This window comes from Electrona antarctica (genome assembly GCF_951216825.1).
Source record: "Electrona antarctica genome assembly, chromosome: 15".
Classification (NCBI taxonomy): domain Eukaryota; kingdom Metazoa; phylum Chordata; class Actinopteri; order Myctophiformes; family Myctophidae; genus Electrona; species Electrona antarctica.
The window spans coordinates 29226736-29370914 of record NC_136796.1 but is presented as its reverse complement, the minus strand read 5'-3'; the positions used below and the strand labels follow the sequence as shown (position 1 = coordinate 29370914).

Here is a 144179-nt window from a genome sequence, read left to right as displayed (position 1 = left end):
GACTAGGACGTTGGGCTATATGATATATGACATGTTTAGTATGACAATCCCTATATTTGGGCCCAAGCCGACCTAGTGCTGATATCGATAGATATGGTAGAACCATATATGGATAGATCAAACTGGCTTAGTCATCGTGACAAGCCTAGTCGGAGAATATATAGAGGGTCGGCTTCAGGGAGAAGGCAGAAGTCAAAGCATCCTGGTTTAAGTTCTAACCGGACACCACTGCGGGGGTCCTAAGCTAAGTAATCAGCAATACAGCCTTGAGCTATTTTATAAGCCATTTCCTGTGATCTGCAGCCATTCATTTATGAATTTATTGTGCACTGTAACTCGGCGTCAATTGATCATTTTAAGTGCCATTCTGCAATCTGCTGAACATATATATTTTTTAAGGGACTTCCATTAATTGTCAAAGTATAATGGCCTTTTGGGGAGTTTGATTCATAACTTTCAAAAGGCCTACAGAAGCCGCATATTCTTTCTTTTTCCAACAACCAACTTCAAAGCCATGATGTGGATTAATCTATTACAAACGAGGGAAGTGTGGAATATGGTTGATTGTCTGTTTTAAGTCACCTTCAAAAAGTGTCATGAAAGTGTAATGGTAACAGATTCCACATTATGTGTATAACTGGTAGTACTATACGCACAAGATGATAAATGTGATGATTAGTGTAAAGGTCCATGTATACTGTTTAAACGCGAAAATAAATTCCTGAGTCAAGCGATGTGACCGTCACTGCTCAGAAATGTCTATCCGTCATGTCCAACTAGAGGACAGTTCAGAATGATAAACATTTTCTCACAACAAACATGGCTACGGTTGAGGTCATAATAAAGTAGCTGTAATAACCGTTATGTACAAGCAAAATTACATTATATTTTGAATGTGTCACTTCTGAAACGGTGCTCCATTTCAACCACACTTTCCTGTTTGTACAGCCTGAGGCTGACGAATTTGTATCTCCTGGATCGCTAGTATGTCGCAGAGACTTACCCCTAACCCTAAAGGTATAGGCAGGGACGTTCACACGTCACATAGACGCCAAAGGGGGCTTGAGCCCCTGCCCTTTTACCTGTCTGTAAAACAACTGCCCTCTCCAGACCACGAATGCAGCATTTACTATGGTGAAAGAAATGCAAATGCCTTCCTCCCCTTTCCATGCCATGCCGGAAGGCAGCATTCAGGAGAATTGCTTTTTTTTCTCCTGAACTTGAGCGCATTTTGCGTTGAACTAATTTGTTTCCATGTCGTACACTGCATCTCCAGTAGCTAAAGAGTGCAGGGTTGAGCCTCAGAAATAGCGCTGCGACGTGTTGAGAGCTTGTAGATCTGTTATTTTTGCCTGGGTATAGGCTGTAAAAGTACAATATTTGCCTCCGAGATGTAGTGGAGTAGAAGTAAAAGTATTGGAAATTGGAAATACTCACGTAAAGCACAAATACCTCAAAATTGTACTTAGATTCAGTGCCACCTGGTGAACACCAGTTTTGGCCCTCGTTGCCACCGAATCCCATTATAAATAAAAGAAAGAAAATGAAATTATATTGTGCATGTAATGTGCAAAAAAAGAAAAAAGGCGTCCAAAGGCGCCAATGGCACTCGCGGCCACCAGGGGCAGGCGTCCAAAGGCGTCCTGTGGCACTGAGACACTAAGCACTAAATGTATTTAACTAATAGTTACTTTCCACCACTGGTAACAGGCTCAAGTGATGTAGAGTGAGCAGCGGAAACAAAGCACAATAGGCTATATTGTGGAGTCTAAACGAAAGTGGTTTACTTTGATGGAAAACTAAAAAGCAAACGTAGTCGCATTATCCATGAGAGTGTATTGCCCGCAACCACATAGCAGTGTATGAAGGCCACTGGTTCTCAAAGTGGGGTCTGGGGACACCCAGGGGTCCTTATGGGGGGTTAAAAAAGTACAGGATTTAATGTGGGGGTCCTTGACATGTAAATGTTTGAGAACCACTGCTGTAGTGTACAGGCTACTTTAGTTGAGTTACTAGAAGCTATTGACAAGCAGCAGTGCACTGTCTACACCAGTGGTTCCCAAACGTTTTCATATCAAGGACCCCCAAAATGACACCAATTAGCCCACGGACCCATTTGAAAATATATGCCAAGGACCCCCAGGAGATCTTTTACAGCTCTAGCGGTGATTTTCAACCATTTTCATGTCAAGGATCCCCAGTTTGATATGCAAAAGGGTACGGACGCCTCCATGTAATGGCATTTCTATCTCTGAGACCCCAATTCATATTGTAAAATCAATGTTAATGTAACTCTGAGTGTACAAATGGACCCGTTAACGGGTCCATTTGGTTCCATTTGTACACTTTCAGAGTTACAGACCCATAAGGGTCCATTTGGTTCCAAACTATCATTTAGCTGGGGACCCCCTGGAACTCCCTCAAGGACCCCTGGGGGTCACCGGACCCCACTTTGGGAACCACTGGTCTACACTACAGGTTTGTGAGGACAGGACAACCCAGGTACAATTGCATGGCAAAGAAGCCTGCAGCACACATTATTGTAAACATGTGTGCTTAGTGCTTACATGATACAAAGGTAAACTGTAAATGAGAGTGAAATTGGAACATTTCTCAACAGAAAAATGGCAGACATTATGACAAAGCATGTAACAAAGATCACGTTGATTATGTTGGCATATAGATGGCATTTTTTAATGCCATTTGTGACTGTTTGTTATGACTAATCCCTTTGCTCCATTTTGTGAAAACAAACACAAACAGAACAAATGGCTTGGAACAGAAAATTATTTAACACACGGTATACCTTATTACTAGTAATTTAATGTAATTAGTCATACTAGACTGGTGCCCAGTTTGGACACTAGGCCTACTCCAGGACCACGCAAGTCGGGAACGATGCAAGTTGGGAATGCATGCCCCTCCACCTGTTTATGCGATACCAGTTCTCAGTTTGCCCGCTTTATCCATTGTTAAGACTATATACTCAGGCCTACAGAGTACCCTCTACCCACGGGCACAGCACAGGCCTACTCGGAATGATGAATGTATGCCCCACCTGTGCAATACAGGTTGTATCCGTTGTACCCATACTCGCAGCACGGTAACGACCAATAACATACAACCAATCAACTAAATATGGAGATTGAAGATACAGTGATCGGATACCTGATGCAGTGAGAAACGGACTGTAGCCCGGCAAACGAGTTATTCCGGACACACGCGCACTGCACTAGGGGCGATTGTGGCTCAAGAGGTAGAGCAGGTCGTCCAATGATCCATGGGTCGGCGGTTCGAATCCCGGCTCCTCCTGTCTACATGTTGAAGTGTCCTTGGGCAAGACACTGAACCCCAAATTGCTCCCGATGTGCTGGTTGGTACCTTGCATGGCTTCCGCTGCAATCGGTGTATGAATGTGTGTGTGAATGGGTGAATGTAATGCACAATCTATGTAAAGCGCCTATATAAATGCACCATTTACCACACACACGTGTTTTGTGAATGTATAGATCTAGAGTAGACGTTACATTTTAGAAGCAAGTTCCCCAGCAATGGTGTCTTATATGTCCTAATTCGTGCCACGCGACATTGATAAGTGCAGTCCCACTATGTTTTAATACTGAATGGAAATTCTTGTTTGAATCTTACATTTTGACAGCTGGATATTCCAGAATGGATGAACACAGCTCCGTGAGATGATCCATGTAGTAACAGCACTGCAAACAGCCAGAGGACATTCATTATTCAAAGCAGGCTATGCAGCACAGAACTATTACCACTCCTTCCATTTGTTTGCACTTTTGCTGCCTGAATGTGGGCTTATTACCATAAATTCATGACTCATACTGATTGATTACAAACAGTGACAAGTACTTTCATAGTTGTTTATTAAGACATAAAAATTAGCCACCATTTCATTCATTCACAGAACTTTGCACATTGTAAGACTTGGGACACAGGATGTGTATGTGTGGGCCTAAAGATGTGAAACCTAGGTGGTTACGATAAAAATGACAAAATAAGCCTCTTTCATATGACGTTCTGAGATGTCTCACTTTGCCTCGTCCCGACAGTGGTGATTACATGGACGAGACAGCAGGGGGTGCATTTGAACCGGTTTGACTATTGTGGAGTCGTGAATGACTCACCCTCATCTGTCCTGCCATCCACGTGGTGCTGAGTCACTAGTCTATTGGGAAAAGGGTCATGATGCAGACTATTGACTAGTACAGTGTGAGCACATGACAGTCTGCCAATCATTTAACGTCCATTTCCAAGAAATGGAAATGACACATCTCCATCTGTGTGTAATGCACACATATGCATATACACACATACACACACATGCTGTATATACATACACTGCACTAGAAGGCGATATTAAATTAAAGCTAATGCTATAGCTTCCTTTTTGCCGTGTACACAGACAGTGCCGTTGTCAAATGTTCCTATGCAAGATGTAAACTTGAATACTTGTTCCACTATAACCTACAGAACCACACAGTCCACAAAACGATGGCTAACAATCACAGTGGTGTGCAGGTGATAAAGAGAGCAAGAAAAATAAGACAGATGTGCTTTTTATTTCAATTTATTTGTCTTTTAAGAACCAATACGAATTGGGGATGTCTTCAAAATGAGTACAATAATAAAAAAACTGACCATTTGCCTTTCTTTCCACCCATTTTCCTTCAGAGTGAGAGTAAGGTTTTAACAGTTGGATCTTAGGCTGCGTGTCTGTGTTTTTTAATAATGTCATGTTCCGGGAAGTCCTATTATAAAACCCAGTCAAAAGGAGTGAGCAGCCATTGGTGAATGGACTAAAGTACCTGTCAAAACAATTGCCAAGTGTCTTCACATGTTCAACTGCCTGTGTGAGTGGATAGACAGTGTGTGCGTGTGTTGTCAGTGTGTTTGTGTGCACACAAAGGACGGTCAACAGTGTTTCGTGGACTTTTCCAAGGTGGATTGATTATTGCACTCCCGTGAGATTTAAAGAAAAAACACAAAGTGGAAAAACAACATGGCTCTAAAATAATAATAAAAAATAAAATAAAACAAATTGGATGACTAAGAGTCCTTACCCCTGCCAAACTCTAGACTGCCACACTAATCATAGCAAGTGAATAAATATAGCCGACATATTTAAAACTAAGGAAAACCCCCTAAACTGAAAGTGACTTGAAGAAAGTAAAGGAGGGAGAGACATTACTGCATTTTCAGTGGAACCTTTTCAAGATAGTTTTGTGTGCAAAAAAATAATAAACACACCAATACCAAAATGGACTGTTGTAGTAATATTATAATCATGTGCTGAAGGGTTTAAAAGTAGTTTTAAAAAGGTACATGTCCCCTGGGCAATATTAAATGAAATAAAATTCATAACATTTTTCATCATTGTACAACTTACATACGTGTGTGTCTGTGTATGTGTGTTTTTGTGTAAAATAGAAATACACAAATGAAAAAAACAAAATGAAAAAACAAAAACAAAAAAAACAATTCATGCCATGATTAAATCTGATAAAAAGAAAAAAAGAAACAGGATGGACTTCAGTTTGAAAAATCTGGCCCGTGGTTGAACACTAGTAACCGGGAGGCGGGCCTATCTGTGTGCTTTGACCTTCTCATTCATTGGTTCGGCTGGTGAATCCCTAGATCTGGACTCATTCATTCGATCACCCGTTCGCTCATGTGATCAATTTTATCATGATTCCATGTTAACAAATCATCACAATAATTACTTGATAGCTTTCTGTTCATTTGCGTCTCCCCTTTGTTGGAATAGTTTCCCCCACTAGTTGCACATTAAGAAGTGTTGCGCTGATGACTGATACGTATAGCCTACTGCATGCAGCAGTTGTGGCCGTTGTTATCCTTGAACCGCAGGCGCATTTTGGGTCTGTATTTCTCGAGGTAAAGAAGCTGTTTTGAGTTGAAGGCTCCACGTCTCTTCCTGTGAAGGAAGGACAAATGGGAGAAAGTAAATTAAAATGATTGATGGGACTCATAAATCCATGACAGGGCCAGTAAAATAGCAGCGTCATCATCCTTGGCTAACTGTCACCAAACTCAAAAAGCTCAATCGCACTTAAATCAGACACTTGTTTTTACGAACAAAACGTTGATTTTACCCAATCTGTGTGACAAACTACAATACAACTGATACATCTGCAGTAGTTGGAGGTGGATTCCCTACTCTTCCATCGTTTAATTTAAAAACTGGTGTTTTGTAGGTCACCTAATGGTCGACAAGTGCCTTAAACTGAAAAGGTGCAATTATTCCTTGGACAGGCCGTTAGAGGGTGCAGACAGCTGGCTCCATAGCAATGTAATCGGTGCGTTTTTGTCTATTTAAATGAAAAAAAATCACACCCGTCTGAAGTGAGTGGTGCTGTACTGTACTGTACTGGCCCTCCTCCCTGGCCTGTGTGTGTCTATGTAACAGTAACACTTGGTGGTGAACAAACGCTATAATGCTATTTTCATGCTCGGACACAGCCAGACAGCCAGGGACAGACCCAGGGACACAGCCACACACATAGCCGTCTATATACCGATTCAGAAACAGGTCTCATGGTCGCAGGCAACGTATTTCCTGTAGGCGGAGACAACATATCTGCGGTTTCCCCGCACCTCTTTCTACTACAGTGAATGGAAAAGAGACTGATGTTAGTCTGCCTCAAACGTTACTCTTTTACCTGCTTTTTACTAACACTAACATTACAAAGATGCCCAGAACATCGGGATGAACCTGTGTAGTTTATGGCTGCTCCAACAGTAGTGGCAACATAAAAAAAAAAAACGGAATGTCAAAAGATCTAACGCGGTGGCTGAGACCAGAGCCATAGAGTAATGGTTGAGACAAAGCAGTGAAAGGTCCTGAAAGATACATAACGTCAGTCTTACCCAATCTTTCTGTTTTAGGAACACAAGGCTGCTGTACTTTTAGTATGAGGTATAAAGTACAGCAGTATTGCGTTCCTAAAACATAGGGATTGGGCTCTGGTCTCAGCCACTGCGGTAGATATTTTGACATTCCGTTTTTTTTGGGAATGTTGCCACTACTGTTGGAGCAGCCATAAAATACACAGGTTCATCCCAATGTTCTGGGCATCTTTGTAATGTTAGTGTTAGTAAAAAGCAGGTAAAAGACTAACGTTTGAGGCAGACTAACATCAGTCACTTTTCCATTCACTGTAGTAGAAAGAGGTGCGGGGAAACCGCAGATATGTCGTCTCCGCCTACAGGAAATAAGTTGCCTGCGACCATGAGACCCGTTTCTGAATCGGTCTATAGGAGTGGTTGCGCCACTCAAAAATATGCATTGCTACAATTTTACAGTCGGATGTCAGAATGTGTACAAATAGTTATGACATCATATGAATATTTTCACAATATACATATACAGACACAATATAGTGGTTTAAATTTGGCCGATCAACCGCAATTTTAACCACAAGTTGTATGGTCAAGGAGAATGCTGTAACGCAGGGGTTCCCGCACGGTGGGTCGGGACTAATTTGTGGGTCATGGACACATTTTTATGGGTCCCTTTATTTTTGGTTTACTACATTTGGTTTTTAATTATAGTTTCAAAACCTTTATTTTTTAAATCCCAAAAAAGCAACATTTTTCACGGATTAAAAACAAATTCAATGATTTTTTCCCCCTGTAATTTCATGAAGAAATCCAAGAAACATCTAAGAAATTACATTAATTAGTTAGAATTATATTCAAATTAGAAAACGAATATTTAAGTGAAGTAGTGAAAATAGCCGATCTACAAGCTCACAACAGATCTGCTATTGTCATTCTTTTGGGTCCCGGGAAAACATCTCTCTTTTGGGTCACGGGCTAAAAAGTTGGGGAACCACTGGTGTAGCGCATGGGGGGGGGGGGGGGGGGGTACTTACTGCCTTATGAACTGCACCGCATCCTCGTACTTCATCCCACATTCAATGAGGGCTAAGGCTACCAAGACCGGAGCTCTGATAGAGGGAAGGGGAGGGAGGGGGAAATAAAGCATGGAGGAGGAGGAGACAGAGGAAAGGGAGAGAAGAAAACAGTTAAATGCCAAGGTTCACATGGTTTCATAGTTATAAAAGGTGGGGAGGGGGGGGGACCTGGGAAATGGGCCTGGGAAATCAACATGGGGTCCACGGGTTCACTGCTGCTGCTGCCCTGCTGCTGTGCCACACTCACACCCAGGGCCCCATACGCACACACACACACACACACACACACACACACACACACACCGCGATAAGTTACAGTAAGACAACTTTCTCTGGTTGTAAGACAACTTTCTCACCAGAGATATACTGGGGGGGGTGAAGCGAACCTCCTTTTTTTTTCGTCGTGTCACATATCCATGCTGACAGAGCATTTGCTTTGCTCAAGTGGGTTTCCTCTCCCCCCCACACACATAAAAGTGTTGAGGGGAGGGATTGAGGCAAATGAGAATAAAATGGATAAGAATGAGAAAGTTGTGACAGGCAGGGGGGGTAAGACGAGTGCACGGGAACAGACAAACAACAAACTTCCAAATAGTAGCCTCCTCCCACGCCGGGGGACTTAAGAGAATGTTGGCTGGTGTAAAGCAGACGGGAGCGTGGTGGCGAACTTGACAGAATGTTGGCTGGTGTAAACAGTGGTGGAAAGTAACTAAGTACATTTACTTAAGGAATCTACTTACTTTGAGTATTTCCGACCAATTTCCAATACTTTTACTTCTACTCCACATCTCGGATCCAAATGCTTTTGAAAACTTTAGTTACTAGTTACTTTGTAGATTTAAATTATTATTACAAAACATGCGTTAACCACTTCAGACCTAGATAGATTTTGGCCATTTGAAAACCTGAAATGGAACATTCTGCATAGTGAGTACTTCCTACTTTTGGTACTTTAAGTACATTTTGATGCCAATGCTTTTGTACTTTTGAATTCCAGGCTTGCTTGTAATGGAGTACTTCTACATTGCAGTATTGATACTTTTACTTCAGTAAAACAATTGAGTACTTTTTCCACCACTGGGTGTAAACAAACGGCAGTGTGGTGCCGCTGCAGGCCCAAATGACTGCGGTAAACAAAGGGGAGATGAACACAATCCCCAGCCTGCCCAATACTGGGAGTTATACAGTATCTGGAATTCCACTCAAAGCAAAAAATAAAAATAAATCACACCCGTGTGAAATAAGTGGTGCAACTCCGTGTGGGCGGTCCAGGCACCTTGGCCGGTAGTCCAAGTCTGGCAGTGTGCCGCGGGTTCGACTCCCAATCCCGACGGCCTTTATTGCATGTCACCCCCCCCCCCCCCATCTCTCTCCCCATTTCCTGTCAGCCTACTGTCTGTCCCTTTAAAATAAAGGCGAAAGCCAAGATTCATTGATTGGCTCATTGAGCAGCTACAGTATTGTTGGAAGATGTTTTCACGCTAGCAGAGGAGTAGACTAGTGCGTCATGTGGCCTGTGTCAGTTTCTGCACATGCGTTATGTTATGCCTGACTTATACTTGCCGAAAACAGCAGATCAAAACAAGCTCATGTGTCACGCTGCAAAGGGAGCTTGTATATCTGCTTTATTCGGTTCTTGACACAAAGTTTGAATCGGGCCTTACTCGTCAACGTGATTACCTTGTAATTCTCAGTCACATGGGCCACTTTTCCGTGTGTGTGTGCGCGTGCAAATCACTGCCTCTACCTCATGACCAAAAGGCACAGGCTATAATTGTGCCTCTTCGCTTCCCTAGACCCACAGTCACTTACTGGCTCTTGTGTCACTCTTGATAGATGACCCAACCAGCTGATTGTCTATTTACAGATGCCCCACACAGTGGCAGAGACGGGGGAGGAGGCCAACCACTTGAGACCCGGAATGAATCACCGGCCTGTGATAAAGACGACACCCCGAGCAGCAACGGGGACAGGCTACAAAGAGTGTGGGCCGTCTGGCTCACGTTCAGCCACGATGGTGCGAGCTGGACGATCGATAGCAAAGGAGCCGAGAATGGAGACGGGTGGGAGGGGAGCTGGGGGTGAAGGTTGACCTGAGTTTATAAGTAGAGATTTTTGGAGCCAAAACAATTTGTGATTACCATTTCCTCATGATTTTTAAAGGATGGAAATTAATGGACCAAATGTCCCTATGCAGATTGTGCCCAGTACATCTGCCATTTAATTATCACAACAGAACCAGAAGTGATATTTTCATGTGTGCCTAAAATAAATTTGAGAAGAACTCAAAAACACCTAGTGTGTGTTGTGGACCTAATGGGAAAGGGCTGAGGAGTCTATGAGGAGTTGCTGGTCTCTCTGAGGCCAAGGGAAATTAAATAGGCCCTGGTCCAGAGCACTCTCCTGGAGCCGGTGAAACAGCAGCACTACACTGACTGACTAATACTTACAAAAAGGCGGAGAGACAGAGGATGAGAGTTGACATTAAAGGCACTCGAGTCCAGTAGGAAACAGCCAGGATCATCAAGTGTAATGGCCTAGTGAGATAATGCAAGCTTAGTATCAGGTACCAAATCTTCAGAGGCTAACATCTTAAGAGTATAGGAGCCAAAGTGATTATACACAGAGAAGCTTAAAGGTAATAGTCTCATTGGCTTCAACTCCATCCAGCTTCTCAACAGGTGGCCCGACAACAATATTCAGCCACAACATGACCTGGACATCAAATCATAATCATCAGTTAGCCGAATTCTTACACTACACCTTTAGTTTGTGCCACATCTTAATAGCATAGTGACTGACAATAGATTAATAGTCCGTCATCGGTATCACATGCTTATTTGACAATAAGCCTCCACCAAAGTTCCAAAGCTTTTTTCCCCCCCGAGCTGAAAACAAAAGGCTAAAACAGACAGTGATGAGCACAGCATAAACCATTGCTGTCAAAGTGAGCAAATCTGCAAGGCCACCGTGAACAGCTTCATGCAGTTTTCAGAGACTCTCTAATAAGCAGTGAACATGAATAGAAACAAAATACAAACCCGAATTATTAGATTTTTTATGTGAACCCATGTGAAGTCTAACTCATGTTGATTAGGTGATGTAATGATGTAAAACAAACAGTGACAAAACATTAAATTCTCTTATGGAGTTTGAAGTTACAATGTGGTTGTATAGGAAGGGGGCGGGGCAGCTAAAATGAATATCAAATATGATATTTGATATTAATTTTAGCTGCCTTCAGTATTTAGATACCGTAAATCCTTTTAGAAACCCGGGCTTTTATTTGTCTCAAACGATTCCGATACCAGGCTTTTATTGGAAGGAGGCTACTTTTCAAACCGATCATAATTAATAACTCACATTTTGGGTCAGTTAGAACACAGTATGTGCTGGGCTCATGTATTGAAACCAAGTCCTCATGGAATATTAAACAGTGCAGTTGCAAGTGATCACTGGTCATTTTAACATAATTACATTATGTTATTGGCATATTGCCTATGGTAAATACCATAATAACATCAACACATCAATTTAACTTGAACAACCAATGTTAATTTGAAGCTATGATTCCCTGCTTTCATTTGACATGAAAAAAAAAAATACAATGGCAGTCCCTCAGTCAAATCTGGTCACAAATATACCGGTATATAACTTCAACTGAGATGGTCTAAACTATTTATTGCACATTCAAATATATGTAAAGGCCTACAGTTAGGCTACTGACAAGCATAACATTTATGATAGGCTATTTCATATAATATCAAATCAGCTTGAACAGTGCAACACTGACTAAATAGACTAAACATCCAAGGCTTCAACGGGGGGGGGGGAGAGCGAGAGAGTCGCGTTACTCTCTAACGAGCGTTAGAGAGAGAGAGAGTGAGGGGGGGGGGGGGGGGGGGGGGGGGTTGCGTTAGCAACAAGCTAACAGCATACCGGTACGTTCGTTCCATGATCCATAAACGACAGATCCACATCGCGCAGGCAGCCCCATGCGCGATGTGCATCTGTCGTATTCCAGAACGTTCGTTGCATGAAGGGAATGCAGATCTGCGGGCGCGCAGCACATGGTGTCACAAACTCATTACTCACTCATTGTAGTAGCCTAGTAGGCTGTGGGATAGATTTCACTTGCTTGGATTTGTGTAATTTTCCTCCCTCCTCTGCAGTTAGACTACCGGTAGTTTTATTGTCCGTGGCCATGAACAGTGCTTATTGGCGTTCTCTCCCGAAGTTCACAAAAGCCTGAGTAGAGCAGTAGACGATAAAATGACCAAAACAGCAAGTAATAACTATGGTGAATATATCAGTACGAGCCCTTTGCATCTGTGTGGCCTCTGAAGTCAAGCGTCTTACCGCTGAACTGACCTATAGGACCAATTTACAATAACTTTCTTTCTTCTTCCTTATTTTGTTTGGTTTATTAGTTTTTTTTTTATCACTGTATGTTTTTTATATTAACCCATTGATGCCTGGTGCAACCTATATGTTGTTCTACCCTTGATGCCGGCGCTCTCTCTGTGTCAGCTATTGTTATAATTTAGCTATTGAAAAATAGCAGATCTACAAGCTCATAGCGCGCCACCGAGTGGCGCGCTATGAACTTGTAGGTCTGCTATTTTTGAAAAAACATAACTATTTAAAAAAATAATGAATCAAAATTTGAAGGTTTTCAGAAACCTTAGGTCAGGCCCTAGAAGGCGTTCCCAGATTCAGCCTCAGGTATCAATGGGTTAATTGTCCTATTGTTGCTGTAGGGCTTTAGGGTACTCACCGGCCCAGGCCCGCCACACAATGCACAGCAATGCAGCAGCCAGGTTCCTCGCGGAACTTTGTCTTCAGCAGGTTGAGCCAGTCGTCCACGATCTGTGTGGGAGGAGGGGCGCCATCATCGAAGGGCCAGTCCTGTGGTGACGGGAGCAAAAGGAAGAGGAGGGGAAAAAAGCATTGTATGCATTATTTCAGATGTAGACGTGAATAGAGACGGGAGACAGGGGTTCCCGCATTTTTACTTTTAATCTTGTGAAATAAAACCTGTTCCTACTTCCTAGAGGTCTTCTTTGGGGTATTCCTTGTCGTGGGACAATTTTATCAGTTTTATTATTGTTTCCCCAATTGTTTTTTTTTTTTTTTTTTGGCCAATGTTTGACCAGTTTTTATAAGAAAGAGGCAAACAGTTTGATCTGCAAGCTCAGTTGTGAGCTTGCCATTTTCACAATATTTAACGGAGTCAAACAAAATGTAATGCTTCAACTCCTACAATTCAATTCCCAGTGCTAGTCCGGGTTCGGGTCCCCAGTTCAAATATGATTATTTTGGGGGATCACAGCCTTAAAAGGTTGAGAACAGAGCAGTGGGCTCTATACCATAAGCGCATGTTTACTGACGTGTGCATGCTGATAAGCTCCACTTACACATATGCCGAGGAAGGCACAGAAAAGAGACAGGATGACCTTTTGCTTCTGCTTTATAAGTATCAGGTTGGTTTTATCCACAAGCTGTGGTTGCCAAAGCAAAGAATAGAAGGTTGATATGATCCCAACTACAATCCTAACTACACTATACAGGTATCCAAATGTACAGAGCTGGTTAGACTTAAGTGACATACATAGTCTTACATAAGATCTGTGGGGCGAAATTAGGAGTGAAGGGGAGAAAGATTTCAAATCTTCTGTTGGATTGCAGACTGATACCAACCTGAAATACAGTACGGTCAACTCGCAAAAAGTACCTGTGGCGACCTTTGGGCAGTAGAAAGCAAGAAAAGTTTTCCTCTGGTCCTGGACTCCCTCTTTCTCCAAAACAGAGAAGAAACGTACACAGAACCAACATAGGAAGCTCTTTGGTATGGTGTTAAAATATCGGTGTCCAGAGTAATATAGTAACAGAGTGGCAACATTAGCGTTGACTCCCATTGTAACAATGGAATGCGGAAGTGCTCATTCCATCTCAATGGGATAGTTCCAGCCATAGGAGCAATGTTTGGAACTGTAGCCCATAGGCACCCGCTTTGTGACGAGATCAAAGCATGTCGCTACTCTCCTACTCTACACCATACTAATCCAAATCTAAAGTGATTGTTATAATTCAAAAGGTCTCCATTATCTGTAAAGAGTCTATTTTAACATGGCGTACCACTCAGATTTGTATTACCTCTCTATGATATGATGTGGAAAATGGATTTGTCAGTCAGGCCTGCTCCATTGGAGTGATGGTCACACTGATCATTGATTTGACCTACCTTTGCACACTGAGGTATGATATAATAAATGATTTGTACCACCGGTGTAGATTCCACAAGTGCTTGAACTATGCATGGAGGCATAAAAACAAAAACGTAAGAGCGCCTCTCACCCCCACTGTACGTGAAAACCTGTCTGCGTACACCATGTTGCAGCCTTTAGAGAGAGTTATAAAGTCAGATAGAGAGAAGGGTCAGGGTGGAGCCCCACCAGGGTTTATTTATGTGGGCCAGGAAAGCCTTCAACACAGCAGGACACAGACACTTGAGGACAGAGCAAAGCCACATGTAGTGTTGATTTTGACAGCACATTTTTATTTTAGTCATAGTCTTTTAAATAAAACCTAACTGAGTTTTAGTTATATTTCAGTCATTTGAAATGTTTTAGTGTTAAGTCTAGTTTTAGGCTGATTTTACATGCTGAAAATAGCAGATTGGATATTTTCAGCATGCAAACAAACATAAAATGAGTCTTAGTCATCATAGCTTAGTTTTTATTCAGATTTCGTCAGTGGTCGACGAAAAATGTTCGTCATAATTTTAGTCGACGAAATCAAAACTGCCAACATGAAAGCATGCATGCAGATCCACGCTTAACACTTAGACCGCTATCATTTATTGAAAAATTAGGATCTAATTCACGCCAGCATTTTTTTAATTTGAGCTCTTATTTTGAAAAGCCGTTATTTCCGGTCCATGAGCAGTAGGCATAAACTAGGAAACAACACGGAGCGGACAGGCCTTGTTTACCATCTGAAGCCAGACCGGAGCTCTGCAGAGCTCCAGATCGTCATATCTGTGCCGTCAAAGAAACGCTGTTTTGACCAAAATGCCATCTGGGACAAGGAATAGGAGAGACAGGCGATTGAAAGAAATGGATAGAATGGATTATTATGGCGACGACGATCTAAGATGGGCGATCCAGTGCTGTGCTAACAACACAGCTAGCTAACCGGCTAACGTGAGTAGCATTATGGCTCGAGCAATCGAACGCGCCATAAAAGCGCAATTGCCGAAGGCCGTCGGCAATGGTGTTAAGCGGCAGTATCAAAATTAGGCTTCAATTGACTTTAATTGTCGGCAATGGCGCTGAAAGTATTAAGAACCAACACACTGCCTTAGAATTGTTTTAACTGACTGCAATTAATTTACTGTTAGGGATGTATTTTACTTTTTTTTAAAAATCACAGCATTTCTTCTCTCTTCAGCCCAAGTGGGAAATTGGCATCAGGCATCAGCAAGCTTGTTTGTTTGTTGACTCTACTAGCCAGTAGCCACTTTGATGGGTAATTAGCAAATCATTGGTAGGATTTGTGAAAATCCATGTGGTGGTTAGAGTTTTAGAACCCACCAGCTACACTAGTAGATGGATAATGTCTTGTGTGCCTTTTTCAAACCTAGTAAGTCAAATCAACCTTTCTTTGAACTTTGAGACAGTGACACATGCAGGCACATTTAAAAAAAAAAAAAAAAAAAAAGGAAAAAAAGTTCCCTTTCCTCTTGAGAATTAACTGGAAAGAACAAGCACATGCAACATGAAACCACCAAACTGTCGTACGTGTGTGTACACATGACACGCGAGACTGAGCTGTTTGGGGTGTGTGTGTGTGTGTATACAGTATGGTACGAACTGGTATGTGTACATTCTTACCATGACTTGGATCCCCTCCTTCTCGATTGGAGCCTTGTCATAGGTGGCGTCACAAACTCTCACTAGTGTGTTCACCTCACACTTTTTCAGCTCCTGACAGACATAAGAGAGGATGTATTTATTACACATGCAGAAGCATTTGCACGTACATGTAGTTTTGTTTACCCTTGAACTGTTACGTTCCCCTTTTTGCAAAATAATATATGTTAATGACGTTTAGAAGATTTAGAACACTTTCCTGTGGGTCTGTAATATGTGGTTTTAGATATTTTAGATTTTAGCAGTGAGCCCAGTGTCTCTGATGTCATGGACACTTCAACACTTACTTCCTGGACTACATCAAGGACTATCTAAAGAGGACGAGAAGAGTTGAGACCCGGAAGTTGTACATGTACAACTTCGTGGTCTCAACTGCGCATGTTTCTGTCCTTCCAGGGAGCAACATGGCGTCCACCGTACGGTCTTCGCTTCTCGTCCTCTTTAGATAGTCCTTGGACTACATGTTGACTCAGTAAGACAGCCCTCCCCCTATTCAGTATTTTAGCCGTGACGTGAGCGCCCCCTCCAGAGTTACTTCCGGGTCCTACTTTTGTGTCGCTTTTGTCCCCATAGAGCTATACTGTGACGCTCCGTCGGACTAAATCTGAGACGAAAACAACCACGAAAGTCTCATTTTACCGCTTTCCTCGCAATAACAAAGCTGCTGCTCTCCCAAATCTGGCTGTGACAGGCCGTCTGCCCCACACGGAATACTATCGCCATTTTATTTCATTGTGTCAACTAAATCCTCGTTAATTGCAAACTAGATTCAACATACTCAACCCTGCACACATTCTAAATATGCACCCGAAATATTGTACTGAGCAAATGGACTCTTACCACCTTCAATAATAATGATAATAGTCTTTATTGTCTCCACATCATATATTTTCTTTGTCATGGACACTTGTACAAAACATTAATAATTCTACTCAAGTTGGAAGCATTAAGACCCATTTTAACCCTCAATGGCTTCCTTTCTGAAAAATAACGTCATTGTAAAAAGATTCACGCGTTTAGATATTCCATTTACAATGAGTTGCGGACGGGAGCTGGTGCCACTTGGACCCGGACGTAACGTAGCACTATAAAATGACGTCGGACTTAAATACTGAATACACAAGGAGCAGTGCACCAAAGCATTATGGGAATTGTAGTCCTGGAAGGAAGTGTGCCCAGTGTCCATGACATCAGAGACACTGGGCTCACTGCTAAAATCTAAAACCATTTTTTTTGTTTGTGTCCCTTTAAGCCATACCCTATTATTAGCCCAACCTATTGCAAAGTAACGATAAAAAAATTGTACGCCATCTTTATTTATGTATTATTGTGAGGACATATGGGGCCTCACAAAGACAACATGACAAGACCATTTATTTAAACAAAAAAGGGTCGTACCTCAGTGAACTTGTTGAGCGTGGCATTGGTGGGATTGTGGGTGATGAGGAACCTCATGCACTCGTAGGTGATCTCGACTGCGGCGGGGCGGTTCATGTTCATGTTGGCAAGACGGCTTAAAAAACAATTACAATACAATACTCTTACAAAATGAAGGTGACTTTTGGCTCAGATGACAGCAAGGACTTCTAGTAGGTTTATGTTTTTGTTTTGTTTTTGTTTTTAAAAAGGTAAAATAAATTAAAAAGAAAAAGACGGGTGCAAAGGGATGGTCAGGAAGATATAACAACAAGTGCACAACTATGGGATGATGTATAAAGAGGGGGTAAAAATATATTATGAACTAGTCCTCCAGGGTGTAAAAAATAAAATTATACAATAAAAAAATATATATATTTATTTATTAAAAAAAAAAAAAAAAAGGAGACTATCCAGGAGTTATCCAATCGTTTACCCCATTCAGGAGAGCTGTTTGTGATTGGCTTGATTCAAGAAGAAAGCGGAAACGATAGATGTCTCTTATCGGCTGGGACAGAGCAGAGCAGTCTGGCCAAGGACTACGCAATTTCCCAGGGGATTTTGGAAGAGGCAGAGGTTCCCAGTGTGCTGGCAGTCAGGGGGGTTTCTGGGTAGCGTAGTCCCGCGGGGGGCGGCCGATTCACTTCTCCACGAAGGCGAGGTGCTGGGCCTGGCAGAAGTCTCCGCTGACACTCACATTCGCCATATATGTACGGCCCAAATCAACACAGAAACACTGTGGACACAAGAAAAAGAGAAGTTAGTTTAACCATCTGAAAAGAGGTCAGTTTAATCAGTTGATAAACACATCTACCTTAACTGTTCACCCATCTGATTTGTAGCTATATGTGAACCAGTGGTACTGTGGATTCATCATCTTACGTTTTGCAATAATTAAAGTAAAGTTCGCTGAGGAGAGCCATTGGCGCCACCAGTTTTCACCTTACTTACTCAACACTGTGTGTCCACCCCACAATTACCACAATTCTAGGTTACATCATCCACTCAATGCGCCCGGAAGAAAAGTGAGCGACAACATGGGTGTGCACACATGCTTTTCAAGAACGGTGCCTCACAGAGCCTGTAATGTCTGGTCTTTAACCAAATAGAGTGGACTCAGTCATCCTGTGCCAAGACCTCAGCAATCTAACACCGGCCGCCGCAAACTGGCTGGAACTGTCTCAAAGCAACACAGGAGGGAGAGAGTGAGCGGTAGGGAGGGAGTGAGGCAGGGAGGGAGATAGGGAGATGAGGACAAGTCGACACACAGAGGAGGCTATCACTCGGCTGGCGCACACAAGGTAGGAGGAGGGAGGGAGGGTGGGAGAAAGGTCTGGACTTTAGCACCATGTCACAGCCCATAGTCACAAGGTGAGGATTACAGGGTGGGCAAGGCTTCAAACGGCCTGGCATTTTTAACATCCCACGCTCCCCTCCTCATTCACCTCCTCAAGACCCTGACATTTGACTCTCTCAAGGTACCTTCTCTCACTTTGCTATGGCAAACTATCACGTGTGGGGGTTCTGTTAGGTAGAGATCCGAGTATGTGAGCAATATCCATATACTGTATTGTTGGTTCAATCTTCAGCCTCTTCTTCCTGGCTCTATGGTTTCTATTGGCAAAACCAATGTATTTAACTCCCTGACAATGTCCCACTCTCACTTATTCTCCAAGCAATTGCCAACCACAGAGCCTGTGTCAAGTGTGTCATCAAAGGGGAGTGCCGTAAAACAACTCTTCCCTCATGGTTTCTCCTCTTAGAGTGCCTTCTGCACGTCTTTTTTTTTCATATTTGGCATCTGCTACAAGGCCACGCAACAAAATGGCCTCTGCTCCGACATTCTCTCTGATGCCTTCAATTATGCTTCTGAAATGTACAGAACACAATGTGGCAATGAATGTGACCACGCAGACAGGCCGAGTTTGGAGTGGAAAGATGAGTGCGTAGGGAAGGGGTGGGGGAGGTTGGGCACAAAGGAAACCTCTTCAGCGGTTTGTTTTCATCAGCCTATAATCCTTCAGCAAGACAGCGGGTAGGGACAGGAGCAGGAGAGATGGGTAGACTATAGGGGCTGTTAACCAGACAGCGGGTAGGGACAGGAACAGGGGAGCTGGGGAGAGTATAGAGCGTCGCAGTCCCGCCCCCTACCATGGACCAGGCAATTATTCTCTGTTCATTTTCCTCATAGACATTTCAGAAAGTATTTATTTAAAGACGTTTACGCCGCGGACAAAGCCAACTCGAGTCGTGACAAATCATGACAACAAACCGAACAAATAATTAGAAAGAAGAAAAAAACGGAAGGTTACAACACTTTTTATTTGTTTGGTCCAAAATATTGTTTGTGTTGTCATGAGTTGTCACGACTCGAGTTGGCTTTGTCCGCGGCGTAACCGTCTTTAAATAAATACTTTCTGAAATGTCTATGGGAAAAATGCATTGGGATTCTTTTCCGGATCCATGGTAGGGGGCGGGACTGCGACGCTCTATAGGGGCTGTTAACAAGCCAGGGTAGGGACAGGAGCAGGGGAGATGGGTAGTAAAGTTCTCAAACTCTGCCCGAACCCGACCAGGCCCGACCAGGCCCGGCCCGACGTTTTCGGGCCGGGCCGGGCCCAAACAATTATGCTAATTAGTCGGGCCGGGCCGAGCCTCGGGCTCGGTGATTTTCCGCGATTGTTATTTTTTCTTTCTTTTTTTAAAAGAGTGTTATTATAATAAAAATAGCAATTCTGTTATTTGTGTAATCTGATTGTGTATACATGTACTTTATGTATTTATTATGAAGAGGGCTGCGCTAGGCGATTCACTTGCGACAGGAGGAGGACTGGAGACGGGGGTCGCATCGCACTGGCATTTCAGACTCGGAGGCCTCTTACACACAATCACACACGTCAAACCACGTGACTTCCATTGGAAAAGCATTGAGCCTGAGGCGGCCATGAAACACAGACAGAACAGATCATGTCCGTCCGGCATGTGTGTACGAGGCCAGAGCAACATGCAGCCTGCCCCGCAGTCCTGCACTGCGCGCAGGCAGTACAGTAGAGAGAACAGTGAACGGTGTGAGACTTGCTTGCTTGCCTTGCTACCGCTGGTTTCCCTCTGGTTTGCTACTAACCACCAGTTACTTGCCAAGTTGCCATATGCTTAAATATTTTATAAAATCAATCGGATTATCACAGCTGAAGAAGCGTCAGGTTTTCGTCATGTTGCACTGAGTCTCGTTAACCCAGCTGGCTGCGATGAATAAAACCTAATTATTAATCAACCTCACCAAACGATCCATGGTGATATATAACTACACGCTACACGTAAAGCAACTTAACTTCAGAGGAAATTTAAGGGAGGGAGCTGCAGCTGCTATTCGTGTTTACTCACCAGTCAGTCACCACCACCACTGTATGGAATCCATTAGAATGATTGGAAATGGAAGTTATGGAACATTAATAGCCTATTCTAACGTGAGTTACATACATCCTTTAATCGATAAATCCGTTGATCTCCGTTCTCACTTTCACACTGAAACACGGCGCTGCTGCGCCGCAACGCTGATCTACAAGCTCACAACGCGTCGCGCTGCTTTTTTTTCCTCTTTTTTTTTCTGTCGGGCTTTTTTCGGGCTTCGGGCTTAACATTACGGTAATTTATAGGGTCGGGCCGAGCCTCGGGTCGACCCAGTTGGGGTAGGGTCGGGCCGGGCCATAATTTTTGGGCCCGTTGAGAACTTTAATGGGTAGAGTATAAGGGCTGTTAACAAGCCAGGGTAGGGACAGGAGCAGGGGAGATGGGTAGAGTATAGGGGCTGTTAACCAGACAGCGGGTAGGGACAGGAGCAGGGGAGATGGGTAGAGTATAGGGGCTGTTAACAAGACAGCGGGTAGGGACAGGAGCAGGGGAGATGGGTAGAGTATAGGGGCTGTTAACAAGACAGCGGGTAGGGACAGGAGCAGGGGAGCTGGGGAGAGTATAGGGGCTGTTAACCAGACAGCGGGTAGGGACAGGAGCAGGGGAGCTGGGGAGAGTATAGGGGCTGTTAACCAGACAGCGGGTAGGGACAGGAGCAGGGGAGATGGGTAGAGTATAGGGGCTGTTAACCAGACAAAATATTGTTTGTGTTGTCATGAGTTGTCACGACTCGAGTTGGCTTTGTCCGCGGCGTAACCGTCTTTAAATAAATACTTTCTGAAATGTCTATGGGAAAAATGCATTGGGATTCATTTCCTGGTCCATGGTAGGGGGCGGGACTGCGACGCTCTATAGGGGCTGTTAACAAGCCAGGGTAGGGACAGGAGCAGGGGAGATGGGTAGAGTATAGGGGCTGTTAACAAGACAGCGGGTAGGGACAGGAGCAGGGGAGATGGGTAGAGTATAGGGGCTGTTAACAAGACAGCGGGTAGGGACAGGAGCAGGGGAGATGGGTAGAGTATAGGGGCTGTTAACCAGACAGCGGGTAGGGACAGGAGCAGGGGAGATGGGTAGAGTATAGGGGCTGTTAACCAGACAGCGGGTAGGGACAGGAGCAGGGGAGATGGGTAGAGTATAGGGGCTGTTAACCAGACAGCGGGTAGGGACAGGAGCAGGGGAGATGGGTAGAGTATAGGGGCTGTTAACAAGACAGCGGGTAGGGACAGGAGCAGGGGAGATGGGTAGAGTATAGGGGCTGTTAACCAGACAGTGGGTAGGGACAGGAGTAGGGTTGGGATTCGGAACCGGGTCCATTTCAGACCCGGTTCCGACATTGCGGATCCGGAGCCGGTTCCATCGTATTTTTATTAACGGTTCCCCAAACGGTTCTCATCAGTCGTCATTTAGCTCCGCTGTGTCTGTGCATGCATGCAAGCAGAGCCTGGGGTGACGTCACCCCACCTAGTGCATGAGTGAGTGGGGTCGGGGAGGATACGCCCACTGTTCTGTGCATTCAGCGACCGCCGCGGAGCGAGTGGGACTGGGACAGTATGTCGAAGAGATCTCCAAAGTGTGGTTAACAGAGAGGGAAATGACTCTGAGGCTGAGCACGCAAGTGCAATAAATGTGATGCTATAGTTCCCTGGCTGCAAAGGTTGTTGCAACTTGTACCAGTTGCAGTTTTGCACCACGTCCACATTGAGGAAACAATTCACGAGAATAATATAGGCACATCGCGTTTGTGAGCCATGCGGAAAGCCGTGCCTGCACTCCCCGCAGCTCCACCACAGCCGGCGGGGGATGATGATGATGCAAGGCTCGTTCACTTTCCCCAGGCTAGTAACGTAATAGAAAATAAAAACTACTAACGTCTACAGAGCTTTTCATTAGGCGTATTGTACAACTGTTGTTATTGGTGTTAATTTAGAACGCCAATGACTCGACGTCTTTCTGTCTGATATTTTATGAATCACGTTAACTATAGAGCCAAATCAATGCACTTATTTTTACAACTTATAAGCAACTCAACTGCTTTTGATTTGGCTCTAAATTAATCGCGTGGCTGTTGAGAGCCCAGCGTTTAGGTGCATATACCTCCATAGATTGATTAATTTATAAACAGTTTGCAGAAAAAAGCGCAGGAACGTAGCCTACAGTTCAATACTTAAAGAGGATTTTATAATCCAAGAAAGCACTATGGCTTGTTTCCATTAGGGTAAGGGGTCCTTCATATTAAATTAATCTGAACATTAAAGACAACATTTGTCACCACAACAATATCATTATTGCAATGTGTACTGTAGGCTATATTTAATATATAGTACAAATTGCAATTTACAGTACAAATTGCAAGTTTAAATAATAGTGCCACCTCATAATTGTAAAGTGCATTATCAATAATTGAATTAATGAATTTGTGTTTATTATGTACTTGGTTAGGTTAGTTATAATATAAGCATAATATATGTCAGGAAAAAAAAGGGGAAAAAAATAATATTAGGATCCGTTAAGGGAACCGTTAGGAACCGGAACCGTTAAGAGGCATCCGGGAAGGATCCGGAACCGTTAAAATCCTAACGAATCCCAACCCTAGACAGGAGCAGGGGAGCTGGGGAGAGTATAGGGGCTGTTAACCAGATAGCGGGTAGGGACAGGAGCAGGGGAGATGGGTAGAGTATAGGGGCTGTTAACCAGACAGCAGGTAGGGACAGGAGCAGGGGAGATGGGTAGAGTATAGGGGCTGTTAACCAGACAGCAGGTAGGGACAGGAGCTGGGGAGAGTATAGGGGCTGTTAACCAGACAGCGGGTAGGGACAGGAGCAGGGGAGATGGGTAGAGTATAGGGGCTGTTAACCAGACAGCGGGTAGGGACAGGAGCAGGGGAGATGGGGAGAGTATAGGGGCTGTTAACCAGACAGCGGGTAGGGACAGGAGCAGGGGAGATGGGTAGAGTATAGGGGCTGTTAACCAGACAGCGGGTAGGGACAGGAGCAGGGGAGCTGGGGAGAGTATAGGGGCTGTTAACCAGACAGCGGGTAGGGACAGGAGCAGGGGAGATGGGTAGAGTATAGGGGCTGTTAACAAGCCATTCACCTGTGGAATATTACTGTGCCCATGAAAGGGGGCAGACCCAAGCAGCAGACAGAGGGACAGACAGACAGATAAACAGAGAGGGACACTGGGACAGACGGACAGATAAACAGAAAGGGACACTGGGACAGACGGACAGATATGGTCAACGGGTGCAGGATCCAAAAGATAAGAAAGGAAAGAGGAGATCCACACACCGTTTTAAAATACAACACAACTTTTCGGCCTCAGGGGCCTTCGTCAGGTATCATACCTGACGTCAGGTATCATACCTGACGAAGGCCCCCCGAGGCCGAAACGTTGTTTTCCGCTCTGTTGTCAATAAATTGTTTTGGGAGCTTTTTAAAACGGTGTGTGGATCTCCTCTTTCCTTTCACAGACGGACAGATAAACAGAGAGAAACTGAATAGATGCAGAGAGACCTGACTTTTTTACTGGTAATTTAGTATACAAATAAGATTAAGTTAATCTAGGGACAGCAGAGAAGATCCGTGACTGTTGACCAAGTAGCCGTAGCATAATTCCCCAAGCAGTCAGTCTGAGTCTACATGCATGGGCGTAAGCGCTATTCAGCTATCTGTACAAGTGGGGTTAATTTGAGGAAGCTACTGTTGCAGACTGGCTCAGGCCACAGAGCTCGTCATCACAGCTGCCTGCCTTCCCCGTCAGGGTTGGAACTCATGCAAATCACTCTCAACTGTGCAGACTGGTTCTGCTGTTATACATCAGAGCACCAACAGAGCAAGGACAAAGAAAACCTGGGTTGACACTTGACAGTCTGTTTGCAACAAAGTACACAGGTCTAAACACCACACAGGAAAGACAACAAGTAGTATACAGAGGGGTTAAACATTGTCAACAGGCTGTGAGCCCAATAGACAGTTTCACTGCAGTCGAGTCAACACAAATGTACTACCGGTATACATGTTTGAGGTTGACCAATAAGCAAATAGTTTTCCTGTGTTCACTTGTCTTAGTGTTGGTAAACAGGCGCCGACAATGATAACACAACAACATACCACAGACTCAGAGTCACATGACACAAATTGCCTGATTATAAGATGCATGCCTTCCAGCTACTTCCTCAATGGGTATAGAAATGATCCAATAGTCAACAAAACAAACAAGACAAAACAAACTAGTAATATAGCATTATCTTAACACTAAGAACCCTAAAAGCACATGCCTGTTAATTAAGAATAATACGTTAGAGCTGAACGATAGACAGAATTTCGATGACTATGTGTTCACAATTTTGATTTGTAGATTGTAGAAACAGTGGAAACTAAGTATTCTTAAAAATTAACCAGCCTCTTTAAGGGAGAGGTCAGCCGTTCATCAGAGAAAACAACTCATTCTGGCCGCTTGTATCCGCAATCTAATTCTTACCCACACGTCATGACCTTAGGTGAGAGTAGGAACAAAGATTTCACGGTATATCCAGAGCTCTGCCTTTGGGCTCAGCTCTTTTTTCATCACATCGGTGCTGTAAGCGACTGCAATAGCGCACCTGCTGCTCCAATGCTCTGGCTGATCTCCTGGTCCGTCCTCCCCTCACTAATGAACTAGACCCAGAGATACTTAAACTCCTTCACCTGGGGCAACGTCTCATTCTTGCAGTAATAAAACATTTACAAAAAAAGTTTGGAATCTATCTTGAAATTACTAAACCTGGCTACTGTACTGATGTGAAGTGCTCCTTTTATTTAAAAAGGAGAATTCCGGATTAACAATTTTGCAACCCCGTGTCAATTTTCTAATGTAATCCTGGGCGCTACACTTCCTCTGCCAACCTGGGGGGAGCAACGGACTGAACTCATCACCTTCTATGCATGAGGAGTAACAGTTCAAGCCGCTTCTTTTCACCTGACAGGGGGACGGGGGAGTTTCCCCGGTTGGACGTAGCGTGGAAGGAACACGTTATTCCAACCAGTTTCCACTCCATCAGGCTGGCCAGGGGGAGGCAGTTTAGAGACCAGGATTACTACATGTGAGGCTACCTACTAGTGGTGTCAACAATAATCGATTCTGCAATGCATCGCGATTTGGCCGTGCGCGTTGATGCACCAACGAACAAAATCGCCTTTTTGACCCTTTGAAGCCGTAGGTCTCCGTTTGCGCTTTGCGCATCTAAACATCTAAACCAATCACAGCAATTAGGGGGTGGGATGTTAAGGACAGTCTCGTTTGTGATTTGCACATAATGCCATCTGTCTAGTGTAAACACAGAAGTCACGCTGCTACATGGAAAACACCATCACAAGAAGGAACAGACGGGCTAATGACTTGTCTACGCAGTTTCTAAATAAAAACCCGAATTAAACAGTTGTTTCACAGAGGGATCATTTTACCACCTGGGGTTTACTACAGAAATCTGCAGGACACGTTGGATGTGAACCCTTTTACATTAGCTCTGGTCCATAGCGTTAAGAACTTCTCCTTAACGCTATGGACCAGAGCTGGTTGGGCATTACATTACGCAACTAAAGTTATGTGCGTGCTCTGAAACATCACTACATCAGTGCTGCTGTGTACAGAGACTGACAGACGTTTATAGAGTTGGGCTGCCTGCCTTAAAGAAATGTTCTCTTCATTGCCCCCAGCTCCTCCAGTTGAAAACCACTTGCTGTCTGTGTGTGTGAAGGAGAGATAAATAAATGCAGGGTGTGTCGTATGTACACCAGACACCAGAGAGGATATTATTTTACAAGATAATTACATTATATTGGTTCTCTAATATATTGATACATAAAAGTATAGTATAATACATTTGGGTGCATCCAGCTCTGACTGTAAACAAAATATAATTCTAAATGAAATATGTTGCTCAGTATATCTGACTGCATTGACTTGCCATGTTGTGCACCAATATAGAAAAGATGCATCGTAGAATCAAATCAAAACCTGGTGAATCTTTTGGGCTGGGGACTCGTGTAATATTGCTATTATACAACAGTTACCCTTAAAAAACACATCAACTCAATTTCGTTATGGCCCGGGTGGCTGGAGTAGCCGTCTGGTCCCTCAAACTTAGCCTCAGATTTTTTTTTTTGTGATCTAGCTTGCACGTATGCACAAATACATTACGCACGCACACACACTTCTGAGAAATGTCAGCTCCACTTACATAAAGGATGTGTGTGTGTGTGTGTGTGTGTGTGTGTGTGTGTGTGTGTGTGTGTGTGTGTGTGTGTGTGTGTGTGTGTGTGTGTGTGTGTGTGTGTGTGTGTGTGTGTGTGTGTGTGTGTGTGTGTGTGTGTTCTAAACTGGGAGAAAGGTCAGCAAGTTAAGACAGAGGCCTAGGCATTGGCCCAGAGAGAGCTCCCTTGATGCTCTGCTCCAAAGTCACGTGTTCCCTTGGAGTAGCAGTGTGATTGTAAGTTGCAGTAGGGGGCCAACTGATAGGGAGACCAGTCCCAAATCAGCTGGCCTCTGAAAGAAATCTCCCACACCGTGGCCACAGAGAGAGATAGAAAGGGAGAGACGGAGGGGAAAAGAAAATATGGAACAAGAAAGTGTGGGAGAACAAAAGCAGCGGTTGTACCAACCAAGTGATAAAAGTACCATCCTATCTAGAAAAAGATAGAACAAGAGGACCTAAACATGTGATAAAGAGAATGGGAACAAGCAGTATTGCGATTAGAGTTCTCAATGTCATCCCAAGCCCCGCGGCGCATAGCCGATGGAACCTGAAGGGTTATGGCTGGGACAGAATAGCATAGCTGGTCCAGGCTGCAATCATAATTTAAAATGCCTCCACTTTCCACTAGGGTTGGGTGACGATGCGAATATATCGGCAATCGTGATTTGGATGAGTCTATCGCCAAATATTTTTATTAGGCGATTTAATCGGGGCGATTTTATTTTGCAAAATAATACTCAATCTTATCGAAAATTCAACTCTTCAAATGTAGCCTGTACAAGTGTGAGCAAAATGCGAATCAATTTGGGCCAGCAGCCACCGGTAGAAACCCCTCCTCCACTTGAAATGGTATGCTCCTGCCCAAGCAGCAGCCCGCAACAGCATGGGGTCAGACGCTCCGAGCCTCCGACCGTCCGGGGAGGAGGAGGAGAAGTTACTAGGGCAGGCTACATGTTGCTGTGTTTACGTCTGTCACTCCAGTCCGGACCCAGTTAAAAAATATACAGTTACACCAGAATGCACACTGCTGTCTCGTGTCTTATCAACCAACGTGCTTCAATGCACGGTCGTGAAGACGGGGGGGAAATACAAAAATAAAGAAAAGACGAGGAGCGAGTTACAACGCGTTAGCATAGCTAACACTGTCACCAGCCATGGTGGTGATCTTAGCTAAGCTTGCTGCTGCTTATCTGTTCAACTTCACTTCATCTCCGCCTGTAATTTATTGATCTTATTTTGTAGCCCCAATACGTTCCCTCAGTCCCTACACTCATTCTGTAGCATATGAGCGTAGGGACTGAGGGAACCTACAGAATGAGCATAGGGACTGAGGGAACGTATTGGGACTATACCCAGTTACCCTGACACCGCCGCTGCAAAAACAGACAGATCGACAACACGTAGCGAATGGCACTGTAAAAACTGGCAGGACGCAACGCCTTGAGAGCTTGTAGATCTGGCTTTTTTGTGACCCGCAGTGAGCTTTTCTCACTTTACTTTTATAACACGAATATATCGTCCATCGGTGATTTTTGGACAGGCGATGGTCGGTTGAAAACAAAAATGGCATATCGCCCAACCTTACTTTCCACACTAGCAGTATAGCTCTGTTAGGCTAGTTACTGCTTCTGCAGATTCTCACTCTCATTCTCATGTGCAAAGATTAATAAAATAGCCTAACATAGAATGAAAGCATTAGATGGAAGAGTAACTTGTATACAAGTATGATTAACACATAATGCTGCAACAGTTAATCCAACTAATCGGTTATAAGATAATAAGTTTAGTTTCAGACTTTAGTATTTATTATACTAAAGTCTGAAACTAAACTTATCATTTTTAAAAGTTTGAAATCAATATATTTCTAGACTTTATTAGGCCTAAGTTATATATTATTTACTGGTAACGTTCAATTGAATGTATACACACAATACACAGACCATTTTGTCTGTGTATGTCATCTTATGTTTGTACGTAATACGTATTCAAATACAGCTGCATAAATGAGCCATCAAGTGCAACAGAAAATGATTTAGTCTAGTTTAGATTCAATCTAACTATTTGAGGCCTCTCAAATAGTTGAGGTGAGGACAACACACACCCTTCACAAAGTTCACACCCATTACAAACCTCAAAACTCACCAAAAGGGCTCAGTCAGTGAATGTCAGGTCAGCTCCATATATGGAGATCTAAGGGTTTGAGGTGAGATGTAGAGTTGCTTAGCTCAGCTAGCTTACCCCCACCTACCTGATGAACTATAGTGAACACAATACACATAGGCTGCTTTTACTGTACTCATCTATAGAATTGCTCCATATGGATCTTAAATTTGAATATGCTTTTAAGTACTAGTTTCTCTTAAAAGTAGTTTTTTTGTTTTGTTTTATAGCATTTCTTGTGTACTGATGATTTGTGTTGTCTTTTAATCACTGCACAATAGGTTTCCGAAAGGAAAAATAAAGTACTTTGAAGTTGAATTGTCAATTAGAATGTTTTCCCATCCAGCGATATGAATCATGAACACTAAGCTGTGGACTGCTCTGCACTGCAGTCTTCATGTTATCACAGCTTGAACACTGCTGTGAGTGATCCTCTATAACACACAGCTAATTGAACACCTTTCACCATCTAAGGGATTTAACTGCCATGGGAGTTCATAATGGCGGAGGTGAGGCAGCTCCCTGACACGCAAAACCTGGGCCACCTGGGAGCACCGCCACATAAGGCCAAGAACCCATCTAATGATCTCCCAAAGCTTCCCTCTTCTTAGGAGATTAGCAGAATTGTTGAATAGCCCAGTGGTTCTCAACCTTTTTAGGCCCGAAATAATATTTGACAAGCTTCCACAGATAAATAGTGGATTTTTTGAGTTATTGAAAAGGTTTTAAGTCCTTAAACTGTCACTTCACTGTCATCTGGGGACCTCCCAAAAATCATGTTCTCAACCACTGGAATAGCCAATATAACCACTGCAGTATACTAATCCCAACCTATTTGGATGACAAATCCAGCTGAGCCGCTGGCACAGAAGTGGTCACAATCAAACAGGGACTTTTAGCCTATGCCTAAGAGTTGTCATAGCAGCAGCAGCGGCACTTCTCGTTTTGGTCTAATTTGCATAGTGGAATTTAAATAGCTTTGAATGAATTCTTTCAAAACTAGCTCGGGTCATGACTCATGGTGACATGAAGCAATAAAAAAAATTAGACAAACAGCACCGGAGGGAAGCAGGTCCTTAGCTTGGAACAGGGAAAGAAGGCTGGAGCAAACACATTAACCTTATGCACAAAATGTGAAATGTCTGAATTCACCCTCTTTCTCCCATTGGGTCAGATGTTAGTATTGCGTCCAGCCCCGTCTGGTGGTCTGAGGGTGTGCCGGGGTGTCTTGCTGCTGTTTTGTCTGGGATCAGACTGGGCTAGACTGGCCTGTGCTGCCTTGGAGCAGCCAGAGGACTAATTTGCTGTGTGGGCGTCAAGCCAGGGAGCACAGGGCACAGGAGTGCCTGCCATCCCTGCCTGGGTGGAGGGAGAGACAAGGGACATGAGGGAGGGAGCCCTGCACTGGTTCAGAGACCTTGGCCTTGGAGACAAGGAGAACAGCATGAACAGCATGACTCTTGAGGGAGATAAAATACCATGGCAGTGCTGCCCCATACACACAATGTATGGAAAATAATCTAAAATCTTAATTTTAGGTTTCACAATTATATTAAATCGCAATTAGCAATTAGCACAACTTTTGCCGGGGAATTCTTCAAAATAATGGATCTATAGTGCCAGTAGATATGGCAGATTTTACTCTGAAAGTTATTTTTTCGTTCTTCCGTTTTTAACTCACGCTGTCACATCTAAAGTCTCTCTAGAAGTGTTTATATTCCAAACGAGATGCTTCCTGAAGTCAGAAGTGAAGACCGAACATAAACGGAAGTGAACGGCAGAACACAAGGAAAACACTGCAGAAGGAAAGGCCAACCAAAAACATTTTTCACAACACACATGCTAGGGCCGTCACCAAAAATTAAAATATAAAATGTATATTTGAAAATTAACAAATACAGATGAAACAGACAGATGAAGGGGGAGAAACGTTTTGCGCCAGCGTTTTATTAGTTCATCAGACCTGTATCGTTCTGAAATAGCTCTACAAGCACACATTGCATCATGAGCTTATCTGGTACTTTCAGTGCGTGAAACCATCATATGACACAGTGAGTATATAGAAGTATTAGCTAGTGGAGGGTGCTGCTCATGCTTGTAGCCTTGAAGAGAATGTCACAGAATAGAATGGCTATGGAGATAGAGTGCACGCAGCTCTCCTCTTCCAACCATTTCTCCTACTTTCACGTTGGATGAATAAATATTAACAGTTAGACTGCACTAGAGTGACATACATTAGGATGTTTGCTATTGTGATATGGCATAAGCGTTATATAAAAATATAAAGATCGGATTGGGAAAGATCGGTATCGGTATGTCTCAAAATTAAATGATCGGAATCGGATCGGGAGCAAAAAAAACGTGATTGGGACATCCCTACTTTTGATTGATCGGGTCATAATGCTACCCACGTTAGCATCTGGTTGCTAGCTGTTGTCATAACACTGGGCCGCGCCATCTTGGATTTGTTTTGTTTGTGTTAATATCGCTGTATGCGTTTGGGAATTGCCCGACTATTAATACGTGCAAAATTTGCATGAATCAATTCAATTAGGGGCAATTCCCACAGTCCTTCAGGCCGTGCTCTGACACAAGCAATCACACTTGCATTAAAAGGGGAAGTAATTTACATGAATCCTATCACATAAATCCTATTGTGAGGACATGTAAAAATCAGACAAAACACTTCCTAATGCATTTTGAGCGTAAGGAGAGAACTGAGCCGGTTTCACTTTTGTCTTTTGATTGACCAACATGCGGCTTTTAGCTCCTCAGTGTGCTCGACCTATGCTTACTGGACAGCCTTTCGTCTACTAAAGGGCCGCAAGAGATATACAACTGACAGTGATAGTTTGGCCTAGATAAAGCTGTAGTTCACACCTGCCCTGAGGACCCAGCTGGTTGCCTGCCATGACGTAAGTGGTGCGATAGGCTGCGCGGGTGGCTCACACTTAAAGACAAGGCCACTCTCACACTGACACACACGAGCAAATAGTATACACACCCACACAGACACTGTAGTCACATTGAGCCTCTGTGTGTCACAAGCAAAGAGAAATACCACCATACTTTAACAAGACGGCTATCAGCTACGCTCTCCTGGGTCAGAGTCCAGCACTGACGGGACTCAATGCAGGGCATGTTGACAGGTCACTGCTGCAATCTGCACACAGGAAGCAGCCTGGACAACAGCCCACTCACCCTATCAGTCATGCATGAACACATATGACAAACTCCCATATAGGTAATCAAACGCATCATGCACGCACCTACACTGGATCAATGCCTATACAGCATTGTTCTTCTTATCCCTTTACTGGGCCTCTGCAGTTGACAATAACCCATTGAAGTACCAGTCAAGAAAATAAAGGCCCAGGCATGTCTGGACAAGATGGGACGGGGGCAAAGAAGCTTTCCCTCACATTCAACAAAAAACTCAAAACTCCAGTTGCGGCAGCGAGCACAAGCTCTGTGCGCTGCCTCTCATAAATACCTGATACACTTTGCATACCTGACACTGGACCAGAAAGTGAAAGCGATACTGAGATTTGGCATTCTGCTTTGTTGACTTTATTCCAGTGACAGGGTGATAATGAGGTACCTTCCTTGGCTTCATATGACTCTACCTAAAGGTTCTTAGAAACTAGAAAGCAGCCAGTCATCATCATGGGACAGTTGACATAACAGGTGCAGAGTCAGGACTCTCTCCTTAAAGCACTACCCTGAGATGAACGTCTATGGTGGCAATGCAATTTAAATATATATTCAGTATAAGAATTAGTCCTTTCTGTCAGACTGGAGCCTTGGGATTTAAAAAGTAAGTCAAAGAGGGTAATAGGCAGGTCTGTGTTTACCTCTGTAAAGGTAGCAGCATGAGCAGACAGTCTGACTCAGGCTTGTGGTTGTCCCCGTCTGGAATATTAAAGCATTTTATGCCAGCTGGTTGAAAAGCGTCTGGACAACATGTTCACCTACATAACATAATAGCTTTTATGTTATGAAGCTTTCCAACAAAGATTTGTAGCGTAATGTATAATGCAACATTATTTTTGTTCAAATGTAATTGATTTCATAAAACTGTTGCAGAACAATATGTCCACTTGTTCAGCATCCGTATATCAAAGTAAAGATATTAATCGGTAGTAACAAAGTGTTAACTGCACGTTGAACTCTTATTTTATGACAGCCAGAAAAATAGACGAAAGCATACCACTCTACCAAACATACACAATTCCTGAGGCCTGCCGCTCTGCATTCCTTGGATGCCTCTGGCTAGTATACTTTGAAGGTTTTCCAGGTTCGCCACAAACTAAAGTAAGTCTTACCTAGCCTATTCAGTCCTGTTTGATCCACTCAAGACAAAAGATTTGTTGACATGGTGAGCTATGAAGCATGGAAACATCAAAAGGAAAATAGGCTATGCGCTTTCAAATTGTTAAGCAGTAAGCAGTGCACTACTGTTCACAATTCAACACAAAGCCTAGACTAGTCTCAAGCGGCTTCATGAGCCTTAGAATGAAGCACAAAGTATTCACACATGCACCTACACATAACCAATATTTTGGCTGTGTTGCATACATTAATCTTGACTATTTTTCTGAACATACGAACCCCCTATGTGTGCGTGCATTGCATGCATACACGCGCAGCAAAGCCTACTTATCACATTGCCTTGTGGCCTCTGAGTGAGCACAGATAAACAGTGTGGCGAACTGGCGATCAAAGGCCTCCGATAGCACTTAAGAGATGGAGGGTGTGGGGAGGACAGGCACTGCTGCCTTTCTTTGGAAAAGGAGTGGACTGTACCAGAAGTAAGTACCTAAGAAAGGAGGATGGGATTGGAAACTATTAAACTAAGTAGAATGGGGTTTGGGAAGAAATTCAAGTGGGCCAGCCATGTAGCCGCCTGGCTGTTCATTTCCTCAAACCAGACACAAATTCTGCACCAGCCTCCCATCAATTACAATTAGGAGAAAATAGGCAGTATAAACTAATACAATAACAACCTCCGAGTATTATGTGTGGGGAGGGGGCAAAGAATAGTGTTACAGTGCTGGCCAAGTAGCAGGGTTCATGCCGGTTTCATCAAACTTACATCTGACTTCATAAGATCACTATGAATGCAATGGAAGACCTATTTCACGTCCATATTCCATACAACAAAAAACAGGCAGGATATGAAGTAAAACCAGTAAAACCAATTTTTTAAAAATTGAATATTCAACTGAACATAACTACACTGCGTGCACACACACACACTAGAAAACGCCAATGTTCCCATCGTGATCACCGGATATTGCGGATAATCAGAAATGACATCGCCGATCTGTTCAAAACCACGGACAGTGGCGTAGTTTCAGAGAAAAGAGCTGAGGCTAAAATAGAAGCTAATGGCTATGTAGAAACAGAAACAGTGCGGGGGGGCTCATAGCTCATATGAGCTTGTATATCTGCTATTTTTTTTAAATCGTGAAAATGTGGCGCAAATATTTGAATATATATTCTTTCACAGCAAACGTTTTTGACTCGTATCCTTGCTTCTAGGGGGTCGGTTCCTGAAACAACATATTTTGAGATAGTGGTCACGGCCAAATACAGATGATAATTCTGGGGGTCCTTGACATGAAAAGGTTTGAGAACCACTGACATAGAAACATTGGTTTTTCAGAAAACTGTCATGATTTCGAAGACATTTTTTAGAATTTCTCAGGTCTAAATGGGTTAAAGACATCCATTTAAAGGAGAATTCCATACTAAAAGGCCTTCGTACCTTTATTTGTAGTTGTTACGTCCCCACCAAAGAGGTCCAGGTGTTATTTTGTGCAAAAGCGCATTATTGGCTATTTCCCCTACCATAAGCCCTCAATGAATTGCATTGAATGGGGCGTTATGCTAATTTCGCTTATCTCGCCGGAACCGGCCCGGCCCCCTTGGTGCATGCCTGGGGGTCTGGATGTTCCAGGGACCCCCCGTAGACCCCCACACGGTAACTGTCATTTCTCAACCGTTTCAGATGCAGGGTGGCTCGCTGGAATCGGGCCAGCCCCCATGGCGCATTCCTGGGGGTCTGGATGTTCCGGGGACCCCCTGTAGACCCCCACACGGTAACTGTCATTTATTGACCGTTTCGGATGCAGGGCGGCTCGCCGGAATCGGGGCCGGCACCCTGGGCTCGTTCCTGTGGGTCTGGAAGTTCCGGGGAGCCCCCGGGGACCACCACACAGAGTTGCACCACTCAGTTCACATGAGATGTATGATGATAAGAGCGCCCCTCACTTCACACAGGTGTGATTTTTTAAATGAATAAAAACATGAAATGGTGAAAGTAGCCTTACAAAGCATGCAATTATTATTGTACTGTGAGGGTGCTTGAGTCTGTGTGTGTCCTACACTTTGGCCTCAAACTTTTTCATGTCTTGTCAAGGAGCAAGGAACCCAAATTGTTATTATCCCACAGACCCCCATTTGAAAATATATGCCAGGGCTCTAGCAGTGATTCTCATAATTTTAAATTTCAAGGACACCCACACCCAGTTTGACATGCATTAGGCTACTGACTCCCATTTATATAAAGGGACCTTAATTTATTATTTATATCGTAAAATCAATGTCAACTTAACTCAGAGTACAAATGGAACCAAATTGACCTGTTAGGGTCCATTTTGTTCCATTTGTAAAGTCCCCAGATCATACTTTGAGAACCACTAGCGGTCCTGTGCATGCGTGCACATAAGTACAACAGTATCCAAGTTGCAGTGAAAGTTGTTGTTGTTAGCATAAGTCATTAGCATGGTCCGTAGCATCATTTAGCCTATTGCCAAACAGCTACTACTTCTACATTTCTCAACCAAACCGGTCACATTTCACAATGCCCACTTCATTGAGTTTTTGAGCTACACAACTGGAGCAAATTAATTAACTACCGCCGGTAACGAGCATTCAAAAGCACGATGAACAAGCATTGTGCACCGATACGCGCTCGTCAGCTGCTGGGCTCAGTCACCCGACTGAGTTTGAGTGAATGAGAGAGGGGGAGGAGATAGAGAGGAGAAGCGGGCTGTGCTATTAGCCTGCTAAGGAACAACACACACTGCAACAGTACCGACATAGTGGAAGCGTCTCTCTCGTCTCAGCCGTTCCTCACAGAGAAATTGGCGACTCGGGAGCGTTTGGGCGCACCACAGAAATGATGGTAGTCGCACAGTTGCTCCCAAATATATGTTATGTCAAAAGGTGCAACGGTCTGGGTGTGCACTGTGCAGGACCAGAACACATTTCCAGAAGGTACAAATCTCTCTCGTGACGATTCATAAACACAGCTTATTGCTAGAAAATCACCATAGTTACCTCGGTCACAAATCCTCCACAGCGTGTATCGCGATATTGCGATATCCAGTAGAGATGGACAATTAATCAGTCATCATATCAATGTTGACCTTAATATGCAGGTATTAATTTAACCATTGGTTCCAGGAGTGCTGCCTGGTTGTAGTGTACACACTGATTGAGCAAGTCTCCACTCGCCAGTCGCCCAGCACGTCAGACAGCCATGGTGGGCGGGGTCTGGCTTCCAGAAAGAAAGTATGAAATTAACTTTGTCTGATGTTTTTCGGGTTGGGGGAACCCTCCCGAACCGAACATTTACACAATAAATGCATGTTCCGCGTGAGAAGTATTTCCGGACCTGGAGGTCTACTCTAGATTAGAGAGCAAGGGAAATGCACAACGCTTAGCTCAGTTTGGGACCATTCGACGAAGTAAGGACAATGTCAAAGTTGTTCTCCAATATAACAACACACAAACATGAGCAACAAGCTAAATCACTTAGACCTTGAAGCGATCCATTATGTACAGATGGGGACAAAGAAGAATTCTGCTTTTCTCAGCAGCAAACATTACGATCAAGAGATTAACCTACATGCAGCCAGCCGGGGACAGGTCAAGCGGAGTAGGGTAGGCTGTCCACCGCATTTGAGGTGCACAAACAGGAGGAAAAGTAAATGCCATTCATTCGGTGTACATGCATTTTTTATTTTGATGATACAAGTCTTCATAACTGTATAAGTAGAATGATGATGTCACTAAGCATTTACAAAACTATCTGTGCGGGCGGCCACTGCATTCGCAATTACATCACAATTTACCTAAATTAAAAGAAAACAAAAAAGGGGCTTTCATTTTCAAGTCAAATACAGTGCAATATCAAGCCTAAGAAGCTATGGGAAGGACGAAGGACAGTGACAGAATGTTCTTGGTTATGAGTAGAGACAATTACCCACACTGACCAGTTTGAATATTCACCTGTTTCATTGGCATAACGACTAACATTTGTCCTTAACTCTTTAAATGGATCACCAAATGACTGTTGAGACGTTATCCATCTGGAACAACCATGGATAATTGGATATAGCTTCCTCAATGTAAATTAGTAACAATACTTTTGCAATAACTTCATGCCACAGAGGCACAGAGGTAATTCATTTATGAACGTCAAAGCAATATTTACATTTAAGGACAACTGACAATGTTTAAAGACCCACTCCGGACATTCAGTTGATGTAACTTGCAAGTTCGCCTGCGGAACAAGCAGCATTTTAGATCGTCTATACCTGCTATGCTGTAGCTTCTGTCCTACTATGTTCTTTATCTAGGTTTATCATGTTTGCCTGAAAATGTACTAGAGCCCTATTGTTCTGGAAAATGGGTCTCAGGACTGTTCTCGAGCTGCCTCTGAGCTCTTTAATGAGTCATAATCTCCTGTCACAAATCTAAATCGGCTCCCATCCAGAAGGTCATCTCACTGCCTGGTCAGACACACACCCACCCACACACAGATAGGCAGCGACGCATGCAGAGTGAGGGCAGGCCTCCTGCTCCATCAACTACATGTATGGCTGCAGACAAACTAACCATTCAGTGGTGGTGATCCCGGTTTAACAAATTAGTAGTGGGGCCATGGTCTATGTGCCAAGAACACTGATAAAACCAATTTGAACATGCATGGCTTCATGTCATGAATAGTGCCAGATATAACCAAACGCTGTCCTCGGAGAAATTTCCATACTGGCAAATTACTGACAGCAGCCATCTTCTATGCCATTCTTCTGTGTTGTAGTTAGTGAGGGCGATGTGATAAACACAGTGCAATCATGCCATTATTACAATGGGGGGGGAAAAATCAGAATCAGCATCATGGTACTTGCAGGAGGAGTAAGCCTGCTCATATAACTGCAGAGAGGTGTGGAATGAAGGAATCCCACCACAGCATCAATCCTTCTGACATTTGGAGAATAACATAGCCTTCTGACAGCAACGTCAGGGGATGCCTGTTGCCATACCAACAAAATCATCTCACGGGTAGCAACTGGTGCCCATGCAGGGCTTGTTTGTGTCTCGAGGAGATCAGAGGAGAGCAGTGGTGCTCTTCTTTAAACATTTACATGGACAGGCAGAAGGTACAGATAGGTGTCTGTTAAAGGAGGCAGGGGGCTTAGATTTCTACCTGCACAGACCTAGGAAGAATTTAAGCTACCTTAATTTTAACATTTACCTGAGATATAAAATATGGCCAGCAAACTTCGATCAGATGTAGTGGCCAGACCCATTCCCTCCGTCTTATGGTCCCAATGAACCCAGAGCTGCCTGGGGCGATGTTATGAGTAGGAGCCACACGTTTCATGTTTTTTAATAAGCCACTGAAGTAGCTTAAAAAGACCCTACATCCTCCAATGAGAAAACAGCACAGTGGCAAGGGAATGGGAAAAACACAGCAAGCTTGTTTGTGTGTCAAGCCAGCACTTTCCAGACCAGTGTGCCACATAAAAACAATAAATCTTTCTGGATCAGGAAAGGTGGGTAATAAAGGTACCGGAGCAAAAACAACAGCTCCAATAACAACAACAGCCTTTACATTAGCATGTTTTGGCACAGGGCTGTGTTTTTCCATCTGTAACTATGGTCTAGCTGTACCTAAACACTACTGACAATGGAAATCCTATTCCTACCTGTTGCTAGTGTCAGCGGATGGCCTTGCAGCAGCATCTAGAAGAGCTGTCAGTCCGTCAGAGACACTGTCTGTGCTAGTTAGCTTGGTCCTTTGCTTTATTGCATTGCTGTGGCAACAACAGTAAACAAGCACAGTGCCAGCATAGGCAGGATTCGCTAAACAACACATTAAAGACAGTACAGAAGGTGCCCATGGCTACCGATTAGATGTGCCTACTGCCTATTTAACTAATGCTCCAAATGATGAAAGGAGGTGGCACAGGTTAATTCCAGGACATCACTTTAGGCAAGCCTCAAATAAACTAAATTAGTTGGGGGTCAAGGGGTTTCACTATCCAGTACAATGTAAAACCAAAGCTTGTGCTCATTTCTTCCTGCAGCCACGCACGTCAGGGCATAAGATTTCTTTTTAAATGGACAATCTGTTAAGCCAGTTGCCGTGGAACTGGACCTCTTTGACCCCACCTTTCAACAACGAGGCACCCTGTTGTCAGCCAAAGCACTACAACACAGAACCCCACCCCCTGCCAGTCCTCCAGGACCTCATGTTACCGGACAGTGAGCTCACCTTTCACAGTTACGGTAACCAAGGCTGAGGACTTCCCTTCCTGTCACACTCTCCTTTTTTATTCTGCTCATACAGAGAGGGGTACCTGCCTGTTGCTATTGTGAAATCAAATGTCACACACCCATCCGGCTAGATTTATGTCTGCTACTCTAAACACCAGACCAACTGTTCAGATGAGCCAACGTTAAGACAATGCTGACAATGATCTTGGAAGCAAGAGTTTAATAGGCAGATTATGAACCAATATAGTAACACTGACAGTAGCAATTGCGATCCAAGGCTTTAAACCAGATCAGACAAAGCTAGATTTTTACAATGGCTCACATTACTGGCTCCCAAATTCCCAATAGAAACTCATGCTGTGCTGCTAACAAGGCCTCTGGTGTAGATCTTATGTCAGGTTTACAGCCCTTTGACAAACATCATGCTATTGCTGTGCTGATATTACAAAAATGCGGAACTCCCCACAATAGAACCTCGTTAACTGCACTTAACAAAGGCGCAGTAGAGCACAGGCAGGGACACATATGGAACTGAAATGTAATGCAATTTAAACAGAGTGGATACACGCAGGCAATGTGACTGTGACATGTGGTATGGCATCCCATGAATGAGGGCCTCCCATTCCATGGGCCTTCCCTCAGGCTGTACTGTATTTTCACTAAGTGACACTAGGCTATTTCTGGGCCCAAGCATCATGTGACAATTAGCATTCATATAAAGAGGTCAACCTTATACATGACCTACATATTTAATAAAAATGCAACAACATGAACAAACAGTGTGCACTAAGTGTACTCAATTAAGACACTAATGTACAATGCTTTAAGGGTGAGACCACTTTGGTAGAGGTTGGGGTTGTGTAGTTAGTTACCTTGCCATTAGGGCTGTCCCCGACTGAGGATTTATCTAGTCAAATCAGATTCACGAGTTTTTGTATAGAAAATAGGTGTTTATATGAACTAATTAGAGGCTACAATTACCAAGTGTAGCAAAGTGTAGATTTATAGCACATTACATAGTGAAGTGCAACAGAGCTATATATTTCTGGAACATTTAAAAGCAATGGAACCATTAACTACATGATGGCAGACTGCTTATTTGAATTGACAACAATCCTGTGTAGGAATACATAATGTTCGGAGCACAACGTTACTGTATCAACTTATCAAGCGGGCAACTCGCTGGTGCAAGACAATATAAATAACAGTAAAGGGGAAAGACTGAGATGTTGCTGATAATTGTACAGTCAACCTAATACAAATAGCAAAATCAATGGGAAGTTGACATAATATTAATATATATATATATATATATATATAATGTTGCTCTTTTTGGGAAGTGTCTGACAGTGTGCGGGACCTTTTTTGATTTTCAAAGATACTCTTTTTAATATATGCTCTATTGCAAGTTTGCAACATTTTGGCAAGTGTCTGACAGTGTGCGGGAACTTTAAATTATCAATTTCTAGTCAATTGAGAAATTATCATTGATTCCTCGCCCAACTTTGCTACATCATGGCAGGGTAACGTCAGAACCCAAACCTCTACCAAAGTGGTCTTGCCCTTTAACTAGCATACTACAGTACACGTTGGTATCTCATCATGGAGGATATTCTACAAATGATTAAAGTATACTTCATGCTCATCTTGTACTATGCATGTGGCAAGAAAATTAGGTCACCTTGCACTTCTTGCAGTGACTCATAAGCAGGAATGTACAATTAGCTTACTTGTTACACCAGTTACTCATCCACCAATTCTAGGTGTGTGCAGAGCTATTCATTCACATTGGTAAGTAACCCATTGATATATTAATGATTACTGGGAGAGATCAGATCTCCAAACAATCGTCAAAAGAAAACTGAAAGGCAATTGAGAACCTGCTACAGTCGGTGGCTGTCCCTCTAGTCAAATTTCTTCCAAAACGCGTTTCCTCAGTTGTTGCAGTCTAACTAAATGGCTAAATGGTTTTGATCCTTTCGGTTTTGAAAAACCAGGGAGAGAGCTAAATTACACACAGGCACCTAACTCAGGCGTTAGCCAAATCTTTCTGGAAGGCTTAATAACTTATTCTGGCTAGAACAGTCTATTAGCCTAGCATTAACATGGCAATGGTTGATTTAATTTAAAACTTACGTCACTCTGTAGTCTGTACTACCAATCAAACTTAACTAAACTATATCTTAGACCAACTAACAGACCATCGTCACAACAATGACAATACTAAAATGACTTTGAAAAAGAATGGCCAAGACCATGCGCTGGGTCAGACTTGCATAAAGGGCGGAGTGCTTAAAAGGCTAACGCTAACCTTTCAAACAAAAGTATAGTATTGCGCAACATCAAAATTAATCTAACAATGGTGACCATTATATGATTTCACTGATTCACTACTGTCAGCGGGACAAAGTGTAAATACAACCCAAGATATCCTCCGCCCAAGACCAGTGTTTAAGGTTAGTTTGCTGCTGTTGCTGCAAGTCTGATTCTATAACAGCAAGTGCGGGCTGTATTTTAGCAATAGTGCAGAAAGCATGAGAAAAAGCTTGCCATGTGCAGTGGTTCTTCAAAATTGTCAAAACATACTTGCAATAATTTGACAATTGTCAATAATAACGACCAGTTGCCTTTTAAAAAAGGTTCCCAGGAAATACCCCGAGCCTTGTCAGAGGCTAAAGTAGCTAGTGAAGTTAGCCGGCTAGCTTAACTAGCTAGCTCCACTCAACCACTTAAAAGTCCGTTTACTTTCTCTCTACCTTCAAGTCAACAATTTCCGACCCAAAACAGTGGTCTTGATATATCGTCCATTTATAGCCTATCCGGGCAAATGTGTTAACTGTTAGTATAGGGGGCGATACAGCTGCTAGCTTCCTTCCTGGCTACTTATCTTGTGTTGTGCTCGGTGTGGCTAACCTCGTTTAGCTTCGCTAACTTTTAACGCTCGCGTATCTAACGGTTGCTATTGGTGTGTGACACTTATATCCAAGAAACAGAAGCAACTACCAAAGCCGTTGGTTTGTCCGGGTACTTACATAGAGCAGGTTGAACATTGAAATCCCGTGGCTATCCAAGAGAACGTGGAGGGAGAGCAGAAAATGCTGATAGTAAAGGTCGCCTTTTTGTTCTTCTTCAATGTGGCAGCGAGCAGCTTGAAAATCTCGTCGTTCGATTTGGAATTGAGCTGCCGGGGTGGAGCTTCGTCTCCTCAGTTTGTCTCGATGCCATCGTGTGGAGGGATGTCGCGCTGTGATTTGCTAGTTGGTTGCCAGGGAGGATACTGTATCAAAACTACCCCTTGGACAGCAGTCAATTAAATTATGCATTCGACAGAGGTGGTTTGTTTTCCTGCACAATATTCTTATTTCTCCCTGATAGAGTTGAAGAGGTGTTTATGTATTACATTTTGTAATTGTTATTGTTATTGTCGACAACGGGGGTGGCTGGCAACCAACTATCCAATCACGACACGACCACCCCTCCGGGCGATGTGATTTTGACTCTGGGGGGAGTTTCCGCGGTCGGTTTTGCTCGAGCGTCACTGCAACGCAAGGAGCGTGGTTGGTGACACGCGGGTCATCGCAATGACGACAGTCTTCAAAATGACCACCACGAGTTGTTTTGCAACAAAAGATGAAAGATTTGCGATACTAAGTGGGAGTGGCCCTCATTAATAATGAATGACTTTACAATATGAGCACATTTCCCTTGAATAAAATGGCATGATGTGTGTTCTTGTGTTGTGTGGTGCGTGGGTGGCTGATTTTGCGTCCTTCATCCTGATTACATAATCTTTCTAAAGATACATCTATTTTACTTGACTGCTGGTCTCAATATAATGATTTTGATTGATTTATTAACAGTTTGCAGAATTACAGTACATTTCAAGTAGGCCTACAACTCAATACAAGTAAACAACTGTTAACTGTGAGTGGACGACACCATAAAGCATTACACTTGATAATAACGCAAGCATGTCAATAATTCTTATTTGTTTCGTTGGAGTCTGGCATGAATATGCACTTAAGCTAACGTATATAGCCTAAGTTATATATCAACTAGGCTTTATTAAGTTAAGTAAATTCTACAAAAGCATGCACGTGAACAGAAATAACAATGGCCAACCGCAATGCCTAAAATATAACCTAACTCCCTCTAGTGTCCATTGTGTCACTTGCACACTCAAACAAGCATTTACTGCCTGAATCATAACACTTCCAATTTCGATGTGTGCTTACAACACAGATATAGACCTACTTAAAGGACAACTTTAGTTTTTTCCCCAACCAGGTTCATGTTTTAGGTTGTTATTAGAGAAAGTAAAAGATGAGTGTTGTTATTATTATTATGTTTTCATTTGCTGTTTGCTTATTTTAGCAATTTTAGCTATTTCTGACAGGGGGCGGCGGGGGCATTCGAGCATGGGGCTAAATATGTATTTTTATTTACAACATTTTATAAGCGATTTATTTTTGTATTATTTAGACCTCGTAAAATTACAAACTGGCCACAAAAGATCATGGGATCTATTGAATGTGAAGGGGGAGGTGACAAACTGACATTGTGCCTACGACACACAGTATGGCATCTCCCCATGGCTACTCTACCGTCACATATATATTTTTTTAAATACATATGTAGCCCCATGTTTGAGTAAATGAGTGTGTGTGTGTGTGTGTGTGTGTGTGTGTGTGTGTGTGTGTGTGTGTGTGTGTGTGTGTGTGTGTGTGTGTGTGTGTGTGTGTGTGTGTGTGTTAACTGGCTACAATGCTGTTGAGGGGACCCAGCTGAACCATTTTAACCACCCAAGTTACCCCATGGGCTCATGCAAGGCAGTCTGGGTCCCCACTTAGTTCCTCTAATCACATTGTGTATAGAGCGTCGCAGTCCCGCCTCCTACCCTGGACCAGGAAATGATTCCCAATGCATTTTTCCCATAGACATTTCTTAAAGTATTTATTTAAAGACGGTTACGCCGCGGACAAAGCCAACTCGAGTCGTGACAACTCATGACAACACAAACAATATTTTGGACCAAACAAATAATTACAAAGAAGAAAAACAACAAAAAAAGTGTTGTAACCTGCCGTTTTTTTCTTCTTACTAATTATTTTTTTCTGCCCCAAAAATTGTGTTTGTTGTCATGATTTGTCACGACTCGAGTTGGCTTTGTCCGCGGCGTAAACGTCTTTAAATAAATACTTTCCGAAATGTCTATGAGGAAAATGAACAGAGAATCATTTCCTGGTCCAGGGTAGGAGGCGGGACTGCGACGCTCTATAGGCAAACATTGTGTGGATGATACCATCCCCTACCTGCTCCACACAGAGCCTATACACTGCAACCTTTTTCACATTAAGGGCCATGTTTGCATTTTCATGATAGTCAGTGTCCCATTACTCCATATATATAATTATGACACCACATCCAAATTAAATATTCCCATGTCCATAGGTGAAGAGGTCGCACACACCAAGAATATATTTCTAAGGTTGTTATGTGTATCCTATGGACAATCGACAACTTTCTTGTGACCTCTGATGTATGGTGCATATGGTGCACCAGCTTAAATCAACATTGTAGAATAGGTGAAGAGGTCGCACACATCAAAATAATATACTTTCAAAAGGTTTAGGAATAAACCTTTTGAAAGTATATTCTTTTGATGTGTGCGACTATTTTCTTTCACATCAGGATGCATTAAACTGAGAGCAATAACCTCACCTATCTCCCAGACTCCATCCCCAGTCATGAGTTTGAATGAATGTGCAATTGTGTGCAGGAGGTGAGTTGTGACTGAGTAGACTTAATTTAACTGACTAAACCTTTTTGGAATATTTAACTTTAAAAGAAAAAATGTCTCTGTCTCACACTTAGGCTATGCCAGTGTGCCAATGATCACCCTCCCCTGTGCCAATGTTGGCACCCGTGCCTAAGGTTGCCTACCCCTGTACACTGTTCTGTTCTGTTCTGTTCTGTTCTGTTCTGTTCTTTGGGATTATACGAACTCCTCCTTTGACTGTGGCACTGTCTGTTCTTTTGGATGACTAAGGTGACTGTGGAGGTCGAGTGGCACCGGTTCTTCACTGGCTTCATGTCGATGTGTCCTTCCTTGAGCAAGACAATTCAGCGGCGCCGGGCCACCTAACTGCTCCCGATGACAGTGGCATCTTGAAAGGTTGCCTCCACCGTGTGTGTGACTGTGTGTGTGTGTGTGTGTGTGTGTGTGTGTGTGTGTGTGTGTGTGTGTGTGTGTGTGTGTGCGTGCGTGCGTGCGTGCGTGCGTGCGTGCGTGCGTGCGTGCGTGCGTGCGTGCGTGCGTGCGTGCGTGCGTGTGAATGTAACACACATAAAGCACTTTGCATAACAATTAACATTATATAAATGCAGACCATTTTGAACCAAGATTCACAGTGTTGATAGCATGTTGATAGCATACATAATACCCAGATATTCACTGATGAAGCCTATGACACTGTACAAACAATTATATTGATAGTGGCTTTTGACTCTCTGTCTTACCTGTTCCTGTGTTCCAATTTTTTTTTTTACACTAAATTTCTATCCCATGATTTTGGTAATCCATTTTCTTTCCCCACCCAATGTCAATTGTCGACTCTAGTGTAATCCTGGGCGTTACACTCCCTCTGTCAACCTCCCAGGTTGAACCTGACAGATTCACTACAGAATCTACAGAAGTATGATGCTTTTATGATCCCGTTAATATTAACCTTCCAGCAATATTTTAAAAAGATGCATCATTATCAGTCCTCATGAGAGGATTATTAAGGCTAATTTTCAATCTGATGGCGGTTATTTGCACCTATAGGGAGAGCAACGGAGTGAACGGACTGACCTCATGTGTCCTTCAATGCCTGAGGAGTCTGCTTCTTTTCACCTGACAGGGGGGAGTTTCCCCGGTTGGATATAGCGCATGGAAGGGACACGTTATTCCAACCAGTTCCTTTCCCCTCCCTCAGGTGCCCCGGCTGGCCAGGCAGGAGGCAGTTTAGAGACCAGGATTACTGCATGTTTTTTGTGAGGGTACCTTCTGTACCATAGGCCTGGACACGGAGAGAACATACACACACAACACACTTATGGCTGTTGCCACTATGACACTTGCAATTGTCCAGGGATCAATAAAGGTCTTATCTTATCTTATAGATAAGAAGCACACAAAGGAAACATAAGAAAAAAGATTAGAGACGGATGTACAAGAAAGTATTTATTGATGTGGTATCAATACAATCAAGTACTGTAGATTTTGTATAAGCAGACAAAACATTTTCAATTAAAAAGAGTGCATTTAATACCCAAATTCTATTGCATAGAGTGCACGCAATAGCCATGTATAAGACAAAATCCTATAAGTTGATACATTGTACATTACACAAAAAAAAGTCCACAAATAATCCTTCACAAACAATGCTAGAATGCTAACTACATAACTGTAAATGCTTTTAACTCAGCAATGGTGTTAAATATCATTTATACGTTCTAGGCTTCGGTGGTCGGTTTTGGCATTCCTATTAAATTATCACAAATGTATAAATACTTCATTAATTTCATGTGCAAATGGGAATGGCCGTTTGTATTTATCGAAAACTAAAACAAACAAATATCCCTTAAGAACCGAAGCAAGATTTTTTAATATATATATTTTTCTTCATTTCTTTTTTTTGTCCAGAAAAATAGAAAACAAGTCAAAGCAAATTTGTGATTGAGACAGTACATGGATCTTACTGACACTTGTTAAATGATTTGCACAAATGGCAAACTCTGCAAGCAAGTGACATTGTCTATAAAACATGAAGGACATAGAGAGTAATAGCCACATGTAACTTAAATCGGCATTTCAAATGTCTAATAGGAGACAACCAAACGATAAAAAACATACAAACAAAAATGCAACATACAGAACACAAAAGAAAGCCTTGAAATGTCTAGCAGACTCACACAAAATAAGGATAGAGAAACTGATTTTGGGGTATAGGTTTATGTAAAATAAAAAAAACAAAAAAAAAGATAGGGCAAGAGTGAGTGCATTCTTTGCATTATCTCAATGCAAAATACTGCTTTTCCAAAGTGAGTCAGGATGGTGTCATTGGTATAAAAATCAGAGGTTGCTAAATTGCCATTAATGCATATAAATTAAATCTAATGCATTCATTCCAATTGAACATATTGCTGATTGGCTTGTATATTGACGTTCCATCATTAAGGCATAAGGTAGTTCTAAATTCAGTGTGAATGAGACCATGCAGGTAGCATTAACTAGGCCTATAGTCAATGTGCACAGACCATGCAATACCACTTCCTCTTTGGAATCATTTTTGGACATATGCACATGAAGCTACATAGACAGTATTATGCCTAATGTATGCTCCGTCGTACGGTAAGTATAAATCAGTCTTTATGACCTCCGCATTTTCAACCTGAAACCCCTTCCATCAGTGTTAATGCTGATCTCTCCCCTAACTTTCTCTGACACTGCAGCCCTTGTCAACAGATATCTATGCAACAATGTTGTATGTGATCATACTGTTTTTTGAGTTTTGTTTCATAACTTGGTACAGCACAGAATTATTGCACAACAATATGACACTCATACAAAAAATAAAAATATAATAAAAAACAAAACCTTGCTCAGTGTCGGTCAGAATTTCATGTAATGTCTTGTCCTGTGTAATGCAGTTGTTTCATTATCTTGTTTAAATCCTCTACTTATGACATGCACATATCTCACCTATTTCATAACTTTGCATTACCTTGCGAAGGCACCTTTAGTGTGTTTAATGTAAATCCATATGTGTTCTTCCTCTAAACCCAAAGTGTGGCCAATGCATAATTGAAGTCATGTCTGTTGTGGAACATTAACCGGAATGTAAGTGTTCAAGATTTTGGAACAGCAAGTTTATCATTATCCTTGCTGAACCTTTCACGACCTGAATGCCAGGGGTTCAATGTAACATAAATACATACACACATGCATGGCCCGAATGCCAGGGCGACAATGTGACACAAGCGCGCGCGCGTACACACACACACACACACACACACACACACACACACACACACACACACACACACACACACACACACACACACACACACACACACACACACACACACACACACACACACACACACACACACACACACACACACACACACACACACACACACACACACACACACACACACACACACACACACACACACAGCCTGAATGCAAAGAGAGCAATGTGACTGACACGCACATGTGCGCACGCATGCACGCACGCACGCACGCACGTATGTACATACGTGCACACACACACACACACACACACACACACACACACACACACACACACACACACACACACACACACACACACACACACACACACACACACACACACACACACACACACACACACACACAGTAACAGGTAGAAAAGGATACTTATAGAACATACAAGTACATGAATTCACACAGTATTTATCTCACTCAAATTCCTCACCCAGAAGCAATGAGTAAACCGCTCTCACCTCTGTGCCACGTCCTAGCAGGGGCATGTAAACTGTTATGCAACCTGAACCTATATATATTTCACAACCTGGGCCTCAGTCAGTCCCCTGACTTATTCATGGGAAAAATGTACATCAATTCTCAATTCCTACTGCTTAATTTGATACTTTGCGATGTTCCATCACTTGACAACTGCCAATATTCAAGCAGGGGTGGCTTAAGTTAGGTTCTTCCCTCAAAATTCTTAAAGGACAACTTAGGTTTTTTTCAATCAAGGTTCATGTTAGGTTGTTATTAGAGAAAGTAAAATATGAGTGTTAAAGATGGAGTGCCGAGATTTTTTTCCCACCTTAAAACATGATCATCAGATATTATTATTATATAATATATAAGGAGGAAAAACTTTTTCAAAATAGTGTACACTATTTGTAAAAAGTGGCCAGTGGCCACGGGATCTATTGAATGTGAACGGGGATGCCAATGCCATACTGTGTTCCATAGGCTCAATTTGTCAGTTTGTCACCTCCCCCTTCACATTCAATAGATCCCATGATCTTTTGTGGCCAGATTACATTTCCTGCATGGGGTCTAGTAGGACTTTAGTAAGAAAAAAAGAAGAAGACATATTTAGCCACTTGTTCGAATGCCCCCTGTCAAAAATGGCTAAAATCCCTAAAACGAAAGAAAGCAGCAAATGAAAATAAATAAATAAATAACACTCATCTATTACTTTCTCTAATAACAACCTAAAACAAGAACCTTTGTTGAAAAAAAAAACAAAGTTGCCCTTAAGAGCGGCACTTAAATTGAGATAAACTTGGACCAATTGAACAAAAGATAGAACAAGGTGACTATTTCTTCTACATTTCCCATTTCACTCTAAACCAGCTTGTGGTGTCTTCCTAATTACAGTAGTATGTGGTTAGAGTGGGGCTTTCTAACTGACCAAATTCACATGGTGGCCATATTACCTCATACTTGAGGTGGGGTTTCCCAGCACCCTGAGTATGACTTAAGCCAAATTCCAATACCCCAAATCTCGGCAACTCGCTCACTCACACTTGCTCACTCCAATTTCACAGTAACACGGCCATGCTGGAGTGACCGAGTGTGAGTGAGCGAGTGGCCGAGATTTTGGGTATTGGAATTTGGCTTTAAGCTCAAAATAGCTGGCATGTGATTATGCTCAATGTGTGCCATAACAATACAGACTGTTCACATGGTATGGTGTGTGTATGTAAATAACAGGGTGTCCTTGATTTCTTGGTTAGCCCATTTAGTTCTGAGGATGATTCTACAAATGTCTTCTAAATCCTGACAGTTTTCTGAAAAACCTATGTTTCTATGTCAGTGGTTCTCAAACATTTGTGTTTGTCAAGGACCCCCAAATTTATATGTAATTGGCCACTGACTCCCATTTGAAAATATGTTGTTCCATGGACCTCCCAGAAGCAAAGATTTGAGTTTAAAACGTTTGCTGTGGAAGAATTTATATTCAAAGATTTGCGCCACATTTTCACGATTTTTCAAAAAATATCAGATCTACAAGCTCGTAGAGCGGCACTCGGAAAAGGGTTCCCGCGGAGAATGGGTTAGTATAGCGAGCGGTGACATGGTTACAGTTCAGGGCCATCACCGTGACGTGATTTGCAATATGATTTGCAATATAGCGGGCCATCCATCCACTAAAACTCAGGCCAACATTAACCATTTGCAGACATCTGTATTTATTTTTCCTATAACTGTACTTTATGAATACATACCTCAATCCATGTTATACTTAAAAACAACAACAACAACAACACAATAATGCTGTGTTGGTGCATTATGCTGGTTTTTGATGGCTTTTACGGGAACTGGACTGTGCAAACGCATTACTTAAAATGATTGGCTTTGAAATACAGAAAGTAGAAGCCTATACAGAAACCAGCACCCAACGGCCACTAACTCCATCAGATCATGATGCCTAGTGCTGTTTAAATGTCAACATACTGAATGTTTAACTCAATAAAGGTTTTTCTCAGTATATTTCATAATATCACTGTGTTGTTTACTTGCCTACATCGGTCTTTCCCAATTTAAATAAGGATGTGTGTGTGTGTGTGTGTGTGTGTGTGTGTGTGTGTGTGTGTGTGTGTGTGTGTGTGTGTGTGTGTGTGTGTGTGTGTGTGTGTGTGTGTGTGTGTGTGTGTGTGTGTGTGAGAGAGAGAGAGAGACTTCTGTGAGTTCGATGAAGTGACTGCGGCCTGGAGGAGAGATGTACTGTACCTCCCAGGGTGTAGAGATGTCATCCTACTGGTGTCAGGACATAATTGGCAGGATGTGCAGTCACACGGGAAGGTTTGTTACTTACACATTGCAAAGTAAGGCACTCAAATATTTGAATCCAATAAACAACAACAAGGATGACAAGGACAAAATAATAAAAAATAAAATTATAATAATTATAATAATATAGGCTAAAAACAACAACAAAAAACAACACTTGAAAGACGTCGAAACGCAGAAAACAGCATGAAGTATCCTTCCCCTGCCTTTAAACATGTTCCATCTTTCTTTCACAAAGTTTTTTTTTTCTTCTGTTTTTACTTTTCATTGATGTTATTGAGGGTGATGCTGATGAGGATGCTGGCAATAATATGGATAACTTTATGGGTGTTTTGTTGCTAATATGGCTGCAGGTATTTCAGGTTTTGGGCCATAATGAGGCGCCAGCACAGGAACACGTGAATGAGAAGACAGGGTTATGTAGGACAGAGCAGGAATCCTGAAAAGGACGAGTGGATGTACTCTGTGGAATAGAGGCCGTTGGCCTGATCCGAGGGCATCTGGACCCATACTTGGTCACTCTCCTTCAGCTCCAGCACAGCACTACCCGAGGCCTGGTCCATGTAGCCCTTCTTGTACTCGTCATAGGTGTAAGTGGCCGGCACATTGTTCTTGTACAGTGCCACCCACAAGCTGGTTCCCTTTACGTGCATGTGGTAGGCAAAGTAGTAGACACCAGACATCGGAGCCGTAAACATTCCGGTGGCTGTGCTGTAGGCATTTTGCCCATTGTACAGGGTCCTGTCAAACTTGATGGGCATGCCAGATGGAGGGAAGGGCGTGGAGAGGATAGCAGTGAAGGCTGGTGCAACTGAGGCGGAGAGCGCACCGTGACTGTATACCGGCCTCTTCCTGTCGCCCGGCACCTCATCCCCTTCCAGCTGTGAATCGGTTGGCCCTGCCACAACTGTATGGCCGTTTCCTGGTTGACCTGGTGGCCCTGGGGGGCCAGGCGTTCCAGGGGTGCCGTTAAGCCCGGCGCTTCCTGGCTTCCCTGGAGGACCCTGTGGACCTGAAAGCCCCTTCTCCCCCACCTTACCCAGCCCTATAGGCCCTGAGATTCCGGGTTCACCCTTTAGACCAGGAACACCCTGTGGCCCCATGGGACCTAGAGGACCCTGGAGGCCAGGGATACCTGACTGGCCCCTGGGTCCAGGGCCCCCCAGAAACCCTGTCTCACCTTTAGGCCCTGGAGCACCTGTCAAACCTGGATTACCAGGTAGGCCAACCTGGCCTCCCTCACCTTTGGGGCCAGGTTTTCCAATAGCCCCATTAGGACCGGGGAGACCCTTGTCCCCCGGGAGACCAGGTTTTCCAGAGAGACCACTGGGGCCTTGGTCACCTCTAAGTCCAGGCAGACCCGGAGGCCCCTGTAGGCCCAAATCACCTTTAATTCCAGGCAATCCATGTTTTCCTGGGAGCCCCATGGGGCCTTGAAGTCCTGGAGGTCCTGACTGTCCATCAAGTCCTACTTCTCCCATTGGACCTTCCATTCCAGGTTCTCCTTTGTCCCCAGGAAGTCCGGGTAACCCAGGATGGCCCTTGTCTCCCTTCGGTCCCATCAGACCCGGCTTACCATAGCCAGGAGCCCCAGGAAACCCAGGAGATCCCCTGGTCCCCGCCTCACCCTTTGGACCAACTGGACCTGGTCCTCCTGGTAAACCATCTAGACCAGGCTTCCCTAGCCCAGGCGGGCCTGGCAGACCCTGCAGACCCGGCCCTCCGGCCTCTCCTGGTTCTCCTGGTGCTCCTGGGAGCCCCTGATCACCTTTGTGGCCAGGCTGCCCACCCAATCCGTTTGGTCCTGGTTTGCCAATACCTGGAGGTCCAGGTATTCCTGGACTGCCCTTCAATCCTGCAGGGCCCCTTATACCTGGAAGACCTGGCTTCCCCATTCCATTCTCGCCCCTGAGCCCACGATCACCTGGATTGCCAGGGCCGCCCTTTAATCCTGGTTCTCCACGGGAACCAGGAGGACCCCTGATGCCAGGGAGCCCAGGTTTCCCATTCAGAGACAGGCCAGCGGGGCCAGGGAGCCCCGGTTGGCCCGGAAGACCTCTGGGCCCTGGTTCACCACGAGGACCAACTTCGCCATTCATCCCTGGCATCCCCTTTAGCCCAATCTTTCCTGGGAGACCTGGAAGTCCCGGCTTCCCCATTCCTGGAAAACCTGGAGGTCCCTGGGGACCCAGCTGACCATTGAGACCCGGTTTCCCCAATCCAGGTTTCCCTGGAAGTCCTGCTGGCCCAGGTGGTCCTCTTGGCCCAGGTTTTCCCTGGGGGCCTGGCTCTCCTTTCACATCCATCATGGGTGGCATATCTACAAAGAGACAGGAATGATCTACTATTAGTCCAGAAATTGAATGAGATTTGTTCAATATACCGAAAAGGATACAGCTAGCAATTCATAATAATAGCTATCTCTAAATAATGGACGATTCAGTCTGAATCGGTTCTCAAATTTGCGGTTTTCCTGTTCCTGGGTTGAAAAGAAAAATGTGGCGGAACTCACATTTGCTCACCCAGTACGTTGGTCCGGCATGACGTGTGTGTATGTTATTATTATTATTTGAATTTTGTTTATCAATGGGGCGTGGCTTCACTGTTCTTATAGGGTCTGAACAAGCCCCCAGGCCATCAAAGAAACGTTGTTTTGACCAAAAATGCCATCTGGGACAAGGAATAGGACATACAGGCGATTGAAAGAAACAGATAGAATGGATTATTATGGCTAGGACAATCAAAGATGGGCGATCCATTGTCATGACAACAACAGGTTTGATGGAGCGAAAGCGCTATAAAAGCGCAATTGCCATTGATCAACGGCAATGGCGGTAAGCGTAGTATTAAATAATAGGCTTCAATTGACCTAGATCTATGGCAATGGCGCGGAAACGGTTAACTCGCTCAAATCTTGACAGATTTACAATCGGTTTGGTTTATTACAAACGTTATCCATGTGGCTATGATTAAAGTTGTTTTTATTATGAAAGTCCCTTGTAAGTATGCTGACATCTCTGACGTTCATAACAAACCAAACTATTTGAAAACTAGATAAAGTGCCCCTCGGGGCACAGGTCTCCACCAGGGCAGGTCAGGTTGTGGCCTCCTCATAGGCATCCGTCCGTCAGTGATGACGATGGGTTGCGCCTGAGTGGTCAGGATTTCTTGCAGCGGCGGCTGTGGCTAGACAGCCCCGCTCCGGAGTGGTAGTCTTTAGTTGGATGGCAATTGGATGATTTGAGGCATTTTGTTCCAAATCCAGCTGTTGGTGGCGCTATAACAGGCCAATGTAAAAAGGGTGGGATATATTCCTTAGACTAGTAGAAAGTCTGTGAAAGATTTCACGTAAATTGCACGCTGCTTTCATGATTTGAGGCATTTTGTTCAAAACGGGCCAATCCTGCAAATTACACCACAATATATGCCACTTCTTTTAGTATTAAAGTGAGGCTTTCTGTTTCACAAGTCAAATTGAAAATGTTTACTTTCTGACATAGCTTGTATGTGTGTCTGCAAAGTCCAAGTAATGTTTTGTACTATGAAAGTCAGTGGACAGGATTAGCCAGCCTGAGTAATCATCCCACATGTAGTCTACTGTACATTGTCTCCCTATTATTCCTCCACCAGAATAGCTGTCAGGGACATGCACACATAGACATCAAAGAGGGCTTCAGCCCCTGCCCCTTTTCCCCGTCTGTAAAACAACTGCCCTCTCCAGACCATGAATGCAGCATTTACTATGGTGAAAATAATGCAAATGCCACTGCCTTTCCATGCCACGCCGGAAGGCAGCATTCCGGAGAATTGCTTTTTTCCTGAAGTTGAACGCAGCATTTTGCGTTGAACAAATTTGTTTCTAAATCCATGTCGTACACCGCATCTCCACTAGATCTACAACTACAAGCTCTCGACGCGACGCGCTGCGACGCGTTGTACCCTCTTACTGTTGTACCCTCTTACTGTTGTACCCTCTTACTGTTGTACCCTCTTACTGTTGTACCCTCTTACTGTTGTACCCCCTTACTGTTGTACCCTCTTACTGTTGTACCCCCTTACTGTTGTACCCTCTTACTGTTGTACCCTCTTACTGTTGTACCCTCTTACTGTTGTACCCTCTTACTGGATTTCAGCCCCTGCCTCTCTAACAGTCTCTGCACGTCCCTGATAGCTGTATAGTAGAAATCACCACCATTTTTCAGTAGCACAACAGGTACAAAATGAGATGTAGCCAAGACAAATGTTTGACCTTTAAAGGAATGCGTACAGAGAACAGTGTCTGCCAGTGCTGACCAAATTGAGTTTTGTTATTCTATAACTAATGCCTATAGGCATCATTCTGTATGATGTTACATTCAGAATGATGCCTATAGGCTTTAGATATGGAATGACAAAATCAATTTGGTAAGCAGACATCAGCGTTGCGTTGCGTTGCGTTGTGTAACTTGTGTTGTGGCGACCGCAGGTCGCATTTACTATGACATTGTACATTTTTGTCCGTCAGTCAGTCACTCAAAATCCCCATACATGGCCCGGACGGTTAGCTCAACCGTCTGGGCACCTAGGCTGCCAAGCCAGCTGGACTGCGTGCCGTGGGTTCGACTACCGAGCCCGACGGCCTTTGCCGTGTGTCACTCCCCATCTCTCTCCCCCTTTCCTGTCAAATTACTGTACCCTATCAATAAAGGCAAAAAACGCCCAAAAAAGATCTTAAAAAAAAATCCCCATACATGGGAAAGCCCCCATATATGGTGACCATGTCTCGTAGAGATCCCTGACGTCATTGTAAATGCAACCTGCTGTCGCAATTAAGCCCATATGTGGAGATCCATGATCATCATCAATATTGGCCAGCAACTCTACATCTGACCTCAAACCCTCTGATCTCCATATATGGATATATGTCAGAATCTGTTCTGACATTCCATATGTTGGTCCTTCCCCATCCATCCTTCCTCTTCGATGTCTCCCTTTTGAGTCTGACTGATACCTGTCCATTCAAACTCTAGACAGGCCTGCCCCAAAGTTATTAGTGCAGCCGCGCCCATCAGCCGGCGAAAACTAGAGTTCTCAACAGGCCCAAAAATTAAGGCCCGGCCCTACCTGGGCCCTCATCAAACCCTGTACACTCAAGAGACTACCCCCACTGCCACCCTTAGATCTTCATACATGGAGCTGACCTGTTCTGACATTCCATATGTTGATCCGACTGTCCACTTCTCGCCCTCAGACGTCTTACGATGCTATGCTATGCTATGCTATGCTATGCTATGCTATGCTATGCTATGCACTAATAAACAGAGGGAAAAAGGCTCCCAACGCCACTTGAAAGCACAAGTATGAAACTTAATTGCTTGGACCACGCCACTCTGACTCAGACATAACCATAAACAAACATATAGACAAGACCACGACCACGTTATAGTTGTCAGGAAACACCGATCCGACTGATATGTCCATATATAGGCATATACTGTATGGATCTCCAGTTGTCCAGAACCGCTGATCCAATCGATGGATCGGATGACTCAGACATATCGGTTGGATCGGCGGTGCAATGTACTGTCTGCGAGCCGGGAAAACGGAAGTGGATGAATAGTAATCTGCCCAATTCCTGTGGCCACATGGTGGCAGTTAATGAGTGGGAACCGTTGGGAACCGGAAGGTTCCCAGTTCGTTCCCGGGCTCCCCCAAAGTTATAGTGTTGAAGTGTCCTTGAGCAAGACGCTGAAGCCCTAATAATTGCTCCCGATGAGCAGGCTGGTGCCTTGCATCGGGTTTCCTCCGCCATCGGTGTATGAATGTGTGTGTGCACGAGTGAATGTAATGCACAATCATTGTAAAGCGCCATTCAAGACATAGTCAACAGCAGTACACTTAAAATGTGTGGAAATGGTAATTTAATGGTAATTGGTATGACTCATATAGACCACACAGAAACTGCCATGTTCTGAATTTACCCAAGCATGAAATGAATGAAGCACAAAACTGCACAATTGGCCCTCATTCGCATAAGATGGCCCAATTGCTATAGAGAAGTCCACACTAATTATCCATAATGTATAAATGATGGATAAGGGGGCCTTTTCGTGGAGGGGTCAGAATACAATTTGGACTTAATCGTCCTATAACGTTAGCATGCTGAAATACAAGACATCATTCTTGCATTAATGAAACAATAAATACGAAGTTTGAAAACATGTTTGAAATTCCCAAGCCTGCCTGATGAATGATGATGTTATTGGTAGTAGACGCCATGCAGCAGTGCCATCTTATAAGTAAGTCCAATATCCATACTATAGTGCTGTAAGGCCGAATGAAAGCCTTAAGATCTTCCTTATTGAACCTTCGCTAAAAGCTACATTTGTTGTTTTTCAACTCAGGCCATGTCAATGAAAATTCAGACTGAGTGTCAGGCTAAAGTCATTGTGCATTATGATAGATATAGATATGTAGGCCAACAGCAAATACCTAAATATTTTTGAGCAAGTTACTCTGACCGAAAAGGATGTTGTTGAATGAGTCGCACATCAGCATTCATGAGTCATGAACTATTTAAAATTATAGGCTAGGTTTCTTGTATATCTACAAATTTAAATTTGCTGACTGAGGAAAAACCACGCCTCTGAAGATATCATGTAATCTTCATCACTTTTAGAGGTTGTATTGTATAATTTCAGTAATTCTGGATGTTTGCAATGCTGAATCAGTGCAAAATAACTCACACTACATAATGGATATAATTATACATAATTATAATACATTTTCAAAGATGAACAAAAATGCAAAGCAATCAATACAGTATGTGGTATCTTGTGATGACTGTGGTCCCGGGAAAGCCTGACAGGAATTAAAATTAAGGCTGCTCGGGTTAAAATTAGGATCCATGCCCAAACAATTATTTGCATGACGAGCATGCTGACATCAGCAGCATCAACTGCAGGCTTATCATACTACAAGGAGCACGTCACCCATTTTCCACCAATCTTCATATAATTGGTCCTTACTAATCAAATCAAATCAACCTTTATTTACATTGACCAAAGTGCTTCACAGGAAAAATAAATAAAATTAAAGCAAATTACATCAAGCAGAACAAGAAACATAGCATATGAACAAACATGAGACACAATAGGAATACGTAAATAAATTAAACTAAAAGCCAGGGAGAAAAGGTGTGTTTTAAGTATAGGGACTAAAAGATCTCAATGGATTGAGCAGCTCTAATAGCTCTGGGGCCGCTCTGGGGCCGCCACCGCAAAAGCGCGGTCACCTCTTGTTCTGAGTCAGCAGTGACTGGTGCCAATGAGAGATTTAAAAGTAAAAAATAGGAGCTTAAAATCAATTCTTTGTGATATCAATTTAGGACAGTGTGATGTGGTCAAACGTTTTGGTACCGGTGAGGACTCTGAGGAGGTGGGCAGCAGCATTTTGGACTATTTGGAGTGGTTACACTAGTCCAGCCTTGAGGAGATGAAGGAATGGATAACTGTTTCAGGGGAGGTATAATAGGGTTTAACCTTGGTCAGCAAGCGTAAAGTGATAAAAGCTTGTTTTAACAAAAGAGCTTATGTGCTTGTCAAATTTGAAATGATTATGGAAAATAACACCAAGATCTTTAGCACTATACAAAAACACCTTGAAGACCCTAACAGGAGTCCTTGTACAAGGTTTCTTCGACTGCATGCACCTCTTGGTACCACAGCACCTCAAAGGCACTCCAGACTTCCCAAAACAAACTGGTAAGGCTACTACTTGGCCTCACTCCCCGAACCCACCTCACCCCTGCCCATTTTGACAGGCTGGAATGGCTTAGGGTTGATGACAGATAGGCTACAGCATCTTGCAATGGGTCTGGTCCACAAGATTCGCTACACCACCAAGATACCCATGTACCTGTCTAAATACTTCCTTAGGGCGCGTTCGGAAATAGCGCACTGAGCGCACTGTGCAATGCAAACTAATAGGTGAGTGCGCTCCCGGTGTGCATTTCCGAACGCACCCACAACACCAGAGGGAGTTCAACAAACCATGTGCAACCCAGATTTGGCACAAACAAGGGACTAAATTAATTTCACTCCTATGCCACCAAAATGTGGAATGCCCTACCAACAGCCATTAAGACATGTGAATCCCTTGACTCCTTCAAAACCACTCTCAAAGGGCACCTACGGACGGCTGCAATTCAAAACTGGCCCCCGTAAAGAGTTCCCACCCCTTTTTCCCATGACTGTATATGATGATGATTGATTCCTTACTTTTACAGTTTACATAAACAACGACAATAAATTACATAATACATGAATACTAAACTAACTAATACACCAAAGATTCTTATGCGTTTTTTGATGATGATTTTACCGTTTTTGTAGAGTATATAGTGTATATTTGTACGTCTCTAAATGTTCTGATGAATTGCAACCCTGTTCGTAAACAATTAAGTGTAATGCTCATGGTGTCGTCCACAGTAACAGTTTTAGTATTGAGTTGTGCTTTCGTTTGAAATGTACCTATTCTGCATACTGTTAATCAATCAATCAATCAACCAGACAGTGGCCTTGTGGTTAGAGTGTCCGCCATGAAACTGGGAGGTCGGGGGTTTGATCCCCGGCCGGGTCATACCAAAGACTGTAAAAATGGGACCCAATGCCTCCCTGCTTGGCACTCAGCATCAATCGGTTGGATTGGGGGTCAAATCAACTAATGATTCCCGAGCGTGGCGCACGCTGCGGCTCACGCTGCGGCTCACGCTGCGGCTCACGCTGCGGCTCACGCTGCGGCTCACACTGCGGCTCACGCTGCAGCTCACGCTGCAGCTCACGCTGCGGCTCACCGCTCCAAGAGATGGGTCAAATGCAGAGAACAAATTTCACTGTGGTAACGTGTGTGACTAATCGTACGACTTTGACTTCAATCAATCAATACAGCGTCACTGTCAGTCTATCCAAAACTGTTACTTCTCAGGAAAAATGTAATAAAAATAAAGAGAATAAAATGACCTGTGTTTAGTCACAAGCTCTTCTTAATACTTTCCATTGGTTAAATATTTATGAAACCCACACGCACAATTATAAAAAAAAAAAAAAAAAACAGCGGAAATAGCTGAGCTTGTATTATTGCTTTGTATTATATTTGCTACCTTTGTGCAACACTGTTGCATGACAAAGTAGGGTATTGATTTATGAAAAAGAAAAACATCAAAAGTTGAGATCCAAGGTTTCTGCCCGACAGCAGTGATAATATAATAAGTCTGTGCTTACAAACACATTAATGTGGTGCATAAAGACAAATGCTGCTATTTGCAAGCAAAATTTGCAAGCAAATCTACAATTTAAAATTGTGAATAAAGAATCAAAACACATTCTGTATTCATATTAGCAGTATAACCTACAGTATATGAGCAGTGTTTTGCTTTAGTGACCATTCTGTTGTCTACTACCGGTATATGCTGCCCAACATGCAATGAGACTTTCTGACCACACTGTGGCGGTAAAAGCATGATGTTCACGTGAGCAACAAAGCCTTTCCCTTGGTGGAGTCCAAGTTTCTTTCAAAGCCACACTCAGCAATGCAACCAAACACAGCATGCCTTTAGATTATGGACGTGCACTCAGGTCAGAATCTGTGCTATCTCTCGGAGCCATTCCCAGGAATCTAAGGTTTCGGAACGCTTCACTGCACTTCCTCTGAATGTGACTTCTGGAATGTGCCTTTGTCAAACATTATTTCATGGCAACTTACTGATAATGTGTCTGTCATGAGAGGAAATTAGTTTTAAAGCAGGGGCCTCTGGGTGTGTCGTCCATGCGATGCACAAACTAAATGGAGACAAGTTTGGTAATGATGTGACTGTTTTGGTTTACATCCAGAGTTTGTGTGTGTGTGTGTGTGTGTGTGTGTGTGTGTGTGTGTGTGTGTGCGTGCGTGCGTGCGTGCGTGCGTGCGTGCGTGCATGCGTGTGTGCAGGCCTACAGTATTAGGGCCAAATTTCCCCACAAGTACAGGAGAATTTGAGAAATAAGACAAAAGTTTTGGCTTCAAAAGTATAGTAATATTATACAAACGTGTGTGTGTGTGTGTGTGTGTGTGTGTGTGTGTGTGTGTGTGTGTGTGTGTGTGTGTGTGTGTGTGTGTGTGTGTGTGTGTGTGTGTGTGTCCTCCCTCTCTCTCTCTCTCTCTCTCTCTCTCTCTCTCTCTCTCTCTCTCTCTCTCTCTACCCCTTTCTCCTCTCCCCATCCCGCACAAAACGTGAAAAACAGCAGGGTAACAGCATCCAGATGGTGGGAGGAAACAAGTGGCCATGCAGCATGGAGCTCACCATGCAGCATGGAGCTCAGTGGCCATGCAGCATGGAGCTCAGTGGCCATGCAGCATGGAGCTCAGCGGCCATGCAGCATGGAGCTCAGCATGCAGCATAGAGCTCAGCGGCCATGCAGCATGGAGCTCAGCATGCAGCATAGAGCTCAGTGGCCATGCAGCATGGAGCTCAGCATGCAGCATAGAGAGAGCTCAGTGGCCATGCAGCATGGAGCTCAGTGGCCATGCAGCATGGAGCTCAGTGGCCATGCAGCATGGAGCTCAGTGGCCATGCAGCATGGAGCTCAGTGGCCATGCAGCATGGAGCTCAGCCAAACAGCGGGCAATCAGACCTCCACCACCACCAGGCCTGTATGGTGAGAAACCTGCCAAATCCCGCCGGACCCACGGGGTACAGAGAGACACACACACACACACACACACACACACACACACACACACACACACACACACACACACACACACACACACACACACACACACACACACACACACACACACACACACACACACACACACACATACACACTCCACCGAGGTCCCCTTGACTGCCCGCAGAGAGCCAATAAACCCGCGACTTTAGCACACAAACGTATTTGTCTAGTCTCTGTTCCCTGGGCCCATGTCCATAAACACTTCTTAGACCGGGTTGTTGTGGGCAGTGGTGGAATGTATAACAAAAGTACATTCACTCATACTGTACTCAAGTACAATTTGCAGGTACTTTTACTTGTCTCGTGAAGGCTATCTATTTCTAACTATATACATGCAGCTTTTGTCCCCACACGTCTCAATATTTGCCATTGACACTGAAAGGAGAAATTAGGTCAGATGTCTGCCAAATATGACGTAAATTTGTGGCAACACAAACATTAAATGCCATTGACAATGAAGGGAAAATGTACGTCATATGTAGACGAGCAAATCGGCTAACCAATCACATAAATTCAGTTGTTCATGAGATGATGTATGATGATGTCTAATGATAAGAGCGCCCCTCACTTCACACGGGTGTGGTTTTTTTTTCTTTTCTTTTTTTTAGCTTTAGTTACTTTAGATTATTAGCACAACCCATATAGATTAACCACTATTTTAGTAAAATGAGTGCTTCTTTTTGAGTGGTGTAAACCACTCCTACAACTGGCTTTGTTAGTTTACGTGTCTGTTCGTACCAAAAAATTAGCATGGTTGCTATGGTCACCCAGTTCACACGGGTGTGATTTCATTACGTCAGACATTACGTCAGACCACAGTTGATTTATCTATATAAGACCTTACACCACTCAGTTCACACGGGTGTGATTTTTTACTTTTGTACTACTATTTTTATATTGTGGTATGTATTGCTAAGCTTTTAGAATCTGAGTTGTTGTGGGAGCGTGTTCAATGCTGCAGTGTCTTGATGTTATTTGTCTTTGTCACTGCGTTGTGTTTTCATTCTTGTCTTGCATAGCTTTGGGTGCTGAAGTTTTCCGCATCTGAACCACATCAATGTGCAGCATGGTTTGAATGAGTCGAAATGTGATCAAATTATCGGGTTATTGCCATGGGGAATACTGTACGGATTGTATACTGTCAACTGAAGAGACAAGTGTGGAGTGGTTTGATGGCATCTTTGAAACGAGTTAATAAAGTTGTCACAGATTTTTATTGTTCACGCACGCACACACACACACACACTTACCAATATAATGTCCCTTGCCCTCTCGAAATGGGGGTCCGATGGGCCCTTTCATCATGGGCTGCATGTACTTCATTTGGGGCATAGGGGGGTAGCCTCCGGCCAAAGCACGCCCCCCCAGCATCAGCAGCAAGCAGACAGGTGCCAACAGCATGGTCACTATCCTCCCAGGCTCCAGGCGTCACACACACGTACAACTAGACCAAGGACAGAGAAAAGAGCAAGAGCAGATGTTTAGAATGGCGATTCCCAACCTCTGAGCCGGGGCCCCAAGTGGGCCACAAAATAATTGTCATTACGGTTATAATATTGTTGATAATATGGTATTAATATTAAATGCTTTCGAGATCTTAGAGTGGGCTCTGATCCAGTCATCCAGAAGAGGTTTAGAAGAACTGTACACAGAGCAAGGTATTTCATGTCAAAACGTCACTTGTTGTATTCGCAGACATGTGTAACATAAATGGTAAATGGTGCATATATGGCACATTTATCCAGATTGCTTTACGAAGTGCATATCATTCACACACATATTCACACACTGATGTGCGGAGGATTACATGCAAGGCACCAACTTGCTGGGTTGGTGCCTTGCACACACAGGAGCGTGCAGAGTGTTAGAGAGGCAGGGGCTGAAATCCCGTATGAGGGCACATTTGGCCCAAAATAGCAACAAAATAGCAGATCTACAAGCTCACAACGCGCCGCGCTGCGACGCGTTGAGAGCTTGTAGATCAGCTATTTTTGGGGCTCAACCCTGCCATCTTTATCTACTGGAGATGCGGTTGTACGACATGGATTTCGAAACAAATTAGTTCAATGCAAAATGCTGCGTTGAAGTTCAGGAGACTTCGGAAAAAAAAACAATTCTCCTGAATGCAATGGTCCATTCATTCATACATTGGGAGTTGAAGCGTCGAACAGTCGACGCCAGCATCCTCACTTCCCACATTCACACACCAATGGTGGCAACCACTGGAGGCAATGCAGGGTTCAGTGTCTTGCCCAAGGACAGGAGGAGCCGGGATTCAGTGTTTCACATCGGACTCAGACAACATAATGCCTATACCGATATACAGTATAGGCAACAGGCAAGTAGCCAGGCCTACAGTATATAGCCAAGGCTCAAATACCAATGATATGCTGGCGTGGGCTTGGTCGGGTCACGGTTTGACCCTGGCTAGCTGTCAGAAAGTGTGACAGGCGGACATGTTGACTTTAATTTACTGCAGGAAGAAGTGATCACTTCATCCTCATGTTACCACTGCCAAATATTTACACAACCCTGGTCAGGTGCAAGCAGGAAGCCACTGGAGGATGGCGTGCGTCTGTGTCTCTGTGGTACGTGTGTGTACGTGTGTGTGTGTGTGTGTGTGTGTGTGTGTGTGTGTGTGTGTGTGTGTGTGTGTGTGTGTGTGTGTGTGTGTGTGTGTGCGTGCGACCATGCGTGCGTGCGTGCGTGCGTGCGTGCGTGCGTGCGTGCGTGCGTGCGTGTGTGCGCATGCACGTGCGCACACATGTACATACGACGTATGTGTCTATATCAGTGTATAGGGGTGCAACCCCTGAGATGATGTGGGAAAGTGGACACAATTTCCTCTTCAACCCCACAGTAACTGCACGGTAAAATCCTCAGTGTCAATATACCGTACAAATGGAACCAAATGGACCCATTTGTGTACTCTTCGGTGTTAAATTAACATGAATGATTTTACTGTGTGAACTGCTGTCTATTCGCCGGCATTTTGGGATGATGACAGTCAGGAGCTCCCTTGGGATAATAACGTGACGCAAAATGTGATCCTGGGCATAACCTGCTCACTTTTAAAACAGCAACAATATCACATACTTACATCACGCAGGGAGGGGAAGGCAGTAACTTATGCACTGTTTCGAAAGGGCAAGTGATTCCTTTCACCGCCTTGGTGACAGATTTACATAAACCAACATTCAAGGCCAGTGCAGTCTGTGAAAGGACCTGCACTTTTCAACCTACCTTCATAAAATCAGTCCTCACTAATGATCTCATAGGAGGGCTGTGGGCAGGTCAGAAATCCGTCCACCAGTGACATCATCGATGGGGAATCCAAGCAAATAGAAACTGCAGGCTTTCTATTCCTGAAAAGTTGCAATGCGAAAATGGAAGCCATCGTTCTCACGATAATACAAATCTAAATATATATTTTTGTAAATCTTGTTTAAAAAGAAATCTGCCTAGTAACGATGATGTCACTGGTATACGGGTTTCTGAACTGCCCACAGCCCTCCTATGAGACACAGACTGAGTAGAATTTGTTTTGTATTTTAGCTTGAACATTAGTGAGGACAGAACTGAGACCCAACAAAGACAGAAAGTGTAACAACGCATATTGGCTACTGAACTCATCCAGCAGGGACGTGCAGAGTGTGTCAGAGGGGGCTGAACTCCTGTAAGAGGGCACTAAAAATAGCAAAAATAGCAGATCTACAAGCTCTCAACGTGTCGCAGCGCGACACGTTGAGAGCTTGTAGAAAACGTTCGCTCTGAAAGAATATATATTCAAACATTTGCGCCACATTTTCACGATTTTTCAAAAATAGCAGATCTACAAGGCAAGCTCGTCCTGCTATTTTTCAACAGCTAAAGTACGACATAATGATAAAAACACACAAAAGGGGTTCCCGCCCAAAATTAATGCATCCCATTTTGGCCTTATTGCACCCACACTGGGCGAGACCTAGTCGCTTGAGTGTCTAAACGGAAGTACTGGAATTTGGTGGAAGTACTGCCCAAGGAAGTTACGCTGAGGCTTTGCAGATCTTTCTACATTCCCCGTGAATGGAATGTAAAACTGAGACTTTTTTTTAACTGTCCTTTTGGGTAGAAAAAGACAGTTTCCAGGGGAAGTACACACGACGGAAGTCCTGCTCTGCATTAGGTCCTTCCTAACAAGGGCTTTTCTCCTCTGAGAAGAGAAAAGGCTGGGAACGACAACCCATATAGCAACCTCACTGTGATAATCCCAGGGCTGCTCTTCTTCTATTTCCTCTCCTAAATCAATGGTTCCCAAACCTTTTCATGTTAAGTACCCCCAAATTGACACTAATTATCCCTCGGAACCCCATTTGAAAAGACATGCCAGGGACCCAATTCAAGGACCCCCCAGTTTGACATGCATTAGTCTACGGACCCCCATTTAATGGCATTTCTATCTCTGGGACCCCAATTTATATTGTAAAACCAATGTTAATCTAACTCTGAGAGTGTACACATGGAACCAAATGGACCCGTTAGGGTCTATTTGGTTCCATGTGTACACTCTCAGAGTTACAGACCCATAAGGGTCCATTTGGTTACAAACTATCATTTAGCTGGGGACCCCCTGGAACTCCCTCAAGGATCCCTGGGGGTTCCCGGACCCCACTTTTGGAACCACTGTCCTAAATGACACAAAAGTAACATCCCACATCCTCTGTCCTGATAAACCACCTCTCTCTCTTACTCCTGACTCCTGCACTGTAGCCTCACACAACAACCCTTATGCTTTCTTCTCCATCTATTAGCTTTCCACTTTGTTCTGAACAATGGCAGAACCTGTGTTTTTCACATGAGGTTAGTGGTACCAAGGCGGTGTGAATTACACTATTGTGCCGTGTAATGTTTTTTATTATTGTTAGTTCTGGAAGACATTGGGCTGGTTTTGTCCAGTCATAACTCAGATGTTAATATCAGAGCCGTGCCGCTAGGCCTGCCTGTCCCGTTAAGTCCTCACCGAGCTGGCTTTGGCTTCAGATACTAAGTGCACAGTTCAGTTGGAAGCAATTTTTAATGTGGCGCTACCAAAGTACCAATACAAAAAAGTATTCCGACTTTTATTGTTTAAAAAGTGCCAGTAGCAGGGAGTACATCGGGAGGCCTGGACTCGCAAATATACCGGTAGCCCAAAAGTAAAGGTGTTGCTGTTTGCCACCATGTAGTGTGTTGAGACTGGGTCTGTTTAACAGCTCCTCTCGTGCCGTCATCTGAGGTTGTTTTGTACTAGCGAGCACATAGTTCAGCGGTCAAATTCTTGCTTAACAGCCATTTACCGATGTGTTTTCAAAGCCCCAAGCAAGTTTTTCTGTAATTAGTCATGTGACTCATGTCTACATGCGTATACGTATGTGTCTGCGCGCGCGTGTGTGTGTGTCCATGCTTTGTGCTCCTGTGCGTCTGTGTAATCTGTGTCAGCACCTAAGAAAAGCCCTCACACTACATAGAGCCAAATCATAATGAAGGAAAAACATATGAAAACGCGACAGTTAAAGACGCTGGGTGGGGGGGGGGGATAAAGGGATATGGAGACAGCATGGCCGAGAGAGCGGAGAGACAGGGAGAGGGATTGAGCAGCGCTGGTAGCCCAGAATTTGGTTGTTTGGCCGACTGGCTGACTGGCTGGCAGGGAAGCTGGTCTGTGGGTCTGTGGTTTTGTGGTAGGGGTAATTTACATGGCTGTTCTTGGTGCCCACCATCCTGTACTAGGCGTCAAGCCCTCTCTCCAATGGACTGGGGGCGACACGCACGCACGCACGCACGCACGCACGCACGCACGCACGCACACAAATACAGATGCAGTGCATATACACAGGGATCAGACAAGTTTGCAGACCACCACACAATCTGTTTATCAAATGTTTTTGTTGAAAAGTTCTGCAGACGCAGTTAAAATGTCTCACGCAAACCCTACTGGTCAGGCCACCGTGGCTCAGACAAGCACGCATGCGCGTGCGCACGTACGCCTGCGCGAGTGCGCGCGCGCACACACACACACACACACACACACACACACACACACAAATTATAACTTCTTGTGAGTGAACACGCATACTCCTGCTAAGTGGTTATACAGGGTGTCTTAAAAATACCCAAAGAGTTTAACTTCCCCTCATTTTCACGTGATACCGGGCCATTCAAAACAAACCATAACATAACTGAAATGTGAAGGGAGAGAGGGGCTAGTGAAGGAATCAAAGCCTTCTCCTAAGCCTTTAAACATGAGCGGCATCCAAAGTTACTGCCGAAGAAGAAAAATAACTCGTTTGGCAGACTGGTGACACTTTATATAAACCAGATTTAAGAGGAAAAAAATAACCACTGTGGACTAGACATTACAGTAACAGCTCCAGAAATACGAAACAGAACAGAAAATTGTTTTTAGCGAGAAAGAGGATATTATGGCGGCTGATCTACGGGGCTAAGGGACCCCGCCAGGCTGCGCATGCCGTCGTTTGTCTGATGTGCCTACTTCAACACAGCTGTCAAATATTGCAGAACATATACTGTACGCAACCCACACCTCGGACACAAAGACACATGCTGGCGAAACATGCCTGTTACAATAAAGTTTATTTCAACGGGCATTTTGTGCTGGCTTGTCTACATTTGTTAAATGAACGTAGACAAGCCTCAGACGTTCTATCTCTAAACCACCTGGTTAACCTGAGTTTTGAGACAAAAACCTGTCATTTGCAGTAGTATGCCTTTCTCTGACGTTTTGCTGGAGCAGAGATGCTAAGCGGAGCAGCTATAGAGCGTCGCAGTCCCGCCTCCTACCCTGGACCAGGAAATGAAACCCAATGCATTATTCTCATAGACATTTCTTAAAGTATTTATTTAAAGACGGTTACGCCGCGGACAAAGCCAACTCGAGTCGTGACAACTCATGACAACACAAACAATATTTTGGATCAAACAAATAATTAGAAAGAAGAAAAAAACGGCAGGTTACAACACTTTTTTTGTTGTTTTTCTTCTTTGTAATTATTTGTTTGGTCCAAAATATTGTTTGTGTTGTCATGAGTTGTCACGACTCGAGTTGGCTTTGTCCGCGGCGTAACCGTCTTTAAATAAATACTTTAAGAAATGTCTATGAGAATAATGCATTGGATTTCATTTCCTGGTCCAGGGTAGGAGGCGGGACTGCGACGCTCTATAGGGCTCCGGCAGCCAATTAAGGCGGACTTCTGTGGCCTCCAAACCAAAGCCCAACTCACCAGCAGCTCAAGTGGCCTGCATGTCTGCCCAGAACGGCGGGAGAAGCAGGAGAAGAAGAAGAAGAGACACATACTGTACGCGCGAGCCAAGCAGACACTTACCTAAGTGCTCCGTCTGTCCTCTAATGAAATCAGCAGTGCTTTGCCTTTGGGGAAGCAAGGTGGAAGGTACAGTACGCTCTGTCTAGAGGCTTCCCTATACGTGGCATGGACTGTACTGCAATGCATGGTTCCCCCAAATCGACACTCATTAGTCCGCCAACCCCCAATTGAAAATAATATTCCCCCATAAGAGAAGATTTGTATGGCTCTAGCAGTGATTCTCAACCCGTTTAATTTCAAGGACCCCCCAGGTTGACATGCATATTAGTCTACAGACCCCCATTTAATGGTCCCCAATTTATATTGTACAATCAATGTTAATTTAACTCTGAGAGTGTACAAATTAGGGTCCAAATGGACGGGTCCATTTGGTTCCATAAGGGTCCATTTGGTTCCAAACTATCATTTAGCATGGGGACCCCCTGGAACTCTCTCAAGGACCCCTGGTGGTCCCCGGACCCCACTTTGGGAACCAATACTGTACTGTACTGTACTGTACTGTACTGTACTGTACTGTACTGTACTGTACTGTACTGTACTGTACTGTACTGTACTGTACTGTACTGTACTGTGAGGAGGTACACTGGCCTCTAGGGAATCAGACATTTCCCGGTTTAATCCCCAGCACTCCCTGGCGTTGTATCGAAGTGTCCTTGAGCAAGGCACTGAACTGCACTCGACACAAGGGTGGTTTCTTGCACGGCTGCCTCCAACGTCGGTGCGTGAATGTGTGTGTGAACGCAGATTGTAAAGTGCTTTGGATAAAGGGGCTATAATGCAGGCCACTTACAGTACACAGCCAGGGTCTATCAGGCATTTCCTCGACACGAGGAGCTGACTGTGAAGTTGGGCGTGGGGATACTGTGTCGTGGAGGGAGGAGGAGGAGGAGATGGGTTGCTGTTAGTGGCCATTTGAGCAGCTGCTTGAGTGGAGGACATCAACACCCGACCACGATACACCGTATAATGCCAGGTTGGTCTTTTATGAAAACACCAAGGTCGTGATTGTACTTTCGGTCACAACCGCGCAGTTGGTTACCCTACACAAGCCACAACCGCCCATTATGGCCGATACATCCAATTCGAATCTCAACCGCAACCATAACCAATACTCTTGCTATTGCTATAACCGTTGCCTGAACCCACGGTGGTTCTGCGCAGCTCCTATTCAACCACAGTGACGTCCCTTTGTCCCTTAGACAAGCAAACCTTTTGAAACTTCAAACTCTCTCGAGCCATTGACTATTCACACGGTGGCCGTTTTACACTCCTGTCATATTTTGGCAGCGAGAAACCTCCCTGCATGATGTCAGTGCAAAATGGCTACTGTGTGAATATGGACAATTCATTGTCTGCCACCAAGGATGAGGAAGGGGTACAACCTACACAGACTTCTATCCATAACATACCTGTGGTCTTGGGAGACATGTTGATGATGCAGCCTGTGGTCTACTCTAGACATGCCAGTGTTATGTCATTTTCCACACTGGCATAGAAAACACGTGCAGCTGCAAACTTTAATTCTCAAAAAAAAAAATACACCGCCCAACAACGTGTATTGCTAAAACATCTGTTCCTGACGACATACACACTATTGAACATGGACCTGTATGTGTGCTTTGTCCTGTACGCATGTTTAAGAAAGAGAGAGTGAGTGAGAGAGAGAGAGAGAGGGGGGGGGGGGGGGGGGTCACAGAGAGAGATTGATGGAGGGAGGGTCAGAGGGAGAAATTGAGAGTATAGCGTTCAAGTGAAGACTGGCGGCTGGAGGCACACAGCGCTTATTGAGTCTGAGGGCGTGAGTATGTGTGAGGGCGGGGAGAGGAAATTGAGCGTGCAGGATTTTATTTGGACAATCACCTTTCTCTGAATGAGGTAATCCCTCTCGCGCGGAGCCCTGAGTGGCACCCCTGCCGTGAACACCCTTCCGGTGCAGCGCAGAGTAGCACTTGGTTCGCGGCCTCCACGGCCTGCGGTGGCTTTGAACTGCACACCGAATTACTCAGCGCCAGTTTGGGTAAACAATCACTTGCTGATGACCACATAGCTCCTGGGCGAACAGTGTGTCTATTCAAGGTGCAGCTATGTGTGAAGTGTGTATGCGCATATGAGGGCATGTGAGAGTACATTTATGTGTGCTTAACCATTTAGACCTGAGGACGATTCTACAAATGTCTTCTAAATCCTGACAGTTTTCTGAAAACATGTTTCTATGTCAGTGGTGCTCAACCTTTTTCACATCAAGGATCCCCAGAATTATCTGTATTTGGTATCTGAAAATATGTAGTTCCAGCCAGGGACCCCGCCCTGCAGAAGCAAAGATTTGAGTTAAAAACGTTCACTCTGAAAGAACATTTGAGCGCGTCTATACGGCATATGGTGTAAATGGCACATTGACGGTCACGCCGTTAGCTAGTCAACGAGTGGAAAGCGTAATGAAGCATTGAATCAGTGCTACTCAAAGTGGGGTACAGGGATCCCCTCCCAGGGGTCCTTGATGGGGTACAGGGATCCCCTCCCAGGGGTCCTTGATGGGGTACAGGGATCCCCTCCCAGGGGTCCTTGATGGGGGTTGCCAGTAATATTGTTGTTTTTTTTTAATCATTTTCAACAATACAAGTGTTCTCTGATGGGGGTCCCTTCCCTGGCACACAGACTTTAACTGGCGGTCCACATCCAAATTATATCAAATTGAGAGTCCTTGACATGAAAAGGTTTGAGAACCACTGTGTTAAATTGCCGCCTCTCTCTCTCTCTCTCTCTCTCTCTCTCTCTCTCTCTCTACTGGCCCTTTGGCGTGCGACCACAAAAGAGGTCCTGTACTCTCCCCGGCTTCTCTCCTGTTGGTTCCATGCATGCTTAACGGAGTCATTAGAAATAAATTGTCCATTTAACGTTGTCAGGGACCCGCCGAGGTGTGACGGCAGCTGTTTACACTTCCACTGACGACACGCTGGTGCACGTATACGTATTCCGTACATGCACGCTCAGGGGCCATACATCAGTCAGACACAGTCCACTAATATGTCCATATGTGACACAAACACACACCCTGCTCCCTTGCATTCTTTCACATTTTCCAGGCTCTATTCAACCTCTAAGGCTTACTAGTGTAATGTAAGTACTAGTGTTACTGTTACTGTGTGTGTGTGTGTGTGTGTGTGTGTGTGCCTGCGTGCGTGTGTGCGTGCGTGCGTGCGTGCGTGCGTGCGTGCGTGCGTGCGTGCGTGCGTGCGTGCGTGCGTGCGTGCGTGCGTGCGTGCGTGCGTGCGCACAAATGCTGATTTTCACCTTTATTTACCTTATCCGTTATTTCATAAGTGGAAAATGACTTATACTGGATCTCTTGTCCACTAGTCCCATATAACATTTTAGTCTAGTTTTGTTGACGAAATTGTCAATATATTTAGTCTTAGTTTAAGTCATCATAGCTTAGTTTTCATTTAGTTTCCATTTAGTTTTCGTCAGTGAAAAAAGGTAGTCGACGAAAAAATTTCGCCCTAGTATTAGTCGACGAAATCAACGCTGACTGATAGCCAATATCATCCATCTTCCTGTGTCTCCCCAGACCGAGGTGAGGAGATGATGTACGAACAACCCCATGCTAATGCATCCCCTGCACTCTGGCCGATTCTTCCTTCTGCCTGCTCAACTGTCTGATCCGTCTTGGGAAGTGAAAGTAATCCCTCCGATGACAGCATGACTGATTGGGCTGACTCTCCTGGCTCTCACGTGTATCTGTGTCACTGGGGCTTGAGGCAAAGCGGGTATTATTAGGAGAGGGCGATCAAAACAAACAAGCAAAGAAAGTAGAGTGAACCCAGCAGGAATCATGGTGAAACTGAATCAAATAATGTTGTTGCTAGTCCTGGGGGAAAAACGAGCGATACTGAATGAAGGACTGAGTCATGATGGTGATATTAGTGAAGACACATTAGGGCAGAAAAGTTGATTATTTATTTTCTCAGCGATTGGACTAAACTGTTAGGAAGGGACAAGAGATCCAGTATAAGTCATTTTACACTTGGTTGCATGCTGAAAATAGCAGATCTACAAGCTCGCGACGCGTTGTGGGCTTGTAGATCGGCTATTTTCAGCAAGTGTAAAAACAGTCATTACGACGGCATCAAGGCCCGTCGACTAAATCAACTGTAGATTTAGTCGACTAAAATCTTATGATATTTAGACTAAAACTAGACTAACACTAAAAAAGGGACAAAAATGTGACTAAAACTAAATGAAAACTATAAGACTATGACTAAAACTAAAATCGAAATTTGCTGCCAAAAACAACACTGTAGAAGACAAAGGAACCGGAGGAACCACAATGGTGTGTGAGCGAGAGGAAAGGGAAGCGTTGTGGGGATAATGTCAAATATATACATATACGGATCCACCAATAGACCCAGCAGACAGCCAGAGTGTTCAAATCTGGATGACTTCATTCAGGGAGGAACACGTAATACCAATGGGGCACTGATCTGAGTGCAGAAGCAGACACACTGAGAAGTGAGATGGGGTATAATGGATTGTGCATGCGTACCTCTAGTCCTCTACAACTGTACCTGTGTGTGTGTGTGTGTGTGTGTGTGTGTGTGTGTGTGTGTGTGTGTGTGTGTGTGTGTGTGTGTGTGTGTGTGTGTGTGTGTGTGTGTGTGTGTCAAACTAAGGCTAATTAGACACAGAGCTATTAACCTATAGGACCTCACACATGTACAGCAGAAGGGACGCCCTCACACCCACACGGCTCAGACCAAGGGGCCTCACTCATTCTTTAGGCCCCCCGAGCAGGAACAATTTAGGGGCCAATGAAAGGGCATTCATTACAACAGTCTGGGCCCCCGTACTGCAATTCCGACCAAATGGCCACTTCCCCTGTCTCTCCTCCATGCAGTCTCGAGTGAGACAGAAGAAATAAAAGAGAGACAGATTGTGTGAGACGGGGAGAGAGAGAGAGAGAGAGAGAGAGAGAGAGAGAGAGAGAGAGAGATTGAAAGATATAGGTCTGTGAAACACTCTGCGACAGACCTCTCCTCCTGACCTGCCAAGTTCACAGAAGCTAAGGAAGAGAGAGAGGGAGAGAGAGAGAGAGAGAGAGAGAGAGGGAGAGAGAGAAGGTATAGTGCTCACTCACTCAGACGCAGAGGTCTATACCTTTCCACCTGACCTGTCGGTGCACCTAAACCCAATATGACAAGCTGAAAAAGGGGGAAAAAAGAAAAGAAAAAGAAAATAACGAGCACATGAAGACCAATCGGCTTCCATCTATTTTCCGCAAGCGATATATCCTCTGTTTCTCAATGAAGCGAGACGTGCTCCAATAAAGGTATACAACCATTCACTCTGAAGCCGTGACATACTATCAGCGGCTCAACACAAGCGTGGAAGTGCAGCGCTAGAGTGGGAACATAATACGAGGGTAGAGATTTATATGGATTATTAGAATAATAATTTCACAGAGGCCAGAGAGCGTGAGTTATTATTGGCCCGGGGTCAGGAGTTCAGAACAGCGCGGCCGGGACCCTCTTCTGTCCAACAGGAACACTTCTACACAGACACTTTTAGTAATCTAATCCCCCCCCCCCCCCCTGTAAATCAGACGGATCACCCCTTCTCCCACTGCCCTGTAGGTCTCCACTGGCAAACCCGCACTCTATTCTCTCCTTCCTAAGCCCTCTCTTTCTCTCTGTGCACAGCACATTTCTGGTGTGAATGCTCTTATTGTGCGCTGCCAAGACCTGACCAAGCCTGGCCCTTTTCTCTCTCTCTCTCTCTCTCTCTCTCCCCCGTTCCCGGTGTTTGTAAAGCCCACAAGTACTGACACATTACTCAAGTCTCTCTAATTCTCTCCATTTAACACGATGCAAAAGGAGGATTTGGAGGGGGGGACGAGAGAGACGGGGGTCGAGCAGTGGATGAGAGAGGCATGCCTGCAGTAGACCGGGAGGAAAGAAACATGTGGGCTTATAGAGATGTAACGTAACCTAAGTAGCATGCATTTACTCAAGTATACTGTACTTTAGACCTGAGGCCCATTCTTAAAAAATGTTTTCGAAAATCCTAAACGTTTTCTGAAAACCCTATGTTTCTATGTCAGTGGTGCTCAACCTTTTTCATGTTCCAGGGACCCCCCAGAAGCAAAGATTTGAGTTAAAAACGTTCACTCTGAAAGAATATATATTCAAAGATTTGCGCCACATTTTCACAATTTCTAAAAAATTGCAGATCTACAAGACAGAGTGCCTATGAGCTTGTAGATCTGCTATTTTTCAATAGCTAAAGTATAAATTAATGCTTAAAATACCAAAAAAGGTTCCCGTCCTAAATGGGTCAAGTACCATTCTGAACTTCACTTCAGTATGTCCATTCTTCAGCCCTTTATACTACTCCACTACATCTCAGAGGCAAATATTGTACTTTTTAATACATTCCCTATAATTATTCGTAAATAGCCAATCTAGCAACATGAAGATTGTATTAATGACATAACATTAATATGTTTTATGTTTCATGGTATTTTTTGTAGTTTTCATTGTGACACCAATAAATAGGAACTTTACGGTAGTTCCTTAATGTCAACAAAGTCCACACTCACAGTCACAACATAGTTCAACAAACCACATGCAACCCAGATTCGGCTCAAACAAGGGATTCAATTAATTTCGCTCCTATATACGCCACTAAAATGAGGAACGCCCTACCAACAGCCATTAAGAAATGTGAATCTCTTGACTCCTCCAAAACCGCTCTCAAAGAGCACCTACGGACGGCTGCAATTCGAAACTGGCAACCATAAAAAAAAGTCCTAGTCCCCCGTCCCCCCCCTTTTTCCCACTTCCTTTTCCCATACATGTCTTTCTCTTTTTTTCCCATTCTTTATATGATGATTTCCTGTCTTTCACATTAGTGTATATCTGTACGTCTTTAAATGTTCTGATGAATTGAAAACGGAGGACCCTGATGCAAACAAGTCTAGCGCTTGTCGGTTTCGTCCTCAAAGTAGCAGTTTTTGTATTGACTTGTGCTCACAGCAGGGACGTGCACACATAGACATCAAAGGGGGCTTCAGCCCCTGCCCTTTTACCCGTCTGTAAAACAACTGCCCTTTCCAGACCACAAATGTAGCATCTACTATATGGTGAAAGAAATGCAAATGCCACTCCTTTCCTTTCCATGCCATACCGGAAGGCAGCATTCAGGAGAATTGCTTTTTGTCCGAAGTCTCCTGAACGTGAACACTGCAGAATTTTGCGTTGAACAAATTTGTTTAGAAATCCATGTCGTACACCGCATCTCCACTAGCTAAGCTAGCTAGGTTGCGCCACAAACATAGCTGATCTACAAGCTCTCAACGCGTCGCAGCGCGACGCGCTGTGAGCTTGTAGATCTGCTATGTTCGCTATTTTTGTCCAAAAGTGCCCTCTTACGGGATTTCAGCCCCTAGCTGCCCCTCTAACACTCTCTGCACGTCTCTGGCTCACAAAATATACCCATTCATTCACATACTGTGAAATCAAAATGTCAATCAATCAATTCCATCGATCCAAGCCAGAACACAATTGAATACTGACCATTCAAATCAACATGGTCTGAAAATGCATGCATGCGGCCAACCCACCCGACCACTTAACACGGAAGACCAACATTTTCAAGTGGGCCCTGATCTAGAAACAGTTGGGGAGCCTTTTGATTGATTGATTGATTTAAATATTTATTAACAGTTTGCAGAATTACAGTACATTTCAAGCACAAACTCAATACAAAGACTGTTAACTGTGAGTGGACGACCCAATTAAGCATTACACTTGTTTACAAGAGGGTCCACCATGTTCAATTCATCAAAACATTTAGAGACGTACAAATAGACACTTCTATATAGTCAAAGAACAGAACAGATCATGAATTCATCATAAAGGAGGTAAAAAGGGAAAAGAAACATATACAGTGAGGGGAAAATGGGGGGGTGGTGGTGGGAGACAGCCGCTGCTGTCTCCCACCACCGTGACCAATGTGGGATGCTGGCTCCTTGTTCTTATACTCTCTGGGTGGGTGGGTGGCTCTCTTGTTGCTAGAATGGGGTTCATGGCAGCATGCTGCTGTAGGCAGGCCCTCACACATACAGGACAGCTAGGGAACACACACAGGATTAAAAATAATAAGAAGAAGAAGAAGAAAAATAAAAAACGATAGAGCTGTGTGGGGAAAATAGATCTCCAAAGCAACCACTGTGGTCAAACTGAGCCATTTCTTATCTTTCCCCCTTTTCCTCTCACTTTTTGTCATTTCTGTCATTTCACACGTCCTCTATACCAGTGCTTCCCAAACTTGCACGTCAAGGACCCCCAAATTGACATTAATCAATCAGCCCGCGGACCCCCATTTGAAAAGATGTGCCAGGGACCCCCCATAAGAGAAGATTTTTTTACCCCACTTTGAGAACCACTGCTCTACACTGTAGCTTCATTCCAGCTAAGTGCTTCACTCGGAGGATGTAATGAATGCAGAAGTATATACGCGCTACTCATCCCAGTTCAGCTCCCCGCTGAAGAGGCGCCCCCCCTGACCAACCCTGTAGGACTAGTGCTCCCTCCCTGTCTGGCTTAGTTCCCTCCAGCCAAAATAAAACGGACATTCTGCTGTGCATAACTGTGGTCTGAGGCTTTAAGAGGTGGCATACCAATTTCCTGTTCCCGTTAATTTTATACCATAGCTTTGTTTGATGTAGGCTCGATCGGCAGCAGGTTTGAACCGGAAACACATGGCTGGCACCTTGTATTTCATGCATTTCCAGTTCAAATCTACCACTGAGCCTATCAAACAAAGCTATACAGTATGGGGAAAATGAAATGGAACCGGAAACGGGTATGCCTTCTGAAAATAACTACAGTTATGCACATGAAGCTGTTGTGTTTGTTGGGATTCCCTTAGTCTTCGCGGTGTTGGGAAGGAACCTGCACCTTTGATGATCAAATTCAGTTTCAGTATTAAGGTGATGAGATATGTGTGTTATATGGACAGAAACAGGGGCGGGCTGTTTCCCAGACCCCTTTTCAGCATTATTTCAACACTTTCACGGCCTGCGGTTCGTCCACAGAACAAGTCTGCTGTGGCGGTAGGCAGGCCCATGTGTGGACGCCTGGACGGAGCACGGGTTTATTTAGGATTCTGTGCTGCGAAATGTTCTGTGACACTGAAATAGAAAGAGGGGAGCAAAACCCAGAACAATCACAAGCCATATTAATTATAGTTCCATTCCTTTCTCCTGGATCGGGGAAAATATTCCCAAGCTGCAGATAGCTGGCGGTGACTTCCAGAGGTGGAGAAGCCACGAGAAATCCTTTTATAGCCCTGTTTCCATCAAAGCAATCTTTTTGACAATCTGTCCAAAAAAAAGAAAAAAGAAAAAAGTAAACCTAAGCTAATTGCTCCGTCACATGTGAACGCTGGAGCAACGACGGAGGAAAGGTTGACGATGCACGTGTGAACGGAGGGAAGGAGAGGGAGAGAGAACCGAGGCACGTTGGAACGGGCCGAGCGGAGAGGAACGGAATGAGATAAGCACCTTATGGCCGCGAATGAGATGGAAGTGCGGCATAAGGCAGGGAAAGGGGGAGAGGGAGTGAGGAGGAGGCATGGAGGGGACATGAAGTCATTATGACAGGCTGTGAGAAAAGTATAGGCAGAGAGATGGAGGGATGGAGAAATGAAAGACGGCAAAAAAAAAGTAAGAGCTTGAGCCCTTGATCTCTGCCTTGACCCACTTCAGATGTGTGGCCCGCCAATCATTTCACACACTTCTTCCACTCACTGCCAAAACAGCCACACACAGACAGACAGGCAGGCAAGCAGGCAGGCAGGCAGGCACGCACGCACACTACGCACCGCGCACACGCACACTACGCACCGCGCACACGCACACACACACACACACACACACACACACACACACACACACACACACACACACACACACACAAGCCAGTTGGCAGCAAAATAGAGCACGGCCTACTTTGCTGTTCAAGAAATGGAGAGAGAATCGAAAGGTATAGAGAGGAGATTATAATTTAATAAGGAGCAGGAAATCTCAGTCAAATCCCCCTGAAGGAGCTGAAATGCCTCCGTGCTGGAGGTTATGGGTCTATGGGCTCTAGCATCTGAATGGGCTTTGATCTGGCACTAGAAGCCAGGCAGACAGCCAGGAGAGCAGACACGTTGGGAGGCATCCTCTAATAATGGTGTACAATTTGTAAAACAGAGCCATGGGCTCTCAGCATGCTTCCATTACTGGCCAGTTGTACAGTTGCAAATATATAGGAATGGGCGATGTTGAAACTCAAACAATAACCTACTTATTTCATTGGTGGATGTTGAGTGCTTAAGATTATGGTGAGAGTAATGAGACTGTCAATGAAGAATCCCCCACGAGAGAGAGAGAGAGAGAGAGAGAGAGAGAGCTTGTAACTTGACTATTTTCAGCCAATGTTTAACTATATATGCTCAGAGTTTTCGGCTATTATATGACATGCCCAGAATGGGGACGCTGTTGATTGTGGTTAAACACCAGCATAATATATAGCTTGCTTTTAAAACAGTTGCAATTAGAACAAGTTTCACCCACAATCTTAACCAACCACGTTATGTCAATAGGTTGCTAACCAAAATGTAGCATAGCTGTGGGTCATAATCATCATACAAAGGAGCACTAGATCCTATAGTCTCTCTCCCAGCCAGGCCTATATGTGCAGTCTGCAGCTTCGGACTGAGCCTGTCACACTTTAGTGGGCTGTGAACTCTCGCACCATATTGCAAGTTTTTTTGGTTCACTGACGGGTCGTGTATCAATGAGAACCATCTCCCTCCCTGGGCCCTATCTTCTACCCAACTCAATGAGAACCATCTCCCTCCCTGGGCCCTATCTTCTACCCAACTCAAGGCGGCGCTGGGCACAATATGTTTTCTATTTGTTATTTAGTTTCAATGTACAGATTGTTATTTCGATAGTATGTTGTTTACACTGATGCTATGGTTATTATTGGTTTACCTGGGCCTCTAGTTTCCTGAGGCCTGTCTCTCTCCACTCTATGTCGCCTACTGTGATTACCTTGCTTATTGTAAGTCGTTCTGGATAAGAGCAATGCAACATGTGCTGAATGCTTAAATTGTAAGTTGAAATAACAAGATATCATAGATTATATCTCTTGGACACGAGGAGACATTTGGCTACAGTGATTCTGTCCTCAATGATTTACAGCCAGTGCGTTTTCACCTCTCATATTCCACGTGATGTTTAAGTGATCAGAGAGCTTTTCCTTCCCCCCACAGTAGCTACATCACATGATTAATGCTACAGTCCAATGCAATTTTCTGCAGAACATTGTTTGCGTCTCCTTCAATCCATTTGGAGGATTGGCAACCAACTTGGAATGTGCTAGATGTAGCTAGATGTAGCTATAGCCAAAAGACCATTTGGAGGATCGGCAACCAACGTAGGTTTGATTACTTCTAAAGCGACTAGTGACGGGACCGCGATGGGCCGTCAAAAACACAATATTTGGTTAGAATTGGAAGCATTGATTTAGACCAAGAGTTATTCACGTTTTAGGATTTTCGATATTGTACACTCTCTGAGTTACAGACCCATAAGGGTCCATTTTGGTTCTTAACCATCTCTCAATTTAGCTAGGGACCCCCTCAAGTACCCCTAGGGGTCCCCGGACCCCAACCAATGCTTTAGATATTGAAAAATAGCTCCAAGCTCATAGTGTGGCACCGCAATGGCCGACGCTCCATATCAGGACAGTTTTTCTCGGAACACTCTCTCCTTGCCTGCGTAAATGAGGTGTCACACTCCAGACCTACACACACACACACACACACACACACACACACACACACACACACACACACACACACACACACACACACACACACACACACACACACACGCGCGCGCAGACCACCAGCATGAAGCATATAGCCTCTCTGACTGTGGTCCTATATAAGCTAAAGACCACCCCACCCATTACTAGGATCAATGCTAGTCTTTATTAGCTGCTGGCTCTGAGCGCTGACTGTGTAAGAGGACCCTGCCAACCCTGGCCTCACACCTCTCAGAACCACCCCGCTCGCACCGGGCTGAGTAAACATGGCTGCGTGTGAGTGAAATGTGCGTGTGTGCATGATGCAAAGACATTCATACCACGCTGCTGCGGCAATGGAAAGGAGTAGTAGTAGTAGGTCCCCGGCCCGGGGCAAGGGGAAATCACTTGTACTGCTTCACCCAACAGATGGCTGCTCAGGTGAGCACACATGCAGGGTTAGGTGCTCAGGGACACTTCCGACGCAGACTGGGTGAGCCGAGGGTTGTAGACCGGCCGGAGACACGCGAGGAAGGGGAGAGATTTGTGAGCGATTGCAGTTACATTTTAATTTGATTGAAAGGAGTATAGGCATTGTTATTGGAGATGAATCAAGAGTGTGTGTGTGGATGATGTTGAAGAGTGAAGACAAGTAACAGAAAGTTACAGAATGGTACAGAACTACATGCCATAGGTCCAACGCAAAGCCGGCCAGAATATACCCTGCCCTGCCAGGTCCAATGCATGGAATACATGTATATACCCTGCCCTGCCAGGTCCAATGCATGGAATACATGTATATACCCTGCCCTGCCAGGTCCAATGCATGGAATACATGTATATACCCTGCCCTGCCAGGTCCAATGCATGGAACACATGTATATACCCTGCCCTGCCAGGTCCAATGCATGTAATACATGTATAAATATACCCTGCCCTGCCAGGTCTAATGCATGTAATACATGTATAAACAATCGCCAGCAGACTACATGCACATGTTCTGGTCCGGCCCTAAGTTGATATTGTTCTGGTCGGCTGTGTTTAACTCACTTGGGGAGGTGTTGGGTGAACCAATTGACCCTCATCCCCTCACTGACCTTTTCGGTATCCCTTCAATCCCTAATGCGTCCAGCTCCACACGTCAACTTGACTTGCCAGGAGGCTTATTCTCCTTACACCCCTCCCCTCCTATGCATAAGAGACGGAATCACCAAATTCTATATTGTATCAAAATTGAAAAGATTATATAGGTTCTCCCTTAACAGTTTCTTGAAGATGTTCCATAAAACCTGGCAACCCTTTCTGGAGCACATTGGCACCCTTAACATAGTGGAAGAACTCAATGACTAAGCCTTTGACAATGACAGAAGACCCCTCCCTCCTCTGTATAAAAAGCACCGCTGTTGCATCAAACGTGAAATAGCACTTGTACTGTGTCTGCATGGTCAAACACGGTGTGCTTGCCTGGTTTGAAATGTGTACCCAAAAGGAAAAAAGAAAAAAAAGCAGCGGTCTGTATTAACTGCAAGGTCTCCACAGGGCCGTAGAATGGCCTGTGGGGGCCTGGGAAGTGGGAACGTGTCCAGTCCGCCATTCGACTTCACAATACCGGGTGTCCAATTTGGCCCGTGTCTTTCACACAGTCGCAGGGTTTCAAGTAAGCATGGCTCTATAAACCCACGCATCCAACCATGCCCACAAAACACTCTCAACACAAAGGAGTCTGGTGACCCCCCCCCCCCCCCCCTCTGTGAATGTGGGTTGTGCGATAAGTTGTGTCACTGGATGAGCATGTCTTTGCAGAATGAAAATCATATATTGTTGAACTAACTGAACAACCAGAGGGATCTTTAGTGTTGTTTGTTTTTTTGTAGGTTTTTCCAATTTAGTCCATTATTCCAATAATATAATAACATTGTGTGTTTCACTGCTCTCTCTCTCTACAGTTGGTAATGCAGGAGGGTGTAGTTGAGCATGTGTCTCCTCCAATACGGTGAGGAGTCGCGTGCAGAGGAACGCACGTTTCCCAACCCAGTTCCACTGACCAATCTGTATAGGAGTCGACACAGAGTGTCCTCCCCGCTCGGCTTCCCACCTGCAAACGCGGCCAATTGCGTTTGTCGGAGAGCATGGCCAAGCCGGAGGCACCGCGGAGGACCCAAACCCCTATAGTCCCCACGGTGGAGGGCAGGAACTTTTTTTTTGTACCCCCGGCACCACCACCCAAGAGCCCGTAGAATAACCAGAGGTTTTAACTTCTGGCTTTCACAAACCAGCCCCTGAAAAATAATAACGCCATCGGCAGCTGGCTAACAGAGGTGCAACATAATCAAAGGGGCTCATTTCCTCGTGGAACGGCACAGTAAGCTATGTCTCACACTTTGGCAACACAATAGCATCGAACTTTCCAAAAAAGAAAAAAGGGAGGGGAAAGAAAATAACTTGGCCCGCTGAACACAGCAAACAGCCAAAATGCTCATTAATACGTCTGAAATCATATTTTGGATTATTTATAGTCATTAGCCGAAGAAAAGTGTTTGATTTTAAACAGAAGACACACACTGGGTGTGCCGTTACACTCTGCACTCTGCTCCGCAGTCATGTTTGTTCAATATCAAGGAAGGAAGGCAGACAGACACGGCCGCTCTGCCAGAAACCCTGTATCTTGTTTCAATCACCACAGTGTGCACGTTTAAAGAAGCGAGGGCAAGACAATCAGCAGCAAGACACCGCATGTCTGCAGCGATGTACAGTTGGGTGCCACCGATATTGTCCCTTATCATTTGACCCATTTAGGCCTGACCTCAAAATTTAAAAAAATCCTTCTAAATCCTCCAGTTTTCTGAAATAAATATTTTCACGATTTTTCAAAAATAGCAGACCTACAAGCTCGTAGCGCGCCACTCGGTGGCGCGCTATGAGCTTGTAGATCTGCTATTTTTCAATAGCTAAATTATAACATAATGTTTAAAACACCAAAAGGGGTTCCCGCCCAAAATGGGTTAACTGTCCTTTTGCGCAGTTCACGCAAACCTCAGCAAAAAGAAAAGGACAATATCGATGGCCTCCAACTGTAGAGCTCCTACATGATGTGATGGTCAATAACTCACCTTCGCTAAAGGTGGCCTTACACTAGCCGATAATCGGACATTTTTGACGCTCGGGGGGTGCCCGACCGATCAAAGCGCGATCGGGATCCGCCCGATCAACATCAAGAATGTTTGATATTTGCTCTGCCCCGCTCCGATTATCCTGTAGTGTGTGGTGCTATCAGATTATCCTGTAGTGTGTGGTGCTATCAGATTATCCTGTAGTGTGTGGTGCTATCAGATTATCCTGTAGTGTGTGGTGCTATCAGATTATCCTGTAGTGTGTGGTGCTATCAGATTATCCTGTAGTGTGTGGTGCTATCAGATTATCCTGTAGTGTGTGGTGCTATCAGATTATCCTGTAGTGTGTGGTGCTATCAGATTATCCTGTAGTGTGTGGTGCTATCAGATTATCCTGTAGTGTGTGGTGCTATCAGATTATCCTGTAGTGTGTGGTGCTATCAGATTAACCTGTAGTGTGTGGTGCTATCAGATTATCTTGTAGTGTGTGGTGCTATCAGATTATCCTGTAGTGTGTGGTGCTATCAGATTATCCTGTAGTGTGTGGTGCTATCAGATTATCCTGTAGTGTGTGGTGCTATCAGATTTCAGATTGAAAAAAATCGGCTAGTGTAAGGCCACCTTAAGACTCATTGGCCTTCTATCCAAGCGTGCTGGGAGAGTCTTTGACTCGTTTATGCCCATATATGGAGATCACCGATGTCATCATGATATTTACTGTACTGTTTGAATGATTTTATGCAGAAATTAACATAGCAAACATCAGGCAAAAACACAGCATAACCCAGATTTTGCCTGATGTTTGCTACGTATGTTCATTTCTATATCTGACTTATCTCTCATAATTGTGAGCTATATTTGAACACTGCCCTGCATATGAAGCACTTTGAACTGCAACCTTTTATGAAAGGTGATATCCAAATAAAGTGTATTATTAGTGTGGTTTCCCTAAGTGTAACCACACCACACCTATCTATATACATCTCCCTCATCCTAACTCTAGCTAGCACTGATCTTCTCTCATCTCACAGAATACTACAAAACGATGGAGCGTGCACAATAGGAAAATTCACTCACTGATGTACACCTGTGAGACTGTCATAGGACAAATAAAACAGATTCTGAGCAATCTTAAAACTCCTTGTATAGTAGCCCCATATTGATTTGCCTTTCTGTGACACATTTAAGCACAAATCATCGGGCCAGCTTGCATTGACTCCAGTGATGCTACAGAAGTTCAGAACCATTTTTGGTTCCAGAAAGAACCATTTGAAAACCATTATTCCTCTGCGTGTATAGCTAGCTACCACGAAGGCAACTTTATCCGACCTGTAGCGACTATACAGCAGTTGCTGCGGCTGCTTCTCAACATGTGTTCTGTCCCGATTGTGTATGGCCGTCTATCATGTCGGTTAAGCAGATCCCAGGTAAAGAGGAAAATTCACCCATCTGTCAGTGTCGTAGACGGGTGGGGGGGCGAAGGAAGGGGGTGGGGGTTCCAGGAACGAACTGCAGATGCAGGGGGAGATGGAGGGAGTTAGAGGAGGGATAAATCTGTCCAGGCCTGAAGCAGGACAGGGGAAGCGTGCCTCCACCGATATGGGGCTTAATTCAATACTTCCTCCCTGAGAAGTTATGATGCAGATGGAGAGGAGACGTTGCTGTGTCTCCTATAATCTCTCTCTCCTTGCTTCTCTCACAGCCTCTCTTTTTCTCTCTCTCTCTCTCTCTCTCTCTCTCTCTCCTTGCTTCTCTCACAGCCTCTCTCTCTCTCTCTCTCTCTCTCTCTCTCTCTCTGTGTCCCTCTCTCTCTCTCTCTGTGTCCCTCTCTCTCTCTCTCTCTCTCTCTCTCTCTGTGTCCCTCTCTCTCTCTCTCTGTGTCCCTCTCTCTCTCTCTCTCTCTCTGTGTCCCTCCCTCCCTCTCTCTCCCTCTCCCTCTCTCTCTCTCTCTCTCTCTCTCTGTCTCTCTCTCTCTCTCTCTCTCTCTCTCTCTCTCTGTGTCCCTCCCTCCTGTCTCGCCTCCCCATGCATCTATACCTCCCTGAAATAGACGGTGACCCCGGGGCATTTGGCGAGCAGCAGGCGCTGTTCAGTTCCCCCTCGGTTTGATTGATTTCACCAGGCCTTCTCTTATATTAAAATCAGATCTGTGGACTCGCCTCCTCTTATCTCCGCGGCCCAGTCATCAGGAGGCGATCAGAGAAGGACAACGGAATGTTCCTGTTAGTGGGAGATGTGATGTAATGACATGAGATCAAAGACAGATGATGCTGAGCGGTCGGTCGGCCGGTCGGGATTGCGGTATGGCAGCGGTCCCCAAACATTTTTGGCCGTGCACCCCCTGTTACCCCCTGACCTATAGCTGAGGCACCCCCGGCCGGCACTAAGTCTCGTTGTATTTGACCAAAGATTATACATTTTTAATATGATTATGGCAAATAATCACAGCATGTCACTGCACTGAGAGACATGCAGCTGCTGTACTCCCACAGCTGCTCTATACATCTCCTTACAAGTTACAACAGTGCTTTACCAGATTTTGCTGTTTGTGCTAAATAACACCATAAGACCACAAGGGGTGCACACACCACAGTTTGGGAACCCCTGTGGTATAGGATTAAACCCATACCGCATTACAATATGTTGAGCGGTGCGCTCTGAATGCTACAGGTACAGTTGGGTGCCACCGATATTGTCCCTTATCATTTGACCCATTTAGGCCTGACCTCAAAATTTTAAAAAATCCTTCTAAATCCTCCACGATTTTTCAAAAATAGCAGACCTACAAAGCTCGTAGCGCGCCACTCGGTGGCGCGCTATGAGCTTGTAGATCTGCTATTTTTCAATAGCTAAATTATAACAATGTCTAAAACACCAAAAGGGGTTCCCGCCCCTTTTGCGCAGATCACGCAAACCTCAGCAAAAAGAAAAGGACAATATCGATGGCCTCCAACTGTACTTGGTATACAATCTTAATACGAAATATGACGATTAATGACTTCTTTGTGTTTATATAAGATGGAAGACTTGTTCCATCCGAAAACCCACATGGACCAAATCCTATCAATTACCCAACATCGTAAAATAAATATGATTTAATTTAGCGAAGCGTGGACAAGGACTTATTTGCACATTTGTTACTGTTGTAAACACTGCAGATATCAGGGTGAATTTACTGACAAAGGGCTGTAAAAAATGCCGCTGACGCTGTTGACAACCGTAGATGGGAAGGGAGCACGAGAAGAACGATAATTAACGTTGATCGTTTAACGCTCACGAACATCCAGATAATCACACTGCAGCCTTAAACGAACTCCCATTTCCTCTTTCACCTGTTCCACGGAATTCCTGCAGAGATGCCAAGGACCAATAAAACAGCACGCTCAGCTCCAAGAGGCTAGACGCAGTAATGGCCCTCTCATTACACATGTTGTACCAAACAGCTGAAATTATGGGGCCGAAATTAAGGAGCACCAAAGCACCGATTTATTATTTCTTCCGTTTCGTCACAGGAGTGAGATCTTATCGCGGTCCACCTATAGCGGAGCACAATCAGCGCAGAGCGTGGATAGAGTGATACGATTAACGCATTTGGGGCGGGAACCCCTTTTGGTGTGATACTTTAGCTATTGATACTTTAGCGGCACCGAGTTGCCGCGCTATGAGCTTGTAGATCTGCTATTTTTTTTTTATTGTGAAAATGTGGCAAATTTTGAATATATATTCTTTCAGAGCGAACATTTTTAACTCAAATCTTTTGCTTCTGGGGGGGGGTCCCTGGAACAACATATTTTGAGATTGGGTCAGAGGCCAATTACATATAATTTTTGGGGGTCATTGACATGAAAATGTTTGAGAACGACTGAAATGGGGTTAAAGACGAACCATCCTGGTACGCAACGCAGCGAATGGTTCATTAGGGGCTTGATTCTCATGATCAGATATGTGTTTATCTGTGGCCCCGGCAGTCAGAGGAAAGGGGGGGGGGGGGGGGGGACATTCTTGAGAGTCTGGAGCTATAGCTGAGATTGATGGGCCCTTGCTTAGATAATCACTGGACCAAAAGAGGGCTGAAGCAGCTCCTTTGTCTCTGCTTGGCAGCCAGAGCGGACGGGAGGATTGGTGGGAGGAATATGAGAGTTAGAGAGGAATAAAACTTACACCACAGACATGAGAATGAGACACATGCTTGGACAGCAGCGGAGGAGTGGGGGCGATGAAGTGGATCGGGGAGGGGGGGGGGAGTCAGGGTGGGGGGGGGGGGGGGGGGGGGGGGGGGGAGGTCGGGGCAGTGGAAGCCAGGCTCCTTAAACAAGAGCCCCTTCCAGACTCAGAGCAAATAAATCAAGATGGAGACAGAGACTGGTCCCGCGTCTTTACAAACAACATAGGGTGCACGTGTTGCTCTGAAAGAACCGTGCACTTGGCCGTGTTAAGGGTCGTGTCTCTTTCAAATGTCTGTGAAATGTAGCTGTGGGAGAGCATGTAGCTGTGAGGTTGAAAAGTGGCCCCCTCTGTAATTCATCATATTTATTTCAAAGCAACAACGAGCGCATGTGGATTATTTATCACGAGTCCTCTAATGTGGAACATTGCCGGTAGGGGGAATGAAGCGAAGGTGTGCCCTCGCCTCAGTCCTTCCACTGGCCTAAACATCTCCGAGGGCGGGATACCTCTGTGGTGTTTTTACTCCAAACAAACCTTAATGAGCCAGCCAGCCAGGAGGAGGAATGGAAGGGGGATGAGGGGGAAGAGGGGAGGATGAGTGAGAAGAAGTGGCTGTTGAGTGGTCCTCTCCCTAAGTGTGGTTTACAAGTTGTCAGAGTGTACATATAGGTGTGAAGTAAAGTGAGAAGTGTGGCTGGCCTGGAACACGGAGGGTGGAAGGAAGAAGACACCTATAGTGGTGACGCTGCTTAACTTTGTAATCTTGTTCACAGGTGAAAATGTTTGTCATTAACACCATGGAGGCCCGGGGCGGAGATCTCCGTCAAGTTCAAGTTCATGATCAAGTGCCCAAGACGGAGATTAATGATATCAAAACCGATCGCATCGCTCCACAGCCTAGGAGCGCTTGTTGCCCAATCCTCGATGACGCGCAAGAGTGACACGTCATCGAAAATGTTCCCTGCCTGTTTAGCTGACGAAAACGAAAATCTTAAAACGTTCATAACTCCCGATCTAAATCATCCCGTCTAATTCTGAAAAAAGATCCTGTGTTTGACGGCCTTCCGCGGTCCAGTCGCTAATCGCGATAGATTTATTCTTACCTCCCCGTTGTTGTCGATCGACTCTGTGGCTATTGTTAGCTGCTACACAGACATTCACAACAAACTTCCGGTGCGCCGGTTTCATATTTCACTAGTTACAGAAAGAACTTCTGAAATGTATTTATGTATGTATGTATGTATGTATGTATGTATGTATGTATGTATGTATGTATGTATGTATGTATGTACAGTATGTATGTACAGTATTTCATTCTGTTCAATTCTGTTCTAAAAGCTTTGGGAAACATGTCGCCTGCATTTCAACTGTTAAGATATCATCTGAGGTTAAGGGACTTGAACGGCTTCCATCAGCTCCGCCAGGACCAAACCCATGCAGTTAGTGCCTTCCAACAACTGACACAGCAACTTAACAGCAAGAGAGACGGTAAAGAGTGAGGGAGAGTTATACTATAATGGAGGGAGAAGGAGAGAGAGAGAGAGAGAGAGAGAGAGAGTGAGAGAGAGAGAGAGAGAGAGTGAGAGTGACTTGGGTTCATTGGATGACACAATGCAGGCCACTGCGGGAAACCTCAGCTCCTTCATTCACTGTGGTCTGAGAACATAAAAAGCACCACACTGTTTGATCTCTGGACTTGTATACATCTCACAACTTCAGGAAACACACACACACATAAAGAGAGAGAGAGAGAGTGAGCTTTGGAAACCATATTCAACAATTATTTCCAGCATTACAACCCCCCGACCTACCCCTCACCCCCTTGCTTCCATTTCCATTCCTCCCACGTTATACAGCGACACTGTCTTTGATATCAAACTGGGACAGAGATTAAAGTGCGGCTGGATCTGGGGGAGCGCTGCATGGTACTGTGCCACAGGTGGTCAGTCACAGGGCAGACCTCAGACTGGACCGGTTCCACAGAGCCACTGTGCCTCCACCTCCCATCTGGGGAATTCAAAGGGACGCCATTGTCTTGCAATCTCTCAACAGGTTTGCATAAACATCAGTGGCATCTCTGCTTGGTAAAAACAGAAGTAATGAGTAGTATCAAGGGCAAGACCACCAGGTTTTTGAACAGCTTTCACCTGGCTACTGTTCAACAAGGAACCAGGCCTGACCACCGCCTGGCACCATTACATAGGCTGGCCTTGAACTTTACCTTGTTGAGCTAGGATTTTACAAAAAGAGCAGGTCTACAAGTTCACAATGAGTCGCATTGCAAACTTGTAGATGCATGTATTTTCGCAGAAAGGATTTGGTATACAGGGGGGAAAAGGAACAGAACAGGCCCAGTATAGAGCCCTGGGGGACTCCAGTCAACGAAATATATAGGGTAAGTGGTTAACTTCCAATAAGTGAGCAGCTAGGCCGGGGCTTCACTGTCTTGGAAAAAGCTGCTGATACTGGTTTTGGAATCCGACCTACGACTTTGTGTTTTCAGGACGGCTCCTCAAACTACTAAGCCACCCCTCCAATACGCACCAGATCTTTGTCTTTCATGCTCACCACGTGTGAGAGATATACTGTATGTACGCTAAAACTGAATCCCCCATCATCCATTTATACTCTCGTTTTCTGTCGAGGACATCGCTGGAAGGATTTAAGAGCCTTCGCTGTTGAGGAGGAATGTGGCCCTGTAGCACCATAAAACAAAATAGTCCATCATCCCTTTGAACCTCCAGCCTGCAACCCCCCTCCGGTCCACATCCACAGGCCAACATCTGCCCAGCAGCCAAGCACCTGTCTCTCAAAGCCCCACGAGACTGTCAGCACCTCCTCCTCGCCTTCCAACCGGGCATGCTCCGTGACCTGCTGCGACCCAGGAAATAGGACCAATTACGGAGCACTTCCGAGGTTAAGGGGGGGCAAGCCCTATGTCATTCAACTTCTGGGATACAGGGCTATTTTCTTCACCCGTATCGCTCAATGTCAAGCTGTTCCTGTCAACGCTGGTCGTTTCCCACATGTGTCTGTGTGTGTGAGAACGATCTTTATCTAACGGCTTCTCTGAAGACATGCAAATGTTTTGTTCGGCTATTACAAACCCACAAAGGAGATATGGGCTCCAATTGAGACTTTGTACAATTCTTTACAAGTACCTTTACTTTTTAGTTTCTCCTGTTCTTGCTTGGCTTTTTCATCGAGATATTTGCAAGAACGTAGACAGTGCCAATGACAGATCAGCATTATCCATCCATACTGTACATCTTCAGCCATGTCAGCTATTAATGTTGGCGGTTGGACAGAGTGTCTGTCACTCAGTCGTGCGGTGAGCGTTCCCCTCGCTACGTATGGAATGCTGTCAGTGGCTTTACCCTAATCGGACACAGGAATGTTAATAGCGCGCTCATAAATGTACCACCATTCCTCATAGCCGACACCCAAACACAGAATTATGGAGAAATGTGTCTTATTGGTATTCCGCTATGGGAAAAATCCTTTTAACACCCTATAAAACAGAGTTTGCTGATTATGTCACATTTCTTCGTGCAGAGTGCATCAGTGTTCCAGCAGTCCTCACTCTTCGCTTTGCACTTGTTAATTGTTCCCTAACATTGTCTTTCGCCGATTATATATATATTAGGCCTGCAGCAATGCATTGCTCAAGCTGAACCAAATAAATCAAGCAAAGGAATACCACTCCAAGACCAAATACCGAACCTAACCACCAAGACTCACTCCACACAACTGCTGAAGGGACCTGGGAACAAGTCTGGATAACTCCACAATGAATAACCATTCATCATTAATGTGATAACTATTGCCATCGGTGACTTCAAAGAACAGGGGAGGAGGAATTGGGAAGAGGGGGTGCATGCACTGGAAAGCCTCAACCAAACTAATGCTAGCCAGGACCATTTCCATACCACAGTCTGGCGTCATATCCCCAAATGACCTCGTATAACCTGACGCCATGGCACCATAATCAAACAGCATCGGTTCAGTGTATGGTCTTCAAAAGCAAAACGTGTGTGTAATAAAACGTGTATTTGCCATACTGATTGGTTCCAAATAGCAAACGTTGAATGCAAAACAGTGACGATATATACCTATATTTTATTTTTTTCAATCAGGAAACGTGTGCGTGCATTTGTTCATACGCATGCACGTTGCTGCGAGTAGTGTGTTTTCCTGTGAGAGCGCCGTACAGCACATGGGCTGGAGTGTGTGTGAGAAACAGGGAGCCGGGGTTGAGGCCTGGATCTCTGCTAGAGCAATTATCTTGTTCCTCAAACCATGCCGTTTAATGGAAATCCTAGGCCTTCGCCAAACTACACGCCTGTCTTTAGGTATGAACCTCTGAACTGGTCTCTCTCCCACTACTCCCCCCCTCCCCCTCCCTCCCTCCCCCACACACCCCCTTCACTCCCTCCCTTATTTCTTTCTCTCTCTCTCTCTCCCTCATTCTGCAAAATATTTTCATAGGAGACCTGACTTCACTGGGTTGCTATTAGTTTCACAGGTGTGGAGAAAGAAAGTCCATTAAAATACCCCTGGACATTCCAATGCACAGCTCACTGTGCTCTGTCTCTACAGGCCTCTCACTCTACCTCTCGCTCTCTCTTTCTTATCCTACAATTCATTATTTTAATGTCTTTTCAAGAGTCCCCCAAATGTAATCACTCACCATATTTCTGAGTTATATCACGAATTTGAGCTATTTGATTGTCTGCGACTCTGCGAGTATGTCTGTGTTCACAAGAGTGCATACCACATATGTGATACTGTACGTGTCTGTGCATGCATGTGTGTGTGCGGGCGTGTGCGTGTGTGTGTGTGTGTGCGTGCGTGCGTGTGTGTGTGTGTGTGTGTGTGTGCTGTGCCATGTATTTTCACAGTAGCTAGTTAAGCTACAGGTCTCCTCTAACTGCGATTTATTTTAAATTTACAACAATGTTTAACATTGTAGAATCTAGTAGGACTATATAAGTAGCTACTTGGTACCTGATATAAGTGCAATATATATATATATATATATATATATATATATATATATATATTGCAGAATGGGAAGTCTGTAAATATCCTATATTAAGATTGGGAGGACGGGACGGCACAGCCTGGAAACCAGACCAATCTGCCACAGGGAATTAGTCTGGCCATGCAGTCCTCTGACGACATGCACATGATGTCACTACGTTGTCACGCTCATGTCACTGTGACACAGCCATGACCATATAAGGAGTTCACCATGCAGCTACACCTAAATAAATAATAATAATTAATTTAAACGATGCAATACTGCCTCATCAAAGTTGGTGTTGTGACTTTAGATATTGTCAATTACTTGCATGAGAAGGAGAGAGGTGGTGGAGTTAGCTGTTTTAGCAGACAGTTTGAGGGTCCAATGGAGGTTAAGAGGTAAGAGGTTTTGTCCAATGTGTTTTTTACTACTTTCCATTGGTTCAATATTTTGGAAACAACACTGTTCAATAGCAATGATTCATGGGGGGAAAAAAATCAAAAACCTCAAAAATGGAGTTATGAGGTTTCCTCCCGACAGCATTGATATAGGATATAGTCAGAATCCACTTTATTGCATCAATTGGTTTACGTTCTAAAAGTGTAATTCTGGGAACTTTCTTGTGCCATAAAATGAGAGTCAATGGAATCGGTACTTCCCATTCCTTGATCGCAGAAGCAGCAGATAAAGGTGATGGGCAATATTGTGTATATTGTAATATGTAATATGTCATGGCCTTATTGGAATATTGAAACTCATATATAAGCCTAAGGCCTTATAAACTTGGGTTGCAGCAGAGTCTACAAAGTTCAACATGTCGTTAGTTTCATTGGAGGCCCTGGACGTTGCATCACGTCCACAGAGGCTGGCATGGGACAGAAACTGCAGCCAGATGTTAGACCTCTGCTGTTTTCCAATTGAGCAACACCATGTATGCTACTGAAACAGATTGGGGGGGGGGGGGGGGGGGGGCACCACCCAAGACTGACTGCCATAAAGTTACTAAAGTATGTGCCCTGAAGGTTATAGTTGAGACGCAATGCGGCCACAAATTCTGCACCTTGTCATTCTGCCTGTTTCTACTGTATGTATTTCTAACGCCCAGTCTCTCTCTTATTTCTTCTGTCTTCCTATTCCCTTTTCTACAAAAAAAGACTTGATTTGGAGGATATCATACAGACAGGCAGACAGGCAGGCAGACAGACAGCATTTTATGTAAACGTATAGCATTTTATCATGTAGACATAGCACTATAAAGTATATATGCATAGTTTCATTATTTAGATAATATGCCTACACTGTTACGTTCTTAGCTTACATATGATTCATGATAACTACTTTTGATGTATTGCCATGCTTTTTTTTGTTCTTGCTTAATGTAAATCGCTCTGGATTAAGAGCATCTGCTAAATGCCTAAATTGTAATTGTACACGTCTATCTGTCTGTCTGTCATAGCAGCATCGCAGTAGTATAGGCATGAAACACAGATACATGCAGGTAAGAGCAGAGAGAGAAAAACGTATAAGATAATAACATTTAAAAATAAGATTAAAAATATAAAAAGAGTGACGATCTTAGCAAGCAAGCTCAGCGATTGGCTCCCGGGCTCCTCGCACTCTGAAAAAACGAGCGCATGCATGCAAGCTAGCCCACAAAACTCTTTCCCCTCAAATCACTCATCCACTGCTGAGAAAGCACAACCCCGGGCCCCTTCTGCCGCGTCTGTTTAGCACGACTCCGTCTGCTTTGGAAAGGAACATGTTTACTTAGGTTTGGAGAGTAAGGGCAAAAACCCCAACTCTCCCGGTTTCTGTGTTTTCTTCTCCATCTCCTGTAAAAGCTACAGGAGATGGAGAGAGTCGACGAGGAGGCACCTCCTCAACCTTCAACCGCAAGCTTAAGGAGCAGTTTATGTGTGTGGGTGTGTTTAGGAGTCACTGGTTTGGGGTGGAGGCGCAAAGGAGAACAAGCTAATATGTCTTTTTGTAAGAGGTTTTTAAGGTCTGGCAATTATCTGTGTGTGTGTGTGTGTGTGTGTGTGTGTGTGTGTGTGTGTGTGTGTGTGTGTGTGTGTGTGTGTGTGTGTGTGTGTGTGTTGGTAATTCCAAACTTTTGTGTTATTAAAGCTGCACTGCATGTAACTTTCCTCTTCTACCCCGGATTTGAACACGGTTTCCTAGCGCAAGTGCTACCATTGAGCTAATAGAGCTTGCCAGCTTGCTCAGGAGAGACACTGAATCTTGACCATCAGGGCAAAATTCATGTCAGATCCTGTATCTGTAGGTGAGACATGACCTTTGACATGATTTAAATGTCTCAATAGAAGAGCAGGGAGACCAACATTTATATTGTATTAACCCATTTAGGCCTGACGTCGAAATAAAAAAAAAAAGTATTCTGAAAGAATATATTTTCAATTTTCAAAGATTTGTGCCGCATTTTCACGATTTTTCAAAAATAGCAGACCTACAAGCTCGTAGCGCAGATCTGCTATTTTTCAATAGCTAAAGTATAACGTAATGCTTAAAACACCAAAAGGGGTTCCCGCCCCAAAATGGGTAGCCTACTCTAGCACCCAGATTGGACAAAATTAAAATGTATTCATTAAAAAAGTTACATAGTGCCACTTTAATGTCTTCTATTATAGCATGCTAACTTAAAGAGAAATGCTGTAGTTTCTATTAGCTATAGAATCGTTGATGTCATTGGTAGGCAGGTTTCTGATCAAATGGGGTACAGGCTTTATAGTTCCGACATACTATTGGTCCGACTGTCATTAGACCGACAGTGACACCCCACCCAAAACCCTAACCTAATCCTAATAGCAAGCACGGCGCAACGCATGTCGGACCAACGCATGTCGGGAGCGACGGGTGATTTCCGCATGTCAGATCTTCGGTGTGTCGGATCTGCGTGTGCATCCCGATCAAATGTCCATAGCCCATCAATGAGATGCCGAGTGAGTACACTGAAAATATAAGCATTAGTGAGGACCAATTATATGAAAATAGGTTGAAAAATGGGTGACGTGCATGCTCCTTTAAGTTTCAGCTTTGCGTATAGGAATTATGGTTAGGCTGAGATGATTACAGTAAGGGTTGAGCTTAGCCGTGGAGTGGTTTGGGTAAATACACTGCAAAGTGTGTGCAAATGTAACCACATGGACCCGTACGGGTCCATTTGTACACTCTCAGAGGTTATGCCCAGTGTATAGATCAGTCAGATTTCCCAGTGTAGTCAATGGAAATGAATGGAAGGTTCACGCAAGGATAGTAATATACTCTGTTACATTTGTGTGTGTGTGTGTGTGTGTGTGTGTGCGTGTGCGTGTGCGTGTGCGTGTGCGTGCGTGCGTCTCAGTGAAAATGGAAAAGGAAACATGGAGATTTAGGAAATCAGCAGACAGCAGCTGTTTAGAAAGAATGAAGGATTTGCTTGCTATTTGTTTTTAGATATATTTTTTATGCTTCATTATTTCAAATAGGTCAGTGTGTGGAGACTGCAGGAGAGAGACATGAGTGAGAGAGAGGAGAGCCATGAGTGAGAGAGAGGAGAGACATGAGTGAGAGAGAGGAGAGCCATGAGTGAGAGAGAGGAGAGCCATGAGTGAGAGAGAGGAGAGACATGAGTGAGAGAGAGGAGAGACATGAGTGAGAGAGAGGAGAGACATGAGTGAGAGAGAGGAGAGCCATGAGTGAGAGAGAGGAGAGACATGAGTGAGAGAGAGGAGAGCCATGAGTGAGAGAGAGGAGAGCCATGAGTGAGAGAGAGGAGAGCCATGAGTGAGAGAGAGGAGAGCCATGAGTGAGAGAGAGGAGAGACATGAGTGAGAGAGAGGAGAGACATGAGTGAGAGAGAGGAGAGCCATGAGTGAGAGAGAGGAGAGACATGAGTGAGAGAGAGGAGAGCCATGAGAGAGAGAGAGGAGAGCCATGAGTGCGAGAGAGGAGAGACATGAGTGAGAGAGACATGAGTGAGAGAGAGGAGAGACATGAGTGAGAGAGAGAGGAGAGACATGAGGAGAGACATGAGTGAGAGAGAGGAGAGCCATGAGTGAGAGAGAGGAGAGCCATGAGTGAGAGAGAGGAGAGACATGAGTGAGAGAGAGGAGAGCCATGAGTGAGAGAGAGGAGAGCCATGAGTGAGAGAGAGGAGAGACATGAGTGAGAGAGAGGAGAGCCATGAGTGAGAGAGAGGAGAGCCATGAGTGAGAGAGAGGAGAGACATGAGTGAGAGAGAGGAGAGCCATGAGTGAGAGAGAGGAGAGCCATGAGTGAGAGAGAGGAGAGACATGAGTGAGATAGAGGAGAGCCATGAGTGAGAGAGAGGAGAGCCATGAGTGAGAGAGAGGAGAGCCATGAGTGAGAGAGAGGAGAGACATGAGTGAGAGAGAGGAGAGCCATGAGTGAGAGAGAGGAGAGCCATGAGTGAGAGAGAGGAGAGCCATGAGTGAGAGAGAGGAGAGACATGAGTGAGAGAGAGGAGAGCCATGAGTGAGAGAGAGGAGAGCCATGAGTGAGAGAGAGGAGAGACATGAGTGAGAGAGAGGAGAGCCATGAGTGAGAGAGAGGAGAGACATGAGTGAGAGAGAGGAGAGCCATGAGTGCGAGAGAGGAGAGACATGAGTGAGAGAGAGGAGAGACATGAGTGAGAGAGAGGAGAGCCATGAGTGAGAGAGAGGAGAGACATGAGTGAGAGAGAGGAGAGACATGAGTGAGAGAGAGGAGAGACATGAGTGAGAGAGAGGAGAGACATTAGTGAGAGAGAGGAGAGCCATGAGTGAGAGAGAGGAGAGACATGAGTGAGAGAGAGGAGAGACATGAGTGAGAGAGAGGAGAGACATGAGTGAGAGAGAGGAGAGACATGAGTGAGAGAGAGGAGAGACATGAGTGAGAGAGAGGAGAGACATGAGTGAGAGAGAGGAGAGCCATGAGTGAGAGAGAGGAGAGCCATGAGTGAGAGAGAAGAGAGACATGAGTGAGAGAGAGGAGAGACATGAGTGAGAGAGAGGAGAGACATGAGGAGAGACATGAGTGAGAGAGAGGAGAGACATGAGTGAGAGAGAGGAGAGACATGAGTGAGAGAGAGGAGAGACATGAGTGAGAGAGAGGAGAGCCATGCGAGACAAGATGGGGCTCAGATTCGAACCCGGGTCCTCCTGGCGCTCACAAGGAGCATGACGTCGCAGAAAGCTTCATTTAATATTTCATTTTTGTTATGCCCAAATACGGAGGCTGAAAAGTGGTTGAGTCTGTCTGCACCTATTATAAATTAACCAATGGAAAGTTTGTAACTACGGTATAATATCTACATTGGAACACACTTTTTCCATTTCCTGACAAGTTACCTTCTTGAACATACCACATGACAGCGAAGATATGGACTTCATGCCAGTACAGAACACAGACTGGTAAACTTTGCTTCTCCATCAGCCGACTTCACAGGGACGTGCACACATAGACATCAAAGGGGGCTTCAGCCCCTGCCCTTTTACCCGTCTGGAAAACAACTGCCCTTTCCAGACCACGAATGCAGCATTTACTATAGTGGAAGAAATGCAAATGCCACTCCTTTCCATGCCATACTGGAAGGCAGCATTCAGGAGAATAGCTTTTTTACGCTTTTTAAGTCTCCTGAACTTGGAACGCACCAATTTGCGTTGAACACATTCGTTTCGAAATCCATGTCGTATACACCACATCTCCAGTTGATAAAGAGTGCTGGGTTGCGCCCAGAAAATAGCTGATCTACAAGCTCTCAACGCGTCGCAGCGCGACGCGTTGTGAGCTTGTAGATCTGCTATTTTCGCTATTTTTGTTCAAAAGTGCCCTCTTACGGGATTTCAGCCCCTGCCTCTCTAACACTGTCTGCACGTCCCTGTGACTTCATCTGTGCTCTCCTCTCCTCCACCGGCTGTGCTAACACTGACCAGAGACCCTGTGGTATGAGAGCAGGGCCGTGTTTAGATGGCTTTCTGCGAGGCTCTCTCTCTCCGCCCGAGAACAGTGCAAATAGACATAATGCCGAAATAACAGCCGCTGGAATGCGATGGCGCGCATGTGGTTGTTGGGCTTGGATGGAGTTTGGGGTTCACCAAGCAGACAGATTGACCCCACCCCCTTTTTTCCTGTTACACACACTATATACTGCGAGTCTCCACTCCTCCGTCATGGCTTCTGAGGGGAGGGGTCTTTTTTGTCTGTGGACTGTCGTCGTCATGGGTTCAGCGGGCGGACAGTGGTTCTCAAAGCATTCTCACGTCAAGGACCCCCAAATTCATATATATATATATATATATATATATATATATATGGCCATGGGTTTACAAGCAGGGACGTGCAGAGAGTGTTAGAGAGGCAGGGGCAGGGCACTTTTGGACAAAAATAGCGAAAATAGCAGATCTACAAGTCGCGCTGCGACGCGTTGAGCACTTGTAGATCTGCTATTTTCGGGGCGCAACCCAGCACTCTTTAGCTATAGTGGAGATGCGGTGTGTACGACATGGATTTCTAATCAAATTTGTTCAACGCAAAATACTGTGTTCAAGTTCAGGAGACTTCGGTAAAAAAAAAGCAATTCTCCTGAATGCTGCCTTCCGGCATGGCATGGAAAGGCAGTGGCATTCTTTCACCGTGTAGTAAATGCTGCATTCATGGGCTGGGAGAGGGCAGTTGTTTTACAGACGGGGTAAAAGGGCAAGGGGCTCAAGCCCCCTTTGATGCCTATGTGTGCACGTCCCTGGTTCTCAAAGCATTTTCACGTCAAGGACCTCCAAATTGAAATATATACTGTATATATATATTTGGCCATGGGTTTTGTGAGCTTGTAGATCGGCTATTTTCAAATTGCAGAATAATAGGACCCCACTTTGAGAACCACATCTTCCTCAAAGAACAGCAGCTCAACCTTTGTAATTGCAAGGACCCCCCCGTTTCAAGATCAAAGGATAGTAGCGCACATCCGAAAACAGGTGCTGGCCCCGAAGTGAACCGAGATCAAAGGCTTGAGTTGACTTGAGTCCAAAGAAGAGCTCAAAACGTCACTCATACAATTGAACATCTGAGTGTGTGGCTCTGCTTTTTGTCCAAAGATCCCCAGTTTGACAAACAAACAGACCCCGGCCCAATCTATACTATAAAAGTGTTAACTCGCCTTTTGGTTCCATTTGTACACATATTTCTATGAACTATAAATTAAGAGATAAGGCGAGATAAGACACATTAGCTTCATGTAGGCTAGATGATCTATTTTCGCACACCTCCATTAATAAAGGGCTTAAGAAGTGATTTACGGTATCAGATTATCAGACTAATCGATTTTGGCGATTATACAAACATTGAATGTAGATTTGATCCTCCTGCTAAAAACGAAATGTATTAATCCACACACTGTCTGCCTGTCCGGGCACCTATAGGCTCAATTCAGTCTGGTTCGATTCCGATGGCCGTTGCTGCGTGTCACTACCGTACTATCAATAAAGGCATAAAAGTCCCCCCCCCCCCCCCCCAAAAAAAATAAAATAAAAAATAATAATAATAATAAAAAAAACTCACAGGGACTTATCATCGTATATCATCATGACGTAACAGATGCCCGAACCACCTAAGATGGCTCCTTTCCAGGCGAATAAGCAGCGACTCTACTCAGAGTCTCTCTTGCGTGACTAAACTTCTCACACTATCTGAGATGCCAGCCACCCGCCTGAGAAAACTGATTTCGGCCGCTTGTATCCGCGAGTCCCGCAACCTTATTCTTTCGGTCATGACCCACACTTCATGACCATATAGGTGAGAATAGGAATAGGCTTGGTAGACAGAGAGCTTTGCCTTCTGGCTCAGCTCTCTTTTCGAACAGCACTTAAAAGACAAAACCACACTAGGGTCAAGACACTAGTCTGTGTTCAAATTTCAAGTGACTTGGTTGAGGAAACAACGAGTCATGGATTTCATGCTCATCCTTGGAGCACTCTGTTGAATGGACACAGTACGGCGTTCGACGAGGAACAGTTTCCTGCATGATGACAATGACTGGTATCTTAAACTTTGGCAATCCAGTTTGACGGGAAAACTTGCTTCTCGATTATTTGATTAACCCACATGAGCAAAATTAAGTCGGTTAATGGTTCTAAATGTCGGCTTCAATATATTTTCAATTAATTGTCCAGGCATACGGCCATGTCCCACATGGCAGGACACGCGCCATAAAATCCTCAGTTTTATTAATGTAACTCTCACAATCAAATTAACCACTTAAGCCATTTTGGACGGGAACCCCTTTAGGTGTTTTAAAAATTATGTAATGTTATACTTTAGCTATTGAAAAATAGCAGTGCTATTTTTGAAAAATCGTGAAAATGTGCCTCAAATCTTTGAATACTGTATATATTCTTTCAGAGCGAACGTTTTTAACTCAAATCTTTGCTTCTGGGGGGGGGGGGGGGTCCCTGGAACGACATATATTTTCAGATGGGGGTCGGCAGCCTATTACATATAACTTTTGGGGTCCTTTACATGAAATATTGAGCACCACTGATATAGAAACATGAGATTTTGTTTATTTTTGTCATGATTAGGAAGATTTTTTTTTAATTTTGACGTCAGGCCTAAATGGGTTAAGCCTCATTTTCCCCCGTAATGACCTGCCCAAAATAGGGACGCCGGGCCGGAGATAACGTAGTTAACATGTTATGACATTCTCTTACACCTTTCCTCATGATCTCTGCATCTTTTTCAGCACAGAACAGTAGTTCTCAAACGTGTTCATGTCACAGAGCCCCACATTAACCCATTTAGACCTGACGTCGAAATTCTAAAAAATGTCTTCTAAATCCTGACAGTTTTCTGAAATACCTATGTTTCTATGTAAGTGGTGCTCAATATTTCATGTCAAGGACCCCAAAGATTATATGAATTTGGCCGCCGACCCCCGACTGAACATGTTGTTCCAGAAGCAAAGATTTGAGCTTCTTCTTTCGTGTAACGTCAGAGGTCCAACTCGGTCGTGGAGCCACGCCCGCATCTCTGGTCCCAGGTCAGAGGCTGGCTTCCGAGGGTGGTCTGTATAAGAGGCAGGTGTTGATGATATGGTCGGCGGTCTGCTCAGGGTCACGGCACTCACATGCCGCACTGTCAGCCAAGCCCCACTTCTGCATTGATGCATTGAAGCACCCAACCCCAGTTTGTAAGCGGTTCAGTGTGGTCCATTGCTGGCGAGGTAGGTCATCTCCTCCTATGGTGCCATCTCCTGGTTCCCAAATGTAGTGATGCATGCGGGAGGGAGATTTGAGCTAAAACGTTCGCTATATGAAAGAATATATATTCAAAGATTTGCGCCACATTTTCACGATCTTTCGAGTGCCGCGCTACAAGCTTGTAGATCTGCTATTTTGCAACGGCTAAAGTATAACATAATGCTTAAAACAGAGGTTCCCGCCTTGAATGGGTTAATATAGTTGCTGAAACCACCTAACTCCACATTTGAGTTATATATATATTTTTTTTTTCTGCATAAATCAGTGCTGTCCGTGTGTTGTTTTGAAAATATTGAACAAATGGAAAGTAGTAAAAAAAAAAACGCTTTGGACAAAACCTCTTAACTCCATTGGACCCTCACCTCAAGCTGTCTGCTGAAGCAACTAACTCCACCACCTCTCCCCCTCTCATGCAAGTAATTGACAATATATAAAGTTACAACAACATTTCTTCATTTTCTGAAAAATTTACATTTTGGAGCTAGGTGGTTTCTTCCCGACAGCAGAGATATGTGGCCGTGGACATCCACTTTCTTGTACAGGGACCCCCATAACGAGATCTGTGTTAAATTAACCTTTAGACACCCGTGTGAAGTGAAGGGAGCTCTTATCATCGTACATCATCCATTCATTGTCAATGGGAATTTTGTGTAGGACAAAAATAGCCGATTTGCTCGTCTACATATGACGGAAATTCTCCATTCATTGTCAATTTTAATGTTTGTGTAAGCTGAATATAGGAGGGGCTAGCGCCCATCAGAAATGGCTCAACTGATTTTGGTGCTAAATTAACAAATGTATAGCTGGGGACCCCCTGGAACACCCTCAAGGACCCCTGGGGGTCCCCGGACCCCATTTTGAAAACCACCGATCTGTAACACCCGGCTCCATCTCAGACAGAGAGATCTGTAACACCCGGCTCCATCTCAGACAGAGAGATCTGTAACACCCGGCTCCATCTCAGACAGAGAGATCTGTAACACCCGGCTCCATCTCAGACAGAGAGAGATCTGTAACACCCGGCTCCATCTCAGACAGAGAGATCTGTAACACCCGGCTCCATCTCAGACAGAGAGAGATCTGTAACACCCGGATCCATCTCAGACAGAGAGAGATCTGTAACACCCGGCTCCATCTCAGACAGAGAGAGATCTGTAACACCCGGCTCCATCTCAGACAGAGAGAGATCTGTAACACCCGGCTCCATCTCAGACAGAGAGAGATCTGTAACACCCGGCTCCATCTCAGACAGAGAGAGATCTGTAACACCCGGCTCCATCTCAGACAGAGAGAGATCTGTAACACCCGGCTCCATCTCAGACAGAGAGAGATCTGTAACACCCGGCTCCATCTCAGACAGAGAGAGATCTGTAACACCCGGCTACATCTCAGACAGAGAGAGATCTGTAACACCCGGCTACATCTCAGACAGAGAGAGATCTGTAACACCCGGCTCCATCTCAGACAGAGAGAGATCTGTAACACCCGGCTCCATCTCAGACAGAGAGAGATCTGTAACACCCGGCTCCATCTCAGACAGAGAGATCTGTAACACCCGGCTCCATCTCAGACAGAGAGAGCAAGATATAAAACATTGCGAAAGCAGACTTGAAAACAAACACTGTCTGCCTACGCTTTTTGTAATTATGTCCTCAAGCTTTCTGGTGTGCAACCCCCCAACACATGCACGCACGCACGCACGCACGCACGCACGCACGCACGCACTACTCCCCTCTCTCTCCATCTCTGACTCAGCCTCGCACAATGTATTGGGAGGGGGGGTGTTGTGGCTTTCATTGGAACGGCTTAAATGGTCCTTAAAATGCTGCTTGAATGATGAGTGAGAGTGTCTGTCTGCTTATGTGTGCCTGTTTGTACGTGTGTCCTTATACGCGCGTGTGTGTGTGTGTGTGTGTGTGTGTGTGTGTGTGTGTGTGTGTGTGTGTGTGTGTGTGTGTGTGTGTGTGTGTGTGTGTGTGTGTGTGCGCGTGCACGCGCTCGCGCATGTGCATGTGCATGTGCGCGCTCGCGTGCGTGCGTGCGTGCATGCATGCGGCCGTGTGTGTGTGTGTGTGTGTGTGTGTGTGTGTTTGTGTGTGTGTGTGTGTGTGTGTGTGTGTGCGCACTCGCGCGTGTGTGCATGTGCACGCTCGCGTGCGTGCGTGCATGCATGCATGCGGCCGTGTGTGTGTGTGTGTGTGTGCTGTGCATGCGTGTGTGTAGTGTAGTGCAGTGTAGTGTACAACCTCCAGACCCATTTCCATGGGCCATGCCAGATTTCTTTCACCTCCTTCCCCCCTGTCTTGAAGTTCACCACATCTCCCACAGTGGTCACACTCGTTTTTGCTTTTTCCTTCTTCTCTCCTCCTTGTATTCTTTAGATTTTTTCCCCCTTCTTCTTCTTGATCCACACAAGAAACACATTTGCCTTCTCACATTCAACATATGGCAACAGCTACTAGTTGCTTATCGCACAAACACACATGTGTAAATACATAGCCTCGTCTAGACTGATATTGTGGTGTGCAGCTCTCACTGGAGGCAAATCCCCACCATCTGGGTTTTAATTGGCCTACAGCTCCAGTCTGGGTTTCCCAAAACATCTTAGCACTAATTCATTGTTACTTGCATTGTGAGCCAGTGTGCATGGGGCAGAGTTTGTGCCATATGCTTTTGGAAACAAGACTACGGCCTCTAGTTTGAGGGGCGGACAACTGCCGAACACTGAGCTGACGATAACTAAGTCAGCTCAGTGTTCTCTGAGTTCCATGAAATGCACTAACAAAATGTGCTGTCAGTGCTGATTGCCACCTTGAGATGCAGTGTGAGACTGTGAGGCACAACGCCAGGGAAGACATTTGACCTAGTCTTGGGTATGTTGTCAGGCAACCAAAAATAAATATGGGTTTTGGTCGCAGTGAGAACTTCATCACACACACAGAATACAAACAATTACAGACAGATGGGCCTATATTCGCTTTCTTCAAGTGAATATAAAAAGTCAATAGTCAACAACAGGAGTCAATGTAGAGAAGGATATATATATATATATGGTAGCTTTTCTAGTTAAAAGTGGGATACTGTAGTGCAACTTGTCGATGTTGTAGTGCGATCGCTCATGAACATTTATTGTCACTTTAGTCCTGCACAGTATTGTGGTCCAAGTGAACATTCAACATCGACAGGCAACAATACAACATACGAATGGTACAGCGGATTCACTTACTGAATCCGGTGGCAAATCTCCAAACCCAGCGATTGCACTGCTGATAGGAGCTAGAGGCAAGGTCGTGCACTCAAAGGTTTGGGTTCATTCTCTGGGGAGCATTAATGTGCTCAGCAAGTTTCATGGCAATCCAGCCAGTAGATTTTGAGATATCTAGTTTGGACGGAGTGACTGGTTGACTAACAGACTGACTTTGTAATCCTTAAAGCCCTGACATTAGACCCTGCCCTGGTCTATGGGCAACCGCAATTCCTATCTCTGAGTCAGAGATGACTTTGGAAGGGGCTTACAAAATAGCCGTCACTGTCGACCCAGACACTGTTTGTCAAGTATGTCTGCCTAGTGCTTATAAGTCAGTCAGTCAGTCAGTCAGTCAGTCAGTCTGCCTGCCTGCCTGCCAGCCTGCCAGCCTGCCAGCCTGCCAGCCTGCCAGCCTGCCAGCCTGCCAGCCTGCCTGCCTGCCTGCCTGCCTGCACATTCAGCCAGCCACCAAAAATGCATTGTTACAGTCTATGCTGTCTTCCCTCCTCGCACAGACAAACTCACTGAGAGCAATTACAGATACATTCCTGAGACTGTGTGGACAGTGAGAGAAGGAGGGTAAGAGAGCAAGCAAGAGACAAGAAGGAGAGAAGGCAATGCTATAAGGGACTAAGGGAGGGCAGGAGAGTGTATCTGAGGTTACAGACAAGACATGAAAACATTCACTCCTTCCTAAAGAAATAACCAGAGGAGTAAGAAGACACAGGCATGTGTGTTTGTGTTTTTCTACATGACTAAATGGGTCAGCACATGCTCAGCAGATTGGGGACGAGGACACTGACGTCACAATGTCTTCTCTTGTGATAGACGAAGACAGACTCTCAGTATTTAGCCATTACAGAAATGCCAAAATAGCCAAAAGAGGCAGAACAGAGCGGAGCAGAATTGAATCGAAATCACAGGCAAGAATGGGACTGTGAATGTGGCTGTTGTGTCTGGCAGTACTGAGAGCTATGTGGACAATTGGACCCTGGCGGCATTACAAGCAACTTTTCCCCTTCCTCTTTCTGAATAATCGTATTGAGAACAGTGAGAGGGAGAGAAAGGAGGGAGCAACAGAGAGAGGAGTGTCACATGGACTAGATTAGCAGATTAATCGATGCAGACGCTATGTGACACATTCCTCTGCATATCTCTCACTCTCTTTTCTCTTGCCATGCATCCCTGATCAAGAGGGCAGTTATGGGGAACCCGGCATCTCCTATCCAGGACTGTCCTGCACTGTCGTGATGTTTGGTTCCCATGGTTACCCCATGTGTGTGTGTGTGTGTGTGTGTGTGTGTGTGTGTGTGTGTGTGCGTGCGTGCGTGCGTGCGTGCGTGCGTGCGTGCGTGCGTGCGTGCGTGCGTGCGTGCATGAAGATGCATGTGCATGAATGTACATATGTGTTAACAAAAACTGTGATGGCAATAATTTCATTGGTGAGACCAAGCCAAGGTGCACGGCAATGTCTTGAGTGTTAATGAAAGTGGAAGTGCTATACGCGGTGGTAACGTGATTACAGCGTAGGACCAAACAGTACTCTCTCTGGCAGTTCTCTGGCATCGCGTCTTCTGTCTGTCAGAGTTGTTACCTGTCCCGCATGCAACGGAATTCGCATATCTGTTTACACTTACACGGAAAGCACACTTGGAAAAAGTAAGTGTATCCAGCAACGGTCTCTGGTGCACTCGCTCCTTACCAGTGGTGTGAAGGGAGGCACGGACAAAAACAGTGACAGAAACTATATTCTTCAATAAAGGAACATCTGCAGAATGCTGCGTTTGTATTGGAACTCGTGATGTCATACCTGGCTTGTCTGAAGTAGGCCCAGAATGAGGACTAGTGACTACTTTGTACAAGTATCAAATTATCGAGCATAGCGAGGAATCTGTCAGCGTGTTAAGCAGTAAAGTGATACTATTTGCTGAACGTATTAAACTGTTACAGCTGTGCTAAATGAACGCATGCTTCTACCTGTGTGGTCATCAAATCCACATTTGCTAATGATCAGAATTTTTCCAAATACTAACATCTTTTGTTTGTAAATATCTTCTGAAAGCACATTTAACCATCCTCAAAATATCATCATCAATATTATTTTGTATAAAACGTTGTGAAATGTAAATATACTTTGTCAAATAGCAAAATCAAAGGTTTATTAGCTCATATCAGCCATGGTCGCAGGAGTTAATGAAGATCAATAGTCTCAAAGATCACGGATCATGTTCTCTCCGTTGACAGGGAGTTCTGAGTGCTATGCATTGTGCATCTGGAGCTATACTTCTCAGGTCTGAGCTAAAACTACCAGACAATCATCACTTTCTCCTCATCAGGAGGTGCCTGTCAACAGGCAAGACTCAGGAGGAGAGTAAAGGGAAATAGGCTTGCAGGGAAAGAAAGCGATCTCGATGTTAAACGTTGCCTAAACTGGTTTTCTATTCACATGTTTATAGCCCACCAGGGGAAAGATCTGAATCCACCAGGGCACCGTTATTTATTGTGCACTGTGCCGTCTTGGAGGGGGTCTACACATGTTCCCCAACACATTCCCCACAAGTGTTGAGAAGATCTGGATTTGTCATTGTTTCTGTTTTTGTGCGTACGTGCGTGCGTATGTGCGTGCGTGCGTGCGTGCGTGAGTGTGTGCGTGCGTGCGGAACATACACGTGTGCATTCCGCCTTCCTATGTTATGGCTGACTTGCTGGCTTTTCTCAGGATTTCTCAGCGATCCTCAGTTTCCTCTGCCTCTACGACATTATGTCTACTTACGCAGAGCACGGGCCAAAGAGACGTAACTTTGGACTTCACGTCCTGATTATCTGCAAACCACATCATGACGCGCTAGCAGTGCTAACGGTTAGGTTTCTATGGCCATATAGCTGGATATCCACGCATACAGTATGAGCTCTGTGGCCTGTTTGTTGCTTCTCTGCCGCTAACATGAGGTTCAAATCAGCCGCCTGTCACAGTGGTGGGGACACAGAGTTCAGGACACATCCTATTGCTGTAATGATCTGGCAGACATGCCTGTATTCTACGCCTCTTCCAGTTTACCATCTCTTCTTGTCTCCTGGCCTTCCTGACACTTAGGGGCCTTACGTGTTCCTCCATGGAGGCAATACAGATTACCTCAAGCTTTATGTAGTTTCTACCTCATGTCTACAGGGCACACCTGTTTGGCAAGTATTCTGCCACAGTTCAGACTACAGAATATGAAATATGGTGGTGTTTGGCAGCATGAGGCCTTTTTTTGTCTTGAAAACGACAACGGTCGTCATGTGGAAAACTGTTGTTTTCCCCATGAGAGCCACGGTAAAGGAAGTCTAGCTAATTGCACCGGTGCTAGGATGTTACTGTGCTCATTACTCAATTTCAGGAATGGGCCAGGTGTTGCCAACAGGGCAAACAAACGTGGGACGGAGCACTGGAGGTTGCTCCTCGGACTGAAGCAGAGTTGATTCGTGGAGCACCGAGCTCTGTCTGGGAGTGAACAGACAGGCCCTGCATGTTTCTGTTGACACCAGTTCAAATCCTCAACCAGATCAAAGACGCCACATGGTCTCAACAAACCCTTTTCAGACCAAGCTTATTTTCTCTTTTCTGCTTCTTTCACTCTCTGGACTTTTTTTCCCCTGTACTTTCACCTTCCCTTGCCTCTTTCCCGCAATTACCGCCCCTTCCCATCTTTTCACCCCATATTCATCATAATACTCCGTCTTTCTCTTCCTTGTCCAGAGGGATCCATCACTGTTCCTCTTTCCTAGGCTTCCCACATCCCTATCACACTCACACAACATGTCAGGAAGACTTGGGTTTGTGTGGTTCTGCCCGGCTATGGGAGTTGTCCAGCTCAGGCTTCATTGGGCTGGTTGGTGGTTGTGCTTTCAGACTGGAGCCCAGGGCCCACCATTCGGAAATCACCACTTTCTCTGGTTCAAATTAGCACTGAGGCAACACAATGACACGACTTTCTGCTGGCGGCTCGCTGAGGCAGGAGTAGAGAAAGTGGGGAGAGAGAGATTGTGTAGCCATGTGCGAACCACATGAAAGTTGGCGTTAACTGAGTCAAAGCTCATTCTAATTAAGTGTTGTGTTTGTTGGCCAAAGAACACCCTTCCAGAAGTGACTCCTACTTCTTTATTATTTGCAATCCGAAACAAAGTTATGGTTAATGTAAGCTATGTTTTTATTCCATTCACGTTCTAAAAATCTATCATCTAGACAACATTCCAGTCTCAACTGCCCAGCTTGGTTTGAGACAGATCACTTTCATCCCTGAATTAAGAGCTGCTTAGGTTTAATACCCTGGCTGCTACAATGCCATGTTGCTGGTGACAATAGCAAGTTGTTCCTAATTTATTTTTTCTAAATCAGAGCCTTTGAGTCTTCAATAAAGACATTATGGCTCTGAACTCTGTAAAGAGCCGACACCACGGGAACATTACTACAGATACCAGATAACAGTGCATTTATGACATCAGCTAAATGTGGTATTACATCGGTTGGAAGTTATCCCATTAGCATATCTGGCTGCGGCTCTATCCCTGATGGAGAATCAGAAATGTGATTGGCCATTTTTATGGGGGGGAAAATATTTTACTTTATCAGAAGAAGATGAAAAATGACCAGATGGAGGAGGACTATGGACTTAGATTGCTGTTTGTTTGCCTAGTATCTTTGCAGCACAGCAGCTCAAATGATATATACTGTACCTCCCAAAACACAAATCCACTTATCTTCGCTAATCTTTTCAGGCAAAGCTATAACCCGTTCCTGTCTTGTCAGTAGGGAACAAAGCAATGTCAACTTATTCTACTGCTACTTTAAGTCATTGAGCTTGTTAGGAACCCTGCCAAACAGCATTGCTTCTCCTGTCTGACTCCAGTACGCGTTGCATATATTATAGGGATAAACAGAAACAAGAGAAGTCAAGTCATGATGGCACGCATGCACGCACGCACGCACACACAGAGAGAGAGAGAGTACACTAGTAGCCTACACATGCAAAAGGACACAATCTTCTCAGGAAAGCAGGACTCACACCACAGAAAGCTGAAACTGCAACGAGCACAGTCCTTTTTTTCCTGCATTTTATCGTTTTTCTATTTGGTTGCTGATTACAGGAAATGATTAAAGAGGAAAAAAGCCTTGAAGGACTGGCTGGGCTGTACGGTGCCTATTGCTTCTGAACCCTAGCCTTATGAAACACCATTAACACTCATTTAACTCAATGGGCTGAAATTCTGTACAGAGAGGATTAAGTCTCAAAGCCAAGGCCGCTTCAGGCTTCAAGCCTGAGACAACCGCCATTCTACAAACGAATGATCCAGAGTTGTGGAAACATGGAATACTATAAGTCAATAGTATTCTAAGTTTAGTTTTTTCTTCCCTCAAACTGCATTGGAGCAATTTGGCTATGGCCGAGGAACTGACAAGTACACTGACTTCAAACGACTTTCAAGCCAGTGGCAATGGCAAATATGAAATACCAGGATTTTATTCACCAACCAAAGAATAAATTTGCCTTCGTAAGATTTGTAACGAATAACCAAATAATCAAAAGTAGCAGTCCAAAGCGCTGGGTGGTCCACGGTATAAAGGATTTGCCCTCCTCCATCCATCCCAGTCTTGGACACAGGGAGCCAAGTCAAACCTCCCATGTTTACCCTGGCAGAATCTGGCATGGCTATACCCATGTTTGAGGCTCGACGGCAAGGGTTTCGCCGATGGCTGCGCCTGCGGCGGCCATGTGGTGTGCACCTGTAGCCACCTGCAAGTGGAAGACCTCCCTGAGGGTCGGGCATGGGAAAACACACAAGGTTCCAGATAAAAAACAACAACATATCCAACTCCCTGCTGGACATCTGTGTCTCTTCAACAATAACGTCATTGAATACTAAACTAGAAAGGTGGGCTCAGTGGAGTGCAAATCTCCGTCGGGAGGCATGCCCCAACAATAATACTTACACTATGTGATACAGCAACATCAAACAAGTACGTTTCTCTCCTCATCTGTCTCTCGTTATCTCTCTATTCAGTATTTAAGTCCGATGTCATTTTGTAGTGCTACGTTACGTTATATTGTCTATATACTGTAGTTATGTCATTTGTTGCGACTGTAGTTCTTACTGGTATATATTCTGTATATTATATAGTATACTGAGAGCCTATCGGCCCTGCATTACCCGCTAGCACTACCCACAACCGTGATTTACGCATTTAGCAGCTTATTTTGTAAACGGTATCTTGCGGCCACACTACCCACTATACATTATGGTGACTCCTTTATTTGCGGCTGGAGGTGTGCCCGTAGTGGGTGACGGGCGTGTTGATGCGCTTTCCCTATAATTGCTATCTTGGCCACACAAGTTTGGGAAAGCGCATAGCAGGTCCTCAGACCAGATGCATGGATTACAATAATATAACATTCTATATAATCAGTAACATGAGGGTGATATGTAGCCTTTCACTATCACATATAGTTTTATTGAAAAGCAAGCAAAGGCTTGCATTTGCTTCAATAGTTAATAGTTTGCCTGAGTATCAAACTAACAACATTTGACAAACTGTCAAATGCACCTCAGTGTGGTTCAGGGTAAGTGTGAAACCTCTTCCAGAGAGAGATAGAGGCACTATAATCTCTTCTGGACAAACAACCTTCTACATTTCAAGTATAAATGTATTCCAAGGCAGCGACGCGTCACTCTTCCACGGGCAGAGAAGGTGAGAGCCAAGATTGCACTGGGGATAATGGGTAATTGGGGAAATGATCTTCTCTTAAAGGCAATGGCATGTGGCATGGTGACTGGTCATTAACCACACCTATGCATAATGTAACGGTTTAGCGGAGGTGTTTTAGGGATAATGGCTGGAGTCCAGTTACGGGGGAACGCCTCTTACGCAATGCTAAATCCCCAAATTACGGGTTTAGGGACTCTGACGCAAGATAGGGCCTTAATATTTAGGATTTATAGTGTGTGAGATCAGTAGCGTTTCCAGGAATTACATTTTGGGCATGCAGGCAAGATGTGACGTGGACTCGTCCCGCTGGGGTGTTTGTCTTCTCTTTTTTCTCAGTGTATGGATAATTGGCCAGGCAGAAATGGATTTGGACAGGCCTGTCCTCGCCTTATTGTAGATACACCACTGTGTGACATTCATTGCAGACAGACACACTATCACTCACACACACAGGCACGCATGCACGCACGCACGCACGCACACACACACATTCCCTGAAGAAGGCCGAAAGGTCAAAACGTTGGATTCTTGTCAATATATATACAGCATCGTGGCTACGTGTGTGCGAGCTTTTCTCATTTTTACTTAAAGATTTGTGTAAAGCCCATACATTGAATTTAGATACCCACAGATGATTGGCAGGCAGAGATCTCTGACTGCGAGACCATACAGTCATCATTAGTGATGAGCCAACAATAAAGTAGCATTTGTAATGTATCCGATGGTGAAGCTCCCAATGCATCCCAATGCTATGTGACGCATTAGGGAGCTTGTAGATCTGCTATTTCCATTTTTATACATTTTATTATTTGAAAATGTGTGAAATTGGACATTCTGCATAATGAGTCATTTCTACATTGCAGTATTGATACATTTTGAGTACTTATTCCACCACTGATTGTATCACTCACTACTCTGCTGGCACTGCTACTGTATGTCACATCATTGGTGCTTTGTTCACAAACTGCAAACAGCTACGCCATTATCACACCCTGTCCTTGTTCGATAGGATTAATGCCAAAATACCTCGGTCTTCAGTTAGTCTCTGAATTTAACAACAAAAAAGGAGGTTATGAAAGAAAGATCCAGCTGTCTGCTTTCTGGAAAGTAATGAGCATTTGTTTAGGCTGACTCAAGAATTATTTACTGTTAGATGAAAATGAAAATGATAAATATTTTCCTTATCAGAGTTTTGATCCAAATTCCATTTCCTGAAGCAATATCCAAGGGAGGGAGGGAGAGCGGGAGAGGGAAGAGAGAGACAGCGATAGAGACATGATACACAGAGAGAGCAAGAGACAACGCGCGCACTTCGCCCGCGTGTGCGTGTGTGTGTGTGACTGTGTGGTGTGTGTGTGTGTGTGTGTGTGTGTGTGTGTGTGTGTGTGTGTGTGTGTGTGTGTGTGCGTGTGTGTGTGTGTGTGTGTGTGGATTGCATGTGTCCTGCATTAAGCATCCCTGTCATACAGTCCATACAAATACAAAAAGGTTTTGTATTTATCCCGCTCCAAAGGGACTGTAACTCCACATCGAGCCAGTCTCTCTTGCCTTTATGAACACCTACGCCAACGTCTAAATCAAGCTCAGACTGAACAATAACAAAGTCTGGAGCTCGTAAAGAATGGCCTCTGAAGTGCTATTTCCATGGTGTGCTCAATATTGACCCGTCCATCTATCTGAGGGATGTGTGTTGTCATTGCATCTGAAATGCAGATAATGAAAATAGACCACTTGGCAGCGGCAGTACGTTTAACAAGATGAGAAGGGGTGTGGTGGGGCTGCATGGTGGGGGCTCGTTGAGACTTCAGATGAGAAGGGGTGTGGTGGGGCTGCATGGTGGGGGCTCGTTGAGACTTCAGATCAGCAGACCCTTCGTGCTCAGTGGTGGAAATGTAAGTAACTAAGTACTTTTACTGAAGTACTGCACTTACTGTAAGTACAATTGGGGGAGTGACGTCAGGATTGAGACTCGAACACGCAATGCGCTGTCAGGCTGCATTAAGAGGGCCCGGGACACTTACAATCTTGTACTTACTTACTCTTGAAAAATAGTAGATCTGCAGATCTGCCATTTTTGAGAAAGTTCGATTTTTATTATTTTTGTATTATTATTTTACTGTGGTATTTACTGTGGTATTAATAATAATACATAATCTAATGTCAATACTTTTTTACTTTTACTCAAGGAAAAAAAGTTTGCTGAGTATTGAGTATTATTGTAAGTGGTTAAGTAAAAAAAAGATCGGAGTACTTCTTCCACCACCGGTGGAAGAAGTACCCACGTTATTCCCACGTTACGTGGGAATTCATGGCCATGAACTTGGCCGTGGCGTTGGCGGCCGTTAGTCGTAAAATCCGCTCATTTCCGCGTCAGCTCAGATGGTGGTGTACCCTGATCAAAGGCATGCATATATTTATTTAGAAGGCTTTAGTCTTCATGCTGAATCAATTAATAGTTCCCAAACCTCAAATAAAATATGTAGGCATGTGTCCCCAACATTGGTCAGCACATACAAAAATGATAGCCTATATATAGCCGAGTATCGCGCAGCTTGCGCTTTTATGCCTATATATGCATGCATTCTATGGTTCACAAACATGACGGTTTGACAGACAGACAGCAGACTGACAGTCAATTCCCGACCCGAGAAGGTGGACAGTCGGCGGGCTGGCGGGGCGGCGCTGTGCCCCCCGGCTCCCTGGAGGTGCTGGGCATCTCCCCCCAGTCCCCTCAGAGGGGGGGGAACCAAGCAAAATAGAGGGTTACTGCGGCCGTCGGCTACAGTATATAACAAATAGAAGACCACATTACTGAATGACATCAGCGTGTTTGAAAGTCGGCCAGTCATATCATAGTTTTAAGCCAGCTCACCTTGTATGCCTATATGCATGCATGCATTCTATGGTTCATAAACATGACGGACAGACAGACATTAGAAAGGCAGTTGATGATGATCATTACAACGCGTCGCCAAACACAACCCCCCCTCTCCCTGTAACTCGCTGATCAGCATGTTGACAGAGACTCAGCCAATTAAAGTTTCACGTAGGCCTAATGATTTAAATAGACTATCGTGCCTTTTCTGCGAGCACCTATCTGCCTCCATTTGCGTTGTGGTATTAATTTATAATAATGTATATTGATCACATGCGGACGCCACACACATACTGTAATAGCCTAATAACTCTTACCTTGATCATCAAGGCTTGATGAGGAAACATAGTGGATCGGATGAAATCTAGCCTTTCAGAGTCCAAAAACGGATTAATCCCACAAGAAAAAAAAGAAAGAAAAAAAAGCCAAAACTGCATGGTCTGGTGGATTAAATATGTCCTGTGTATCAGATTTTATAACCTCTGCAATTGCAGTGCACATGTAATTCATCAGTAAGGGCTTTTATCATTGCCGAGTTTTAATAGAAAATAGCAGATCTACAGTTCACCGTACAACAAAGTATATAGGACTTAAGTGCTTAAAGGGAAAGACCACTTTGGTATAGAGGTTTGGGTTGTATAGTTACCGTGCCATCAGGCCCGGATTAACAGTGGAACTTAAATCCCCACAGCCCGCATCTTGCAGGGCCCTGTGCGGGAGACTATTTCAAATAGGTACAGTAAATGGTGCATTTATATAGCGCCTATATCCAAGGCACTTTCATAGATTGTGTATTAAATTCACCCATTCACACACACATTCATACACCGATGGCGGTGGAAACCAGGCACCAACCAAGGCACCAACCAGCACATCGGGAGCAATTAGGGGTTCAGTGTCTTGTTCAAGGACACTTTGACACTAACTCTGGGGGAGCCCGGGTTCGAACTGGCAAGCCCTTTGGGAGTGGTTGATCCGTCACTACTTGACATGATGTAAATCCACATGTGGACAGGAAATCAAAAATAATTGCTCCAGTGAGTAGAAATTGATCATTCAAAATATGTTCCGGCTCTCATCTCAAAATTACTCTTTTAGTACGTAACGTAAGCAAACACAAAGTTGATTCAGACAATATAGAGCATCACCAAACCCGTGTTAGTTTTTTTATATTAAAATGTTAACTTCCTGTTGATTTTTCCAAGAAAACACGGACTGAAAAAAATAATAATAATAAAAAAACAGGCCTACTGGGTTTGGTGATGCTCTATATTGTCTAAATCAACAATGTTTGTGTTCATTTACGTGCTAAAAGAGTGAGTTTGAGAGCGTACAATGTAAGTCAATGAGGAACATATTTTGAATTATCAATTTCTAATCAATGGAGCTTTCTTCAAGTTTCTTGTCCACCTTTGGAGTTACTTCATGGCAAGGTACACAAGGTAACAACTCAAGTCTAAACAAAAGTGGTCTTGCACTTTATTGGTTGAAATGTGTACAGTATGTGTAGGCTACAGTACAGTACAGTACAGTGTATACTACATTATGTACTGTATGTATTTGTCCTACACACAAGCATATGTACATGTAGAGACAGACATATGCATGTGCGCGCGCACACAGACACAGACACAGACACAGACAGGGGCTGAAATCCCGTAAGAGGGCACTTTTGGACAAAAATAGCGAAAATAGCAGATCTACAAGCTCTCAACGCGCACTGCGACGTGTTGAGAGCGTGTAGATCTGCTATTTTCAGGGCGCAACCGAGCACTCTTTAGTGGAGATGCGGTGTACGACATGGATTTCTACAAACAAATTTGTTCAACGCAAAATGCTGCGTTAAAGTTCAGGAGCCTGAATTGCTGCCCTAGCATAGAATGTGCATTTCTTTAACCAAAGTAAATGCTGCATTGGTGGTCTGGAAAGGGCAGTTGTTTTACAGACGAGTAAACATATCTCTACTGTCGGGGAGAAACCTCCTAACTCCTAGTTAGGAGGTTTTGGCCGAAGCCCTTTTTAATACTTTTCATTGGTTCAATATTTGTTTAACCAATACACAGACTTAAAAGGTGTTCAATAGCACTAATGTAGGAACATAATAATAATAATCTAAAAGCTGAAAATGGAGTTAGCTAGTTTCTGACGGCCGGGCAGCGACGGTATCTGAGCCCGGTGAGGCAGGGAGGTCCTCTCACACAACACAAACTTTGGGGAGACTCAGGGAAAAGTCTCTCACGGCATGGTGATAATGTACGTAGGGTTCAAACCAGGAAAAACTGTGCCTCAGCAGAGGAGAGCTGAGATGTCACGTTCCATTAAATGGGAACAGCGCTGGGCTGGGACCGTGTGTGTGTGTGGCTTTCATTCCTGTTTGTTCCTTTTGGAACCCCTTTGAAAACACAAAGCTTTCGGGTCCCGAGAAAACTTTATTTTTTATTTTTTTTACCACAGCCGTTCTTTTGGTTCGACTCCAGTCAACACTGGCGTTTCATTTCAAGATAACTCAGTTCATACCTAAGTCTAGACCAATAAAGAAAGAAGTGAGTGATGGGAAGTGAGGTGGAGGGTTGCACCCGTTCCTCTCCATCGTGAGCATAGCTGTGATACTACAATATGTCCCTGTGATACGCCAGGAGTCTCTGAGACCTCACTGTGACTGAGGCAAGGCTGGCAGGAGTGAAATAACTCCAGGCATCTCTCTCTCTCTCTCTCTCTCTCTCTCTCTCTCTCTCTCTGTGTGTCTCTCTCTGTCCCTCTTCCCCACTCTCTCCCTCTGTCTGTGTATTGATGCCCTGCCAATACAGTGGAAAAACTCCCCTAGTTCCAGATGCAGTTACAAGGGAGCGAGCAAGCGAGAGAGAGAGAGAGAGAGAGAGAAACTGAGGCAGACAGACAGATATAGAGACTGATACAGTGAAAGACCAAGACTGCGAGACGGACTGGGACGGTTGGAGACAGAGAGGGATTGATCAACAGAGATGGATAGGTAGGAAGGAAATAAGAGTAGCAGAGTATGAAAGACAGACGAACAGAGGGAGAGAGAAAGACAGAGAGAGAGAGAGAGAGAGAGATGGGGGGGAGGGGGGGAGGGGGGGGGGACAAGAGAGAGAGAGAGAGAGAGGGCCCGAGAGACCGAGAGAGGGCCAGGCAGACCGAGAGAGAGAGAGAGACAAACAGTAAAGTAAATACACTGACAACATATTGCACTTCATAATGTACAAATGTCCACCAGAGACCACGAGAATGACAGAGTATCCCTATTGTGATTTGTTTTTCCTCGCTCAGCCCCTCCTATCCCACTCCGTCTCTGTGACTCTCTCTCTCTCTCTCTCTCTCTCTCTCTCTCTCTCTCTCTCTCTCTCTCTCTCTCTCTCTCTCTCTCTCTCTCTCTCTCTCTCTCTCTCTCTCTCTCTCTCTCTCTCTCACACATGTGTCCTTATGTGACTATTTACTGTAGGATTCTGACATTCTGAGGACCATTTTGGGGGCACTAGAGGCTTACAATTAGGACAACTTCCAGGGTGTGAATAGTGTTAGGCTCTTAGAGGTTAGGTTGAGTGGTTGGGCTTAGGGTCAAAAAATAAAAAACAAACAAAAAAATGCATTAATATAATCTGTCCTCACGACAATAGTAATACAAATGAGTGTGCGCGTGCACGTGTGTGTGTGTGTGTGTGCGTGCGTGCGTGGAGAATTGGAGATTCACCATCTGACTTACAGCTGACTCCACTGACTCCCACATGTATCTGTCGCGTGACTGGCTAGAGCTGGTGTGTGTGTGTGTGTGTGTGTGTGTGTGTGTGTGTGTGTGTGTGTGTGTGTGTGTGTGTGTGTGTGTGTGTGTGTGTGTGTGTGTGTGTGTGTGTGTGTGTGTGTGTGTGTGTGTGTGTGTGTGTGTCAACTTAGAACACGCAATATATCAAGTAAGTGTAACTATAGACACATTCAGAGACGGGTCCCCTGGTCGCAGCGAACGTATTTCCTGTAGGCGGAGACGACATGCTGTATCTGTGGTGTAAACAGGCAGGTCTTCTACTACATTGAATGGTAGAGAGACTGATGTTAGTCTGCTCAAACGTTACTCCTGCTTTTTACTAACACTAACTGCTTTTTACTAACACTAACTTTACAAACTGCTCCAACAGTAGTGGTAAAATTCGGAGAGAAACGGAATGTCAAAAAATACACGCGGTGGCTGAGACACCAGAGCCATAGAGTAATGGTTGAGACGAAGCAGTGAAAGGTCCTGAAAGATACTTAACGTCAGTCTTACCCAATACCCAATCTTTCTGTTGTATGAACACAAGGCTGCTGTACTTTATACCTCATACTTTAAGGTGCAGTAAGTGATATGTCTTGGTTATAATACGTGTTAAATAGCTGTTGTGTGTTCAGATATATAATCATTGTTATACAGCAGGGATCTGCAACCCGTTACTGAACACTCTTTAATATAGTGATCAGTAACAGGGGTCTGTCTGTCTCGCCAGCTCTTCAGTGAAAACACACACAATGCATTTTCCGCTCCTGATACCAATCTTATCCAATCAGGAGAGAGAACTCATAGGATACAGGTCCAGGATAAACAAGTGAAATTGGAAGTTAGGAAGTGATAAAACTGGAACGGAAAAGTTTAAGCTGATAAGGGTACGCTTCACCAACTGAAAACCCACAAGTCAGGCGAACTTGGGGAGACAGGGCCTTCGCAGTGGCCCGCCCCCGGCCTCACTGTGGAACTCACTTCCAACTCACATCAGAGCTGCCCCACCTTCGAAATGTTCAAAAGCACACTCAAAACCCACCTTTTCAGAATTGCTTTCCCTACATAAATCCCCACTTTTACCTTTTTAACTAGTTCATTTTTCTAATAAAATTGTTTTTATTATTTTGTTCTGTAAAGCGACTTGTGTTGGTCGGGCACCATATATGGTGCCCAGGTCTCATGATGACATCATGTGACATCATCAGGGATGGAGATGTGGAGACCCTGATGTCATAGTAAATGCGACCCGCTGTCGCAGTAAGCCAAAGATTAAGCCCATGTATTTCTGATTCCTGATCTCATCAATATTGGCCAGCAACTCTGACCTCCAACCCTTAGCTCTCCATATATGGATATTATGTCAGACATTCCATATGTTGATCCTTCCCCATCCATCCTTCCTCTTTGATGTCTCCCTGACTGATACCTGTCCATTCAAACTCTAGACGGGCGGGCCTGTCCCAAAGTTATTAGTGCAGCTGCGCCCGGCAGTCGGCGAAAATTAGAGTTCTCAACAGGCCCATACATGAAGGCCCGGCCCTACCTGGGCCCTCATCAAACCCTGTACACGCTGCCACCACTTAGTTTTCCATATACAGTATGGAGCTGACCTGTTCTGACATTCCATACAGTATGTTGAATACCCTCAAGACATGCTCCTTATATGGCCAGTACAGAATTAATTCCATGTTGATCTGACCCCCCATGCCAAAGCACCAGGGCTCACCCTGCAGTTTTCCGTCAACGAGGGGGATGCGTGCACGCGTTTCTCGCCCTCAGGCGAGAATATTAATATTATTGTTACACACACACACACACACACACACACACACACACACACACACACACACGCAGGGCGCAGCAGTACGTACAGTACAGTAAAGTATGGTACAGTATGGCACAGTATTGTGCAGTACAGTATTATACAGTACAGCACAGTACAGTACAGTATGGTGCAGACGGTACAGTACAGTATGTTACAGTACGTTACACTATGCTACACTATGGTACAGTATGGTACAGTACAGTACAGTACAGTACAGTACAGTACAGTACAGTACAGTACGGACCAGTACAGTACGGAACGGTACAGTACGGAGCGGTACAGTACAGTGCGGTACGGTACAGTACAGTACAGTACAGTACAGTACAGTACAGTACAGTACAGTACAGTACAGTACAGTACAGTACAGTACGGTACGGTACGGTACGGTACGGTACGGTGCGGTGTGGTACGGTACAGTACAGTACAGTACAGTACAGTACAGTACAGTACGGCACATTACATTACACTACACTACAATATGGTACAGTACAGTACAGTATACTATGGTACAGTACAGTTTGGTACATTACAGCAGGGGTTCTCAACGTTTTTGGCTGGGGAACCCCGGAAATGCTTTGGCCGTGTCCATAACTTTTTTTGTCCATAACTCGCAATGTTCCCGGCAGAGCAGACCTTTCATTCTGTGGACCTTGATGACCAAGTGAATAGAAAAAATCACACCCGTGTGAAGTGAGGGGCGCTAATATATTAAAGTCTAACTCATGTTGATTAGATGATGTAATGGTGATGTAAAACAAACTGTGTCAAAACAAACATTAAATTCTCATTATTGTTAATGGCATTTAATGTTTGTGTTAGGGACAAGATGACGTAATTTTTCCCTTCATTGTCAATGGCGTTTTTAAAACAAACATTGAACTAAAAACGAACATTAAACCATATAGGAGGGGCTAGTGCCCCTCAAAAACACAAATAAAAAGACATCACAGGTGAATCTCTATTCCTTGAGCTCCCCGGCTACCATGCAGCAGTCGGCCGTCACCCAGGCGGATGCGTGCACGCTTCTCGCCCTCAGGCGTCTTACTGGTATTTTACTTAAGTGCTATTTTCAAAATATCTGTATACATTTGAAAACTTGAAATGGGACATTCCGCATAATGAGTACTTTTACATTTGGCACTTTAAGTACATTTTTATGCCAATACTTTTGTACTTTTACTCATATACATTTTGAATTCCGGACTTTTAGTAGTTACATTGCAGTATTGATACTTTTACTAAAAACTTTGGCCACTGTTTCCACCGTTGAATATAGGTTAATTTAACTATTTAACTGTGTGCGTGTGCGCGCCTGCATGTGTGTTACTTGTCTGTCCGGAGTCTGTATCTCTGTCTCTCTCTCTTCCTCTGTCCATAGGTGTCTCTCTCTCTTCCTCTGTCCATATAGTGTGTATCTCTGTCTCTCTCTCTTCCTCTGTCCATAGGTGTCTCTCTCTCTTCCTCTGTCCATATAGTGTGTATTTGTGCGAGTGTATGAAATTACAGCCGTGTGTTTTACCGCCGAAAAGAGTGGATTAGGGAAAACCCACTTGGTCAGAGGAATGTTCTCATCCTAAAAGGAATGGCCTGTTTTTCACTCTCTTTCCGCTTTTGTGGTGAGACGTACCCAGGACACGTACAACAGACTCTGAGACGTACCCAGGACACGTACGACAGACTCTGAGACGTACCCAGGACACGTACAACAGACTGGTGAGACGTACCCAGGACACGTACAACAGACTCTGAGACGTACCCAGGACAAGTACAACAGACTGGTGAGATGTACCCAGGACACGTACAACAGACTCTGATGAGGGAAATGTGTGTATCCCTGTGCACGCACGCACGTGCATACCATCGCTGTCTGGCAGAAAACCCGTATCTCCAGGTTTCAGCTTTTCGCTCCAAAATAATGCCCTACTTTGTCACGCGACAGTGACGCAGAAAAGTATAGTGAAAATAGCCGACCTACAGTACAAGACCTACAGTACAAGACCTACAGTACAGACCTACAGTACAGACCTACAGTACAAGACCTACAGTACAGACCTACAGTACAGACCTACAGTACAGACCTACAGTACAAGACCTACAGTACAGACCTACAGTACAAGACCTACAGTACAGACCTACAGTACAGACCTACAGTACAGACCTACAGTACAAGACCTACAGTACAAGACCTACAGTACAGACCTACAGTACAAGACCTACAGTACAAGACCTACAGTACAAGACCTACAGTACAGACCTACAGTACAGACCTACAGTACAATACCTACAGTACAGACCTACAGTACAGACCTACAGTACAGACCTACAGTACAGACCTACAGTACAAGACCTACAGTACAAGACCTACAGTACAGACCTACAGTACAGACCTACAGTACACGCCCACAACAACAAACTGAAAGTGGTTAAGTCTGTCTGTAGGTCTATTTAAATAGTTAACCAATGAAAAGCATTAACAAGAGCTTGCGGATAAATATATGCTAATGATTGGATGCATTCTCATTTCCGGGTTTGGACATAAAAGTCCCCCCCCCCCCCCCCCCAACAGCAACAATATACACGTGTGCATGTATGTAGCCTACAGTACATGCCCTGTAGGCCTAACTGAATTTGGGTTTGGGTTTGCGTAGCGGTATGTGGATGCATGTGCGACTGTGCGTGTGTGCCTGTGTGGCAGAGTTAAAATGGTTATACCAAATAAAAACACACATACTGTGTGTGTGTGTGTTTGTGTGTGTGTGTGTGTGTGTGTGTGTGTGTGTGTGTGTGTGTGTGTGTGTGTGTGTGTGTGTGTGTGTGCTCATGCAGGGTTCCTGGGAAGGTAAAGGAATAGGTGGGCGTTTGCTTTTCCTGGGCAGTGCAGTGTTGTCGTTCTGGCGGAGTTCGCTATTCCCTGAGAATGAGTGGCATTCTCCTTCATTTCCTGTGAGCACAGTGCAAATCTGAGACTGATAGAAACACATCTGCTCTCTCTCTCTCTCTCGCACACGCACGCGCACGCGCACACGCACACACGCACACGCACACACACACACACACACACACACACACACACACACACACACACACACCATCAGGAAACTATGGCACACACGTACACGCAAGTGAGCACAGATGCATGGCAGTAAACAGTGATATACAGTAGTAACAGTATATATCCAATGGCAGTTTGACTACACAGAGCAGTCAAACTGTATGTGTGTTGTTTTTATTTAACCACTTAAACTCTGCAGACTGTGTTTATCGTGCTCTACCGGAGGGCTATACTGTACTTCCCTGCAGTGTTGATTTCGTCGACTAAAACTAAGACGAAAAATGTTCGTCGACTATACCTTTTTTCACAGAGGAAAACTAAATGGAAACTAAATCAAAACTAAGCTATGATGACTAAACTAAGACTAAATATATTGACAATTTCGTCAGCAAATAAAAACTAGGCTAAAATGTTAGGAAGGGACTAGTGGACAAGAGATCCAGTATAAGTCATTTTACAATTACTTTCATGCTGAAAATAGCCGATCTACAAGCTCTGCGCTGCGACGTGTTGTGAGCTTGTAGATCAGCTATTTTCAGCAAGTGTGAAAACAGTCATTACGACGGCATCAAGGCCCACCAAAATACATTTCAGTCGACTAAATCAACTGTAGATTTAGTCAACTAAAATCTTATGATATTTAGTCGACTAAAACTAGACTAACACTAAGACATTCCAGGTGACTAAAATGTGACTAAAACTAAATGAAATCTATTCAAGAGACTATGACTAAAACTAAAATCAAAATTTGCTGCCAAAAACAACACTGCTTCGCTGTTTTATTGCTCTACAACGCAATGCGGTAAATTCGGAGTATGTTGCCAATGCGATCTACTCAGATTTGTCGCATTGCGTTGTGAACTTGTGAACTTGTATACCGGCTATTTTCACCTGTTCACGTATAGGCTGTATTCAAACGGCGGCGATGTTGGCATTTTGCATTGAAAAGGCAGGGTGGCAACGGGGTGGCATTTCATTAACTTAATGGCAAGATGGCCGCCATGTGAATATGGTGAATAATATCATCCAATTGTTGACATGCCCACAGAATACAGGCTGCTAGGTGTACATGGTTAACAGACTAGACCCTAGAGAAAAATGGAGCCGTGATTTCTGAGTGGCGCTAGCCCCTCCTACACAGGTTTAATGTTTGTCTTTAGTTCAATGTTTGTTTTGTAAACGCATTGACAATGAAGGGAAAATTCACGTCATAATGTGTCATTTATGTCATATTGTCTCTTTATTGTTAATGGCGTTTAATGATTGTGTTTGCACCGTTTGTTTTACATCACCATTACATCACCTAATCAACATGAGTTGTGAGCTTGTAGATCTGCTATTTTCGCTATTTTTGTGCAAAAGTGCCCTCTTACGGGATTTCAGCCCCTGCCTCTCTAACACTCTCTGCACGTCCCTGGGCCTTTCCTTGTAACAGAGTATTTTCATATTGTGGCATTGATACTTTTACTACATCAGAGTACTTAGTCCACCATGCTGAGCTGATGGGGTTCCTTGCTGTAGCGCAGTGAGTGCCAGGACTGTGAATGTCTGCTCTGCCCAGCATCGCAGAGTCAGAGGTGACATGTATGCTTAAGCCAAACCGCTTTGCGAGCTGTGATGATCAGAGAGGTGAGCCGAGAAACCAAAGCAAAGTGAGTGTTGAAGCACACATGAGGGGCTTCGAATGCCACAGAGATGTTTATTTACTGTGTAGTAAGCCGGAGGTTTTTTCATGCATTGGTTTACCATAATTATTTACTCAAGGATATGCAAACAGACAAAGCAAAACAGCATCTCACCCACAACGAAAAACATTGAGGTTATGTGCCAGTGTGCGTGCATGTGTGCGTGCGTGCGTGCGTGCGTGCGTGCGTGCGTGCGTGCGTGCGTGCGTGCGTGCGTGCGTGCGTGCGTGCGTGCGTGCGTGCGTGCGTGCGTGCGTGCGTCCACATGGGATTAGCTTTGACTGTGAGCAAATATTCATTATTACAGTATGTTTGAGTGAATTGGTCCTGACAGCATGAATGCTTGATGTTCTGCCCTCTTGTGGAGACAGTGTGCACATCCTACTACATGTCAACCAGAGATCACAAATGACCCTCTCCGTGGTTCCCAACCTTTTCTGGAACAGGGCCCACTTGGAAAAGTGTTCGTGGCCCTCCAATCTGAACAAGTGGTTAAGAGGTCAGATGGGTGGGCAACGACATTCTCAGAGCATGCATATTTTAGTGATCAATCAATCGACGGTGTTCCGGCTGGGATCAATGGAACTAACTTGTATACTTTAAATCCCTATTCATCAGTATCATCACAATGAATGATGTTATATTATGATTGATGTTATATTATCATAAAACATATCTTACGTGTTTAGCCAATTATTTGGGGGGCGCACTTGCAATATCCAGATGGGCCACCGGAGGACGCTGGCTGCGCTACCTGGCACTCTCTCCCCAGCGGACAACAGAAGCGTGTTCCCGCTCTTGTTCCAGTGGCTGTGCCTGCATTAAGGGTCAGGGCCCTCTCTTATTCTAACCAGTGGTCTGAACTCGTGTAAGGCTCGACCCGGCTGCTGGCGTGTCCAACGTTTCCCACATGCTCCCAAACCTCCACTGATCGTTAGCACGCCTCCTCCCGGCCTCTCTCTCTCTCTCTCTCTCTCTCTCTCTCTCTCTCTCTCTCTCTCTCCCCACAGACAAGACAAAGTGCCACCCAGGGAAATGGATGCACGGCAGGCACGGCCATCAGCGCCTGCAACAAAAGGGAGACATCCACCATGCATACGATGCCTTAAATCTAGATGCTGACAGCCGCCCATGGGGAGCCCTTCTTTTAACTTGACTTTGTATCTTTCTCAGGTCACTTCCCAGTGATTGAAAAGCAGCCAGAGTCATGTGGGGTCTGTTTAGGCCGGGGTGGGGAGCACACTTGTTAAGCAGCCAGAGTCATGTGGGGTCTGTTTAGGCCGGGGTGGGGAGCACACTTGTTAAGCAGCCAGAGTCATGTCGGGTCTGTTTAGGCCGGGGTGGGGAGCACACGGGGTGGGGAGCACACTTGTTCGGGTTCCTGTTAATAACATGGGAAAGTCTCTACAAAGAAAAGACAAAAAAATAAAATGCAATAGAAGAGCAATTGTTGTTTTCAAAGTCACCCCCGAACAGTCGCGACTTCAACACGTTCCGGCCTATAAAGCAACTTCAGTGGCGCTCTAGTGGCACGCAGAGCCACACTAGCAGGCGGTTTGGCCAGAGGGCGGAGGGCGCGAGTGTGCTCCCATGTTTGAGATGTGCATGTGCGTGTGTGTACGTGCGTGGTTGCAGAGAGTGTTAAACACATTTTAGCTATGTGTTTTGCACAGGGCATACAGTGTGCACGTGTGTGCTGTTCATTTAGCGTGACTGTTGTATGGGCACATTCGGTCACGCTCCGGGTTTTATATCAGCGGGCCGATTAGGCAAGCCGTGGATGGATTGGTTCGAGCCTGTCAGTCGCAGTTAAGTAATGAAGAGCACATGCACACTTGCATACACACATACAGGTAAGTGTGCGCGCGCGCGCACACACACACACACACACACACACACACACACACACACACACACACACACACACACACACACACACACACACACACACACACACACACACACACACACACACACACACACACACACACACACACACACACACACACACACACACCTGCTTAAATTCTCAGCATGCACTATATACCACACATCTGAAAGTTCAGAGAGAATACCAAACGTTGGCACAGGGTTGCCAGGATAAGTTAGCCGAGCGGCGTGTGCCAGGCCCGGGCCCGTGCCTGGGCAGAGAAATATGACCTCCGCGCTGCCAGGAAAGGAAAGGGGTGAACAACGTCTGGAAGGAAAACATAAATCTGCTGACCTGTGGGTGCTTCAGCAGACATAGCTGCCAAGACAACCGATTTGAGAAGTTGAATGGAAACTACACTGCCTGACTGACTCATATTTTGGTTGATTTAAATGTATGTATGTATGTATGTATGAATGTATGGTAAATAACTCTCCCCATTAACAGGGTTCAAAGTAAATCATTCCATCAGCATGTCTTTAGTTTAAGGTGCAGCTTAAATATACAAATTAGTATTTTTATTGTATGTATATTGTATGTAAATTGATGGACTGATTGATCCACTCTGAATCCAGAAATTAATCTGTTCTGATCGATTTTGTATTGTATTCTTTAGCTATACTATAGGTATCTGTAATAATGACAAAATCCATGAAGAATGGGCGTGTAATTATTTTCAGCCGTAAGTAACTATCGGGAAGCATCAGCTGTTTTTGCCTTGTTTTTTGGAATCTGCCTCAGTTAAAAAAAAAAAAAAAAAAAAACATTTGTCAGACTTTGATGGAAACCAGTCTCTACAAGAAGCCCTGCATGTGTGCTGTGTCCGTAGATACATATTTCCATTGACCCCACGAACCCCAGCATGCATCCATATTCTGGCCATGTAATCATTCAAATGAACAAATAGCAAAGACAGGTGAACGTTCTGTGAAAACATCACATCTACAAGCTCACAGCACGTCGCATTGCGATGCGTTGACAGCTTATCGTCAGTGAAGAGATTTTGTGTAGAGGGAGAAAAATGACTGGACCGAGGACAGACCCCAGGGGGGACTCCGGGCAGCAAAGTACAGTGGAGTTTAATAAGTGGCTATGAAGATGGCAGCACACTGCTTACAACCAGTTTACTTCTGAGGGCATGTATGGTGCCCTCTTGCACCCAAGTGTGAGTTCACACAAGTGCACAGTAGAGTCATACACCCACTCCCCAAGGACCTAGGAATCATACACCCACTCCCCAAGGACCTAGGAGTCATACACCCACTCCCCAAGGACCTAGGAGTCATACACCCACTCCCCAAGGACCTAGGAGTCATACACCCACTCCCCAAGGACCTAGGAGTCATACACCCACTCCCCGAGGACCTACTATAGGAGATTGCGTAACACACTTCAATATCAACTGTACAAGATATGTATTAGTTACATACCATAGTGCGTTTGTACGTGCATGCGTGTCATGTGCACACACAAACGCCATCTCTTTCTCTCTCTCTCATGCGCACACACACACGCGCGCTCACGCGCGCACACGCACACACACACACACACACACACACACACACACACACACACACACACACACACACACACACACACACACACACACACACACACACACACACACACACACACACACACACACACACACACACACACACACACTTCCAGTCAGCCTCCTGTGCCGTAGGCCAGTGAAAGAGCAGGATGCTGCCAAGCATTTTTGGAGTCCAGAGCTCCACAGTCTGCCGTCTTTTCCAGACTCTCTCTTTCACTCCCCTCTCTGTTTCTCTGTCTCTCCCTCTCTCCGTCCTCTCTCCCTAGCTTTCTCCTTTCCCCTTGCTGCTGATGCACTGAAGCACGTGATGGGGGCAGAAAAACAATATTTATCACTTTAACAAAAGCACTCACAAGTGTCTGTGGTTGTTTTCCTTGTCATGTTTTCCCTTTCCGACACAGTGAACTCCTGAAAGTGTTATAAAATTGACCTCTGAGGACCTTCATTTTTGCTTTCATGAAGTTAAATTAACAATGAGGATTTTACTGTGCACTAACTTGACCCCCCCCCCCTCCCCCCCCTTCTCTCTCTCTCGTTTGTCACGTTGCATACCTGAAGATCCAGGGTCATGAATATTCCTTCGCTCTCTGTTTGCGATGGAGGGATGTCGTTACAAAGGAATGCAGGCTTGCATGCCAGAGCAGTGCAGTGGATAGACAGATTGAAGCAATGGGGGGGTGGAGGTGGTGGGGGGGGTTAGGAGAGGAGAGGCTGAGGAGAGGAATAGACACACTGGGGACAGGAGAGGAGGCGAGTGTGGCCATGTGGCCATCGCCACTATAGTCCTTCCCGTCACTGCATTCCACCACTGAAGGCAGAACATGAAATATTACAAAACAGTCCCAAGTAAACAAAGGAGGATTGATCAAACGAGACAAAACACGTCGCAGCGCACACTTCAGAGAGAGAGAGAGAGAGAGAGAGAGAGAGAGAGAGAGAGAGAGAGAGAGAACATGAGAGGATGAGAGCGTGTCATCAGACTCTCATCATTTGTTTCAGAGACAAACCCATACCAGTAACACACCCCAATGCACAACCACAACACGCCCCCTTCTGACCCCTCAATAAACTATATTTCTATATTTTGTACGCACACACACACGCACACTCTCTCTCTCTCTCACACACACTCTCTTGCTCTCTCTCTCTCTCACACACACACACACACACACACACACACACACACACACACACACACACACACACACACACACACACACACACACACACACACACACACACACACACACAGGTTATATAGAATATACAGAGGATATTGAAAACTGTGCAGTGTGCAGACAGAGAGCAGGAAGAGGAAACCTTCTCTTGACTTTATTTTCAATTTATTTTAATCAATACCATATCTTGGCAATGCAGAGAGAGAGAGAGAGAGAGAGAGAGGAGAGGAGAGGAGAGGAGAGAGAGAGAGATAGAGATTGAGAGAGGGGAGACAATCTTTACTATCATTCCAGACACACTGTCTTGCATTCTTGCACATACACAGTCTCACACAGATGAATATATTAATAAACCTTTCCCGGCTACAATTGACAGACAAATGGATGAGGGAACTGCATTGGCTCCTTCTTAATCCAACCATCGGCCTGTAGGCTACACTGTGCTAGCCCAATTTAGCACAGAGGAGGAGAATTATGCAGGTCCCATGACTGAGATATTGCACTGTCCCCCCCCCCCCCCCCTTCCTTTCCTTTCCTGTTCTCTCATACTGTTGCCTTTGGCCGCAGCGTGCAGCTCTCCCTGCCGCACACATGTTATGGAAGTAAGAAAAGCAAGGTAGGACAGGGACACGGGGATGCTGACAGGCAGCGAGGGATGGACGGATGGGTCAGGGGGCTTACCTTTCCCTCCTCGGTGCAGGGCTTGGAATGGAAGTGGTGCGGCAGTATGAGGTGTGAGCGTCAGGTGGATCTCTCGTCTATAGCCTCCCTTCCTTCCTTCCTTGCTTCCTTCCTTCAGCCACACATGTCTCCCAAGACACAATGCTGATGATTGCCTCAAAAGATTCACTGAACAGCGCAGCCAAAAAGAAAGAAAGTTACGTCAAAGTGTGGCGGGATGGGGTTGTAGAGTGCTCTCTTTGCAAAAGCCTCCGAACCTTGAGCCAGTCCGACGTTGCTCCCACGTGCAGGAGGATAACAAAACAAAAACCAAAACCAAACAAGCAACTTGCAAAAAAATAAGAAAAAAAGCTGCTGCACCGGAATATTTTCTACCACTGCTGGAGTGAATTGTTCTCCCTTTCCCTTCTTTTCTACTTTTTTTCCTTTGCTTATTTTGCCTCTGGAAAAAATTTAGTCCATGTGCTTTTTAGCACGGTGAGATGGTTGGAAGAGAGGAGGGAGAAGAAAAAATAAAGAAATTGAGAGGCAGAGAGAGAGAGAGAGGGGAGAGAGAGAGAGAGAGAGAGAGTGAGAGAGTGAGGAAGGAAGGGCAAAAAAAAAAGAAATCCTCTCTGTGCCGTCCTCGGTCTGTCCAGAAGAATGTGTTAGACGCACCTTCCCAATCTCCGCTCTCTCGCACTCCAGGGTGGAAAGTAAGAAGAGGGAAAGAGCAAGGCAGAGAGGGACAAGGGGGATAGAGACACAGGGAGAGAAACAGAGAGAGAGAGAGAGAATCACAGCACAGTGAGACTCAAGAACTCAGTCAGTCAGTCAGTCCGTCCGTCCGTCAGATGGCCAGGCATGCAGGCAGGCAAGGTGGTATACAGTGAGCAAAGGGTTGCGGGTCCAAGCAGGCTGCTCTCCCACTCACTCGCAGGGCTTATAACCAAGGGGGGCTGTGGCACCTCGCTGCTCCGATCTCCCGCAAGGCTTACACGCGATGATCCCTCTCCCACTCACTGCAGGCTTATTTTGGGAAAGACAGACAGAATTGTTCACTGGGTTACCCTCCTCCTCGTACAAAAAGGCAAGTGTCCGTCGCTGGCCGCACCAAAGGTAGGAGGGGAGTGAAGCAGGATGGAGTGGGCTGGGTCGGGGTGGTTCTGTTTGCAGCAGCACCACAGAGAGGGGTGGGGTAGAGTTTCTTTTTTTTCCCCGGAGGCTTCTATTGCCCCTGTTCTGCCCCCTCCCTCCCCACAGTACATCCCTCCCTTCCTCAATGTCTCCCTCCTCCTCCCAAACACCCACCATCCCACTCTCGCTCTCTCCTTCTCAGTCACCTTCCAAGAAATCAGCCACCCCTTCCCCCTGCACTATTCAGAGATCTTGTTTTCCCACCTTCCACACAAACATGTGGGCCAAACGCACGCACACATGCATGCACGCACGCACGCACGCACGCACGCACGCACGCACAGCCAAATACAGTCTTTTCCAAGTAGCAGAAGCATGTGGAAAGAAGTTGGAGTTGGGACACACAGAACTCACCAAAACATATTTTTTGATTATTCTATTTTTGATCTCGCTCTCTCTATATGTGAGTTCCTTTGGCCAATAGTTAAAGGGGAATACCACCCATTTTCAACAATGAACTGTCATTAATATACCTTAGAGTTGTTGTGTGGAAATAATAAAAAGAAAGTCTCCCACTTCTGTGTATCCTAGAACTGTACTCTTTGGCCCGCAGAGTACATCTTTGTGATGTCACTGATCACATGACCCCAAGAGGTCTAGTCCTCCAGTTCTAGGCTAAACAGAAGGGGGAGACTTTGTTCTAAGGTATAGGCTATATTAATGACATAGTTCAATGTTGAAAATGAGTGGTATTCCCCTTTAACGTCCCTACTCTCTATGAGTGTTGACATAATGACTGCATGGGGTGAAAATAACTTTTTGACAGAGTAACTGCCAATCACATTTTGACAGAGTAACTGCCAATCACATTTTTACAGAGTAACTGCCAATCACATTTTGACAGAGTAACTGCCAATCACATTTTGACAGAGTAACTGCCAATCACATTTTGACAGTGTAACTGCCAATCACATTTTGACAGAGTAACTGCCAATCACATTTTGACAGTGTAACTGCCAATCACATTTTGACAGAGTAACTGCCAATCACATTTTGACAGTGTAACTGCCAATCACATTTTGACAGTGTAACTGCCAATCACATTTTGACAGAGTAACTGCCAATCACATGTTGACAGTGTAACTGCCAATCACATTTTGACAGTGTAACTGCCAATCACATTTTGACAGAGTAACTGCCAATCACATTTTGACAGTGTAACTGCCAATCACATTTTGACAGAGTAACTGCCAATCACATTTTGACAGAGTAACTGCCAATCACATTTTGACAGTGTAACTGCCAATCACATTTTGACAGAGTAACTGCCAATCACATTTTGACAGAGTAACTGCCAATCACATTTTGACAGTGTAACTGCCAATCACATTTTGACAGTGTAACTGCCAATCACATTTTGACAGTGTAACTGCCAATCACATTTTGACAGAGTAACTGCCAATCACATTTTGACAGAGTAACTGCCAATCACATTTTGACAGTGTAACTGCCAATCACATTTTGACAGAGTAACTGCCAATCACATTTTGACAGAGTAACTACCAATCACATTTTGACAGTGTAACTGCCAATCACATTTTGACAGTGTAACTGCCAATCACATTTTGACAGAGTAACTGCCAATCACATGTTGACAGTGTAACTGCCAATCACATTTTGACAGTGTAACTGCCAATCACATTTTGACAGAGTAACTGCCAATCACATTTTGACAGTGTAACTGCCAATCACATTTTGACAGAGTAACTGCCAATCACATTTTGACAGAGTAACTGCCAATCACATTTTGACAGTGTAACTGCCAATCACATTTTGACAGAGTAACTGCCAATCACATTTTGACAGAGTAACTGCCAATCACATTTTGACAGTGTAACTGCCAATCACATTTTGACAGTGTAACTGCCAATCACATTTTGACAGTGTAACTGCCAATCACATTTTGACAGAGTAACTGCCAATCACATTTTGACAGAGTAACTGCCAATCACATTTTGACAGTGTAACTGCCAATCACATTTTGACAGAGTAACTGCCAATCACATTTTGACAGAGTAACTACCAATCACATTTTAACAGTGTAACTGCCAATCACATTTTGACAGTGTAACTGCCAATCACATTTTGACAGTGTAACTGCCAATCACATTTTGACAGTGTATCATGTACTGCAGTTCGATGCTACTTTCACCGACTGTTACAGGAATACAGTTACCATTATGACCATATAGAGCATAGCAGTGGGCCTGGCTTTCTGGACCCACTGAAAACTCAGGTATTCTTTTTTAAATAATTTGTATCCCATGATTTTGTAACCCATGTTTCACCCCTGTGTCAATTATCTAATGTGATCCTGGGCTCTACACACCCTCCGCCAACCTAGTCCCCATATATGGGGGACATGGGGAGAGCAACGGACTTGAACTCATGCTTCCTTCATGCCTGAGTGTCCAAGTTGCTCCTTTACACCTGACAGGGGGGAGTTTCCCTGGTTGGAGGTAGCGTGTGGAAGGAACACGTTATTCCAACCAGTTCCTTTCCCCTCCATCAGGCGCCCTGGCTGGCCAGGGGGAGGCAGTTTAGAGACCAGGATTACTGCATGTTTTTTGTGAGTGTACCTACCCTAGGGGACACGGGGAGAACATGCAAACTACACACAGAAAGGCCCTTTCGCCAACCCCCGCTTCGGGTATGGGCACTGATGACGCGGAGGAGGAAACACGCCGCCAGCACCCACAGCGTCCCGAGCGGGAATCGAACCCAGGACCTTCTAGCTGTGAGGCGACAGCACTACCAACTGTGCCACCGTGCCCCCAATTACAGGTATTCTAAGCCTATAGAATCAAGCCACCCAGGATCCCTGTGATTCATGACCGTACAACCTTAGATTTTTTTTAATATTTGATTATAGTATATACTACATTTATTAAATACCATTTGTTTAAAAAAAAAGAAAAACTTTTTTTTTCTCAGAGAATCAAAGTTCATGACTCACAAGGATCCTGGATGGCTTGATTCTATAGGCTTAAAATAATTGATATCAATATTTTTTTTGTAAATCTCAATGGGGGGAAATGAATGGCAGAATGTTCAAACACTGCTATGCTTTATACAACGTGGTCAGTCAGTCATCCTCTCTTGGGATTAATCGGGGGAATAACCATGGTAAATATTACATCAGTCTACATTTCACAACCACAGTCGGGAGAAGAAAAGCCTCACACACGCCGTGCTGCTCAACTTGGCAAATAAAACGTAATGGGAATCACAACGCTGCAGTCCGGAGACCTTCATCAGGTTATCTTGGCTAACGCGATGAAGGTCTCCGGACTGAAGCGTTGTGATTCCCATTAACTCGTTCCGGACGGGGAACCCCTTTTGGTGTTTTTTAAGCATTTTGTTATGCTTTAGCTATTGAAAAATAGCAGATCTACAAGCTCGTAGTGTGGCACCGAGTGCCGCGCTACGCTGAAAAATGTGAGACAATGTGGCGCAAATCTTTGAATATATATATTATTTTCAGAACGTTTTTAACTCAAATCTTTGCTCCTGGGAGGTCCCTGGAACAATATATTTTCAGATGGGGGTCGGCGGCCAATTAGGCATATTTTTGGGGGTCCTTGACATGAAAGCGACTGACGTAGAAACATGGGTTTTTCTGAAAACTGTCAGGATTTAGAAGACATTTGTAGAATCGTCTTCAGGTCTAAATGGGTTAAAGTTTATTAGCCCGAGCGCAGCAAGATGCTGTGTCTTTTCTTATACGTTGGTTAAACGAAATTGGTCAGAATTGGTCTTCTCCTGCTACGGAGTACGGACCTGTCAATCTTTACTACCACAGTCATGCCATTCTTTTCTGTAAGAACACAGACGAGTGGCGTAAAGTAACTACGTACATTTACTCAAGTACTGTACTTAAAGTACAAACTTGAGGTACGTTTACTTTACCGGAGTATTTCCAAATTTCAGTACAAATATTGTACTTTTACTCCACTACAATTATATGAAAGCTATAGTTACTTTATAGATTTAGATGTTTCATTTAAACAGTACACACTAACCACTTCAGCCCTGATATATATTTCTGGCCATTTGAAAATAGCAGATACAAGCTCACAATTGTGAGCTCGATTTGGCCCAATCCATCCCAGAATGCACTCTGTTCCTACCCGGAAGGAGGAGTGAAATCGCCTCATGCGCTTTTGAGCAACTTAATGCAAGTGGATGGGAGGAGAAATCCGGTGACGTCTCTAATAATATATACTCTAAGATTTAGACAGGTACATGTTGGTGGTGTATCAAATCTTGTGGACCAGACCCATTGCAAGATGCTGTACTCTGTCGTCAACCCTAAGCCATTTCAGCCTGTCAAAATGGGCAGGGGTGAGGTGTGTCCGGGGAGTGAGGCCAATTAGTAAACTGACCAGTTTGTTTTGGGAAGTCTGGAGCCTTGTTTTAAGGGTAAATTCCGGTACGACAGAGTTTAACGATAAACGTGTTTAGTACAGGCTTAGCATTCAGTATCTAATTGGCAGTGCGCTATAGCTGGCTCTGTAATGTACTGGGGGACCTTGAAGCGAAAGCTGTTCTGTTCTGTGCTTGTGATTGGACAAGAATGAAGAGAGCTGCCCTGCAGGCCTCTTCCTGAAAGACCTAGTGGAATTGAGCCATTAGCGGAGTTGTAGATCAGATAGGGCAGGGGTTCTCAACCCGTGGGTCGCGACCCCTCGGGGAAATGGAAATTAAGTCTGGTTTCAGTATTCATTTATGATATATTTTCTCTATTATTAAGGTTATTTTTGCAGTCAGTATCAAAGTCAAAGTCAAAGTCAAAGTCATACGATTTGTCACACACGTTACCGCAGTGAAATTTGTTCTCCGCATTTGACCCATCTCTTGGAGCGGTGAGCCGCAGCCAAGGAGCGGTGAGCTGCAGCGTGCGCCGCGCTCGGGAATCATTTGATTAGTAGATTTGACCCCCAATCCAACCCTTTGATGCTGAGTGCCAAGCAGGGAGACATTGGGTCCCATTTTTATAGTCTTTGGTATGACCCGGCCGGGGATCGAACCCCGACCTCCCAGTTTCAGGGCGGACACTCTAACCACAAGTCCACTGTCTGGTACTAGTATTGGTGGTGGGGAGGGGGGTGCAGTACTTAGTTTAGACAGTACTTAGTTTAGACTAGTCATTGGTTAGACCAGTCATTAGTCCTACAACTACAACCTATCTCAAACCCTCACCCTAACCCTAACCTCCCACGGGGCAGCACACTTAAACCTAACCTTAACCCTCTCCCAACCAATGACTAGTCTAAACTAAGTATGCACCCCGGGGAGGGGGGCGGGGCAGCGGGCGATACATGGCCAAAGCATTTCCGGGGGTCCCCAGCCAAAAACGTTGAGAACCCCTGAGATAGGGTTAGGGTTAGGGTAACCCCTGAGATAGGGCTTGTGATTTCAAGTCAACATGGAGACACTGCGGAAGGTAGAAGGCCATCACGTAAAACCTCAGTGCTGAATCTTGACTCTAAAAAAGGCTTTAGTTAGTTCTAGAGAGAGGAGTCAGAGAGAGAAGGATGAGGCTGGCAAGGCACTGCGTCAGGCACCCAGAACTTGAGGCAAGTAAATTGACCCCATGGGAGCCAACCCAGGGCAAAGCCAGGAGGGGAAAGAAGCGTACCACCTATGTAGACGTGCTGCGGCGCGACAGCGTGGCTGACAACACTGCAGAGCTCAAGAACCTGTTGTTGGATAGGACATTGTGGAGGGCAGCGATCCAGGAATCCCGAGTTGGTGTTGGCTAGACCTCACTCTCGCAGCAATTAACTAACTAGAGAGAGGATATCTGCACACTGTTTTGAACGACTTAAGGGTCCTAATCTGGGGACATTTGGGTCATGTCATTACAGGGAACATTTTCAAATTCATAGCAAAACTAGATTATAGATTTATAAGCTTGTTACCCGGCATTTTTTTGCTGCACAAGTGGTTGTGTACAACGTTTCACCTGAAATAGACATTGTCCGGTACGTCATACCTTGTTTTGGTCGGAATGTTGTACACGTTAGAATTCACTTTGGAAGCATTCAAAACAATATCTCTCTTCATTCTTCATGTTTTTCTATCCAGACAGCACCTGTTGTATTTGTATTTGGATGAGCACGCACTCTCTTGGACTGTTTTGCGTTCACATTTCAACTTCAACCCGTTCCAAGCAAACTGCTCGGAAGATTGATACCAAGCACATGCCTGCAAGATTGTCAGTTTTTATAATGCAGTGGTTCCCAAACGCCAAACGGGCCTTAACCCATTCAGGCCTGACGTCGAAATTAAAAAAAAAAAGTTTTCTAAATCATGACAATTTTCGGAAAGATTTGAGGCACATTTTAACGATTTTTCAAAAATAGCAGACCTACAAGTTCATAGCGCGCCACTCGGTGGCGCGCTATGAGCTTGTAGATCTGCTATTTTTCAATAGCTAAATTATAACATAATGTTTAAAACGCTAACGCTAACGTGACATGGATGCGTTCCAGGTCTCAATGGGTTAATTCTTGGGCCTGTTGAGAACTCTAGTTTTCGCATTTCGCCAGCTTCCGGGAGCGGGCGGCTGCACTAATAACTTTGGGGCAGGCACGTCTAGAGTTTGAATGGACAGGTATCAGTCAAAAGTGAGACATTGAAGAGGAAGGATGGATGGGGAAGGATCAACATATGGAATATATATGTCAGAACAGGTTCTGACATATATATCCATATATGGAGATCTGAGGTCTGAGGTCAGATGTATAGAGTTGCTGGCCAATATTGATGGCATCAGGGATCTCCATATATGGGCTTAACTGCGTCAGCAGGTTGCATTTACTGTGACGTATCTATCCCTGATGATGTCACGTGATGTCACGATGACCTGGGCGGGCACCATATATGGGGGGTGATGTCACGTGATGTCCTGGGGGCACACGGACAGGAAATGCAAGATTCCATAGTAAATGCGACATGCGGTCGCAATTATATCCATATCATGATATTAGACTGGATATTGTCTGTGATTTGGGATATTGTACTATCGTGTGATATTTAAAAATGTCATTCTAAAGACAAAATCAAAATGTGCTGTCCAAATCAAGACTGTAGGGTTCACGAGGTGAACACATACAGACCTCCATACAGCATCGGCTAAAAGGCCATAATATAGGCTTGCCAGTTCCTGATTGTGCCGAATGTGTACTTTTCAAAAACAGAGAACTATTTTGTTCATTACTGGACCCATGGCTAAATTGAATAATCTCTAAAAGAGAACCAAGCGTCATGTCTGTGGAAATGAAAGGCCAGGGTATATTTAACTTTGACTGAATAGAGCTCCTCTGAACTCCTCGAACATGGAAAGGGTGGAGTGACCAGATGCCTATAGCGGTGATGTCATCAATAGGAGCCCTGTGTGGTGGTGGGCGTTCTGCGTGTAGTCAAACCTGCCATTCATTCATCATCACAAGGTGTGTGCGTGTGTGCGCGTGCATGTGCGTGTGTGTGTGTGCGCGTGCCTGTTTATGTGCTGAACACAATATTCTTCAATTCTTCATTCAACATCCATGCTTTTCTGTTTCATGGCTCAATCAATATAAAGCTACAGAGTAGACTCGAGAATATTCTCACAGAGGCAGAGAAGGGAACGCAACCACGTCACCGCTACGCTAGACGATTTAACACGATTCGCCCTCTTGGTTCCATGGAAATCTCAGCTCACCCTTCCATTGCTTTTCACGCAGCACACCGATTCTCACTCGTATATACGCCGGCCCGGCCGTGAAATCCCCAAACCATTCACTTTGCTGTGTTGCACCAGTCTCCTCCCACTTACTTGCTTTTACAAGGTGAAACATTCCTGAGAAAAGGGAAAAAACACCTGGTCGTCATAAGTTTCCCCTTCTTTTCACTCGCTCACCCTCTGCACCTCTCTCTCTCTCTCTCTCTCTGTCCATTCTGTTGGTAAGAGGTAAGAGGTCGAAAACAAACAAGCAGCGGTTTACTAAGTGGAAAGCCGTCGCGTCACGTCAAACAGACGTGGCTTTGCTCCTGGCGTGCGTCAAATACCCTGAAATAAGCCGTGACAGGCAGCTTGGCGTCGCCAAGTCACTACCCTCTACACCACACCCTCCTGCACCAGACATAGAACCACTATGTGCTGATGTAGGGGTGCCTGTTGTGTTCACAGGTGCCATGTGCACTGATGTGCGCGTGCACGTGTGTGTGTGCGTGTGTGTGTGTGTGTGTGCATGCATGTGTGTGTGTGTATAGGTGGGTGTGTACGTTATTTTAGTGGTGAAAGGTTGAAGTGTGTGGCAGGGCGGGGGTTGTTTGTGTCTTCACATGTGATTGGATTTGATGTTTATGTCAGAGTTAAAAGCTTGTTTATCAATGGCGGCACTTAGCATTAACACATTAAGTTAATGTGTTCTGAGCGTCATCAGAGTCAGTAGTCCAGGGCACAAACAAACAAGAAACGTACAGAGAACAGTTTTAAATCTAAATCGCCGTCAACACTGTGTGCTTGTCTAGTGTCCCAGATGAGGTGTGGCACTACTGTATAATGCGAGTTTTGTATCCGTGTACGTTGTTGGCAGTCAAATGTTAATTGTTACATTTTTTATGCAGAGAATCTCAATGCCACATACCACATCTCATTTCTGCTATGAACCTCATACTTGTCAATAACATACCTCGATTTCTAAACACACCCTGAACGAAGAGAAGAAGCACCCCCCCCAGAAAGAAATCCTTGCTCTTCGATACCTGACTGAACTGGAGGATGCTAATGTACTTTCACTCTCAGCTAAGCTCCTTTTATTCAAACCAGACACAGGTATCAAGTAGCAAAGGTCAAAGTTGAGGGTTCGTGCGGGGACAGCAGAGGACAGGTGTTCCCCTCTCTCTCTCTCTCTCTCTCTCTCTCTCTCTCTCTCTCTCTCTCTCTCTCTCCTCTGCCTTTACACCCATTCCTCTATTCTTCCCTATGTAGCCTCTCTTTCTCATCTGGCGCCGTTTCAAAAGGGCCGTTTTCTCTCAGGTGATATGTGGTCCACCTTTGTCTGGTCTAACCTTACAAAGGAATGCCTGGCATTCAGCATTGAGCAGGCTGTGGCTGCACAGCACTGGAGATAGACGGAGAGAAAGAAAGAGAGAAGGAGAGGGCATGGGAGAAATGAGGGAGAGAGAGCAGTGTTACAGAAGAAGGGCTCATGACGAAGAAGATTACGAAACTTGAGAGAAGGAAGGAGGTGAGAAGAAGCGGAACTGAGCTGAATGTCATCGACGTTGGGCCGTAGAACTGTTGCACATTCAAACAAAACCGTTCATTTTCAAGAGATGGAAAAGAAAAACCTGCGCCACGGATCTTAATGGAGAGCTTACTTTTCATTGGTTGACCACTTTCAAGCCAAGCAAGCCCTATTTTGGGCGTGTTATTATAGATGAAGATCTAAGTAAATGATGATGTATGTATAGTAAGCTTGATTTTATTGCATGTTTTAATTTGTAAAACGCACATAGAGATGTACACAGTAACACAAAACAAAAAATGGAGATATGAGGTTTCCAACCGACAGTTAGCCTACGGTATTAAAAAAAGAGCAGAGAGGAAAATTAGTATATCGTCGCTGTCGGGTGGAAACCTTGTTTCTCCATAATTTAACTTTTCATATTCTTTGGTGAATGCCCTACTTCGTCATACTACAGTGTGACATAAAAGTAGCAACGGACAGTAGATCTATCTACTGGTAGATCTGCTCATTTACTTTTGAACTTGAATCGTGAACGGTTACAGTTTTTGGACGGAGGAGGCTTCCTTCCACACGACAGCAGCGATGTGGAAAAGAACAGAGTGATGACGACGACAGGTTAGAGGAAACAGTACAAAGTGATAGGCGCACGTAGAGGGGCGCAGCACACCACATCGCTGGACGAGAGAGGACAGCGGCCTCCGTCTTTCATAATACCCGCGGACCAAAAACAACAACTTGGGGGTGTGTGGGGGCTGCAGAGGGCTCTGAAACTGATATACGTTTCAACAGGGTGGAATTCCTTTGAGCCCCGTGCTGGAGCTCTGATATGGCCCCTGGCTGGCACGGTCTACGGAGGGCACTGTGGCGTGGCGGTCAGTGTGTAAAGTAACTAAGTATACAACTGTTCTTAACACATTGGTTGCCACTAGCTTGGCGCTGCGTGGTGAGCTTGTAGATCAGCTATTTTCACTGCTTCTTCTTCTTAGATTTTTCTTTGATTTCTTGATGAAATTACAGAAAAAAATCTGTACAAATGGAACACATTTGTACACTCTCAGAGTTACAGACCCATAAGGGTCAATTTGGTTCCTAACTATATCACCACTTCGGGTCCCCGGACCCCACTTTGGGAACCACTGCTCTACCTGACTGGAGGTCACGTCAAAGTTGCTCTCTCATTCACTACCTACCCCACACACGCACACACGTGTGCGCGCGCACACACATGATGCTGTATCAAATGTATAAATATCAGACTGAATGGCATTCTTACTGCTCCTGTACTTATGGCACTGAGGGATGAAGACAGGGTACGGGAAGATTGAGGCAGGACATTTCAAGTGGTGCTGTTTTCAAAAAAACATTATTATTTAAAGGGACACTTCACCCTTTTTGCCAAAAAATATATATCAATGACGTTTATAAGATTTAGAACACTTTCCTGGCGTTATTTTTTGTGTAATCTCTGGGTTTAGATATTTTAGATTAACGGGTGGCTCTGACGTCAGAGACACTGTTCTACTTTACTTCCGGACTACAGTTGTCTCCTCACAATGCAGCTAGACCAGCCCCAAAACACAGCCGTCACGGACACTGCGATTTGTTCCACCTACAACCTTCGTTGACCGCACCCCCACATGCGCATTTGTTATTGTGTTTGTGTCATGTCGCGGTCGTCAGCAGAGCAGCACCAGAGAGACGTGCTATGTTGCCACGAATCCCCCCCCCCAACTCTAGATTTATTATAATGATATGAAGTGACTTGCCATAAACCATCCATTAACTCCCCATTCATCCAATTTGCATCTGCTTGTATTAAACAACATTAAACTCACCAACATTGCAGCTGTAGGGAAAGCTTGAATATCCACTTTCAAACTGCAAAGCTTTTGTTTCATAAAAATCCACCGAATCTTTTTCCCACTCAGCTCTGCACTTAGTTTTTCTTCTTTTTTAGTTCTATCTCACTACTAGAACTTTCTGACTCTGAGGTAGATAAGATTTTTGGCTGTCAACAGCATCCATTTGTTTTTTCAATGTTGTGGACCGGAGCGTGGTGAAATAGTTGCTAAGATACGATACTGCATAGTGATTGGCTCTGCTGCATGCCTATGAAGAGTACTGACCAATGAGCTGAGCCTAGCGCCCTTCCAGACACCAGGTTTCA

At 44.7% G+C, this 144179-nt stretch overlaps 2 protein-coding genes across 2 annotated transcripts; both read right to left on the bottom strand.

The window, feature by feature from the left end:
• Nucleotides 1–3870: 3870 nt before the first annotated feature.
• Nucleotides 3871–42884, bottom strand: ptp4a2b (protein tyrosine phosphatase 4A2b). Its single transcript, XM_079522285.1, has 7 exons — nucleotides 42719–42884; nucleotides 17745–18044; nucleotides 17291–17405; nucleotides 15854–15946; nucleotides 12736–12866; nucleotides 7917–7991; nucleotides 3871–5956 (listed from the first exon to the last, which is right to left on the bottom strand). Exons 2-7 carry the CDS (start codon nucleotides 17747–17749, stop codon nucleotides 5845–5847), a joined length of 531 nt encoding a protein of 176 aa, XP_079378411.1. The 5' UTR covers nucleotides 17750–18044; nucleotides 42719–42884; the 3' UTR covers nucleotides 3871–5844.
• Nucleotides 42885–51320: 8436 nt separating this feature from the next.
• On the bottom strand, nucleotides 51321–131701 carry col8a2 (collagen, type VIII, alpha 2). The gene is made up of 3 exons (XM_079522265.1): nucleotides 131595–131701; nucleotides 63530–63723; nucleotides 51321–53848 (listed from the first exon to the last, which is right to left on the bottom strand). Exons 2-3 carry the CDS (start codon nucleotides 63678–63680, stop codon nucleotides 51945–51947), a joined length of 2055 nt encoding a protein of 684 aa, XP_079378391.1. The 5' UTR covers nucleotides 63681–63723; nucleotides 131595–131701; the 3' UTR covers nucleotides 51321–51944.
• Between the last annotated feature and the right edge of the window lie 12478 nt (nucleotides 131702–144179).

What these genes read in the sequence shown, in the direction of transcription:
- col8a2 (XM_079522265.1), bottom strand. Translation starts at nt 63,680, where the DNA reads ATGCTGTTGGCACCTGTCTGCTTGCTGCTGATGCTGGGGGGGCGTGCT. An exon ending in GGGCAAGGGACATTATATTG is followed by an intron (nt 53,849 to 63,529) that starts GTAAGTGTGTGT and finishes GTCTCTTTGTAG; the next exon opens with ATATGCCACCCATGATGGAT.
- ptp4a2b (XM_079522285.1), bottom strand. An exon ending in CGCTCAACAAGTTCACTGAG is followed by an intron (nt 15,947 to 17,290) that starts GTACGACCCTTT and finishes TATGTCTGTCAG; the next exon opens with GAGCTGAAAAAGTGTGAGGT. An exon ending in GCGGTGCAGTTCATAAGGCA is followed by an intron (nt 5,957 to 7,916) that starts GTAAGTACCCCC and finishes CTTCCTTCACAG; the next exon opens with GAAGAGACGTGGAGCCTTCA.